General features: G+C 39.5%; 6 protein-coding genes and 1 pseudogene across 8 annotated transcripts in view; 5 read left to right on the forward strand and 2 right to left on the reverse strand.

The window, feature by feature from the left end:
• The window catches only part of LOC127452244 (prostasin-like), a 2,031-nt gene extending 2,029 nt beyond the window's left edge, over positions 1-2 (forward strand). Inside the window, exon 6 of the mRNA XM_051717593.1 lies at positions 1-2. This exon is cut by the window's left edge and continues 226 nt beyond it. Within this exon, the coding sequence (XP_051573553.1) occupies positions 1-2 (2 nt within the window).
• Positions 3-44,395: 44,393 nt separating this feature from the next.
• LOC127452245 (serine protease 33-like) lies at positions 44,396-49,083 on the forward strand (annotated as a pseudogene).
• A 7,546-nt stretch (positions 49,084-56,629) lies between these two features.
• Positions 56,630-61,752, forward strand: aldoaa (aldolase a, fructose-bisphosphate, a). 2 transcript variants are annotated; one of them, XM_051715699.1, is made up of 7 exons: positions 56,630-56,755; positions 58,493-58,611; positions 58,717-58,983; positions 59,498-59,658; positions 60,269-60,527; positions 60,649-60,848; positions 61,218-61,752. In XM_051715699.1, exons 2-7 carry the CDS (start codon positions 58,500-58,502, stop codon positions 61,311-61,313), a joined length of 1,095 nt encoding a protein of 364 aa, XP_051571659.1. In that variant the 5' UTR covers positions 56,630-56,755; positions 58,493-58,499; the 3' UTR covers positions 61,314-61,752. The 2 variants fall into 2 exon arrangements, with proteins under 2 accessions (XP_051571659.1, XP_051571658.1); XM_051715698.1 differs by lacking the exon at positions 56,630-56,755 and adding an exon at positions 57,656-57,815.
• A 1,789-nt stretch (positions 61,753-63,541) lies between these two features.
• On the forward strand, positions 63,542-71,165 carry cln3 (CLN3 lysosomal/endosomal transmembrane protein, battenin). Its single transcript, XM_051715697.1, has 15 exons — positions 63,542-63,792; positions 63,903-63,939; positions 64,021-64,117; positions 64,199-64,267; positions 64,352-64,431; positions 64,691-64,776; positions 64,879-64,951; positions 65,977-66,120; positions 66,235-66,377; positions 67,017-67,069; positions 68,245-68,313; positions 68,442-68,497; positions 68,722-68,815; positions 70,451-70,591; positions 70,681-71,165. Exons 1-15 carry the CDS (start codon positions 63,741-63,743, stop codon positions 70,795-70,797), a joined length of 1,311 nt encoding a protein of 436 aa, XP_051571657.1. The 5' UTR covers positions 63,542-63,740; the 3' UTR covers positions 70,798-71,165.
• A 2,157-nt stretch (positions 71,166-73,322) lies between these two features.
• On the forward strand, positions 73,323-86,241 carry LOC127451201 (phosphoribosyl pyrophosphate synthase-associated protein 2). The gene is made up of 11 exons (XM_051715700.1): positions 73,323-73,414; positions 73,981-74,141; positions 79,259-79,311; positions 80,375-80,441; positions 80,606-80,778; positions 80,953-81,068; positions 81,521-81,576; positions 81,869-82,017; positions 82,133-82,203; positions 85,697-85,843; positions 85,943-86,241. Exons 2-11 carry the CDS (start codon positions 74,059-74,061, stop codon positions 86,099-86,101), a joined length of 1,074 nt encoding a protein of 357 aa, XP_051571660.1. The 5' UTR covers positions 73,323-73,414; positions 73,981-74,058; the 3' UTR covers positions 86,102-86,241.
• Positions 86,242-86,299: 58 nt separating this feature from the next.
• fam83ga (family with sequence similarity 83 member Ga) lies at positions 86,300-102,374 on the reverse strand. Its single transcript, XM_051715691.1, has 5 exons — positions 101,741-102,374; positions 97,051-97,218; positions 95,495-95,619; positions 91,978-95,245; positions 86,300-91,874 (listed from the first exon to the last, which is right to left on the reverse strand). The coding sequence occupies exons 1-5, from the start codon at positions 102,197-102,199 to the stop codon at positions 91,464-91,466; spliced, it is 4,431 nt and encodes a 1,476-aa protein (XP_051571651.1). The 5' UTR covers positions 102,200-102,374; the 3' UTR covers positions 86,300-91,463.
• A 3,120-nt stretch (positions 102,375-105,494) lies between these two features.
• Positions 105,495-119,809, reverse strand: LOC127451202 (GRB2-related adapter protein-like). 2 transcript variants are annotated; one of them, XM_051715701.1, is made up of 6 exons: positions 119,791-119,809; positions 117,903-118,150; positions 117,655-117,752; positions 114,305-114,424; positions 106,684-106,852; positions 105,495-106,314 (listed from the first exon to the last, which is right to left on the reverse strand). In XM_051715701.1, the coding sequence occupies exons 2-6, from the start codon at positions 117,978-117,980 to the stop codon at positions 106,132-106,134; spliced, it is 648 nt and encodes a 215-aa protein (XP_051571661.1). In that variant the 5' UTR covers positions 117,981-118,150; positions 119,791-119,809; the 3' UTR covers positions 105,495-106,131. The 2 variants fall into 2 exon arrangements, with proteins under 2 accessions (XP_051571661.1, XP_051571662.1); XM_051715702.1 differs by having other exon boundaries at positions 105,495-106,311; positions 117,903-119,806.
• Positions 119,810-121,074: the final 1,265 nt, after the last annotated feature.

Consider the following 121,074-nt stretch of genomic DNA (forward strand, 5'->3'; position numbering starts at 1 on the left):
GAGAAGAAACCACCTACCAATTTAATGTAAACCATGAATGTGGATTTTCCCAAATTCATTAAGTGCATTGATTGCCTTAAATGGTAGGTCACTGATAAATTGGGAAGATCAGCCATGGTTTATTTTTATCTTATGATTATGGAATTTATGCTAATAAAAAGATGCATATAAATCAAGCAAATTAATGAATTTTTTACCTTGCTTAATTACTGCTTTGTTGCTCTTAATTCAATAAAAACCTTCTAAGGGTTTTTTACACTGCCCCAGTGAAAACCAAAAAAAGAGTTGTTGGATTTTGATGGATTCAACATGATCACATGGGAAATGTTGCTACCGGATCAGTGTTGATGTTTGTTGGAGAGTTATGACAATGACAGTTAAATTTTCCAACATTCTAAATCCAACAGCCAACTTTAGAATGTTTTTTTTTTTTTATGTTCATTGGGGCAGTGTGACAAGTCAGTTATGTTTCCCAACACTCTAAATCCAAAAGCCAACTTTAGACGTTTTTTTGTTCATTGGGGCAGTATGAAAAGTCAGTTATGTTTCCCAACACTCTAAATCCAAAAGCCAACTTTAGACGTTTTTTTGTTCATTGGGGCAGTATGAAAAGTCAGTTATGTTTCCCAACACTCTAAATCCAAAAGCCAACTTTAGAAGTTTTTTGTTCAATGGGGCAGTATGAAAAGTCAGTTATGGTTCCCAACACTCTAAATCCAAAAGCCAACTTTAGAAGTTTTTTTGTTCAGTGGGGCAGTATGAAAAGTCAGTTATGGTTCCCAACACTCTAAATCCAAAAGCCAACTTTAGAAGTTTTTTTGTTCAATGGGGCAGTATGAAAAGTCAGTTATGGTTCTCAACACTCTAAATCCAAAAGCCAACTTTAGAAGTTTTTTTGTTCAATGGGGCAGTATGAAAAGTCAGTTATGGTTCCCAACACTCTAAATCCAAAAGCCAACTTTAGAAGGTTTTTATGTTCACTGGGGCAGTGTGACAAGTCAGTTATATTTCCCAACACTTTAAATCCAACAGCCAACTTTAGAATGTTTGAAATGTTGGTGTTTAGGGGCATTTGTTGGGGCAGTGTAAATTAGCCTTTAAAAATAAGGGTTTCAATTAGAACCAAAAGGTTTTTACATTTATGCCATAGAAGAATCTTTTCAATCTTTTTAAATTCCACAAATAATTTCTGCTTTTCTAGTTTTTCAGAAACCTGTTTATATACTGGGCTTTAAAGAATGCAGGAACCAATAAACCGATCTGAAGAATAATGTAATAACAAGAACTGTTTTTATCGCCAAAACCACACAGCAAACTCAAGTTCCTTATATAAATGAAAAATGGTTCTTTATAAAAGTGATCTTCTTTGTTGTAGGTGCTGCAAAGAACTATTGGAGAACTTTTGCTTTAAAAGCTGCTTTTTGTCTGTATTTTGTTAAGACACTTTGTGGCCATAGTGGTTATTATACTGTAGATTATTGGTACTGAGAGTATAGCAGTAGTGTAGTCTAGCGCAGTGGTTCCCAGAATGCCTTTTCATCTTGTAGTTATGTCAAAAATACAAAATCATTAATCAATTCAGTACCCAAGGCACACGTTGTCTTGTTGGGTGGCTGCTTTTCAGCACTCATGCGAAAGTGCGCGCATACAAGAAGAGAGTTTGTGACTCGCGATTGTGGTTGTGTCAATAGAGTCTGAACAGTCAAAATGCCTGTCTTGGTGAGATATTAGAAACTGTGTTGAGAGTTGGTCCACCCAGATGCAGCGAGTACCGAATATTGAAATAAATAACCCTGACCTTAAAACAATATATATAAATGTGCTCAAGGAATTTTCAAACTTTAAGACACAAGCCAGGACATCTAAGTTTTTTTTGCGAAACACTTTTATTAAGACAAGATTCCATGAACCTCGCAAACTTTGACAAATCTATCAACTATTTTTTCAATTCTTGCATAAATTCACAGTATGCCCACCTCTTCAGTCACCACTACACCACTGTCATGCAATATGTCATGCACATTTTTCAAGTATTTTACAGATAAAAACCAGGAGAAATAACAGGATTGAATATTGCTTATGGAGACAGCAGAGCATTCTGCATATGCATTTAACTTATTTCTTTAAATAATAAACAGAGAGCATGTTCCTATATCTTAGCAATATTTTTGAGGTGCAAGGGGGCCGTTCTAGAAATGCTGTTAAGGTATTTTTCAAGTCAAATCACTATCAGTCTTGACTGGCAGGTCCATGCTGTAACTGTAGCACATGCTGTAACATAAATAACTTTTAAACACTGTATTTAAGCATCTGACTTCTTGAAACATTTGGGCCCATGACTAATACTTTGGTTTTAGAAGAAGTTAGTTGCTTGTTTTCACAAAGTTACAGTGATCTGAATGGGCAGTCTGTCCACAAACGTCAATGGATTCTTAAACCTTTCTCAGTGTATTATACACACAAACACGCACAGGTTTTGGAATGAAAGACATACATCCATCAAATGATAAACGTCATTAGTTATTCTGTCAATTGCAGTTCCTGTAATTTGATATTCTTCATTTCGCAGATGAGTCGTGAAAATGAGACGGAGTGTCTTATCACAAATAATATCATGGCTGTTGTTTGGTTGCGGGGATGAGCTGGAGACCGAAGAGTGACTCATGTGAGATGAGTGGTGATGAGAAAGGTTTACCACATTCAGCTGTCTTTCTCGTTTTCTGCCTCTTTCATTATAGAAAAGGTACTGGAATTTCTGGTTCTGTAACTGCATTTTTCCTGGAAAGTACAATGTGCTTTACAAAGCCTAGTATTATTCTGGTAAACTTCAGCTTAACTTCTTTGTTCCTGTTCAGAAGAATCTTTATTGTGTGGCCTGTTTGCACTGATTGAATAAAACAAAATCTTTGCTCAAATATACAGACCACAGCTGTCAGAATCTGTCTGTAATTAAAGGAATATTCCAGGTTCAACAAAAGTTAAGCTCAATTGACAGTATTTGCAGCATAACGCTGATTACCACAAAAATGTATTTTGACTTGTCCCTCCTTTTCTTAAAAAAATAAACCCCAAATCCCTAAAACAACTGTAAAAATGCTATTTAAACTACTTTACAGCTCAAATAATTTGGTTTTAACTGAAAAAGTACTTTTGTAAAATTATAAGCTTCACATTTCTGCCTTTAAACCCTCCAAAAATTGGCCCTATTTACTTCCATTGTAAGTGCCTCAATGTAACCTCAATTTTTGCCTTTTTAAAAGAAAAGGAAGGATGAGTCAAAATAATTTTTTGTGGTAGTCAACATTATGCCACAAATGCTGTCGATTGAGCTTAACTTGTGTTGAACCTGGAAAAATATTTTGTTGTTGTGGTTGTCCTAAGTTTGTAAGTATGTAATTCTAGTTCTGTTCACCTCATCTCTCTCCAAAAACTCTTGTTTTATTCCACTTGATGGCAACAGTACTAGAATTTTTTTCCCTCTACCACCTTCCATCACAAAATGCCGATCTGAAATGTAGATGGCGCTCTAATGCATTTTAGCCCTCACAGATGTGCTCGTCCATAGACATTCAGTCTAATTTTCAGTTCATGCACCACCCTTATTGTTTCCTAGAATATCTCGGCCTCTGAGAGGACTAGTTCAATCTAGGTGTCATTAGAAAGCTGAGATCATCCCCTTTGTGATGATGTATAAAATTTTATCATCAATAGTGGAAAACATATATCTCCAATGATTTGTTTAGCATGTTTTTCCTGCTGGACCGCACATTTTGTTCTGGACATTTAAGATATAACATTGGATTATTCACACAATCAAGCTCACAGACAAGTAAAAAAAAAGGCAATTTTTTTAAAACAGCCTAAGGTAAAAAGCAGATATAAAGTTTTTAGCTATGTGGGGATTACAGCAGCATTAAACGGCGTATAAATGAGACGTTTGTATTTGATGTCTTACAGACATCATATTTCACTATGTGATTCTTTTGAAAATCTTTCGAACTGTGGTTTGGTACAGCAACAAAATATCTGTACAGTCGCATTCTGAGAATGAGAGTTTTCATTTGATATATGACTTGTCTATTTAAGTGCTATATGAAAGACTTTTATATTCATATTAATATTTCTACGACATGACCTCTAGGTGGTGCTGATTTGCGACGCAAATGTTTCCAGGCCTTATTTTGTTATTTTATGTAACATAAATGCAGAATTGATGGTTATCTTTGAAAAGTTTATAACTTTCTCAGATTCAAAGCTTTCAAACTATACCACATAGTCTTATCTATTAGGGGACTTGAACTTTTTAAACGAAAACTGTTTTTATGACATAGGTTCCCCTTTTGGACCTGCTTGCGGGTCCGCAGAGTTGAAGAGCACTGTCTTTCCATGCAATTTTAAAAACAAGTCCTATGTGACTTTCTGTCACACTGGCCAAGGCCGATGAATTAAGAAAATGTACTGGCCGTATTTAAGTTTTAAAAAGTTTTTGTCCCTGTTACAGTGGAATTATTTAGCTGTTCCTGTTCCTTGCATATTTGTGCCACTTGTAACATGATATACACTGTATACAGCTCTCTCTCTCTCTCTCTCTCTCTCGCTCTCTCTCTCTCCTTTTGTGCTTGAAGTTTACGCACCCCTTTCAGAATTGCATATTCTTTTATTTAGAACTGCTCTTCAGAAGCTATATAACAGATATTTACATACATCTCACAAAATGAAATAATACAAATTTACACAAATCATCCTGTTTAAAAGTTTACATAACCTTGATTCCTCATATAGTGTGTTGCCTTATTGAATGCTTGCACCTTTTGTAATAGTTGTTGTGTAATAGTCCCTTAATTGTCCTAAGTGTCAAAAGCTGGGTGTCAATATCATAAAGCTACTGTTGGAAAGAACTCAAATGTGCAGAAGATGCTAGGAAACCAAAGGACGTGCAGTATCTGACGGATTTTTCTTAGAACAGTGGGCAGCCTCACTTCCCAGGACAAAGCAGGGAGTCATGCACAGCTATCACAAAACGTACAAACCATCGAGGAAGCAACCATATAAAGAACCAAGGGCACGTAAAATTTTGAACAGAATCATTTATGTAAATTCAGTTATCATTTTGGCTTGTGGAAAATATGTAAATATTTTTTACGTCACATAGCTAAATCAGGGAAGATCTCTCTCTCTCTCTCTCTCTCTCTCTCTCTCTATATATATATATACTGTATATATACATACAGTTATTGGTAAATATGGCTAAATAAGGCTGTGAAAAATATGTCTTTGTTGTTTATCTTTTTGATCTTTCATTCAACATATTCACAAAACTCTATCCTCTAATGGATATCAAACAATTGCAAAAACAACGCAAGCTTGATCCAAAAATTATTATTATTATTTTTTTTAAATATACACTATATTGCCAAAAGTATTCGCTCACCCATCCAAATAATTGAATTCAGGTGTTCCAATCACTTCCATGGCCACAGGTATATAAAATGAAGCACCTAGGCCTGCAGACTGCTTCTACAAACATTTGTGAAAGAATGGGCCGCTCTCAGGAGCTCAGTGAATTCCAGCATGGTACTGTGATAGGATGCCACCTGTGCAACAAGTCCAGTCGTGAAATTTCCTCACTACTAAATATTCCACAGTCAACTGTCAGTGGTATTATAACAAAGTGGAAGTGATTGGGAATGACAGCAACTCAGCCACGAAGTGGTAGGCCATGTAAAATGACAGAGCGGGGTCAGCGGATGCTGAGGCGCATAGTGCCAACTTTCTGCAGAGTCAATCGCTACAGACCTCCAAAGTTCATGTGGCCTTCAGATTAGCTCAAGAACAGTGCGTAGAGAGCTTCATGGAATGGGTTTCCATGGCCGAGCAGCTGCATCCAAGCCATACATCACCAAGTGCAATGCAAAGCGTCGGATGCAGTGGTGTAAAGCACGCCGCCACTGGACTCTAGAGCAGTGGAGACGCGTTCTCTGGAGTGACGAATCACGCTTCTCCATCTGGCAATCTGATGGACGAGTCTGGGTTTGGCGGTTGCCAGGAGAACGGTACTTGTCTGACTGCATTGTGCCAACTGTGAAGTTTGGTGGAGGGGGGATTATGATGTGGGGTTGTTTTTCAGGAGCTGGGCTTGGCCCCTTAGTTCCAGTGAAAGGAACTCTGAATGTTTCAGCATACCAAGAGATTTTGGACAATTCCATGCTCCCAACTTTGTGGGAACAGTTTGGGGATGGCCCCTTCCTGTTCCAACATGACTGCGCACCAGTGCACAAAGCAAGGTCCATAAAGACATGGATGAGCGAGTTTGGTGTGGAAGAACTTGACTGGCCTGCACAGAGTCCTGACCTCAACCCGATAGAGTACCTTTGGGATGAATTAGAGCGAAGACTGCGAGCCAGGCCTTCTCGTCCAACATCAGTGTCTGACCTCACAAATGCGCTTCTGGAAGAATGGTCAGAAATTCCCATAAACACACTCCTAAACCTTGTGTAAAGCCTTCCCAGAAAAGTTGAAGCTGTTATAGCTGCAAAGGGTGGGCCGACTTCATATTAAACCCTATGGATTAAGAATGGGATGTCACTTAAGTTCATATGCGTCTAAAGGCAGATGAGCGAATACTTTTGGCAATATAGTGTATGTGTGACACAATTATTGGCACCCTTTTATTCAGTACTTTGTGCAACCTCCCTTTGCCAATATAACAGCTCTGAGTCTTCTCCTATAATGCCTAATTAGGTTGGAAAACACAGAGCAAGGGATCTGAGACCATTCATCCATACAGAATCTCTCCAGATCCTTCAAATTCCGAGGTTACGCTGGTGGACTCTCCTCTTCAGTTCACCCCACAGGTTTTCTATGAGGTTCAGGTCAGGGGACTGGGATGGCTATGGCAGAGCATTGATTTTGTAGTCAGTGAACCATTTTTGTGTTGATTTTGATGTGTGTTTTGGATCATTGTCCTGCTGGAAGATCAAACCAGGGCCCACACTGTAAAAAAAATTGCTGTAAATTTATGGCCAAATTCCTACAGCAATCTACTGTGATTCTTAAATACAGTAGTTTGCTGTTAAAAATGTTGCATTCTGGGAGATCAAGAGCAGGCTCACTGTGAAGTGACTAGTTTTACGGTAAATAGCTGTTCTGTGCAAGGCATTAGGGGAAAATGAAATGAAAATGAATCTTGGTGAAAGCTATAGTGACATTTTGAAACGTATATTTAACACCCCCCCCCCATGAAAATTTTAGATTGTGGTACATGGTTAGTGCTCATGATGTTTCTGACCAACTCCTCACATCAGCCTTCACTTGTCTGTCTAATGAGAAGTCAAATAAAAAAATCAGCCTTAGAAGCAATGTACATACTAAATGTACAATTTTGCCAGGATTGAACAGTGTATTTTTTATGAAAAAAACAAACAAAAAACAACAACAATCTGTACACATTAAAATAACAGTATAGCACTGCATTGTGGGTTATAATGGTGAAATACCCATAAGCCTTTGCGCTTGAATAAGTATGTATACTTTGGCAAATGCATTAGAGCTACAAAAATAAAAAAAATAAAAACACGTGCAAAATTATTTATTCAGACTTAATAGAAGTCTTAATTTAATTAGTGTTTTTGTTTTGTTATCAATAGTTGTGTTTTGATTGAAGTCACCATTATGGTGATTAGTGATCTCTTGAGCTGGCACCTTGGACCTTCTTTATTATTATATTTTGTTCTTCCAGCCAGTCAATTTACGTTTAAGTAAAACACAAGTTGTTGCACTGTGCTACTTGGAAGACAAAACCTAAGGTCAGCCGGAATGTCTGATCCTACCTTGCAAATGGCACTATATGTTTCAGTAGTGATGCATTACACATAAAAGCAAAAACAATAAAGGATATTTCAGCAAAATTATATCAACAAATTGAGTGTTTGATGTTTTCGATGAATTTACAGCATAACTCGAGTTTGATGAAGTTACAGCATAACTCAAGTTGTTATCAAGACATACAGATATCAACTCTTGGCATACAAAACGCAAGAGTGGTGACAATTAACAAACATACTTTTACGTAAATAAGTAAGAGCTGAACATTAAAATCCAAGTAACTTAGACTACAATAAAAACAATGTCAAAATAAATACAAAATAGTAAAAATCGAAGTAATTTCTTCATGCCGCAGTGCATGCTGGGAACATAGCTGTTAATTTCAACAACAGTAGATAGTATGTAATTTGACAGCTATATACTGCTATATAAATTACAGTTGTATACTGTAGCTGTTAAAACAGTATCTAGCTGTTAATTTCAGCAACAACAAGACACCGTTAATTTTACAGTAACATGCTGGCAACGTTCTTTACTGCTTTTTGATGGGAAAATCTTTAAGAGTGCATTTTTAAGCTTTCTGGCTGAGGCAGTCAGCTTTTGATTTTTTATCTGTTGGTGTTTGATAGAGTCCATGATGCCATGTATCCGAAAAATATGTCCAGGACCTCTGGCATAAAAACAGCCCCACATTGTTAAAGATCCACTATTATGGTTCTGATGGTTACCTATGTAACCATGGGCATGACGTACTTTTCCATATTGCTACTTGTCTGTGTGCGCCAAACCCATCTCTGGTGTTTGCTGCCAAAAATCTCTATTTTTGTTTTATCTGACCATAGAACCTGGTCCCATTTGAAGTTCCAGTAATGTCTGGAAAACTGAAGATGCTTGAGTTTGTTGTTGGATGAGAGCAGAGGCTTGTTGTTGAAATCCTCCCAAACAACTTGTTGTGGTGTAGGTGAAGTCTGATTGTAGTTTCAGAGACTTTCTGACCCCAAGACCAAAGTAATTTCTGCAATTCTCCAGCTGTGATCCATGGAGAATTTTTGGAAACTCAAACCATCCTCCTCACCATGCTTGGAGACAATATAGACACACATCCTTTTCCAGGCCGATTCCTAACATCGCCAGTTGATTGGAACTTCTTAATTATTGCCCTGATATTGGAAATGGGCATTTTCAAGTCTTTAGCTATTTTCTTAAAGCCACTACCCATTTTGTGAAGCTTAATAACCTTTTGCTGCATATCATAAATTTATTCTTTGGTCTTACCCATTGTTACAGGTGACTAAGGGAATTTGGCTTGAGTGTTACCTCATATTTATACCCCTATAAGTCATGGTTGAATAATTTAATGTTCCTACTCACCCAGGTGTACTAAAAAATGTAAAATATGAATTGGAATATACTTCAGATATATTTTACTCATAAAAATTTCTTGGGGTGCCAATAACTGTGGTAAACTTGTTTTGGAGAAAAATATTTATTTAATTATGAGACCCCCCAACGCAGGGGGCTTCTCTATCAGCGGCTCATTTTGTCCGCTTGGCACTTGCCATTTTCAACTACACACAATGTTTGCAGAACAGTGATGTCATCAAGTTGACCCACGTGAAACAAAGCTGGAGCGTATCAATTTACAGATCCATTCAGGTGCATTAGCGGAGGTTGTAACTGTGTGTGTCTATTTGATGCTTTATTTTCTTCACAAAACATTGTGCTCCAGACGCGTCAATAAACTTGAGGTGAATCGCGGTGCCAATGTTTCCCGAACTGTGGGTGGTGACGTCGTTGGTGGGTCGTTTTTTTAGAGAACCGTTACACCCCTAATATATATATATATATATATATATATATATACATACATACAGTGCATCCGGAAAGTATTCACAGCGCTTCACTTTTTCCACATTTTGTTATGTTACACCCTTATTCCAAAATGGATTAAATTCATTATTTTCCTCAAAATTCTACAAACAATACCCCATAATGACAACATGATAGAAGTTTGTTTGAAATCTTTGCAAATTTATTAAAAAATAAAAAACAAAAAAAATCACATGTACATAAGTATTCACAGCCTTTACCATGACACTCTAAATTGAGCTCAGGTGCATCCTGTTTCCACTGATCATCCTTGAGATGTTTCTACAACTTGATTAGAGTCCACCTGTGGTAAATTCAGTTGATTGGACATGATTTGGAAAGGCACACACCTGTCTATATAAGGCCCCACAGTTAATAGTGCATGTCAGAGCACAAACCAAGCCATGAAGTCCAAGGAATTGTCTGTAGACCTCCGAGACAGGATTGTATCGAGGCACAGATCTGGGGAAGGGTACAGAAAAATGTCTGCAGCATTGAAGGTTCCAATGAGCACAGTGGCCTCCATCATCCGTAAATGGAAGAAGTTTGGAACCACCAGGACTCTTCCTAGAGCTGGCCGCCCGGCCAAACTGAGCGATCCGGGGAGAAGGGCCTTAGTTAGGGAGGTGACCAAGAACCCGATGGTCACTCTGACAGAGCTCCAGCATTTCTCTGTGGAGAGAGGAGAACCTTCCAGAAGAACAACCATCTCTGCAGCACTCCACTAATCAGGCCTGTATGGTAGAGTGGCCAGACGGAAGCCACTCCTCAGTAAAAGACACATGACAGCCCGCCTGGAGTTTGCCAAAAGGCACCTGAAGACTCTCAGACCATGAGAAACGAAGACTGAACTCTTTGGCCTGAATGGCAAGCGTCATGTCTGGAGGAAACCAGGCACCGCTCATCACCTGGCCAATACCATCCCTACAGTGAAGCATGGTGGTGGCAGCATCATGCTGTGGAGATGTTTTTCAGCAGCAGGAACTGGGAGACTAGTCAGGATCGAGGGAAAGATGAATCCAGCAATGTACAGAGACATCCTTGATGAAAACCTGCTCCAGAGCACTCTGGACCTCAGACTGGGGCAAAGGTTCATCTTCCTACAGGACAACGACCCTAAGCACACAGCCAAGATAACAAAGGAGTGGCTCCGGGACAACTCTGTGAATGTCCTTGAGTGGCCCAGCCAGAGCCCAGACTTGAACCCGATTGAACATCTCTGGAGAGATCTGAAAATGGCTGTGCACCGATGCTCCCCATCCAACCTGATGGAGCTTGAGAGGTCCTGCAAAGAAGAATGGGAGAAACTGCCCAAAAATAGGTGTGCCAAGCTTGTAGCATCATACTTAAAAAGACTTGAGGCTGTAATTGGTGCCAAAGGTGCTTTAACAAAGTATTGAGCAAAGGCTGTGAATACTTATGTACATGTGATTTTTTTCATTTTTTATTTTTAATAAATTTGCAAAAATTTCAAACAAACTTCTTTCACGTTGTCATTATGGGGTATTGTTTGTAGAATTTTGAGGAAAATAATGAATTTAATCCATTTTGGAATAAGGCTGTAACATAACAAAATGTGGAAAAAGTGAAGCGCTGTGAATACTTTCCGGATGCACTGTATATATATATACATTATATTGCCAAAAGTATTCACTCATCTGCCTTTAGACGCATATGAACTTAAGTGACATCCCATTCTTAATCCATAGGGTTTAATATGACGTCGGCCCACCCTTTGCAGCTATAACAGCTTCAGCTCTTCTGGGAAGGTTTTCCACAAGGTTTAGGAGTGTGTTTATGGGAATTTTTGACCATTCTTCCAGAAGCGCATTTGTGAGGTCAGACACTGATGTTGGACAAGAAGGCCTGGCTCACAGTCTTCGTTCTAATTCATCCCAAAGGTGCTCTATCGGGTTGAGGTCAGGACTCTGTGCAGGCCAGTCAAGTTCTTCCACACCAAACTCGCTCATCCATGTCTTTATGGACCTTGCTTTGTGCACTGGTGCGCAGTCATGTTGGAACAGGAAGGGGCCATCCCCAAACTGTTCCCAGAAAGTTGGGAGCATGGAATTGTCCAAAATCTCTTGGTTTGCTGAAGTATTCAGAGTTCCTTTCACTGGAACTAAGGGGCCAAGCCCAGCTCCTGAAAAACAACCCCACACCATAATCCCCCCTCCACCAAACTTCACAGTTGGCACAATGCAGTCAGACAAGTACCATTCTCCTGGCAACCGCCAAACCCAGACTCGTCCATCAGATTGCCAGATGGAGAAGCGTGATTCGTCACTCCAGAGAACGCGTCTCCACTGCTCTAGAGTCCAGTGGCGGCGTGCTTTACACCACTGCATCCGACGCTTTGCATTGCACTTGGTGATGTATGGCTTGGATGCAGCTGCTTGGCCATGGAAACCCATTCCATGAAGCTCTCTACGCACTGTTCTTGAGCTAATCTGAAGGCCACATGAACTTTGGAGGTCTGTAGCGATTGACTCTGCCGAAAGTTGGCGACCTCTGCGCACTATGCGCCTCAGCATCCGCTGACCCCGCTCTGTCATTTTACGTGGCCTACCACTTCGTGGCTGAGTTGCTGTCATTCCCAATCGCTTCCACTTTGTTATAATACCACTGACAGTTGACTGTGGAATATTTAGTAGTGAGGAAATTTCACGACTGGACTAGTTGCACAGGTGGCATCCTATCACAGTACCACGCTGGAATTCACTGAGCTCCTGAGAGCGGCCCATTCTTTCACAAATGTTTGTAGAAGCAGTCTGCATGCCTAGGTGCTTCATTTTATACACCTGTGGCCATGGAAGTGATTGGAACACCTGAATTCAATTATTTGGATGGGTGAGCGAATACTTTTGGCAATATAGTGTATATATTCTGTATACACCACTCAGCCACAAAATTAAAACCACTTGAATTGTACTAAACCCAGAATATTCCTTTAATGATTTGATGGTTTTCTTGTCACATGACAACACAATGGCTAGCTGTATGTTGTTTACATAAGTGAATTGCTTATGTTGTGTCCTTCCTCATTTTGTAAGTCGCTTTGTTAAAAGCAGCTGCTAAATGAATAAATGGAAATGTTTACACCAGCCTTACTTTCAATTTGTTTGACAAATATTTTTTTAATATTTAAAAAAAAAATTGACAGATAATAATAAAAGATTATTTCAAACTACTTATGCTTAATATATCCAAATAAAAAAGAGCATCACATCTTTGATCCATGTGTGGGACTTTGATGCTTTTTATAATAATATGTTCAGTTTCTTTTTTTATTAGGAAGTCTGTTTCCGTATCGTCAATATAATCTCTTGGCTGAGAGGGAAGAAGGTTCCTTGCATTCTCTCTAACTTACAGTAACTTAAATGGCAGTTCCCTTTCAAGTCGGTCATTTTGACGCTGCGTCATAGCTGACACCATGGGGTTATCTCCGCAGACATAACTGATCTTTGAAACTCTTTTAAATCACTTCAATTAAATTGGAAGATAGTACTTTGTGCTCCACCCCCTTCACACGTGTCATCGGGTGTATACACGTCAGTGCGCAGCACTATCTGTTCAGAATTTTCTCCTTCAGGTTAGTGATATCTCCTCGTATTCTACGTGTCAACTATGGACTTCTCTTGGATTCGCTGTCAGATCAACATGTCTTCACAGTGGGTGGAATGATTTTTCATCTACTCCCTGTGGTGCTCTGACGATCACTGCACATCGCCGCTTCGCCGCTGTGGTCTCCTTGGTTTCCTGGCCATCTGCCTGATCTGATCTGGTCTCCTGGCCACCCACCTGATCTGCTCTGGTCTACTTGGTCCTTCGAGCCTGCAACGTCGCCCTGGCTCTCCATCCCTCCAGCCCCGCCTTGGTTTCTAGCCTCCCTGACTTTGCCTTGTTCCTCTGCTCCCCTTGCCCCTTGTGCCCCCCTGAACTATTTGTTTTCCCCCACACTCCATGGACAATTTGTTTTTGTTTTTTGGAGCATCTGGAATCCACTCCTTAAAAGGGGGCTCTGTCACATATTCCCTGTTTTTGTGTTGACTTATGTTGAAATTCTTGTTTAGTTCCTGTTAGTTTGTAGTCCTTTTGTAGTTTCATTTTATGATTGGTTTTCCCCTGATTGTTTTCCCCAGGTGTTCCTCATTTCCTTGTTTGCCCATGTGTATTTAAGCCCTTGTTTCCCCTGGTTTCTTTGTCAGTCTTTACATGTGTTGTCATGTTCTGTGCCTGGTTTCCCGTGTTTGTTTCGTTTTATTCTGAGTTACTTTGTTCATCTTTTGTTTTTCATTTAAGCTGCATTTAGATCCTCATTCCTCGTCTGCCTCGTCACAACAATATCTATGGTTAATTTTGTGGTTTTATATGTGGCTTATACTTACTAATTTTTAAAGGGTAAACAAAGCAGCTGTGGCAGGGTGGAGGGCAGGGCCGGGTCGTGATTCTACACACCCGGCCCCTAATCAGGCTGATTAGCCCAAGAGGGATAAAGGCTGACTGGAGATGGCAGTGCGACAGAGAGAGAGTTACGGACAGCTGTCCAACACCTGTGTGTGTTTGTCTTTTTGGTTCAGTTTATAATTAAACCATTATTTATATTATCAAGCCGGTTCTCACCTCCTCCTTTCCATTGATGTGTTACACTGGTGCTGAAACTCAGGAAGGAGGAGGGATGCACCATAGTAGAGTCCTCGTCACTACCATCCACCCCAATGGAGCAGTCGCGGCCATCCACTGGGGGACGGAGGAGCCTGACCGCCTGAAAGCGGAGGAATGGCTGCCGACTGCGAGGGGAGGAGGGGCTCCTAACCAACCACCTGGAGTGGTCAGGGCCGCTGCCAGGGGTGGAGGAGACCCCTACCAGCCGCTGAAACGTGGCAGGGTCTGATACCGCCGACCGCGAGTGGGGAGGGGCTCCTGGCTGACTGCCTGGAGCAGGAGAACCGCTGCCAGGGGCGGGGGAGACCCCTTCCATCCACAGAAAATGCAGCGGGACGTTCCATCCACCAGGGGCTGGAAGACTGCCATCGATCCGCCCGGGGAGGCACGGCTGTCATCCACCAGAGGATGGAGGAGTGGTAAGTTATTTTTTTTCTCTCTCTCTCCCGCTGCCGCTCTGTGTTGGCCTTTTCCCTCTCTTTTTAAATGTTTTTGTTAACGATCACGATCACCGTTACGGCGTGTAGGTGCCACATTTTATTTTTTTTGTTTCCCTCCCCTTGTCCCCTCCCCTGATCCAGGTAGACGAGGATGACCTGCCGGCAGATGGTGTGAAGGCATGTCCGGTACATCATGCCGGGGGCTCGGGGGAGGAATGTGGCTGGGCGGAGGGCAGGGCCGGATCGTGATTCTACACACCCGGCCCCTAATCAGGCTGATTAGCCCGAGAGGGATAAAGGCCGACTGGAGACAGTAGTGCGACAGAGAGAGAGTTACAGACAGCTGTCCGACACCTGTGTGTGTTTGTCTTTTTTGGTTCAGTTTATAATTAAACTATTATTTATATTATCAAGCCGGTTCTCACCTCCTCCTTTCCACTGATGTGTTACAGCAGCCTAATAATTTTGTCATTTCTGCTTAGGCCTATAAATATGTTAAAAATGTAAGTAATAATTTATGTTACTAATTTTATCCAAAGAATTCGTAAAAATTCAATTCATTAGAGGTATCGGTATCGATATCGGTGATACTGGCCTAAAAGTACTTGGTATCGGATCGAAAGGAAAATAAGTGGTATTGCCCATCCCTATTGTAGCGTGTAATTAAATGCTACTGCTTTTGATTGTGTTTGTGTGTATTTGTATACTGTTCACAAGCATAAATGGGCCGTTTGCTTAACGAAGTCTTTTTCAAGATGGTGTTTTGCAAAGGTTTTCCTTAGTGAGTCAGGGGTGGCGCTGTGCTATGGTGACACGTTGTGTACTGTGTGGCTCTTCTGAGTGAATGCCTTCATTTTATGTTGCTATGTCTACGTTGTAATGTTTTATGTTTTTAATATAAACACATTCTCAGTTGGCATGGCTGCACACTGGTCTTACTCATTGAACTCAACATCATTGTACATGGTATTGAATTGACTGCTGGCTGCGGCCTTCAATACTCTAGAGGATTTTTGCTTAATTCTAAGGCACAGTTAGGGTTGCCACCGTCCTGTAAAATATGGTATCGTCCCGTATTTAAAGATGAAATGATGCATCCCATATCGAATCAATACGGGATGTGATTTCTCATGTATTTAAGCCTGGTCAGATGGTGTCATGGCGAAATCGTTCCAAATCGCTAATTTGACATTGATTGAAATAAGTTGGAAATTTTGCCTAGGGTGGGTAAGGAACTGTCTGAAAAGTTCACACATTATGCTAAAACGTGCTAATACTGTGGAAGGTGTGGTAAGGGACCGCCTGAAAAGTCCACACCGAACACATAAAACTGTGTTCAATAAGATGTACAAAATTACACAGATCAAACAAAGTCATAAAGAAAAGAAGTACAGGTGAAGGATGAAAATAATAGAAAAGATACATACAATGATTAAAAAAAAAAACCCGAATAAACCAACCAAAATGCATACATAAAGATAAATAATTGAAAAAATTATATAACATACAAAACAGTGGAAATGATTGTGGACTTTAGGAGGAACACCCCAACATTGACCCCGCTCACCATTCTAAACAGCACTGTGGCAGCAGTGGAGTCATTCAGGTTCCTGGGTACTACCATCTCACGGGACCTGAAGTGGGAGACCCACACTGACTCCTTTGTGAAAAAGGCCCAGCAGAGGTTGTACTTCCTTCGCTAGTTGAGGAAGTTCAACCTGCCACAGGCGCTGCTAATCCAATTCTACTCAGCAGTCACTGATTCTGTCCTCTGTACTTCAATAACTGTCTGGTTTGGTTCAGCTACGAAATTGGACATCAGAAGATTACAAAGGACAGTTTGGACTGCTGAGCAGATTACTGGTTGCCCCCTGCCCTCCCTTCAAGAACTGTACACTTCCACTATATATATATATATATATTGTCTTATTGTGTATTTCTATATATACATATTTTTCGATTTGCTATTTATTTTTATTCTATTTATTTTTATTTTTATTTATCTCTGTCTTGTTGTTGTATTATTTGTGCACTGGAAGCTTCTGTCACCAAGAAAATTCCTTGTATGTGGAAGCATACTTGGCAATAATGCTTATTCTGATTCTGACTCTATATGTATATAAAATATATATATTGAGTGTCTCTTATTTTACAACTTCAAATGTGGCAAACTAAGGCACATTGCATGGGCTGAAACTAATGAAATCAACTCCATACTGGACTTTTTCACTTACAAAGGAAAAGTAAAACTCTTCAAACAGAAACATGGAAGGAAAGGGGGTTTAAAAAGCAAGCTACCCCTTCCACCCACGCTACTGATAAATGCCCGATAACTCAGAGGTAAAATGAAAGAGCTCTCCGCCAACTTGCGCTTCCAACAGGAGTATCGCACGGCTTGTTTGTTAGCGATCACCAAGTCCTGGCTGGATGAAAGAGTTCCCATTTGTGAGGTTGAACTTGATGGGGGTAAAACATAAGAATAATGGTCCGTTATTAATAGGTAATTATGCAGGAATTAATTCAGGATTAATGAGTAGTACTACATTAACACTTTAGTTACTACTATTAACTAATATGTAAACATGATTAACCAATCAGTAAGTAATAGAGAACTGATGACTGAGGTAGTTCACTGTTAGGTCAGTAATTACTGAATTTGATCTGCCTCATTGAGAACTATTAACTAACTACTGTATGGCTAATTTAAAATAACTACTAATTAATTACTAATCAAAATATTAACGTGTCTAAAATGTGAGTGATTATGTTGTTGTTGTGAACAAGATCATGAAATGCGCCTTCAGAGAAATATGCGCCTCACGTGTGTTCTTTGCGGGAATTAATTTATGAATGTAACAGCTCTCTAAATCAAGGCTACAGAGCATCTGTCTGGTAGAGTATCATAGTCAGCTTACCTTACAGAAATATAGGGATGTATGTGCCCAACATGTGTATTCCTTGGGATATCTCTTCTGTTCATTACAAATTATTAACTTAGGCATGTTAGATATTGCTGGAGGTCTTTTTTAAAATAATATTAGTAACCCATAAGTTATGAGTCAAGTGTTAACACATAAACACGAAGGAATTACTAATTATTTTAAAGCAAGGGTCATGGTAACGCATTAATAAAGGTTCTATATGTAATATTTTTACTGTACTAAATCATAAAATGACCATAATATGTCATTAGAAAATTAGGAAACATGCTAACTTGAAATACTGGCTTCCCCGATAACAATGCTACAGCCACTATATTCTACTTTGAAGTTTCCATTCCGGCCGGAATTTCTGTTTATGTTTTGGCCTGTGTGATCCCGCCCACTTCCCACTCACCAGTAGTATTTTGACACTGCCAGGTTGCCAGATTTGAACAAGTTTGCAGGCAAACAACACTGTATGTCCTGTATTAATTTCTGCATAATTACCTATTAATGACGGGCCATTATTCTAAAGTGCTACCCCTGATGGATTTACTATCGTTCGGATGGACTGGAGCAAAGATGTTACAGGGAAACTTCACAGCAGTGGTGTTTGTCTCCTCGTCAGGGACGAATGGTGCAGAACAGTCATGGTAAGGGAGAAAGTCTAAACCCCAGACATCAAACTTATTTCAGTGTCTCTACAGCCTTACTATTTGCTGAATTTCCTCAACTGATTATTACTGTTGTATGCATTCATATTAAAGTGGACACTGCCAGTGCTGTGCAGTAAAGTTATCTTTAATCTGATATAAAATTAGATTCAATATCCCCAGATGCACCGAAGTTCATTCTTGGTGATTTTAATAGATGTTCTTTGGGTAGTTGCTTACGGTAAGGTGACCAGATGTCCCCATTTTCTAGGGACAGTCCTGGTTTTTGACTGCCTGTCCCCGACTGGAGCTGTCCCCAGAAATGTCCCCGTTTTTACTGCGTGTTCAGTAAAAGTTAAGCCGCTATTGAAGCCTACTGGCAACAAGGTTTACCGTGTGCTGTTTATTTTAACCAACAGAGGGGGCTGCTCACTATAGCAGCTTTAAGTCATTCATCTTCCTTTACTGATTACTTGTTCGTGCCAGTTTTGCCATTAAAAACAGGACCAGAAAGTAAACGTTTTCTGGATAAACTGGAAAGGTGTGAGGTTGGTAGAGGGCTGACGTAGGGAGTTCTGCACGTACTCTGCCCAGGACAGGAAACAGCTCCAATGGTTCTGGCGGTGATGGCAGAAGGTTCTGAGGAAGTGGCTGATCTCTTGGATCTTCCTTTCCATCTGCCCGTTGCTCTGTGGATGGTACCCAGAGTGATAAGCGTTGGGAGGAAGGGACATAAGTTTTGTTGGCAGGGCACCCCGACGGAGCTGGTTCAGTAGCGGTGGCTTTGCAAATGTTATCATCCAGGGACCATCGGATGGGGCTTACTACGACGTGAGGAGGGAGAATGGTGTTAGGTTCCTCGGTACTCTCCTCAAGAGTGTAGAGGCGGGAAAGGGCATCCACTTTGGAATTCTTATTACCTGGACGATAGGAGATGGTGAAATTGAATCGCGTGAAGAAGAGGGCCTATCGTGCCTGGCGGGGGTTGAGGTGGCGAGCCTCTCTGAGGTACTCAAGATTGTGGTCAGTTAGCACTAAAAAGGGATGTTGAGCCCCCTCAAACCAATGCTGCCAATCCTCCAGGGCCAATTTGATAGCCAGAAGCTCTCGGTTTCTGATGTCGTAATTTTGCTCTGCCGGGGAGAGCTTACTGGAGAAAAAGGCACATGGGTGAAGTAGAGATGGTTTCCCCTGCTGCTGAGAAAGGACAGCTCCCACACTGTTTGTGGAGGTGTCAACTTCCACTACAAATGGTTTATTAAGATCTGGGTGTACAAGGAGTGGGGCTGAGGTGAAAGTGTCCTTAAGGAGTTGGAAGGCATGTGAAGCCTCGGGGTTCCATGATAGTGTTTTGGGTTTGGATCTGAGGAGGGAGGTTAAAGGAGTAGAGAGTGTACTGTAGTTCCGAATGAAATGATGGTAGAATTTGGCAAAACCAAGGAAGCGTTGGAGCTCCTCTAGGCATGGTAGTAGGAGTGGGCCAGGATTGCACCACCTTCACTTTCCCCTCGTACATCTGAATGCCCTCCGGGCTGATGATGTAACCCAGGAACTGGAGGGAGGTTTGATGAAAGGAACACTTCTCTGCCTTAAGGTACAAATGGAGTTCTCTCAGCTTTTCCAACACAAGCGCGACGTGTAGACAATGGTCGGTCTCATTCCGGGAGTATACTAGAATGTCGATGTAAACGAGGATGAATCGATGGAGATACTCTCGGAACACCTCATTCATGAAGCCCTGGAATACGGAGGGGGCATTTACCAAGCCATACGGCATCACCAGGTACTCATAGTGGCCAGTCTTCCATTCATCCCCCTTCCAAATCCAAATGAGGTTGTATGCACTGCGAAGGTCCAGTTCCAAAGCAGCAGGGATGAGGAGAAATGGGTACCGGAACTTGACCGTGATTTTGTTGAGGGAGCGATAGTCGATACAGGGTCTTAGTCCTCCGTCCTTCTTTGCCACGAAGAAGAAACTTGAAGCAGCAGGGGAAGTAGAAGGGTGGATGTATCCTCAATGTATTCCTCCATGGCCTTTTGCTCAGGAATAGATAGAGGGTAGATTTTGCCACGAGGCACTGGCTCACCGGGGATTAGGTCTATTGCGCAGTCCCATGGTCGATGAGGAGGAAGTTGTGAGGCACGTAGAGGGCAGAAGACGTCCTGAAAGCAGGAATAGCAGGATGGGATTTCCACTGGGATGGAACTGGTAGGGCTCTTGATGGAGGTTGTGTTAAGACTGAGAGGAAAGTTTTTCTTGGCAGAGACCTTGGGTCCTCATTTGCAAAATGAGGAACACCACCATGGACCCATTTTAGATGAGTTTTTTGAATGGTGTGAAAACTCCTGTTTGGTCTTAAATACAGATAAGATAAAAGAAATGACAATTGTTTTTAGGAAAACAAAAACTTCTTCCTGCACCATTATCAAGGGAAAGACTATAGAATTAGTGCAAGAGTATAATAATCTTGGAATTGTGTTAGATAGCATGTTAAAGTGGAGTAGCCATGTTGAGCACATTGTCAAAAAAGGACAGCAGAGACTATACTTCCTCAGAAGATTAAGCACATTCAATGTTGACAGCTTTTAACCTTATTCTATAAATCTTTTGTAGAAAGTGTTTTAACTTTCTACATTTTCTGATGGTTTGGAAATGTAAACGTAATACATAAAAACAGTTTAGTAGAATTACCATCGCTGCGCATAAACTAATAGGGGAAATGCTGTAGGTCTTGAAAACATTTATAAAGCTAGAGCAATGAACAAAGCAACTAAAATCTTCGGTGATCCTAAGCACCGGCTCTGGGAATTTGCATTACTTCACTTGGGCAGAAGATATTTGTTTCCAACATCAAAAACAAATAGAATGAAGCAGTCTTTTATTCCAACAGTAATTTTGCTACTAAATAATGTAGGTAGAATTTATCTGAACTTATGACCATTATTTTAAATGTTTGATTTACTCATTTTGACTGTGTAAATTTTGTATTAACTTTTTTTAATTTACTACTTTTACTACTTAAATATAGACTGTGTGTTGCATTTTTTGTCTAGTGCTGTGTGAGTGTATTGTGAATTGCCAAAGGGTACACTGCAAAACCCTACAGGGATAAATAAAGATTCTATTCTATTCTATTCTCCAGTTTCTCCCCCTGTTTGATGAGCACAAGTGCTGTGTTCTCTGTCTGGGTCAACCCCATGCAGAGGCACCACTCGGTGTGTTAGATTGCATTCACTACAAATGCATGAGAATCAAGACGCTTTGCTCACAGGTCACCCTCTTTCTGAGGGATGATGTCGGTCTCTTACCCTCCCACCATGCACCTTCTGTGGCTCACAAGCCTCCTCACCTCTCCCTTGAGCGCCTTCGCCGGTGTACGCCTGTGATTATCTACGTCCCACTATTGAAGCATAGGGCTACATGATGTTCAGCATTTACTCCAAAGACAGGAACGATATGGTATCTGAAGGTGAGGCCTGGACACAGTCAGTGGATGAGCTCACCGGTGTTTCTCTCCGAGGAGAGGAAGACCGTGCTGCAGTCTCTGAAGCTGAGCTGTTTAAGGTACTTTTTCGGGAGGTCGAGAACCTCAAACTGGAATGGCCCACTCCTAGTGCGCTCGAGTGTTCTTGGCTAGATGAGCTGTTCTATCCGAGCCGAAGCGATTGCGTGTCCCACTGGCCATTGCCATTCTTCCCCGAGCTGCATAAACAGCTCACCAAGACATTCCATTGCACCATACTTTGCTAAGCAGAGTGAGAATATGGTTATTCCCCCTGTTGAAAAGGTGGTAGTGGGCCACCAGCATGGAAAACCAGGCCCCATTCATCCATCCAAACCCTGCAGCATGACACTGGTGCTCTTACGCAAGGCCTATGGAGCAGCGAGTCAGTAGGGGTGTAACTATTCATCGATTCTGAACAGCACTAACGAGGGAAAGAGAAATCACCTGCTCCCCAGCATCAGTTATAAGACTTACTTACACCCTTACTTACTAACATTTATCCCAGTTAACTGTAACAGAATTTTTCATTACAACTGTGGAAGTTGTTGCCAAGAAAAACGCGGATAGCACGGATAGTTGGAAACAAGTCATGGATATGTAAGTACTTTGAATTGGATTATACTGAAAAATAAGCTGTAATCAAACAAGTGATGGTCACTTGTGTGTGACGTTATTTTTTTATATTATTATCTGTATAATTTTTTTCAACATCTGAAGTACCTTATTTAGTTGTGGATGCCCCAATGTGGATACTAAATGTGCACATTTCAGAGAGCTCAATAAAATATTCAAATTATATTTTGGTTGCATTTGAGGACAAAAAAATGTAATTGTTTGTGTAAAATAGGCACATAATATCGGAATATCGAAATCATATCGTGGCAGACTTTGAAGTATCGGCAAATATCGGATCACAGGCCAAGAGAATCTATATATGATCATATCATGATGAAACATCTGATTTACTATGGGTCAGGCTAGTTGGCTTTGTACACCATGGCGATGCTGCAATTTTACGAGGCTTACCGGCTTAGGGGAATGCCACGAGCGGGCCTGAGCCGAGTCATTCATGAAGCTGCTCTGTGCCACTGACATGGCTTTCCAGGCTACTAAGATCACCGGCCAAGCTATCGGCAGATTGATGGGTAGCCTGGTGTCCGCCAAGCACCATCTCTGGCTTAAATTGTCAGAGATGTGTGAGAGGGTCAACGCCGTGAGGTTAGACAACCCTGTGTCTAAACAGGGCCTGTTTGGTGATGCCATAAGTGCCTTCACCGAACGGTTTCAGGAGGCGCAAAAGCAGTCGGAGGCCTACAGACAGCTCTTGCTGAGTCGAGGGGGTTCTGCAGCACCTCCGACTAGCTCACACTCCACCTCGGGGCAATGCCTATGCAAGCTCAATGTGCCCACTGCCCCGTCGATGAAGAAAACAGAGATAGAACCTCCGGTGAGATCTCAGCACCAATGGCCCATAAGCAAGATTGTGGTCAGTGGCACCCTCGTTTGGGCGGGAGGCCTCCCACCAACACAGAACAGCATTCCTGATGTCACCGGCATGAATGGGGACCAGAGCCATGGATGTGTTCACTCTGGCGGTCATCCCTCCGTGTCCACACAGAACTTCGATTACATTTACTTTTACATTTAGTCATTTAGCAGGCTTACAAATGAGAAACATAAAAAGCAATTTGTCATACAAAAGTCAACAAAATCTTCAGTATCCCACTGCCAAGTTCCCACTATGGCTGGAGTAGTAAAGATGCTAGTGCAGAAGAAAGTGGCTGGAGTAGTAAAAATGCTAGTCCAGAAGAAAGAGAGAGACAATTAATTTTTTTATTGTTAAACTATAAGTGCATTTACTGTGGATTGGTTAAGTGCCCATGGAGCAGATGTGTTTTCAGCTGGTTCTTGAATGCTGAGATGGTATCAACAAATCGTGTGGAGGTTGGAAGCTCATTCCACCACAGAGGAACAGAGAGAGTGAATGATCATGAAATGGACTTTGTTCCTCTTTGTGATGGGACCACCAGGCACTGTTTGTTCAGTGACCGCAGAGAGCGAGTTGGGACATAGGCCTGGAGGAGTGAATTGAAGTAAGAGGGTGCTGTTCCATTGGCTGTCCTGAATCTAGTGGTTCACTGTGTCGAAAACAGCAGATAAGTCAAGGAGGATGAGGACAGGTGATTTGGAGTTAGCTCTCGCCAGTCGCAGGGTTTCAGCTTCTTACAAGAGTGCAGTCTTGTTGAGTGAGCTTTTTTAAAGCCAGACTGATGTCTGTCAAGTAGATTATTCTGTAAAAGAAAAAACAGACAACTGGTTGAAAACAACTCTCTCAAGAGTTGATCGATGATCTGCATCTTGTAATGATCTGCAACCCGCTATTAGGGCACAGGGCTCCATCACGTTCGGCGGTTACTCAGAGACAGGGGTGATATGGTGTCTGAAGGTGAGGCCTGGACACAGTGAGTTGATGAGCTCAACGCTGTTTCTCTCCGAGGAGAGGAAGACCATGCTGCAGTCTCTGAAGCTGTTTAAGGTACTCTCTCAGGAGGTTGAGATCCTCATTCTGGAATGACCCACTCCTAGTGCGCCTGAGTCTTCTTGGCTAGATGATCAGTTCTGTCCAAGCCAGTGCAGCGTGGGTATATGATTATTACCCCCGGTTGAAGAGGTGGTAGTAGGCCACCTGTGCCCCTCCTCTACCCTGGCATGGAAAAGGAGCAGCGAGTCAGGCTGGCTCGGCTTTGCACAACATGGCGGTGCTGCAAGCTTACCAGGCTGACGTGCTCAGTGAAATAGATGCGAGCACGCCAAGCCTCGAGTCATTCATGGCTGACAGGCTCTCGCAGCCAGTGCTCAACAACATATTACAGGCCAGAGCCCCTTCGACAAGTGTCTCAGTGCATGCTCAATAAACTCCATGCAGGCGCTCGCATGACAGTAGCTCTGTCTAATTGTATGATACAAGCTATCGTTACAAAAAACAATTTTAAACAAAAACAAGTAAAAGTAACAAGTATCTAACCTGCTGCCAATCTCTTTCTTCATGGTGCTCCATCCTTGGAAATAAGGAGTATTCCAAACTCCTGTTGAACTCTGCCAGTGGATGAAGCTGATGGTGACAATACAGAACACACTAGTGGACACGATGTGTTGTGAATAGTGGCTGTGCATGATAGCAACATCCGGATTCCAGAATATGAATTTCATATAATTTCTCTACAGCGGGCCAAATTCTGTTCTATTTCTAAAATCTCTCAAAGGCTGCATCAGAGTAGTCGGAGGGCTGCAGATGGCCCACAGGCTGGACTTTTGACACCCTTGCAGTAGAGGCATGGCCACTTTATGAGCATGGTCTAATGGTGTTTCTCTAGAGGACATCTACCTACTGTAGCTGCAGGTTGGGCTTAACCTTGCATTTTTGCTAGTTGATTTCTCCTCCCACTGAAGTTAGAACTGTCTGTGTCAAAAGGAGGTACGTAAATGAGAATACTAGTGTGCAGTTTATCAAGGCTTTATCTATGACACTGAGTATATCTGCAGACAGTGTTGATGTTCTCCTCGATAACTTTAACTCAAAAGTTAAAAATGCTTTTGATGGCATTGCTCCTGTAAAGGTCGGGATGATTACTGGCAGGCATAAAGCACCTTGAGAAACACAACAGCAGTGCAAAACATGAAAAGAAAATGCAGGAAAGCAGAACGAATGTGGTGGAAAACACAACCATTATAATATCTATAAAGACAGAATTCGTGCTTTCAATTTGGAACTAGACACATCTAGGCAGTGTTATTATAACTTTGTATTTTGTATTTAGTTTTAGTTCTATTTTATATTCAATTTGTCATTCCAAATCTAGTTTTGTTTTCGTTAGTTTTAGTTTAGTTTTAGTTTTCTCAGTTTCAGTTTAGTTTATTTTAGTTTTAGTATTTTTTATGGCTGCCAAAGCTGAACATTTACTGGTATAATTTAAAAAGTCTAACATCATTACATTGCTTAAGGCAGTCTTGTGTTACCTCTATCTAGTTGTATTATCATGTTTAATTTGGATTGTAAATGTTGCAAATTTTATAATACAGGATGAATATGGGCAAAGTGACAAAGGCCATTTAAACTTGATCCCTACTGTATCCATATGAATTTCCTTAAATCAATATAAATCATTACTAAACTAATCTTTGGGAAGTAAACAATTAAAGGTATAGTTCACCCAAAAATGAAAATTCTCATCATTTACTCCCTCGTGCCATCCCAGATGTGTATGACTTTCTTTCTTCAGCAGAACACAAATTAACATTTTTAAAAGAATATTTCAGCACAATAGGTCCTCACAAAGCAAGTGAATAGGTGCCAAAATGTTGATGCTCCAAAAAGCACATAAAGGCAGCATAAAAGTAATCCATAAGACAGTGGTTTATCACTTTGGTCTGTTCTCACCCAAAATCGATTAGATTACATCAGAAGACATGGATTTAACCACTTATTGACTACTTTATGCTGCCTTTATGTGCTTTTTGTTACTTCAAAGCTTTGGACCCTGTTGACTTGTGTTGTATGGATCTACAGAGCGGAGATATACTTCTAATATCTTTCTTTGTGTTCAGCAGAAGAAAGAAAGTCATACACATTTGGAATGGCATGAGGGTAAACTATCTCTTTAAATTTTTGAGGTTTTAAATTGATGATTTTATTTGGGATGTGTGGCAGGGCTCATTTTATGACAACCGGTGGGAAAAGCAATGGTAAAGAAAATGATGACAACTTTTGAGGTGTAATGCTTGTAAATGTTGTAAATAAATTATTATTTATGATGTAAAAGTATATGAGAAAATATAAAAATGTTTTCCAAATATTTCAATATTTTTTAGAGAATATTTTCCTCTGTCCCACTTTACTGCTTAAAAAATCTGGGATTTGGTAAAAAGACATCCTTCAAAGGTTCCACTAAAGTAAAAGAAATCCTAAACGTTCTTCAAAGGTATAATGTGAGGTTATGTGTGTTTGGATCATAATTAAAAATGTCAAGAAATGGAAAATTTCCAAAAGTGTCCCACTTTGCCCATATTCACCCTAGTATATCAAAAACTAAAATGAATTTGAGGCCATTTTTATTTTTATTTTAGTTAGTTTTTGAGTTATGAAAAAGTATTTTAGTTTAGTTTTTTTCCAATAATATCAGTTTTTATTTTTATTTTACTTAACAAAAATTTTTTTATTTAGTTTTAGCTCAAGTTTTTAGTTTGGTTCCTCTCTCTCTCTCTCTCTCACTCTCTCTCTTGTCGCGACCAGCGATTGTGTTGGGACTGTCGGCATCCAACGTGGGAGGAGCTTGATGGGGTGTAACAAGGTTAAAATGGAAAGGAGGAGGCAGGAACCGGATGAACCATCAAAATAATGTTTAATGAGAAATTAAAACATAAAGACAAAACATAAACACAAACACTGCATTTATCCCTATCCTGGGCTGATTAGCCCGTCACACTCCTCTCTCCTTTCCAGGGAGGGGCACTGCCCTTTTGGCCCCGCCTGCCGGCAGTCTTTTCCCCACCTCTCTAGGGCTGGGGAGGGGGACGAGGGGAGAGAAAAAAAAGAAGAGAGGGAAAGAGCAAAGCGGAGCGACAGCGAGAGAGAGAGAGGAGAGAAAGGAAATACCTGGTTCGCCAGTGCCCAGATACGCTGTTGCCCGGCCCTCAGCCACTCCCCAACCTCTGGCGGACGACAGCTCGCTCCTCTCCTGGTGGACGGTAGTGGGTCCTCCGGCCCGGGCAGGTGGTCACGCTCCTCCCCCCCCTTTTCTTTTTTTTTCTCTATTCTTTTTTCTATGGGGAGGGGGGAAACGGCAGCATGCCTCAGATCCTCGGCAGCCAGTGACGTCTCCGTCCTCAGGCGGACGGCCACGGCTACTCCTGGTTGGCTGGTAGTGGCGAGGACTCCACAACAGTGCATCCCTCCCCCTTCCCGGGTTTTGGCACCAATGGAACAAGTTTAAAATGGAAAGGAGGAGGTGGCAACTTAACAAACCATCAAAATAATGTTTAATGAGAAATTAAAACATAAAGACAAAACATAAACACAAATGCACACACTGCAGCTGCATGTGGCTCTCTCTACCGAAAAGCCACGTCCCACTGCATTTATCCCTCTCCTCAGCTGATTAGCCCGACTGGGGGCCGGGCGCGTCTAGTCACGGCCCGGCCGGCCCCGCCCTCTTCCTCGTCACACGGGGGTTTCTAAGGCAATGCTGATCTGTCTCTTTATGTGGATGGACTATATATATTTTTTGGATTTGGGACTGATACTGGTTATGATGGACTGATTATTTATTTTGTTTTCCATGCATGGATGATTGTGAATATTATGGGTTTATTTCCTATCTTGGTTTGTTGCACTAGATTTTAACTAAATAATTAAAGTTTGAGGTTTAAATTGTATTATCTCAGTGCTCTGTGTTTTGTGCTAAAGGGAATTGAGCCTGTGACTGGTCTACCTAAAGAGTGTGACACACTCCCCGCATCATTTTTCAAAAATGTGTTTAACTGTCTGGAAAAAGATCTGTTAGAAATAGTAAATGTCAGATCAAATCAAATCAAATCACTTTTATTGTCACACAACCATATACAAAAGTGCAATAGTGGGTGAAAGTCTTGGGTGCAGTTCCGAGCAACATAGCAGTCATGACAGTGATGAGACATATAGCAATTTACAATAAACTTCAGATTTACACATCACAATTTACATATCTAATATACACATAATTACACACAACACAATATACAAATAATAATATACAATGTACAGTATACAATACACACAATATAGAATACACATTATACAATAAAAATAGTATATATAATATATATAAAATATACAGTAGGTTGGATTGTACTGTATTGACATTCAGGCTGTCGGTTGATAATCAGTTGCCAGTGTATTGTTAAGAGAGAATATAATTTATGACAGTCCAGTGTGAGATAATAAGATTAATAAAGTGCAGTGCTGATGTATATTGATTGTGAGAGATCAAGAGTTCAAAAGTCTGATTGCTTGGGGGAAGAAGCTGTCATGAAGTCGGCTGGTGCGGGTCCTGATGCTGCGATACCACCTGCCTTAAGGTAGCAGTGAGAGCAGCCCATGGCTCAGGTGGCTGGAGTCTCTGATGATCCTCCGAGCTTTTTTCACACATCGCCTGGTATATATGTCCTGGAGGGAGGGAAGCTCACCTCCGATGAGGAGTCTGGCAGTTCGCACCACCCTTTGCAAGGCTTTGCGGTGCGGTGCTGTTGCCATACCAGGCAGTGATGCAGCCAGTCAGGATGCTCTCTAAAGTGCTGGTGTAGAACCGTGTGAGGATGTGGCGGTTCATTCCAAACTTCCTCAGCCGTCTCAGGAAGAAGAGGCGCTGATGAGCCTTCTTCACAATGGCCTCAGTGTGGACAGACCATGTGAGTTCCTCAGTGATGTGGACACCGAGGAACTTGAAGCTGCTGACTCTCTCCACCGGTGCTCCATTGATGGTGATGGGACTGTGTTCTCTGTCTTTTCTCCTGAAGTCCACCACAAGCTTCTTTATGTGTGTCACTCCTTTCAGGCATATTTCCGAAGTCCCTGAAAATTTTAGTTGTCAAGCCCCTTCTTAAATATAGCAACCTAGATAACTTGGTATTGAACAATTGCAGACCAATTTCAAATCTTCCTATAGGCAAAATCATTGAAACGGTTGTTTTCAATCAGTTGAACAAATTCTTAATCTCAAATGGCTACTTGGACAATTTCCAGTCTGGTTTCTGATAGCATCATAGCACAGAAACAGCACTCATAAAGATCCTTAATGATATTCGACTAAATACTGATTCAGGCAAAGTGGTGGTATTATTAGATCTCAGTGCTGCTTTTGACACTGTTGTCCACAACATTACCCTAGACAGATTGGAAAACTTGATAGGGCTCTCTGGGACGGTCCTCAGCAGGTTCAGGTCATATCTAGAAAGGAGGGGTTATTATGTTAACATAGGCAACTATGAATCTGAGTGGACATCCATTACATGTGGAGTCCCACAAGGCATAATTCTTGCACCGCTCCTGTTCAAACTGTATATGCTCTCACAAGGCCAAATTATGAAAAAGAACCAAATTGCATACCATAGCTATGCAGACGACACCCAGATCTATCTTGCCCTATCGCCAAATGACTACAGCCCCATAGACTCTCTGTGTTAGTGCATTTACAAAATTAACAGTTGGATGTGCCAAAACTTCCTTCAGTTAAATAAGACAGAGGTCATTGTTTTTGGCAACAAAGGTAAAATTCCCAAGGTAAACACATACCTTGACTCCAAGGTTCTAAAGCAAAAAATCAAGTTAGGAATCTTGGTGTCATTTTGGAGTCAGACCTTAGTTTCACTAGTCACATCAAGCAATAATTAAATCAGCCTACTATCATCTAAAAAATATAGCCAGAATTAGATGTTTTGAATCCAGTCAAGACTTAGTAAAACTTGATCATGCATTCATCACCATTAGGGTGGACTACTGCAACGGACTCCTCACCGACCTTCCCAAAAAGTCCATTAGACACCTGCAGCTCATTCAGAATGTCACTACCAGGATTCTCACCCGAACAAAACAAATCAGAGCATATTACTCCAGTCCTAAAATCTTTACCCTGGCTTCCAGAAGGTGGCGGATTACAAATCGCTAACTGCCAATTAAATTGCCATGATTATAAAGAGTTTCAGAGATCGGTTTTGCCTGCGGAGATAAACACTTAATGTCAGCTATGACGCTGCGTCACATTGACTGACTTGAAAAGGAACCACGGTTACAGTCGTAACCTTATCGTTTTCTGTCTTTGCCTGCCAAGATGTCCAAAAATTCACTAAAAACTCAGATCTCTTTGTAAACATCATCAGAGTCCAGTGAACCACGCTGTATTTCTGTAGCACTGTTTCAACATCAGTCTGAATGTTTGCATGTCACCACTTTACTCAAATAATCCTATTTACCAGAGTCAAAGCTAAAGTGGCAGTTTGCTCAGGTGCTGTGGTAGGTGCAGGGTGAAATATTACTATGGCCCAACCCTGTGATCATAACTTTGAATCAGTGCATGCCAGATTTGACATCACGATGCAGTGTGGGTGAGCCAAACAAGAATACCTTTCTATTGTTATACCTCCGTGGTCATGAGTCACCACCAACTATGGCAGCCTGTTGAATACAGTACCATTAACTGTGCTATATAGCACCTTTCTCTCATTATTTACTCACCTGTATGTTGTTCCTAACCCGTATGACTTTCTTTCTTTTGAAGGCAGAATCTTAGGGACTGACTGACTGACACCATTGTCTTGCATTTTTTAACTTCATTTTTCACACATTGAAAGTGAATTGGGATTGAGGCTGTCACTCCCATTCTACCTATCATTTCCTTTTGTGTTCCACGGTGAACAATAGAAAATAAATTATAAAATATAAAATAATAAAATAATTTGTGATATTTAGGTGAACTATCCCTTTAATTTCATTAAAAACGTGTATATTCTATGTTTTACAATTCACAGGTTAAATTTGTGACTCGCATACTACCATACAGGTGTGTGTATATGTGTGTGTGTGTGTGTGTGTGTGTGTGTGTGTGTGTGTGTGTGTGTGTGTGTGTGTGTGTGTGTGCATGTTGATTAGAAGTTTAACCTTGTTCTTGGGTAAAAATTAACATTCACAAACTGCCAAATGCAAGTAAAACTTGGCTTTGGCTAGCAAATAAAACTTTGTTATGACTGATTGGCCATCATTAATGATTGCAACATAAAAGGTTTAAATCAGATTTGAATAGTGATAGTCACACTCACTGATGTAAGCGATTCAAATCAGACCAAAAACATTTGAGAAAACATCAGTCATGGCATCAAGCACATCTTCTCACAACTTTTATCTCAGTGGACGAGTTATCATCATGTCTTCATTTATCAGATGTTTAATGGAAAGTATTTTTCTCAAGATCTCTATGATGTGACTCTAGAAACTCATCCCATTATGCCAAGAAAATATGAGAAACAAAATCATGATAAGTCTTTTGTGACAGGTGCAGTTTCAGTGAGAAACAAAGTCTGGCTTATCTCATACAGTATATGATATTGCGAGTAAAACAATGACCTGCACTTTTTGTCACGAATATGTACAAAGAAATAAGTCAAATAATTCTATTGGTATAGAGACCAAGGTATATTTTTTGCCAATAATAATGCAAAAAATATTTTCAGGGCCAGTTAGAATTAATGGGTGGTTAATTTTCTCAATTTACCCTCTACTGGCAGGTTGATTGGATTTTGCCCAGCAGGCTTTAAATACTGCCTCTTTAATGTAGGAGTTTAATAGCTGTATTGGTGTAACACAATGATCTACAGCTGTATTTAAAAGCAAATTTGTTAATTTTGCAGATACTCACTATTTTAAGAAAAAAGTAAATATATAAATATATAAGTTGATAAAGTTTAAGAGTTAGTTTGCAAAATATACATTTGACACATCTGCAGAAAATACAGTCATTTAATCAGTCAATATAATACAATAATCAATCAATGCATTTGTTGAAATTGTGTGGGTGGATGAATTAACTCTGTCAACATTTATTCCCAACTAAAGCATTCTCTGAGTAGGCTATAAGTTTCACTGACCATTACCAATGTAATCAAACAAATGTAAAAAAAAAAAAAAAAAAAGCTTAGATATGTGCTTAATAGAATTGTAAATAATCAAATAAATAACTATAATAATTTATTAATGTGTAATACTTTGGTAAGGTATTATAAAGCTGACATTGTCTACTTGCAGATGTCAACCTATTATCTAAGTAACCTTTTCAATGGCATGTAAGTTTTCATTTCATTGTTTGTTGCTTGTCATTTTCAATGTACAAAGAAAGTTCAAAGACCTTACTTTAGTGAAATAACTTTTGAAAAAATAACAGAACACACCTTGACATTATTAAAGCTATTATGATTCTGCATAGTTGTGACTTTCAGCATTCTAGGAAATCGGTTTAAAAATATGTGGACCTACAGATTTTTGTATCTGAGCCAGTGTCATCTTTCTATTGTTTTGCATTTTTTATGCTTATGATGATATTAGTTGACTGCTTTGGTTGATTGAATGCTTAATAGCATGCAATTATTATACAAAAAATGGATTGGAATTTTTGTCCAGATGCCATGTACTGGACTAACTGGTTTACAGATAGTGAGATATGGTTTATCTGCTTCTTGATCTGTTGTCCTTCAGAGTGAAACAACTAGATTATTATTCACTGTTTCTGTTTTGTAAGTGCTCTCAGGCCCTCACACTGTAAACCCCAATGTTGTCATTACTGGAAAAAAGTTATTGTCTTAATCAAACATTACTTGAAATGTTCCTTGTACTTATTTTTTCTTAAAAATCCATAGACTTAAGATTTTAAGTGTTAATAACTCAAACTATAGAGTACAAAATTAAGGCTATGGAGAATACCTATAACGTCTTGGCTTGAATAATTTAATTATGTTTCCTTGTTCAAACGGAAGAAATGGGGGCATTTAAATAGTTGTTATTAAGAATTCATAGAGGTTTTAGGTTCCCTATCTGTCACTCACTCGTTGGTGTCGATGTAGTGACACTAGGGGTCACTCTTGGGAGCCCGAGACACCTCTGGTCTTTGATAAAAGGCCAATGAAATTTGGCGAGTGGTATTTGCATGCCACTCCCCCGGACATACGGGTATAAAAGAAGCAATGGTAGGTGCAACCACTCATTCAGATTTTCTCATGCTCATTGAGCTGAATAGCACTGTTCATTCACCTCTGCTGGATCTGACGGCGCATTTCAGCGGCTTCTCCCTCCTCTGCACTGGTGCACTGCAGAGAAAGCCCCTGGGCGCTTCGGCAGAAAAACTAGACAGTATATTTTATGAAAGAGCATTTTTCCCCTCTAAAAGAATATATTTCTCTAAAAGAGCGCACACACGGAACGTCTTTTTAAAGATGCGTCTTTCTAAAGATGCCGTTCCGATCGTGTGTTATTCCTGGTTGCGGTCGTTTTCTCTCAACTTCGGATGGTCATGATCGCTGTCTTTTGTGTCTGGGCGCGACCCACACAGAGGCAGCGTTTATGAATGGTTCATGTTCTCACTGCGAGAACATGACCATGGCAACTTTGCGGTCGCGGCTTGCTTTCATAAGAAAGCAAGCCACCCCAGCGGCTCCCCGCCTCGGTCCTTCTACCTACGGGTATGAGGTCAGCGCAGCTAGCACTGGGGGCGATCTGGAGACCTTAATGGGATCGTCTCTGCCGGGTATCCCCCCGCGGACCTCCCATTCCCCAGCACACTCGTCTGCCCCAATCGGGCTTCCGGTTGAGTTCGTCGGCTCGTCGCACGGCGAGTCTGGCTTCTTGTTCGGGGCCCGCGAAGATGATGAGCTCTGGAGCGCAGCATCAGAGAGCGGGCTTGTCCAGTCGGACGCAGAAGCCTCAGCTGGGCTTCCCCCTTCGGGGACGGTCGCCCAGTCACAGGCTGATGCAGAAATGCCGGACATGCTTTCCCGGGCGGCCGCAAGCGTTGGGCTAGAGTGGAACCCTCCGCTCTCCCCTGAACCCTCGCGGCTTGATGATTGGTTTCTGGGCTTGCGGCACCACTCAAAACAGCCGCGCCCCGCTCCAGTGCCATTCTTCCCGGAAGTGCATGAGGAGCTGACGAAGTCGTGGGAGGCACCTTTCACTGCCTGGCCCCAACTCCGCAGTTCCCCCGCTCTCACTACCCTCGATGGCGGGGCAGCCAGGGGCTATACGGCGATTCCCCCGGTGGATAAGGAGCTTGCGGTGCACTTATGCCCGCAGAGTGCCGCCACCTGGCATGGACACCCTAAGCTCCCGTCCAAGCCCTGTAGGCTTACATCGTCCCTGACGGCTAAAGCCTACAGTGCTGCTGGACAAGCCACCTCTGCCCTGCATGCCATGGCTCTCCTGCAGGTCCACCAAGCCAAGGCGCTGAAAGAACTGTACGAGGGCAGTTCCGCCCCAGATTTGATGCAGGAACTGCGCTCGCCGACCGACCTCGCCCTCCAGACGACGAAGGTCACGGCGCAGTCTCTCGGGCGGACAATGGCCACACTAGTGGTCCAGGAGTGCCACCTGTGGCTCAACCTGGTCGAGATGGGCGAGGCCGACAAGACACGGTTCCTTGCTGCCCCCATTTCCCAGGCGAGCTTATTCGGCGACACCGTTGAGGACTTTGCCCAGCAGTTCTCGACGGTGAAGCAGCAGATGGAAGCAATCCGGCAAATCCTGCCCCGGTGTGGCTCAAGATACTTGCAGTCCCCTGCGGTGACTGCACCAGCTCCGCCGCAGCCCACCCTTTCGGCCCGGCCCCAGCGTGGAGCCCACCGCAGGAAGCCGACGCCACCCGTCTCACAGCCGCCACTGAAGAACCCACGGAGGTCCTCGAAGCACCCCTGAGACGGGCAACCCAGGGACGAGGGAACCCACTCACGTGGAGCTGGTAGGAAGACCACTCCATCATCCGGTGGAGGGCCGGATGGAAAATCTTTTGTTGCCTTTTTGTTTGATTTTGCCGCACGCCCAAGTGGCTGCGGTACCCAACAGTTCAGCAAAAGAGCGGCTTCCTTCCTCCCTGGGTCACATACCCGGTGTGTACGGTCATCACCACGACTACAGTCCAAGGGCTTTTTCTTGCAGGACTGGCGCTCCAGCGGTGCCCTTTCCGCCCCTGAGCACCCAGCTGTGGCACACAGCCACCCCCTATGTGGCAGCCTCCACGGGTTACGAGGACTGGCCCTTCCTCCCCCGTCTCAGGCTGTTCCGGGGGTGGTCACAAGGAGCCAGGTAAGTGTTTTGATGTCCCTAGATTCAGCACGGCCACGACGTCCTGTGGCACCTCGCGCAGGTCCAAGATTGGCCGCAACCCACCGCCTTTTTTTGGTATGATGAAGTAGGGGCTGTAAAACACTTCTTCATCTCGGCTGGAGGGACGCATCGCGTCCTTCCGTAGGAGTAGCACTCGCGCGCAGGGTGACAGCTTGGCCCTTGACCAAGGTGAAGTGAATACCGCTGAACCTGGGTGGGCGCCTGCGACTGAATCGTGTAGCCGAGTCGGACGTGCCAGCCACCGCGAAGGATTGAGAGCGCAGCCATGTGTCCAAATTCCAAGTGAGGGGAACCAAGGGGACAACATCGTCGGACGTACCGCCCCGCCGCTCCGCCCCACCTGCCGGTACGTCCGACGATGTTGTCCCCTTGGTTCCCCTCACTTGGAATTTGGACACATGGCTTGCGCTTTCCAATCCGTCGCGGTGGCTGGTCCGGACCGTCCGACTCGGCTACACGATTCAGTTCGCCAGGCGCCCACCCAGGTTCAGCGGTATTCACTTCACCTTGGTCAAGGGCCAAAAAACGCTGTCACCCTGCGCGCGGAGATTGCTACCCTCCTACGGAAGGACGCGATAGAACCTGTCCCTCCAGCCGAGATGAAGAAAGTGTTTTACAGCCCCTACTTCATCGTACCGAAAAAAGGCGGTGGGTTGCGGCCAATCTTGGACCTGCGAGTACTGAACAGGGCTTTACACAGACTCCCGTTCAAGATGCTGACACAAAGATGCATTCTAGCGAGCGTCCGGCATCAAGATTGGTTCGCGGCGGTAGACCTGAAGGATGCATACTTTCACGTCTCGATCCTTCCTCGACACAGACCCTTCCTGCGGTTCGCGTTCGAGGGTCAGGCGTATCAGTACAAAGTCCTCCCTTTCGGCCTGTCCCTGTCTCCTCGCGTCTTTACAAAGATCGCAGAGGCTGCCCTTGCCCCGTTAAGGGAGGTGGGCATTCGCATTCTCAACTATCTCGACGACTGGCTAATCTTAGCTAACTCTCGAGACGTGTTATGCACACACAGGGACCTGGTGCTCTCACACCTCAGCCGACTAGGGCTTCGGGTCAACTGGGAAAAGAGTAAGCTCCTTCCGGTTCAGAGCACCTCTTTTCTCGGTTTGGAGTTGGACTCAGTCTCCTTGACGGCGCGCCTTACGAACGAGCGCGCCCAGCCGGTGCTGGCCTGTTTGAAGGCATTCAAGCAGGGAACAGTGGTTCCACTGAAACTTTTTCAGAGGCTCCTGGGGCATATGGCATCCTCGGCGGTGGCCACCCCGCTCGGGTTGATACATATGAGGCCGCTTCAGCACTGGCTCCAGACTCGAGTCCCGAGACAGGAATGGCGCCACGGGACACACCGCGTGGCCATTACGTCGGTCTGTCACCGTCTTTTCAGCCCTTGGACTGACCTCTCATTTCTACGAGCAGGTGTTCCCCTAGAACTGGTCTCCAGGCGCGTCGTGGTCATGACAGATGCCTCCAAAACGGGCTGGGGCACTGTTTGCAATGGGCAAGCAGCCGCCGGCCTCTCGACGGGTCCGCGACTGCATTGGCACATAAACTGCCTCGAGTTACTGGCAATTCTGCTCGCCCTGCGGAGGTTCCGGCCGTTGATCCAGGGCAAGCACGTGTTAGTTCGGACGGACAGCAAGGCGGCTGTAGCATATGTCAACCGCCAAGGTGGTCTGTGCTCTCGCTGTATGTCACAACTCACCCGCCATCTCCTCCTCTGGAGTCGGCAGCACCTCAAGTCGCTGCGAGCCACTCACATCCCGGGCAACCTCAACACTACAGCGGACGTGCTGTCACGGCAGGTTTCCCTCAGGGGAGAGTGGAGACTCCACCCTCAGGTGGTCCAGCTGATTTGGAGTCGATTCGGACAGACACAGGTGGACCTGTTTGCCTCCCAAGAATCCTCCCACTGCCCGCTCTGGTATGCCCTGACCGAGGCTCCCCTCGGCATAGACGCGCTGGCACACAGCTGGCCCCCCGGACTACGCAAATATGCATTTCCCCCACTGAGCCTGCTTGCACAGACTCTGTGCAAGGTCAGGGAGGATGAGGAGCAGGTCGTCCTGGTAGCACCCTACTGGCCCACCCAGACATGGTTCTCAGACCTCACGCTCCTCGCGACAGCTCCCCCCTGGCGAATTCCCCTGAGGAAGGACCTTCTTTCTCAGGGACGTGGCACCCTCTGGCACCCATGCCCAGACCTCTGGAATCTCCATGTCTGGTCCCTGGACGGGACGCGGAAGACCTAAGTGGTCTACCACCCGCAGTGGTAGACACGATCACTCAGGCTAGGGCCCCCTCTACGAGGCACTTGTATGCCTTTAAGTGGCGTCTATTCACTAAGTGGTGTTCTTCCCGACACGTAGACCCCCAGAGATGTGCAGTCGGATCAGTGCTTTCCTTCCTGCAGGAGAGGCTGGAAGGACGGCTGTCCCCTTCCACCTTGAAGGTGTACATTGTTGCCATAGCAGCACACCACGACGCAGTTGACGGTAAGTCCTTAGGGAAGCACGACCTGATCATCAGGTTCCTAAGAGGTGCCAGGAGGCTGAATCCCTCCAGACCGCACCTCGTTCCCTCATGGGATCTCTCCGTAGTTCTTCAGGGTCTACAGAGAACCCCCTTTGAGCCTTTGCAGTCAGCCGAGCTTAAGGCACTCTCCTTGAAGACTGCCCTCCTGACTGCGCTCACTTCCATCAAGAGGGTAGGTGACCTGCAAGCGTTCTCTGTCAGCAAAACGTGCCTGGAGTTCGGTCCAGGTTATTCTCACATGATCCTGAGTCCCCGACCGGGCTATGTGCCCAAGGTTCCCACCACCCCTTTTAGGGACCAGGTGGTGAGCCTGCAAGCGCTGCCCCAGGAGGAGGCAGACCCAGCCCTGTCGTTGCTGTGTCCGGTGCGGGCTTTACGCATCTATTTGGATCGCACGCAGAGCTTTAGTGTCTCTGAGCAGCTCTTTGTCTGCTTTGGTGCACAGCGGAAAGGAAGCACTGTCTCCAAGCAGAGGATCGCCCACTGGCTCATTGACGCCATAACTATGGCATATCTCGCCCAAAACATGCCGCCCCCGGTAGTGCAACGAGCCCATTCTACCCGTGGTGTAGCGGCTTCTTGGGCCCTGGCCAGAGGTGCCTCTCTAACAGACATTTGCAGAGCAGCGGGCTGGGCAACACCCAACACCTTTGCAAGGTTCTACAACCTCCAGGTGGAACCGGTTTCGTCCCAGCTAGTGGCACGCAACACAAGCGGATAAGCCTGGGATAGCCAGCCAGGTGTATCGCTTGCACATAACGCCTTCCACCTCCTTTTGAGCTGAAGACGTGCGCCGTTAATTCCCAGTAGTGTTCACAAAATTTGTTCCATGGTTGACTTCCTCCGAGCCCTGTGGCAGTCGAGTTTTCGGAGAGACTCACACCCGGCCCAGTACACGTGCTAACTAAGAGCCCTGTTCTGGGGTAGGTGCTCCGCATGTGGTGGTTCCCTGTAAGGCTAAACCCCATGCGATCTATATCCTCCGCTAGTTCGTTTTTCTGCTGGCAAACTGCGTCTTCCTTGGGCAGAGCCCCTCTGCCCCAGTCTCCATGTTTGTAGTAACTCCTCCCCCATTGGGTAGGATCTACCTTGAAGGCTCCCCACATGGTTGGAAAGACCATGTGACGTATTCTTCCACTTAAATATCCCTCCCCCTCTCGGGGCAAGGTGTGGTCTCCGCGGTGTCTTCCCCTTGGGAGGGACACCCCCCGACTAGACCTGGCGGCCCAGTCGGATAATTCCGCTTTCTTTTTTAGGGAGTGGAAAAAGAGAAGGGGAACAGAGGCCACGACTGGGCTAAGCCTGTCTCTATCTTTGGGTAGTCGACGTGTCCCCAAAAAGGGCCGTTCGACACTCATAACTGTGTTGGGGGAGGTTACGTGTCGACCTGGTGTGCTGGCTATGAGGCACACAGCAAGTCTGCCCACCACACACCGCCAATTCACGTAACACAGTTCAGCCTTGTGGCGTTTTGTATAGGGACCCCTAGTGTCACTACATCAACACCAACGTCGAGTGAGCGACAGATAGGGAACGTCATGGTTACTGGTGTAACCTCCGTTCCCTGATGGAGGGAACGAGACATTGGTCCCTCCTGCCACAACGCTGAACTACCCGCTGAAATGGCCGGACCTTATATCGGCTCCTCAGCGTAAAACCTGAATGAGTGGTTGCATACCAGCTCCTTTTATACCCGTGTGTCCGGGGGAGTGGCATGCAAATACCACTCGCCAATTTTCATTGGCCTTTTATCAAAGACCAGAGGTGTCTCGGGCTCCCAAGAGTGACCCCTAGTGTCACTACATTGACACCAACGTCTCGTTCCCTCCATCAGGGAACGGAGGTTACACCAGTAACCATGACGTTTTTTGTAGTATTATTTATGTTTTTTGTTTTTTTTTCAAAAGGTTGTTTTCGTGTGATCTGTGTCCCCTTGGTCAAGTTGGGCACTGTCAACATATCTCAGTTCTCCTTGTACATGTGCAACTGAAGTACAGGTATCTATGCATTTTGAATCCAAATGCAAATTTGAATCCAGTCAATTAAAATTAATAGAAACAACAACATTTAAATAGCCAATCTGAGTTAAGTCTACGTGCATCTCCAAATGCTTTTATCCAAATGACTTACAAATGAAGAACACTAAGTAACTGGTTGTACAAAAGTCAACAATATCTGCAGTATCACACTGCCAATTTCTCAAAGTGGCTGGAGTAGTATAGAAGCTAGTGTATAAAAAGAGACAGACAATAATTTTTTTATACATATACAGTATATATATATATATATATATATATATATATATATATATATATATATATATATATATATATATATGGGGGTTTTATTAACTAATATTTAAAAGTAATAGGGTTTATAGTTATGTTTCGAGTTTATGTTATGAAATGAGGTTATTTTTACCTTGGTGAGATTAGTGTTGCTTTGAGATAGGTATGATCAAGTGTGAAACAGTTAAAGACTTTCTATGGTTTTTCAGTGTTTTCATTTTTGATTAACAGTGGTTTAAGACTCACTATGCTTTTGTCCCCCAACTTTCTTCTCAGTAATACCCACGATATAATACTTATAATGCCAGCACCGGAAATACATATATTAATGCCAGTCGAAATTTAGTTGTGGTGTGGGCCAGCAGTATATTATCAGTATAACATTAATGTATGTCCAGCACTCATACAGTGTAATGGAGCTGCGATTGTAATGTCACCAAGATACATTATAAGTTCACATTGAATCAGTTCTGTGTATTTCAAAAATTAAATACAAAAGTAGGATTCGTGTGGCGCCATGTGAGGGTCGGACGTGTGAGCGGCAAGCTCTGTGAACTTTGCTAATTTTTAAATCATTTTGTGTCCTAAACCGGTGAGATTTGATATGCTCTGTTTCATAACTGTTCTATGTAGAAAATATGTCAAAGAATTCAAAATCCTCAGGCTCTGGAGACATTAAAAGGCACTTACGTGCTCAAGCTGATACCCCTGGCCGCAGACCAGGGACTCAGTTTGGATGGTGCGGCGGGAGAAATTCAACGTCAACTGGCGAGCATGTCTGTGATGCAGACGAAAGTTGTAGCGGACCTGGAGGATCTTGCTGTAATACGGTGATCGAAATGAAATTCTCTGAGTTGGTTACAAGATTGTCGTCCAAGGCAGATTTGCAGTGCATCTGGGAAAAGTTGGAAGACCTGTAATCGGCGAAACAACGTCCGAATTGTTGGAATTCCTGAGAATGAAGAAGGCTGAGAAATGGTAAAATTTTCTAGACAGGCTCCTCCCGAGTCTGCTCAACATAACAGGCCATAAGCTGGAAATCGAGCGAGCTCACAGAGTGCCAGCTCGGAGATCCATGGAGGGACACAGGCCCCGATCAATTCTGGCCAAATTTCTGAGATCATCCAATGACGATCTCGTGTTACGCGAGGCGAGGAGCAAAGGAAAGCTTTCTTGGAAAAACCACAACATTTTCTTGTTCCAAGACTTTGCGAATTCGACAAGAGAGAAACGTGATCGATTCAAGGAATGCAATTACATCAACAGAAGATCGCTTTTGCACTGATGTTTCTGGCCAAACTGAGAATAGATACTAAGGATGGCCGCAAAGTATTTACATGCCTACAACAAGTGATGTCTTTCATAAAGTCAATGGGATAAGTTATTTTGGTGATTTTCATGTTGCTCCTGAGTGAGCTCGACTCTCTGAGGAAACTGGGCACTTTTTTTTTTTTTTTTTTTGTGCTGGCTCCGCTTAGCAACTAGAGTTTGTTTTGTGGAATAACACTCCTTTGGGACAGTTGTGGATGAATCTGCTCGTTCTTTGTACTTATGCCTCCTGTTGGATGGAGTTTGTTTAGTGGAATATTTTTTTGCAGGGCATTGGAAGGATTAGGTCATCTGCTACACTCACTAAACAGCCGGCTCACTGAGCATTTGTTTGACTGCCCGACGAAACTGAACATTTTGTGTGTGTGAGTGTGTGTGTGTGTGTGTGTGTGTGTGTGTGTTGGTTCCACTAGAGGCTGGAGCTTGTTTTGGGGAGGAACACACCTTCGGGACAGTATGTGGATGAATATACATATAATTTGTGTTTATTCTGCCTATTGGCTGGAGTTTGTTTTATAGATTTTCTTTTGTTATGTAATTCTGTCTCACAAAATTTGTATAGAAGCACCGGACTTGAGCAATCCGATGGCCGAAAAGGCATTTGATATGGTAGAATGGGATTATCTTTTTAAGATTTTGGAAATATATGGGTTCAGGAATGCTTTTATTGGATGGATTAAGTTACTTTATAGACACCCGGTAGCAGCATTACAAACAAATGGATTAATTTCAGATTATTTTAATCTCTTTCCCCATTTTTGTTCTGTCTTGCCCTGGAACCTTTAGCAGCCACGATAAGAAGGGAAGATGATTTTCCAGGGGTGGTGGCGGGAGGTGTGGCGCATAAGCTTTTGCTTTACGCTGATGATATTTTATTATTCATCTCCAACCCCACTAGATCTATACCTTGCCTTCACATAATTATTAATACTTTTTCTAATTTCTCAGGATACAGAGTCAATTGGTGTAAATCCGAAGCTTTGGCTCTGACAGCATACTGCCCAGTAATGGCTTTTCAGCTGGGCACTTTTCAGTGGCCCAAACAGGGCATTAAGTATTTGGGCATTTTATTCTCAGCAAATTTGTCTGATGTAGTTTGAGTTAATTTTGACCCCTTAATAAAAAGGTTTTCAAGCAATGTGGGCAGGTGGGCTTCTTTACATTTATCTATGATTGGGAATGTTCATGTTATTAAAATGAATTGAATTCCAAAATTTAACTACCTGCTACAATCTCTCCCTGTAGATGTCTCCCTCTCTTATTTCAAATAATTTGATAGCATAGCGAAGTCCTTCATTTGGATTGGTAAGCATCCCAGATTACATTTCAATAAGTTACATAGGCCAATTTACAAAGATGGGCTAGGCCTACCCAAGATTTTGTTTTATTATTATGCATTCGTTCTCAGACATCTGGCTCATTGTTCTCTTCCACCTGAGAGAGCCCCTCCTTGGTTTTGTATTGAACAGGAAGTTCTTGCCCCTATTTCACCATTGCAAAACCTTTCTATCAAACTAATCAGTGAAGTTAAGTTGCACCCCGTTGTCTCGCATTTGCACTCTGTGTTTAATTCTAACATTTATTTAAATGTTGCCTCGAGCATATGGCTGAACCCCAAATTATGTATTAACAAGTCCCCTTTTTGCTGGTAAGAGTGGATTGTGAGGGGGGTTACTACACTCGGTGACCTATATGAGACTGGAGTGTTGAGATCCTTTCAAAATTTGGCTCAACTTTTTGGGATTCCCAGATCTCAGTTCTGTAAGTATTTACAGCTGTGCCACCTGCTCTGTACTGTTTTTTGGGAGCAGTTTACACCCCCCTAAAGCAGCAGATACTCTGGGAGTGGTGATTACTGCTTTTGGAAAAGGTCATGAGGCATCAGTGTATTACTCCCTGCTAATTCAGAGTCTTGGGGACGGAACTTCAAATTCTCTTAAGAGATTATGGGAGAAAGATCTAAACTTGTGGGCTAGGATTCTACATAACATCAAGTCTGCATCTAGAGATGCAAGGGTTCACCTTATGCAATTCAAGATTTTACATAGAGTCTATTGGACCCCCTCTAGACTGCATAGGCTTGGTCTTAAAAACACACCCGCCTGCTGGTGATGTCAATCAGAAGATGGAGACACAACCCATGTCTTTTGGGGATGTGTTAAGATCCAAGAATTTGGTTGAAGATTCAGAGTTTTATGTGTGAGGTATTGGGCTCTCAAATTTTATTTTAGAGAGATGCTTTGTTTTCAGTGCTGTTTCTAATTATTTTTATGATATTATATTTAAATTTTATTGACATTACAAATCATATCTTGGAATTTAAGATCCAATACTTAATAGTATTGATGAAGATCAGCTGTTAACAAACGGCTAAAACATTTTCTATTCAGAGCATATTAAAACAGAGTACTTTATTTTTTATTTATTTATGTATTTATTTTTGCTTGTGAATAACTGAATCTGATAAGGATCTGATTTTAACATCTTGTTTCATTTTTGTTTTTCTAGGGTGTGAATGCCAACTGAGTGGTAAATGATTTCTCATCTCATAATAATAGCACTGAGTAACTTAAAGTGAAAAAGTCATCTTAGAGTGATAGTTCTGTCAATTCTGTCATTCTGTCAGGAGATGTTAGTCCTTTTGCATTTCATGGAAGAAAGAAAGTTACAGGTTTAGAACATTATGAGGGGGAGTAAATGTCAAGGATGACACTAAATTTGAATTTTTGGACTAACCCTGTCACATTTTCTGAAAGTGTCACTTAAAAAGTCCTTTCTTTTTTTCTCCTTGTAAGTGTGTGGTAGAGCCCCTCTCAACACAAGGATAGTGGGGGGACAGAATGCCCCTGTTGGTGCATGGCCATGGCAGGCCAGTCTTCATAATGTCCGTGGTCATTTCTGCGGTGGATCCCTTATTAACAGAAAATGGATTCTAACAGCAGCTCACTGCTTTCCAGGGTAAGCTACACAATTATCTTTAATTCAAAGACCAACACTGCAATAGTAAAACATGTCTTTCTCCTCAAAGAAGATTAGGTTTTTCTTATCCCTCTTCTCAGTAACCCTGATCCTTCAGCCTTTACTGTGTATCTGGGCCGAGAGAGTCAGGAACAATCCAATCTAAACGAGGTGTCCAGATCAGTCTCTCAAGTCATAACGCATCCACAATACAATGAATCCACTCATGACAATGATATGGCTCTGCTTCACCTCTCCTCACCTGTGAATTTCACTGCATACATCAAACCAGTCTGTCTGGCAGCAGAGGGAAGCACATTCAACAATGGCTCTGACATGTGGGTACAGGCTGGGGAGCCATTAGTTCAAGTGGTGAGAAACAAAAGGATTTTTTTCAAATGCACCTTCAAGTTTAAGCCATGAAACCAAGCCTTTTATTGTATAGTTCAAATAGATTTTAGCTGAGGCGTACTCGGAAGCATTAAACTGAAACAATGCATTGTTCAAATATTTGTAAAGGCAAGAAAAGGTGATCTGGATTATATAAATTAGAATTTGAGTTGTGTAACAGTCATAACATAAAAGCAACATATACTGTACATTACTAGATCTCTAGATTAGAGCAATTATTATACACATTATTATGTGTATAATAATGTTTTCTATCCAGAAACATTATTATACACATATCACATTTCACTGAATTTAATAGAACTACCCTTCTTTGACTCATTGTCGCTGTGAGTATGTGATGTAAGCAATTCATTTCTATTTCTTAAGAATGTGATTAAACTGATTGACCCCAAAGCGGGAATAATCGGTACAATAATCTGAAAAGTATATTATTCTCTTTAGCAATCACTGTACATAAACAAAAACACCATAATCAAACAGATCTCTCTGTTATTTGGAATTTTGACAGTGGTTTTCATTCTCTGTTTTCCAGTATCCCTTCCTTCACCTCAAAACCTGCAGGATGTGCGTGTGCCTATAGTTGTTAACAGGCAGTGTGATTGCCTTTATGGAAATGCACAGATAACAGACAACATGATGTGCGTTGGACTGTTGGAGGGTGGAAAAGATTCATGCCGGGTATCACTAGACTTATTAATTTAGACACATTAATTTAAATATGTTTTATACAATAAAGGCTGAAATATAATCCATACACTTAAATCTTTAGTTTGAAAATGGGATTGTACAGCAAATGTCACTAATGCTGTCGATTGAGCTTAACTTGTATTGAACCTGGAATATTCTTTTAAGGCAGTGATTATGACTTTTCATTTCTCTGTCTTTGTACAGGGTGACTCTGGAGGTCCAATGGTAATCAAACAGGGCTCTGTTTGGATTCAGGCTGGTGTTGTGAGTTGGGGTTATGGTTGTGCTTTGCCTCAGTACCCTGGTGTGTATGCCAGAGTTTCTAACTACCAGTCATGGATCAGCGGGTATACCACAGCAAATGAGGCTGGTTTCATCAGTTTTACCTCCAGCTTCCCTGAGGAGGATGAGAATGTGACCTGTAGCACACCACATATGTTTTTTATTGAGTTAACCATGTTTGATTAAGCGAAATGAAATAACCACTGAAATTGTTAGTCTTACAAACTCACTATCAAAACAAACATTACATGTATATTTCCTTATGTATTCTTTTTTCTCTTTTTACTAATTTATTCTTCTCCTATCTTCCATTTCACTCTTTATTTGGTTCCTCTTATTTGTCCAATCTTTATTATCTGCCTTATTCATCAGCTTCAGCTTAACAAAGCCTCTTCTCAGATTATGTATTCCTCTGCTCTATTCTCTCTTAAAAATACAATTCATAAGATTACAAAGGGAAAATTGTCCAGTCTCAGACTACAGTTATGGCTGCAAGGTTTTTCTTGTGGAAAAGCATGAATTAGAAGAATCTCTCTCGCACACATTCTTTCACACTCTCTTTGTCTCTCTCTTTCTATTTTTTCTCCAGCAATATTGTGTGGAGGAAATAGTAACAGTTCTGTATGGCCATGGATGGCTAGTCTAAAGTATTATGGTGAGAATGTATGCATGGGAACTTTGGTCTCTCCAAACTTTGTCATGACCACTGCTAGCTGCTTTTCCAGGTAATCAAATATTTTCCAAAATCTCATTGAAAATGAAATAAGTGTCCCAATTTCTGACTTGTGCACTGACAATCAACATGTTACTCCTCACTCTTCAGATCCATGAATCAGCATGCATGGACAGTGGCCCTCGGGTTTGTCCCATGGGACTGCTCCAGCAGCCTGGAGGTGTATGTTGGTGTGGCAAATATCATTTTTGACTTTCCTGCAGGCAACAATGTGGCACTTGTGGAACTGACTTGTTCACCAGAACTCTCAGATTACATTGACCTTGTAGTGGTTGACATGTATAATTTACCTTTTGGCCCTGGTACTCAATGTACGGTGGTTGGTTGGAACACTGGAAATGGCACATGTGAGTATGTGTGCATATGTCTTTTTATAATAGTCTAGTAATAGTCTAACTGTTTGATATGAAGAACCACATTTTCAGAATTTGTTATTCTTTATGAAACATAGACCCATACATAGAAACATAAAAATTACTCATTTTTGTTTTCTTTCCTTTTAAGCTGTACCATTTCTTCAGGAATTTCAGACAAGCATTGTAGACTGTGGTCCTTTAATCGATCCTTCACTCCACATCTGCACAGAGCCTTTGGACGTACAGCAGGTCTCTGCATAGTAATTACATTTGGTCACAGTGAAACCAATGTAGCATTAAGATTTTTCATATTGAAATGGACATGAGTCTGTGGACTGATCCCCTAGTGTTTTAAAGGTGCACTCAGTAATTTTTGTTATTTGTTGTCTTGGACTTACACTGGCACCTATTTATGTGGATGCAGCATCATTCAAACACAGTAGTTTTCGGTTTCAGATGCCATTATAGAAATTCACTATTCACAGCCAGCCATAATTAACTTAATTCATGAGTAAAGGGTCCAATACCAGGGCAGTTACTGAGATTAAGCGAGTAGTATGTGGCTGGTCATGTGATCCGTACATGGCAGCTCCCATGAGTGGACCCTCTCCATGTAGAATAAAACAGCTTTCATAAGGTTAATGATATGATTGGAGTCTTCATCTCATGAGAGTAGTCATGATTTTATACATGTTTCAAAATTAAAATTAATTTCTTTAGGAGTAAAACTTTTTAAATGAGGAAAGAACTACTGAGTGCACTTTTAAGTGAAATTATAATGCCACTTAAGTTTGAGTTTTGAAGTTCGTAACAGTTTTACTCTCTCTTTCACACACAGGAGGATGAAGGCAGTCCTCTGTTGTGTAAAATGGGTGACACATGGTTTCAGACTGGTCTTTTGTCCTTGAACCACAGCAGTGGCTTCAACCCGCAATCCAATGGCATGGCAGACCATCCACAAGTCTTCATCAGAATCACTCCTTTTCATTCATTCCTGACTGACACTCTCTACAATGATATTACTATTTTCTCTGGTGCGAAGTCTTACTCACCCCTCTCTCTTATCTGCATCCTTCTGCTCTCCCTCCTAGAACACCTTCAAGCCTTTTATTGAAGCTATGGTCAGTTTATCAGTGACTAACCACTGGCACACACTGTAAAAAATTACTATAAATTTACGACCAAATTCTTACAGCAATCTACTGTGATTCTTAAATACAGTAGTTTGCTGTTAAAAATGTTGCATTCTGGGAGATCAAGAGCAGGCTCACTGTGAAGTGACTAGTTTATCGTAAATAGCTGTTGTTTGCAAGGCATTAGGGGAAAATGAACATTCAAAATCATGATATCATCTTGGTGAAAGCTAGTGTCATTTTGAAACGTATATTTTAAAACCCCCCATGAAAAAAGCTTGTGGCACATGGTTATTTTTCATGATGTTTCTGGCTAACTCTTCTGTTCTTTATCATCTCACATCAGCTTTCACTTGTCTGTCTAATGAGTCAAATAACAAAAGTATAAATCAACCTTTGAAGCAATGACATACTGTAAAATGTTGCCAGGATTGAACAGTATATTTTTTATGAATTAAAAAAAAAAAAAAACCTGTACACATTAAAATAACAGTATAGCACTGCATTGTTGGTTATAATGGTGAAATACACATAAGCCTTTGCGCTTGAATAAGTATGTATGCTTTGGCAATGTATTTGGGCCACAAAAATGAAAATAAATAAATAAAATAAAAAACACAAGTACAAAAGTTTTTATTCAGTCTTAATAGAAGTCTTAGTTTCATTTAATGTTGTTGTTTTGTTATCAATAGTTGTGTTTTGATTGAAGTCACCATTATGGTGATTAGTGATCTCTTGAGCTGGCACCTTGGACCTTCTTTATTATTATATTTTGTTCTTCCAGCCAGTCAATTTACGTTTAAGTAAAACACAAGTTGTTGCACTGTGCTACTTGGAAGACAAAACCTAAGGTCAGCCTGAATGTCTGATCCTACCTTGCAAATGGCACTATATGTTTCAGTAGTGATGCATTACACATAAAAGCAAAAACAGTAAATGATATTTCTGCAAAATTATATCAGCAAAATGAGTGTTACATATTTTTGATGACCTTACAGCATTACACAAGTTGACAAGACACACACAGGAATCAACTCTCGGCATACAAAACGCAACAATGGTAACAATTAACAAACATACTTTTACGTAAAAAAGTAAAAGCTGAACATTAAAATACCAGTAACTTAGACTGCAACAAAAACAACATCAAAATAAACCAATAAAAAGTAATAAATCTAAGTCATTTCTTCATGCCACAGTGCATGCTGGAAACTTAGCTGTTAATTTCAACAGCCGTAGATAGTATGTAATGGCTTTACATACTATATGCTGCTGAATTACAGTTGTATACTGTAGCTGTAAAAACAGGATCTAGCTGTTAATTTCAGCAAAAGCAAGACACCGTTAATTTTACAGTAACATGCTGGCAGCCCTGCTGCCATTTCTTTACTGTTTTTTGACTGGAAAATCTTTAACAGTGCAGGCTGCCTAGAGCCTGTTGCAGAATTTTCAAGAGCACTGTATTAATTTGCTCTTTGAAATGTAGTAATTGTTATGCCAATGTTTAATTTGAACAAAATAGACAAATAAAGGTAATAAAGTAGAACAACAAAGGTGGAATCATAACACTGTGTGTAATCTAAATAAACCAAGCTACAAAAAAAAAAAAAAAAAACTTTGTCAGTCATTTGCATCAATTTCCCACATGTTCTGACAAATGAACGCAAGAGGGCATAGCTACTAAAATTACATTGAAAAATTAAAGGAATATTCCGGGTTCAGTACAAGTTAAGTTCAATCGACAGCATGTGTGGCATAATATTGATTACCACAAACATTCATTTTGACTTGCCCCTCCTTTTCTTAAAAAATAAATAAATAAATAAATAAATTAAAAAAAAAGAGCTCCAGTGAGTTACAGTGAGGCACTTACAATGGAAGTGAATGGGGGCCAATTCGTAAACAGTAAAATACTCACTGTTTAAAAAGTATAGCCACAAGACATAAACAACATGTGTGTTAACATTATTTTAGTGTGACAAAATTGCTTACTAAACTTTTCTGTGTAAAGTTATAGCCAATCTTACAACTTGGCTGCCATGATGATGTAATCAACAAACCCCCAAAACTAATGACTATATGACTAATGACATATAATGACATAAAATGACTAATAATTAAGATTTAAAAAAATGTACAGCTCAAATAAAAAGTAAAAAAAAACGAGTTTTAACAGAAAAATTGTGGTTTTATAAAATTATAAGATTCAAATTTCTGCCTTTAAACCAGTAGTGTAGTCTAGGGCACTCGTTCTCAACCAGGGGGCCGGGACCCACTAGGGGGCTTCAGCACACTTCCAGAGGGGCCTCAAGATCTCTTAAAATTATTTAAATTAAGGTACATTATTATAATTTTTGTATAATTATTATAATTCAATTTATTGAAAATGCTGAAAATGTAACTCCCTTCAACAGCTTGCTTTTTATGAAGAATATCAATTTTTAGATATTTCTGGAATTACAAAATTTTTGATTAATTGTTTTAATCTCTTGAGGCTAGTAGTTTTTTATTATTATTATTATTTATTTATTTATTTATTATTTAAAAAACAAGCTTTGCTATTATTACAGTAGAAGTATTAGAGGACAGATCCTATAATAGATTTCTTATAATATAAATATCGAATAGCCTATATGGGGGGGGGCTTCGAATATTTTCTCCCACAGTGGGTGCCTTGGAGCCAAAAAGGTTGAGAACCACTGGGCCAGGGTATACGCAGGCATACGCCGTATGCCCACCTATCTTTCTTAACAACGAGTAGGCTTTTGACCCGGAACTTTTTCAATCTACTAAAGCGATGCCGCAGCACCGTTGAGAGAATTGTGTGTGTGTGTGTGTGTGTGTGTGTGTGTGTGTGTGTGTGTGTGTGTGTGTGTGTGCGTGTGCGTGCGTGTGCGTGTGCGTGTGCGTGCGCAGTGATTTCTCTCTAAATGCGCATGGTGTAGCGAGAGGCAAGACGCAACTGATGGCACAGACAAGACAGAGAGTCTGACTAAGGTGATCAACCAATCAGAACGTCCATTTCAGACGTGATTGGATATTTGCTAACCAATCATATTTTCCATTTCAGTAAGGAATAGAACCACATTTCCAGCGTCTAATGCTGATGCACTTACATTCCTGGAATAACCATAATTGGCCTCCGACTAAAATTTTAAAACATTTCCAAGAACTAAAATTAGTAAGTTAGACATGCAATATATCTGTTTTCGTTGCCAAGCCAGCATAGCTGACTTTACACACTTAAGGGCAGTCCACAGCATTAACAGTGCTTCCACACATTTTGAATGCAATCTGAATGGTTGTCGAAGTTAGTAATTTTATTAGGTTAGTATTTATGTAAAATCAAATACAGAAGAAATTTCACAGGAAGTTGTTCGTTGCCATGATAACAGTGGTCCACTTCACATATGTAGCATGCTAGCTACAGTAAACATTTTGCTTAATTATATAATAATAAAAAATAAAATAAAATATCCGGAGATATCGGAAAACCCCAGTCAGTTACACTGGGAATGCATAACTGTTATAATGGTACATAAGACGCTTTTGTGGATTGCTCCTTCATAGATGTCTAGACATCAACTCACATTTGTTTTTTATGTCTAGAGGGATCATAGCCCGTGTTGTACTGCCAGGTCTTTAATATAGATTAAAACAGCTCGGTTGCCTATCATCCTGAGAGAGGACGCTAATGTAAAAGTTCATATTGAAAATGCCAGTTAGAACATGCAACAGAAGGGAAATGTTCACAGTGTTACACGTGTACTCGGTCTATCCTGTCTTTGTTTTTCCCTGTCAGGCTGTTCCCATGTGGGCTCTCACCCTCCCACTCCCTGCCATCATCATGACCTCTGTGGGGCTCTATATGATTGTCCTGGTGGGTTTGCTGTGGTGCCATCACGGTCTCAAGATAATTCATGATAAATAAAAAATGATGCAATGTAAGAGTAAATATTCAGGATTAGCCTGATTTTCTTATCTACAGCTTGCCTTAAAAATTATTCATAAACATGTTGAACTTAATAGCCTTAATAGTTCACATCTATTTGTTACATACACGTCCTTACTGAGGTATTGAAATATGCTTTCTGCAAGCCATCAGACTAGACAATAAAAATGAATCCAAACATAGATCTATAAGGATATATCACATATATAAATGTTAAAGACATTATATTTTCTGAAGAAAAGGTGGGTGATACTTTCTGCCACAATGCTTTCTGGTGCAAATCAAAAGAGCCCAGTCTCTATGATATTCTGGATGGCTTGGGTCCCTCCTTCAATGAAACCTTATGGCATTTTTCCCACCAATTTTAACATTCACCAGGCAAAAATCATAAGTGTGACTGCTTAGAAAAGTAATGCTGCACCTCTCCTCAACTATCGCCTCAATTTTAGGTAGCTATGCAGCAAAAACAGTGTGGGAGTTACATGCCAAAGTTCAATACTTAAGGTTTGGGGTTTATTTAAATCCAAGTCCACATAAATACATACATACCTGTATTGTAATTTTTTTGCCATGCTAATTTGTTAATTTTATTTTTTATTTTTTTATTTTTTTGATATTCTGAATAAAAGGTTAAAGGGATAGTTCACCCATAAATTAAAATTCTCTCATAATTTACTCACCCTCATACCATCCCAGATGTGAATGACTTTCTTTCTTCTGCAGAACACAAATGAAGATTTTTAGAAGGATATTTCAGATCTGTAGGTCTATACAATGCAAGTGAATGGTAACCAGACCTTCCAAGCTCCAAAAAACACTTAAAGGCAGCATAAACGTTATCCATATGACACCAGTGCATTATTCATGTCTTCTGAAGCGATCCAAAATATTGTCTAAATATAATTTCTAAACCTTAACATCAGCAGTTTCCATTGCGATCATGATTTCAAGCTCAATTACACTTCCTAACGCCATCTAGGAAGTATAATCAAGCTTGAAATCATGATTGTGCCTAGAGACTGCAATGGCAAGATGTACAGTAAAAGAGCAGTTATATTTTGGCCTGTTCTCACCCAAAATCACTTAGATCAACATTGATGAAACCACTGGAGTCGTATGGATTACTGCCTTTACGTGCTTTTTAGAACTTCAAAGTTTTAGTCACCATTCACTTGCATTGTATGGACCTACAGAGCTGAAATATTCTTCTAAAAATCTTTGTTTGAGTTCAGCAGAAGAGTCATACACATCTGGGATGGCACAAGGGTGAGTAAATAATACGAGAATTTTTTTTTTTTTTGGTTAACTATTCTTTAAATTCCCTCACTTTCCAGTAATTCTGGCAGTCTGTAACAGTTATCTGTCTTTGCAGGCCAAGAGTGATCCTCAGTGTTCAGATTGCTGTGCAAGTTTCTCTTCTTGTGAGTACTGTCTAGTGTGTGCCCAGTCTTGTGACTGTCGTCCACCCTCTCTGCGCTCCTGTATTGACTACTCCTGTCCTTCACCTAATGTAAGTGACTCATTGTCTATTTCTTCCTGCTTAAGAGATGAACAACATCATTCAAAAATCTGTGTAGCCAGGCATTTTATTAATATAAATGAAAGTGATGCAAATTATAATAAGATATAAATGAAATCTTTGTAGACCTCAGAGTACTATCAGCATGTTTGTCATCATTTCATCTCTTTTGTTGCAGTGTGCAATGTGGGATTGTGCCTGTACCTGTCAACCTCCAGAATGTGACTCCATCAACTGCTTCTACTTTGAGATCAAGTTTAAGTAGGATGGATGCAGGGAGGAAGGCCCTCCGGACTTTAAAAGATGCCTTAAAAACTCAAACTGCTAAAATTCAAGTGACACTTGGCTCTTTTTAAGATAGACTAAAGCTAGACAGAGAAACTCTGGCTCAGTCTTTGCTTCCATCGGGAGACATTATTGCATCCTTCTTATTGACTGTCATTGTTTTAACCAAATATTAACATTTAAAACAGTGGTTCTAGAAAATGTAGAATGTACATTTATTGGGACTTTACAGTTAAGGCACATGGGTAAAACTTACAACGAATCAACAGAAGTACCCCTCAACAGTAATACAGCTTTTTAAAGTTATACAACTCTTTCTAAATAAAACATAATCAGCAGGACATATTTTAAAACAGTTTCTGCAATAACTTCTTAAGTACACAAGCATTACAGAACCATGAAAAGATGCCTGTATGTTCTAGCTAAGGTTGTATTTCAGACCATTTGAATTAAAAAAAGATTATAGAGAACGGCCAAAAGAATTGCCATGAACTTGAGAGAGGATGTGGTTTGCTGCTTGCAAGTCAACCAGCTACAAACCAGCTAGTTTATATTTCAGTGCATTAGGTCATATTTACAAATTTAAATGCATTTATGTTATGGCCTTTGCTAGTTTCCAGCAGTAATACTTATTTCTGATTTTTATAGCTAATATATTTTTTTATGGACATTTATGCTTACATTTTTAAGACAGGCATTCTGATAGAATACATTGCTAGACTGGTAGACATTCCATCACAGTTAAAATGTCTGCATGGACTGTATGCTTATCTATGTAATATATGCGATGGCAAAACAAATAAACTTTCTTACACATACTGTACAGTGCCAGCTTATCAGATGCAGATTCACCATACTCATTGGTCTTTATGCTTATAATAGTGATTTTCCATTCATGATACCTAAGAGTGTACAAGATTAATCTGCATCAGGAAAGCAAGTTCAGGTTGTTTACTATTCTAATTGTTTACAGGGTATCATCTTGGGTGTGAAATAAGAAATATAAAACTATGTATGTGGCCATAATTTGACATAGACATACTATGGCTTCCACTTCTCACTGATGTTCCATTTTCTCTGCTGTCATTAATATTGAAAACTGTTTATTGCATATAATTTTATATGAATTATTAATATGTATTATTTTTGGTAATTATACATTTTTAGAAAGAATTAAATTGTTTAATGCAAAACTTCTTTGCTTCCAGTCTATCAAAGTGGCAATGAATAGCATTCACTTTTACATTCATATTACATTTGATTTATCTGAGGCTGGCAATTCAAATATTTTAACTTATGAATCATCCTACAGCAAAACAAAACAAAAACACATGCTACTGACTTTCTGCATCTGATACGCTCAATGAGCACGTTATTAGAAACACTATGGTAATAAAGTGCCCAATGTGGTCTTCTGCTGTTGTAGCCCATCTGCCTCAAGGTTCAACGTGTTATGCATTCTGAGATGCTATTCTGCTCTACAATTGTACAGAGTAGTTATCTGAGTTACCGTAGCCTTTCTGTCACCTTGAACCAGTCTGGGCAATTTCCGTTGACCTCTTTCATCAACAAGGCGTTTCCATCCGCTGAACTGCCGCTCACTGGATGCTTTTTGTTTTTGGCACCATTCTGAGTAAACTGTTGTGTGTGAAAATCCCAGGAGATCAGCAGTTACAGAAATACTCAAACCAGCCCATCTGGCACCAACAATCATTCCATGGTTGAAATCTCTAAGATCACATTTTCCCCCATTCTGATGGTTGATGTGAACATTAACTGAAACTCCTGACCCATATCTGCATGATTTTATGCATTGCACTGCTGCCACACGATTGGCTGATTAGATAATCGCATGATTAAGTAGCTGTACAGGTCTTCCTAATAAAGTGCTCAGTGAGTGTATATGTAGTTCTTGCTGATTGAAGTGATTATACAGTATAAGACATTTGAAAAATGAAATGTCATGATAGCATCAAACATGACAGTAGATCCCTTTCTTGGTGGCAGGAATCTCGTGAGCCGTGTACCATTCTGACCGTTCAAATGGAGTGCATAGTTAAATTAGCAACATCACATCCCAAAGGTTACTTGAGATTATTACTCTCATCTGTAGACCACCAACCCACTTTTGTAATTTGGTGTTTCCAACACCTTTTTCTGATCTTTACTCATTGTTTTAATTGGCACTGTATTCATGCATATAGTATAATTAATGTTTGTTTGTTGTATAATGTCCATGCCTCTCGCTCTCGCTCTATTTCTCTTTAACCTTTCTTTGCTGCATGCCGGTGTACGTGAATGTCACATTGCCCTTCTCCAGTTGCATCGTGGGTTTGCCTGCTGCTAAGATTAGCCAAAGCCCACGGAATGTCAAAGGTCACACCATTTCAATAAATACAGGTCATCCAGCTCCAGACGAGCATCAGAGACTATCCAGACCTCCTCCATCTCCTCTGATTGCTTTTGCTCACCATCCTTCACCCAGCTAACGGTAAAAAGCATGCATTCTCATGTCTCTATTTTTCTGTATTACAAATTGCAAAATGATTAATTACCAATTACACACCACTTGTGTTTCTACAATATCTGACTATACTAGTAAAAAGAGTAGTCATATCAGTTAAGTCAAATTATTTGCTGCTGTTGCATGTCCTTATTTTTTTGGGTTTTATCACGAATGAATAAGCATGGCTTTATAAGTGGTTATTTTTATGTCAGTGCTTATTTTGTGGTACATATTTACACTCAAATATCATGCGATAAAGACCATAAATCCAACTCAAAGAGCTCATTACTCAATAATTCATGGATGAATTTGTACCTATTGTTGACTGTACTGGGTATTTTAAAAGACCCATTCTTAGACCACCTTTCTTATTCAAAGTCTGCTCTGTTAGGTTCAGTTGGACCGTTGGCTTTTAGCCATTAAATCAGTGCCTATATTTAATTTGGCCTTTGGTTAAATGCAACTTGAGAGTGCTAGAGGTGTGTAGCTGAAATGTTAAGAGCCTCTTGTGGAACTCAAGCTCTTGGGCATTTCTTCAAAGCACTGAAGAGACAGAGAATCAAATTATAATGAAATATCTGGGTTCGTTCTGATTGAAAAGCCTTAGTGTTATGTTATATTATAATCTGTTAAATAAGCTCTTAAAATACACAAGCATGCCAAGGTCATAAGTACTTGCTGGCATCTTTAGATTCAGAACACAACATCACGTCACAACCAACTCTACCTCCAGGATGTGATGCCCGTCACGTATCACAAAACATATATCCGCCTCTAATTGTAGTAAAACAACACCCTCTTTTATTACGTCATCTTTAAACACGCCTTCCACAGCACAGCAGCCAATCACTCTCTCTATAGAATGAGCATCGCTTCATGCTCCCTGTCCATCAAAGCCTGAGACGCGTCCTGATTGGCTAAAATAGCGTCGCGAAATCTTGCCTTCCTTCATCGCAGCTTATTTCCTTTATTGCAACAGGAACATAACGTGGCTGCTGTGAGACCGTGATTCGGAAACCATCGCATCGTCTACCGCGTTTAATTGGTGAGTTTGTCTTTATTATATAGTGCCGACATCCAATTTATGCTTGACTGAATGCTAGCCTTTCGCTGGTCGCTTCTGCGTTTTCCGTTATTATTCCAAGTTGACTGGTATTCGGTATGTGCCGTACAAGGTCATTCACGCTTGCATCTCAAGGACACATTGCATCAGGGCTTGGCATGAACTAGTTAACGATATACAGTAGGTACTAGAAGAAGATAAATCAGTATTTTCAATAAGATTCGTGATCAAGTACACACCCATCTGAACAGCGAGCCCTTACTTGGGCTCGTTAGTGTTGATTTAACATGACAGTTGTGTCATTACTTAAAGGGGCCCTCAGTAATTTTTCTCCTAATTAAAAAATGTTTACTCCTGAAGAAATTAATTGTAATTTTGTAACATTTTAAAATCATGTCCACTGGCATGAGATGAGGGCACCAGTCATATTAGTAACCTTATAAAAGTAGATTTATTCTACATGGAGAGGGTCTCCTCATGGTGGATGCCATATTAGGATCACATGACCAGCTGACTACTACACACTTAATCTCTGTAACCACCCTGATATTGGTTACTTTCACTCATGGAATAAATTAATCATGGTTGACTGTGAATAGTGAATTTCGAAATTGTGTATGTACTAATGTTTATTTTAATTTCCACACCTTTCTCCCAAGAGTCAAGATGCCTCACGCTTACCCATTCCTCACTCCAGAGCAGAAGAAAGAGCTGAGCGATATCGCTCAGAGGATTGTTGCCCCTGGCAAAGGCATTCTAGCGGCTGATGAGTCAACAGGTGCAACATTAGGCCTTTGGTTTGTCCTACTATAGACTAGTAACCAGTCTCATAAATGTTGTCCTTCATCTTATACTTTCCTATCTTCTTGTTTGTGTTGTGCAGGTAGCGTGGCCAAGCGTTTCCAGAGCATCAATGCTGAGAACACAGAGGAGAACAGGAGACTGTACCGCCAGCTGTTGTTTACGGCAGACGACCGCGTCAAGCCCTGCATCGGTGGAGTCATCCTCTTCCATGAGACCCTCTACCAGAAGACAGATGATGGCAAATCATTCCCCCAGCTCCTTAAGGAAAGGGGTATGGTAGTTGGCATCAAAGTGGACAAGGGTGTGGTTCCCCTGGCTGGCACTAATGGAGAGACCACCACACAAGGTGAAAGAGTCATGGTGTTTAGAGATCCTTTAAAAATTATGACTTCTGTTTCACCCGAAAATATCTATCAAATAGATTATTAAGAGTAAAAAAGGGTTGGTATACCTAAGAATTAGAATTCTGTCATCATTTACTCCCCTTCATTTTGACTTTTTTTCATCAGTGGAACTCAAAAGCAGATGCTAGACAGAATGTTAGGCACTGACAACCTCGGTCACCATTCACTTTCATTTTGTGGAATAAAGATGCTATGAAAGTGAATGAAGACTAAGGCTGTCAACCCCTAACATTCTGTCTAGCATCTTGTATGGTATTCCTCAGAATGGAAGTCATATGGTTTTGGAACAACATGATGGTAAGTAAATGATAACAGAATTTTCATTTTGGGTGAGCTGTCTTTCTGAACTATCTACCCTTAGTTGATGATAGTCTATTTAATTCCAGTATAACTAGAAATTGACACATTATTGACTTTTCTCAGTTGCTTGGCTAAATATCGATATCATTTTCACAGGTCTGGATGGGCTGTATGAGCGTTGTGCTCAGTATAAGAAGGATGGGGCAGACTTTGCTAAATGGAGGTGTGTGCTGAAGATCACCTCCACAACCCCTTCTAGCCTGGCCATCATGGAGAATGCCAACGTGCTTGCCCGTTACGCTAGCATCTGCCAGATGGTGAGATGCGTATACAATCATCATAGAATTCAACAGAGAAATAAGAAAAAATATATTATAATCTTCTACTAAATAATCCTGATTGGGCCAGTAATTCAGATTTTTACCAGCACTTTTTCATAGAGAAATATATTTGTTTAGCATTGAAAATTTTTGTCTTAACAAAAACTGTAATTTATTACATTTTTAATGTGTAATAATAGCTAAAAGGTATATAATTATAATTTAACGCCATGCCAGCTATAAATTCATAAACTGTCTTTTGCTGGAAGACAATGGCAAACTGTCATGTATTAAGCCATTTTAACTGATGCTTTCAAGATTATGATTAATCATTCTCGCAATTTTAACAACCTCATCTGTGTGATTTTAGATGGACAACTTTTCCTTGGTGACCTATTTAATCAGCAGAATTTATAACAACATTGTTTAATACATCACAGAAAATCAAAGTTTGCAAGACATAATCAGCATGCACATAATCAACAAATGCAAATGTAGTTACAGTAAAGCGTGACCGTTCTGGCCACACTGGACTTGGGCCATCTCTGTTGTTGAACCCTGTTGTTTTCTTACTGATATGATAACATTCTTTTGGCTTTCTCCCCAGCATGGCATTGTGCCCATTGTAGAGCCTGAAATTCTGCCTGATGGTGACCATGACCTTAAGAGGTGCCAGTATGTGACAGAGAAGGTTCTGGCTGCCGTGTACAAGGCCCTGTCAGACCATCATGTCTACCTAGAGGGCACTCTGCTCAAACCCAACATGGTGACTGCTGGACACTCCTGTTCCCAGAAGAACACCCCCCAGGAGATTGCCATGGCAACTGTTACAGCTCTCCGCCGTACTGTTCCTCCTGCTGTGCCTGGTTAGTATATATCTTAAGTTACTCGTGCATGCACAGAAACCCAGTATGCTAGAGTGTTTATCTTCTCACAGACCTGTAGGATATTCAAAACTTTTCCTATCCCCTTCCCACCATTAAACAGGTATCACCTTCCTGTCTGGAGGCCAGAGTGAGGAGGAGGCCACAATGAACCTGAATGCCATGAACCAGTGTCCCCTGCACAGGCCCTGGGCCCTGACCTTCTCATATGGCCGTGCCCTGCAGGCCTCAGCACTCAAAGCCTGGGGTGGCAAGAAGGAGAATGGCAAGGCATGCCAGGAGGAGTTCGTAAAGAGAGCTCTTGTAAGTATGGAAGTACCAACTTTGCAAGCTTCAACAATAGCAGTGACAATAATGGTTGCTTATTGAAAAAAAAACTTTCAAACAGTCAATAAACATGGAAATAAAAAATAGCTATTGCCACTAATTGCTATATTCAGTAAAAAAAAATTTCAAACCACAAGAATCTAAACTAAAATAAAGAGTCTGTTGTTAACTTGAGATCATTTTACTGTCTTGTTATCTACTTTTCTGGTTATACAAATACCCCAAATATGTAAAAGAAAATTACATAGTTCTATCCAGTTTTTATCAAGCACCGTCCATTACTAAATTATGTGAGCTTTAAGTCAACGTTGCCCTTATAGCCTTGTTTTCTATTGTCCTCTACAGAACAACAGCAAGGCCTGTGTTGGGAAGTATGTGTCTGCAGGAGATAAGGGTGCTGCTGCTGGAGAGTCTCTCTTTGTGGCCAACCATGCCTACTAATCACCAACAAGCCTTTTATATTTCAATCCACATCCTATTCCTAAAGAATCATTGAACCCAACAGCATATTTGCTTTGTAATTATTTTACCAATTCCTGTTTTCTTTGTAGTGTTTGTTACTGCCATTTGTGAGACAAAATTATGAAACCAGGAAGAGATGAAACCTACATGTAAAAGATGTATATAAATCAAGATTAATGGTAATTTAATAACTTTATCCAGATGTTTTCTGCCCTAATCTCCTCCCTCTCATATTTAAAAAACACTCCCATGTGTCATACTGTGTAACTCTCTAAAAAGAAACTTTGTACTTATAGTTACGTATATTCATTGTATTTGACTTGCACAAAGCACATATACCTTTCAGGGGTATATTGTTGTTTTTGTTTAATATGATACACACTGGAAACATTAAAAGTATATTTCACAGCTAACCTCATTTGCTCCTTTTGTGCTGTTATTCAGATCAAACATTTTGTGAAAATGCTTGTCTTTGATATCAAAAGCGATATGTCCCTTTGAATATATTTGTCTGGTCATCGTATTAACCTTAGAGGACATGATTTCAACATCTTTAAGTTTTTTTGTTGTTGTTGGTTGAAAAGCCCACAAATATAACCAATATATGAAGCTCCACAAATATGAATTTCCACTTCAAGTTGTTCATGTTTACTAAATAATCGGTAAATCATGTGATTCCATCTCCCCATGTACCCAAAAAAACACTTGACTGAATCCAATGGAAACAATTTTACGGCTTTCATTTTTTTCTTCACGAGGATACAGGTTTATTTTCTAAACAAAATTGAGAAAGCCACAAAAATGTGAAACACCTTTCTGCTTAGCCAAGAAGAGAATGTTAGGGAAAAGATCAAATGGGTCATTCCTAAAATTCGGTGATATTTTGACTTTGAAACTTTTGAAAAATAAAACCTACTTTTACAAGTGTCTTTGTTACAACATTAAAGGGACATGTTAAAGATTTTATAAGTCATATTGGTCAAGTTAAATGACAAGTTCAGATGTTCATCAAATTAAACGGACATGGTCAGGGTAAATTAGCCACTACATGATCTGTGATTGACATCTAGCAAACATATCTGTAAACTTAAAATATATTAAAATGTAATATTACATTAATTTCCCATAACAGGGTGGACAATAAATCAAGGGACATATAAAACACATCCACTATCAGTGTTAAAATGACACATTTACCACGAATGAATACAGGTTAGTGAGAGAATGTAACACTAAACTCTAAGTTTAAAGGTGCACAGTAACTTTTGTGTCATCTTGGACTTACACTGACACCTAGCGGCTTGGATGCAGCATCATTTAAAATCAATCATTTTCAGTTTCAGATGCCATTGTAGAAATTTAGTACTCACAGTCAGTCATGATCACTTTAATCAATGAATGAAAGTGTCCAATAACAGGACGGTTACTGAGAGTAATTGAGTAGTATGCATCTGGTCATGTGATTCTAACATGGCAGCCCCCATGTGTGGACCCTCTCCATGTAGAATAAAACAGCTTTTATAAGGATACTGATATGACTGGAGTCTTCATTTTAATGTGAGTGGTACATATATTGTAAAATAACAATTCATGTCTTTAGGAGTTAAACTTTTTTTAATGAGGAAAAAATGACTGATTGCACCTTTTATTGTATTTTTGTCAAAGATGTTTGACCTGCAGCTCTGGGGACATGAGGAAATGACAGTGCACTAGTTGAAAATGATTTTAATTATTTAAAATTGTACTTTTAGGCCCACAGCATTGTGTAACATTACAAGTGGTCTTAATTATTTTTACCATGCCTATTCAAATTGTAATTGGGTGAAATTAAACAATATAAATAACACAGCTTGAACTGGAGACTTAAATGTCAAAGAATTGTAGGAATAACTGGGCTTATGGTTGAAATGCTAATTATGATTGAGATGCAACAAAAAAAATTAATTGTGAATGAATATTGATTTTATAACATCATTTATAGTCAAATATTACAATCTACAAGAGGGGCTTTTGCCTCAGGACACAAAAGTAGAATTAAATCTCATAACCCATAAGCAAAAAAAAAAATATTTGTATTTATTTGTACAGTGCATGTACAGAATATATGCATACTACCATAGATTTACATACATATCTATGATTACTACTCAATAGCGGAACTGTTTACGCCTCACAGCAGTGCGGTCGGACATATTTCTATGCCGCACTTTCTGCTGTGATTATTGTTGTCGCTTGTCAATATTTGAGATAAGGAAAGCGGAAGATGATGGATCCGTGTCGATCTGGTTTTATGACATAACATATTTGCAGATTAGCTCATGTGATCATTCCGATAGACTGTTTATGCAGGACATAAATAAAGATTTCTGTATGTAACAGTTTGTTTTGACAGTGTCAAAGGTCTCAATGGATCGAGCTGAGAGTGTAAACTCCGACCCTGTCATCACTGACAGTGAAGGTGAGATGCTTTAGTACCAACTTTAACATTGTAAACAGTAGTATATAATTAATAGTTATATATAAAAACGGCATTTTAATCATAATATGTATTCATCTGTATGTCCCCAGGTCGTTGTCGCAAGTGGAGGAATTGTATTGGATTTTGGTGAGTGACTGGTCTGTCAAGTTTAATTAAGTGATAAGGTGAAGCAATATGTATAGCAATCTTTATTATCTCTGCGTGTAGGTTGCTGGGGCTCTGTAATAACTTTGGATATGTGGTGATGCTGAGTGCTGCTCATGACATACTAAACAAACAGGAATCTCAAAACGCAACAGCCCCTGTAAGTGTTTCCTTGGCCTGCCAATGATTATATTGGCATAAATGTTTAAGTTTAACCTTATCTATTCAAATTTTGTTCTAGACTCTGGCTCCAGAGATCAGGAACAGCAGCAACAGTAGCCGCTATGACTGCAATCCTGTGTCAACTGCAGTAAGTGTATTGACTTGGCATTTAGGTGTGCGTGTATGTTCAGTGAATGACACTCATGCTACGTTATGTTTTTTCTTTCTCTAGGCTGTGCTGCTGGCAGATATCCTACCCACCCTCATAATCAAATTCACAGCTCCTTTCTATATACACAAAGTGCCTTATGGGTAAATTTGACAAGAATTTCATTTTAATGTATAACTGCAAACTAGCATCAGCATCTAAGTTTGAAAAGGAATATTTATGTTGAAACTATAGTGCTCTTATAAGAACTGGACTGACAGCCATGAATAGCTCAAGAAATGGCAAACCAGTTAATAAGATCAAAAGGACAAAGTCTGCATTTTGTTTGTAGCACTGTACAATGTTGTCCTGAGAATTGTTGATTAATGTATAATTGATCAGATTTTCCTTTATTATGATCAGGTTCCGTGTGTTGGTGTGTTTCTCTACGGCAGTAGTCAGCTTCCTGATGGTGTCTTTCTCTTCAACTATATTAATGAGCATCTTTGGTAATGAGAGCATTACAAAAACTTCAGTAATTGAGATGAGATGCAACGTTCTGTTTCAATTCATTCTGAACGTTCTGAGTCACTTCCTGAATCTTTCCTCAGGTGTTGTCTTTGCCAGTGTTAGTTCAGGATTGGGGGAGCTTTCCTTTCTTTCACTTTCTGTGTTTTACAGCAGGTAGGGCCTCCTAGAAACCCATTTGTTCATTCACTCAAACTATGTTCAGAATGGAATACTAGCATACTGCTCATTGCATGCTGTGCAGTAAGCACTAAATACTGGCCACTAATTTATTTTATTCTTTTTTTGATCCCCTTTTCTCCCCAATTTGGAATGCCCAATTCCCACTTCTTTAATAGGTCCTCGTGGTGGTGCAGTTACTCACCTCAATCCGGGTGGCGGAGGACAAGTCTCAGTTGCCTCCACTTCTGAGACAGTCAATCCGCGCATCTTATCACGTGGCTCGATGTGCATGACACCACGGAGACTCGCAGCATGTGGAGGCTCATGCTACTCTCCGCGATCCACGCACATCTTACCACGTGGCCCGTTAAGAGCGAGAACCACTAATCGCGACCACGAGGAGGTTACCCCATGTGACTCTACCCACCCTAGCAACCGGGCCAATTTGGTTGCTTAGGAGACCTGGCTGGAGTCACTCAGCACACCCTGGATTCGAACTCGTGACTCCAGGGGTGGTGGTCAGTGTCAATACTCGCTGAGCTACCCAAGCCCCTGGCCACTATTTTTTAATATCATGTGAAACTCATAAATCAATGATAATCATTTCAAACAGTTGTATGGTACATTATTATTACATTTGTCACTTGACCTCATTATGTGATTGTTTAATTCTGTGAGTGTTGTCTAGTTTTCTCCATGGCATAAATAGTTATTTCGCTCTATTAATATTGCATATGTTTCATTCATCACACTGGAAATGGAAGGTCAAGGCGAGTGCATTTGAATACAGTTTATTATGGAATGCAGATTTCCTCTCTGTAACCTGCACATTTTTCAAAATGTAGACATTCATCTATTGTAGGTATTCCATGCATACTGACGATAGTGTTTACTGTGCTCATTATACACATTATAAATGCTATTCCAAACAGAGCCACACTCTCTCTATCTGCCTTTATCAATACTTTGCTCTCATTGCCTCTGTTGCATTTCTCTCTGTGTGTTTCTGTCTCTTTAAGGGATGTATTAAGTGGCTGGGGGTCTGGCACGGGGGCTGCAGGGGTAGCCGGAGCATTGCTTTACTCTGCATTTACACAAGCCGGTCTAACGCCCCAAGTTACGTTGTGGATCATGCTGGTTGTCCCTGTTATTTTAGCAGTTAGGTCAGAAGAACTTACTGGATTGTACCTGTGGTCCAAACTGATTACATAAATATTTGTGTAAAAATGTTCAACTGCTCACTCATTTCCTGTTCTTTTTTTTTTTTTTTTTTTTAGCTATTTCTTCCTCCTGGTGTTTCCAGCATCATTTCCACAGTGGAGGCGTAGCGAAGATGATCATAGTCCTTTCCTGGTGGAGAACTCTCTGGAGAGACGTCCTTTAATTGATAATGACTATGAGAAAACTGAGGAAGAACAAGGTGTGTACTCTTTCTTGTGTTTGTCCTCCTGTTGTTCATTGCTTTAAAGGGATAGTTACCCCAAAATAAAGATAAAAAAAATAATAATTTAACTTCATGCCATCCCAGATGTGTATGACTTTCTTCTGCAGAACACAAACGAAGATTTTTGGAAGAATATGTCAGCTCTGTAGTTTTTTGTAATGCAAGTGACCAAAATTGTGACCAAAATTTTGAAGCTCCAAAAACACATAAAGGCAGCATAAAAATAATCAATTTGACTCCAGTGGTTTTATCCATGTCTTCTGAAGTGATCCATTTGGTAAAAGTAAATGCCAAAGTCATATGGAGTCTTATGGATTACTTTGTTGCTGCCTTTATGTGCTTTTTGGCACTTCAAAGTTCTGACCACCATTCACTTGCATTGAACGTACATCTTTCTTTTTGTTCAGCAGAAGAAAGAAAGTCATGCACATCTGGGATGGCATGAAAGTGAATAAATGATGAGAGAATTATCATTTTTGGGTGAACTATCCCTTACATAAATACCAGCATAAAGCAGCATTGATAGTTTTTAAGGGCTTGTAAACAGCTCTCATAATATTGTGTATGGTGACTTATTCAGATAATTGTACTGGCATGCTCTCTTCCTTCTGACAGAGGACAGTCTCATCAGACCCCTAACCCTCACTGACAAAATGTATATCATGAAAGTAAGCCCTTCTTTGTGCATGTATACAGTCCTCAGTTTTGTGTTTCTGGCCTGGTTAAATGATATTGCTTCTGCTTTGGTCAATAAAAATGTAATGTAATTTAAAGATGCCCTGTGTAATTTTGTGCTTCATTGACAATATGATAGTGGTCTTGGACTTTATACTGATACCCTTCATTGATGCTGCATTACACAGAAGCACTTTTGTTACATGCACTTTTGTTACTGATGCCATTGTAAATGTATTCTATTTGCAGGCGTATTTGTCATCTGTGATTAAAGGAATATTTCGGCTTCAATACAATTTAAGCTCAGTGGACAGCATTTCTGGCACAATGTTGATAACCACACAAATGATTTAGCTTATTTTAAAAAGAAATTCGCTGGTACAGTAAGACACTAACAATGGAAGTGAATGGGGCCAGTCCATAAACATTAAAATACTCACTGTTTCAAAACTAGTAACAAGACGTAAACATTATAGGTTTTAACATGATTTTAGTGTGATAGAATCAGGGATTTACAGGCGTTAGTGCCACTTACCAATTTACTGGTGCTACGTTGTCATGACTATGAAATTGTAATCTTCAAAAAACTTTACACAGAAAAGGTTTGTAAGCAATTTTATCACACTAAAATCATGTTAACAGGCATATTGTTTACGTGTTGTGACCGGTTATACTTTTGAAATGTTATGTATTTTAATGTTAATGGATAGGCCCATTCATTTCCAATGTCAGTGCTTTCCAATGTAATAAACAAGGAGACGTGTCGAAACAATTTTTTGCGGTAATCAAGATTATGCCACAAATGCTGTCAATTAAGCTTAACTTGTATCGTACCCGGAACATTCCTTAAATATATTTAGAAAGTGTTTGATAAAAGGAGGATACCGAGATAAAGTGAGTAGTATTCGACTGGTCATGCGATCTCAACATGGCACCATGTTTGGGCATGCTTATGTAGGGGGAAAAACACTTTCTTGGTCTCTGTATGGCTGAAGTGTAAGTGGCAAATATTCCTTTAAAGTATGTGCATAGCTTATGTGTGTCTGTCATGTAGATAGCATGTTGTTTGTGTGTCTGCACCTTGTTGTTCTGCGATCAGCAAACACCCCTACACTTTCTCTTTGATTCTATTTCTATTTTAGCTGCTTACCCAGGTTATCTCTTTCAGGGTCTGCTGAGGTTTATTTTACCTCTGTGTGTGGTTTACTTCGCAGAGTATTTCATTAACCAAGGACTGGTGAGTGCTCTATACTGCCACTGCTCTGATGAATCTCAGTTAATGGTGTATAACAGTGAGACACCACTAAAATAACCTGTGATCTCTAACTATCAACATCATGGTTTTCTCCATCCATGCATGCATAGTTGGAGCTTCTGTACTTCCCTGACTCTCATCTCTCACATGCAGAACAATATCGCTGGTAAGGACACACATCCTTTTCTTTATTTAATGCTTTTGAATCCTACTGAAACAACAGCCTAGCCCAGTATAAGTGTTTTAGTAGAAATAGAGGGACAGAAGGACGTTGTGCTTCTGCTGTTTGGGTCTGATGGCATTTATTGACTTGCGTTAGGATGTCATTACCTCTCAGTCATTTGAAAGACCAGCAAAAGCTCATTTTATGTCATCGTCTTTCCTCTGCAGGTACCAGACACTTTACCAGATTGGTGTGTTCATTTCCCGCACTTCTCTCGTCTGCTTTAAGATCAGGAAAATCCTACTGCTCTCACTTTTACAGGTAAGGGCTGGAGCTGCTCCAAAGGACAACGCATTTTATACAATTGACCCTTCGCTAAACTCCCACACCCCCCCAGAACTTCCCATAGGAATGAATGGGAGATTGCCATGAATGGTGCAGTTTTTGGCAAAATATTCTCATAAACAGGATGGATAATAATCTTACATGTGCTGGAATAAAAAGTGATATTATAAAGCATATTTATCTGATGTTTCTTTGTAAAAGAAATTGATAATTACACAGTAATTTGATTGAAAACTGTGGAGACTGTATCAAAATAAAGAAAAACGGTTATCACAATCACTTGAAAAAAGAAAAGCGTAATTTGATGCCAATTACACACCTGATAAAATTAATGAAAGTGAAAAGAACTGCTCATAATGTCTCATAAAACACTCACTATGATGCTGTGAACTCTTTATTTACTATCGCCTTCACTAAGACGTGAATCAATATGTAAAATAATGAATTTTAAGTTATTCATTTTAATTTACCTTGGAGCATATGTAGGTGTCCTTCTTGATGTTATACATGTTCATTTGGGAATAAGGACTGTGTGGAGAGCGGGGCAGGCCGAGCGGCGACTGTGCGGAGTGAGGCCGCGTTGGACACCTGCAGCGGATTATCTCCCCAGCTGTGGCTGATTACAGCGTTAACGGGCGAGAGATAAATCCGCGGTGAAAGCTGCAGTCAGTGAGAGACACAGGGAGAGAGAGAGACTCAACAAAGCTGTTTGTGTGTTGTGCTGGAAAGCCAACAGATTTATGTGTAGTGTTGAGCTGAAAAGCCAACAGATTTATGTGTAGTGTTGAGCTTAAGAGCCAACAGAGTTTGTGTAGTGTTGCGCTGAAGAGCCAACAGAGTTTATGTGTAGTATTGAGCTGAAGAGCCAACAGAGTTTATGTGTAGTTGTGAAGCTGAAAAGCAAACCTTTTGTGTACTGCTGAAAAGTGGCCTTATTGTGTGCGACTGAAAAGTGCAACAATAAATGTCTATGTGTTTTGTCAAGCCAGCCCCAGCATCCTCCTTTCCAAGAACTTCCTTGCAGACTGACATAGATTAATACTTAGCATGCTATTCACAATATTTATTTAAATTTTAAAAATAGGAAAGAAAGAAAAAACTCTATGCGTATCCTCTCTAGGTCACTATTGACCTGGCAACAACATTTTTGACATTTAAATGGATGATTTCTATAAACCTTTGCTTAAAACTACTACTCTAGCACACTTTATTTCCATAGACTTTCATTGGAAAAAACCAATCACTTGTCAGAGAAATGGCGGACGGTAACAGCTGCTAGGATGTTGCTTAAGGCGGGGCTTAGCAAAGGGTCAGTTGTACGTACTGCCATGCAAAGACAAAACATTTGGTCAAAATTAGTCATCATCTCTTAGACTATGATATGTCCATATTCACATTTGGCTGGACAGTTAAGAAATTTTGAAACCATTTTTCTCAGTTTTAGTGCTGGTGTATTTACTATATTTTGGCTTTGTAGGGTAGCATACATTCGCAACACTAAATACAATACAATACAATAGTAGTAAACATATGCATTATGAAATATAACATTTTTGTTATTTTAAAATGTGATTCAAAACCCTGGTTACTCTCTCACATTTTCCCATTCAGTGTGTGAATGCTGTACTGCTGGGTGTCGCAGTATATTACCAGTTCTTGCCAAACCCATGGGTGGTCTTTATTATAGTTCTCTATGAGGGGCTTTTAGGAGGAGCAGGCTATGTGAATACCTTCTACTTCATCAGCAAAGAGGTATGTGAGCCAGTAATTTAATTATTTGGTTTACGTGTATCAATTCATGGTCCATATAATGCATTTTCTTACACTGTGTTTCTTGACAGACTGCTGATCATGAGAGAGAGTTCGCCATGGCTGCAGCAAGTGTAGGGGACAGCCTGGGCATTGCTCTCTCTGCAGCTGTCGCCTTCCCTGTTCATCATTATTTCTGCTCATTATGAGAGCAAGTGTGTTTGTGAAAGAGAGATGTTTACATTATGTCATGAATTCACACATTATACAAAAATCTTTATGCAAAGATATCCAAAATGATCCTAGAGGGAGCTGTTAATCATTTAATAAAAACTACATTCCTTTGTGGACTAATGATTTGACTGAATAATTGTGGATTGACTGATCTGACTGACAATTTTCAGTTTTATTTTAACTCTGACTGACTCCATTCAGCTAATTAGAGGGTGTCACATTGCATGTCCATAATTGTAAATTATGCTTTAATTCAAAATTCAGGAACCATATAACATGTAAATGTTTCCTTGAGATTCACTTTTGTTATTAAAATGTTTTCATTGGGACACTTTACAATTAAGTGTGTGCCATTTTCATGACCCTTTTAAGAAAATGAGGAGCTAGTTCTCTGTTTGCTAATGGTAACATTTATAAGCAGTTTCATTTCTCTTTTGTGGGTATTAATGAAACTGACCGTTTCAGGCATCAGCATTTGTTTTGCAATTACATCTATATATCACATGCCTACAGACTCAGCAACAATACATTGGGTTCCTTACTTATTGCTAAATGTAGATTTCATTTCCCGTTTCAGATGAGTTGTTAAATTATCTTTTCAAGATGGAAATTGCTGCAATTCAAATTCATGCTATGGCACCCAGTAAAAAATCTATACAAAGGAAACTTACTACATTCAGCCACTAGATGGTAGTATAGAATATGATGCATCGTAATCACGTCCATACAAGATGCAGTTTTAAAAGAAAGTGCTATCTTACTACAGAGTGGTGGTTCAATTAGAAGTTGAATGCTTTTACACTGATCAGCCACAACATTAAAATCACCTGCCTAATATTGCTTAGGTCCCCCTCGTGCTGCCAAAACAGCGCCAACCCACATCTCAGAATAGCATTCTCAGATGATATTCTTCTCGCCACAATTGTACAGAGCGGTTATCTGAGTTACCGTAGACTTTGTCAGTGCGAACTAGTCTGGCCATTCTCTGTTGACCTCTCTCATCAACTAGGCATTTCCATCCACAGAACTGCCATTCACTGGGTGTTTTTTGTTTTTGACACCATTCTGAGTAAATTCTAGAGACTGTTGTGTGTGAAAATTCCAGAAGATCAGCAGTTACAGAAATACTCAGACCAGTCCATCTGGGTGAAGGGAGACAGACTCGATTGCGTCATTCACAGTGCATCATGGGAATGGGCGGTCGCTCCAGGCTTGTTTGGCGGGCTTTCTTGGCTGCAGTTCTTTGATTGCTGGATCGCTCTCTGTTGGACCATGGGTAGTGTAGTTGTTCACCGGGAACTGCGCTATTAAACACCGTTTTTAAACAATGATGTTAAAATAACACGGACTGATGGCTTTAACAGAAGCATATACCATTGATGAACAAAATCAGAGTTCACGGTAGGTCTGCCTTTTAAAGGTTTGTAAGTTATAGGTAAAAATCAATAAGTCTATGAAAAAAAAAAAAAAAAAAACAAAAAAAAACAAGGGGATTTTACTTCCGGAACCTGTTATGCCCTATTGCAAAAATAAACATTGTTCTCAAAACAGCTTTCTGAATATGACCCCCTTCTGCCACTGATCCAAGAAACAGATAGTCCCGCCCCCAACTCACGCCATTGCTCAAGGGAATGTTATTGTCTTTCTTGAGAGGGGTCGCTCAATACAAACAGGAGTTTTCATAGCGCCACAGATACACAATGTTTACAGTTTTCAAGACAATGAATCTATGAATGGCTTACTGATAGTTGTTTCTGCATATAAGCTGGGATAGCAGAAAGTATTTTAACAAGCTGTAACATAAATCAGTGCAAGGTTAATTTCAAGAAAAACGGGTCAGTAGTGATCACAGGAAGTTAAAAGCTATAGGTGTAAATATTTACAGCCAATCTGTCTAGTTTGCAAATACCCCTTTCAGCTGAAATTCTAAGCAACACTAACTAAAGAAGACCATAAAATCTCACATGAAATCAAAATGATACAAAAGATGTAGGACCACATTTAATAAACTGACAGTTCCAGAAACTTCTGGAATCACTAAATTAATTGTGATTAATAATGTGAATATGAGCTGGTTTCTGCATGTATGGGGCCTCCACTTATTGTCTTGGACAATGGGGGGCCTATGAGTCAAAAAGGTCTTGAACCACTGATTTTGGTGAACTTCAAAATTTAAAAGGTGTTTATAATGGTAAAAAAAAAAAAAATGAGTTACGGCATCTAAAGTAAGCTATACAAATATGCTATTTGTTAACTGGCCCCCTCTTCTGAGTTTACGATGTAGCTTTTTCCAATCAAAACAATTTTATCCACATCTTTTTGAGTGACTCTTTACCTTTATGGTAGCAAATGAAACAGCATGAAAACGGCTAAAATGAACCAGTACATGAGATAAAAAAATAATTAAAAAATAAAATAAAATAAAAAAATCGATTCATATTGTTTATTCATATTTATTGTTTAATTATATTTACGAGAGTGGGCAGAGGGCTTTTATTTTGAAACGCTATGTATCTGTCGACCATCGTGGACATTTTCAGGTGCATGTGAAACAATAAATTATCGAAGAGATCGAGTAAAATATCAAAGCTGGTGAGATTTGTGAATTTTTTAGTTCACTAAATTAAAATAATAATAATAATAATAATATATTCTGTAAATGTGATATAAGTGTAGCTGTGTTTATCCATTCTTAATGGCGTTTGATGTAAACCTAGCTTAGCATTATTAGAAATACAGTGAGGTTAACATGGCGAACTCATGAGGGTGCTGATTGTTTTTGTATTAATTTAGGTGACGAATAACACTTAATTTAGTTTTTTTTTTCAATGAGTGCTCATTTTACAGTGGATACTTATTTATTAATTGATATAACTGAATTGTCATCACGACAAATGACAGACTTGTTTAATGTACTAGTCAAGATCACGCTGCTGTTACACAAAAGTATTTTTTTATTATTATTATTATTATTATTTTTTTTATTTTTATTTTTTTACTGTAATTAATTAACCGATAGCAACTACTTATCAATGTTCATGTGCACATCAGCAAAGTTTTCATCAAGCCTGGCTCGATTCTTGTATCTAAAAGCCTGCTTCATTTTGTTCTTTCAGGAAGTGTCTGGTGTTAAACTAACAGTGTGATCTTGTTCATAGGAAGGGCTCAGCAGTGCCTGGGTGCCCAGGGAGCCACTGCCTGAGTCCCTAGAGGTAGACACCGAAAAACCACAGGACATGAGCGCAGCCAAAGGCGGCCTGGTCATCTTCACGGCCAACTCCAACCCCTCCAGTAGAGAGCTGGGGAAGAGGATTTCACAGTAAGTTGACATTTTAGAAAGGGAACAGACAAGTTTTCTTTTGAAAAAAAAAAAAACAAAAAAAAAAATTGTCTCCATCAAAGAAAAATACCCTCTAGGTAAGTCTGTGAATCTCACAAAGCCTATCAAGAAAATGTCTGGGTCATATTTGGCTCCAAAGCAAAGGGAAAAAAATATATAATTTGCATACAGAAAAATAAGCCAATTATGCTTGGCACTGAAGTTTGTTTCCTCCAAATTCTCGTTAATATATTACGATAATAATATATTATTCTCTGTACTAAGAAACAAATAATGATATATGATTTAAATTGTGAATTATTTGTACATCATGGTTGTATTTGTTGTGCTGCCTGTATTTTATGCTAAAGAAGTTACAGCATTACAAAAGTAAAATATCGCCTGGGTAGCTCAGTGGTAAAAACACTGGCTACCACTCCTGGAGTTCGCTAGCTCGCTAGTTTGAATCCCAAGGCATGATGAGTGACTCCAGCCAGGTATCCTAAGCAACCAAATTGGCCCGGTTGCTAGGGAGGGTAGAGTCACATGGGGTAAACTCCTCGTGGTCGCTGTGGTTCGTTCTCGGTGGTGAGTTGGGCATTGTTGCTGTGGTGGATGGCGAGAAGCCTCCACACGCGCTATGTCTCCGTGGCAACGTGCTCAACAAACCACGTGATAAAACGCGCAGGTTGATGGTCTCAGACACGGAGGCAACTGGGATTCATCCTCCACCACCTGGACTGAGGCGGATCACTATGCGACCACGAGGACTTAAAAGCACATTGAGAATTGGGCATTCCAAATTGGGAGAAGAAGGGGAAAAATCAAAAAAGTAAAATATCTGTGTACATTACAGTAATGGGATTTTGGGAGTTTAATGTGCTTAAAGGAATAGTTCGCAAAAAAATAAAAAGACTATTCTCTCATTATTTACTCACCCTCATGACCATTACAGATGTGTATGATTTTATTTCTGAACACAATGATTTTGTGAATATTTCAGCTCTGTAGGTCCATTCAATGCAAGTGAATGGTGGCCAAAACCTTTAAGCTAAAAAAAAAAACAAACATGTAAAGGCAGCATAAAAGTAATCCATAAGTGGTTTAATCGATATCTTCAGAAGCAATCGAATCAGTTTTGGGTGAGGACAGACCAAATAGAACTCCTTTTCTAAAGATCTTTGTGTTCAGCAGAAAAAAGTCATACACATCTGGGATGGCATGAGGGTGAGTAAATGATGAGAATTTTTGGGTCTCCATGTAAAAAAGTTCCTTTAAATAGGCTTAATTATTTTCACAAAAAATTATTAATATATACAGTTGAAGTCAGAAGTTTACATGCACTTAGGTTGAAGTCATTAAAACTATTTTTTTAACCACTCCACAGATTTAATATTAGCAAACTGTTGTTTTGGCAAGTTGTTCAGGACATCTGCTTTGTGCATGACACAAGTAATTTTTCCAACAATTGTTTACAGACAGATTGTTTCACTTTTAATTGACTAAATCACAATTCCAGTGGGTCAGAAGTTTACATACACTAAGTTAACTGTGCCTTTAAGCAGCTTGAAAAATTCCAGAAAATGATGTCAAGCCTTTAGACAATTATCTTCTGATAGGAGGTGTACTGAATTGGAGATGTACCTGTGGATGTATTTTAAAGCCTACTTTCAAACTCAGTGCCTTTTTGCTTGACATCAAATGGAAAAATAAAAAGAAATCAGCCAAGACCTCAGAAAAAATAAATTAAAAAATTGTAGACCTCCACATGTCTGGTTCATCTTCGGGAGCAATTTCCAAACACCTGAACGTACCATGTTCATCTGTACAAACAATAGTACGCAAGTATAAACGCCATGGGACCACGCAGCCATCATACCACTCAGGAAGGAGACGCATTCTGTCTCCTAGAGATGAACGTAGTTTGGTGCGAAAAGTGCAAATCAATCCCAGAACAACAGCAAAGGACCTTGTGAAGATGCTGGAGGAAACAGGTAGACAAGTATCTATATCCACAGTAAAACAAGTCCTATATCGATATAACCTGAAAGGCTGCTCAGCAATGAAGAAGACACTGCTCCAAAACCACTATAAAAAAGCCAGACTACAGTTTGCAAGTGCACATGGGGACAAAGATCTTACTTTTTGGAGAAGTGTTCTCTGGTCTGATGAACCAATTCTGAACTGTTTGGCCATAATGACCATCATTATGTTTGGAGGAAAAAGGGTGAGGCTTGCAAGCCAAAGAACACCATCCCAACTGTGAAGCATGGGGGTGGCAGCATCATGATGTGGGGGTGCTTTGCTGCAGAAGGGACTGGTGCACTTCACAAAATAGATGGCATCATGAGGAAGGAAATTTATGTGGATATATTGAAGCAACATGTAAAGACATCAGCCAGGCAGTTGAAGTTCGGTCGCAAATGGGTCTTCCAAATGGACAATGACCCCAAGCATACCTCCAAAGTTGTGGCAAAATGGCTTAAGGACAACAAAGTCAAGGTACTGGAGTGGCCATCACAAAGCCCTGACCTCAATCCGATAGAAAATTTGTGGGCAGAACTGAAAAGCATGTGCGAGCAAGGAGGCCTACAAACCTGTCTCAGTTACACCAGTTCTGTCTGGAGGAATGGGCCAAAATTCCAGCAACTTATTGTGAGAAGCTTGTGGAAGGCTACCAAAATGTTTGACCCAAGTTAAACAATTTAAAGGCAATGCTACCAGATACTAACAAAGTGTATGTAAACTTCTGACCTACTGGGAATGTGATGAAAGAAATAAAAGCTGAAATAAATCATTCTCTCTACTATTATTCTGACATTTCACATTCTTAAAATAAAGTAGTGATCTTAACGGACCTAAGGCAGGGAATGTTTTCTACAGTTAAATGTCAGGAATTGTGAAAAACTGAGTTGAAATGTATTTGGCTAAGGTGTATGTAAACTTCTGACTTGAAGTGTGTGTGTGTGTGTGTGTGTGTGTGTGTGTGTGTGTGTGTGTGTGTGTGTGTGTATTAGTGGTGCACCGATCAGGAAATTTGAGGCTGATACCGATCTCTAATTTTTTAACACTAAGATCGGCCGATACCGATTTTTTTTCTTTTTCTTAAAGTGCCCTTTGCCACACTTTTGCAAGTTATATTGTGCAGTTATATGTTTATGCCCCACACAGTAAAATTACGGTAACACTTTACAAAAAGGTTCTGTTTTTTAACATTATTTAACAACATTACTGTAGTTAACATGAACAAATGAACAAAATATACTAATACATTTTTTTAAATCAAAAGCGTATTAGTTAATGCACATTAATGCACAATGAACTAGCATGAACTAACAATAAACAATTGTATATTTATTAACTAACATTATGATTAATAAATGCTGTAAAAATATATTGTTCATTGTTTGTTCATGATACCTAATGCATTAACTAATGTTAAAGAAATGAAACCTTTTTATTAAGTGTTACCAAAATTACATTAAAATTACATTAACTGTGAATTGCTAACATTTCTTTGTATTGAAAATAGTTATGAATGTTTCTGTTGTCAATATCAGAAGGTCATTGTGACATACTGGTAAGCAGTAAAAACAAGAGAGCATCACAAACAGCAGAGATACATTCAAAAATAAGAAAAATATATCCATTACAAGCTCTAAAACTGCTCAAGTGAGAAATCATTCATATCTGTTTTGTTTACTGTCTTTTTGCTGTAACACAAATCACAAATTAAGCAAATGCGCGAAGATGCGAGGCCGTTATGGTTAAAATGTAATTGCTGTGATTAGTGGTACTGTGACCAACATTAATCTGATTTAAATTGGGATCCTCGCAGAATAGCGCTGAGATGAGTGACTGATGAGAGCACCTGCAGAGCCGCAGGTTTGATCGACACCGCGAGTGAAGCTGAAATTCCTCATGATCGCTCAAACAGTCTATCGCTCAACACAACGTCTGATTGTCACGACTCACGTTACATCACGTATAATCAGATTTGTATATGCATGTTTATTTGTTGTTTAATTCGTTTTTATACCCATTTGCAGTCTCTTCATCCTCTCCGTGCTCAGTGCAGCGAGTCAGAATTACCACCGTAATTACTTTATAAAATGGGCAACTTAATATTCATACACGTGTAATTCTTACACATTTTTAAAAACAAAACGGCATATTCATGTGAATTACATTATGTCTGAGTTTAAATTCGTGAATACTTAGAATTGCCAACAATTCGCCCTCCAGAGGCCACACTGTCATGCATCAAGGGCTGAGAAAGCACTCATTCATTAGAGGAGCAGAGTATGTGTGAAACCTAATCCTAAATCCAAATATAACCGACAGAAACAAATTTTAAGCGTAAGGATCTGAGCAAATTTTCCGCACTCTTTTTAATCTTGTTCATTTTCTGCACTTTATTATCATGTAGTAACTGGCAGCAACACACTGACATTATGATTAATGTATGCAGTCATAAAATCACACAACCTCCCCTCGAAATTTCAATCTGTCAAATGTTGGACAGCATTTGTAATAAGTATTAAGTATCCTTTCGTTTTTTTTAATCTGCAGATGAGTTTTCGGCTAATGCAGCCCCCATGCCAGTCTATTTTATCAAGGCATTAAAGCAATGTCCTCATCTGGCTTTATGTTTTATAATGATAAATAGCTTGAAAATTCATGCGATTGCTCTGGAATTCGCCAGGTCGTAAAGTCGTGTCCTGTATGATTTTCAGATAAACCGACACGTAACGTGTGTAGGGGCTCACAACATCTCGAGTGTCAGAACTCGCACTGTGTACGAGATGAAGATAACGGCCGATTTCGATCGGTGCACCCCTAATATATATATGTGTATATATATATTTGTTTGTTTATTTTGGGTGATAAAAATTAGGTGAAAATGTGTAGGTGTTCGTGAGATTTACCTGTCTAAATTTGACATTTTGGTAAAAGAATAAAAAGCAACAGATGAATTAAAATGATGAATGAGTGATTTAACATTTTTAAATGATGGGTCTTTGTGGTCAGCTCTATCTTGAATTACAAAATACTCAGAAGTGGTGTTTAAACAGTGATTGTAGCTGTTATCATATTGAACTTCTGGTCTTCTACAGGCGGTTGGGTGTGGAGCTTGGGAAGGTGCAGGTCTATCAGGAAGCAAACAGAGGTGAAAGCCCCTTCTGAACTTACTAATAATTATCTGCACGTCTTTTGATATATACCACCTATGGCTGCTGCTGTAAGCTGAAGAGTAAATGTTCATTCTTTGCATGCCATGCTGGAGAATGTAGACAAAACCGAGATGGAATCTGAGCCACTGTTGATTAATTAAACTGACAATCTTTGTTTTGGGTCATGCTTGTGTAAAGTGAAATATCAGTATACCTGCCTTCCCACATATACGTGCTGTGATGAGATTATCACAGCATTCCATGCACAATCAAATCTTTGTGCCAACTTCTTGTTCTGCCAGTTTGTGTAGCCCTTGCAAAAATGATTTATTTAACTATTTGCAGCAATTTTGCCACAGGAGTTTGCAGGAACACTATATTTTTGTAAGGGAATATGAAGTTGCATATTGACCATTGACCTATGGGTGGCAGGGTTGTTGTAGTTTTAAATTCTTTATTTGAATTTCATTTGAAATGTCTTTTGTTTTTGTTAGTTTTCATTCTTATGATTGTAAGTTTCAATTTAGTTTTAGTTTTTCAGTATTTTTTAAGTTTAGTATTTTAGTGCTGCCATAGTAAATATGTTTAATTCCATTTAGGTTTATTTAGTGTTATCGCTCTCTTGTGGCATTTTCATGTTCAACGAAGTTGGGTTGTAAAGATTCCACATTTTACAATGTACTGTGTATCAAAATTACATAAATGTTTGGTCATTTTTATTTTAGTTTGTTTTGGAATCATGAACGTTTATTTTTAGTTTCGGGTTTTCCAATAATGTTAGATTTATTTCAGTAAACAAAACTGTTTTCAGTACAGTTTTCCTTAAAGGGATAGTTCACCCAAAAAAATTCTCCCATTATTTACTCACCCTCATGCCATTCTAGATGTGTATGACTTTCTTCTGCTGAACACAAAGATTTTCAGAAGAATATTTCAGCTTTGTTGGTCCATACAAGTGAATGGTGGCCGTTTCGTTTTTGGGTGAACTATTCTTTTAATGATAACAACACTGCTGGGTAGATCCAAGTGAAAATGAAAGCAACATCTCTTTCATCACAGAAACACGGGTCCAAATCGAGGAGTCTGTGCGTGGTAAAGATGTCTTCATCATCCAGACTGTGTCCAAGTAAGGAGCTCTTTAATGGCAAACTCAAAGTTGGAGGCAGTGAAAAATATAAATGAGACATAAGCTCTCAGTCTGACTCTAATACAGATAAAATATACAAATCCCTGTGTATGCAAATTGTATTTCTTAAATCACAATCTTTAAGAGGCTCTCTCTCTCTGCAGGGATGTTAATACCACTATCATGGAGCTGCTCATCATGGTGTATGCCTGCAGGACCTCCTGCGCACGGAACATCATCGGTGTCATTCCCTATTTCCCCTACAGCAAACAGTGCAAAATGAGGAAAAGAGGCTCCATTGTGTCTAAGCTGCTTGCCTCCATGATGTGTAAAGCAGGTGAGAAAGTCCATCATGGACTTCAACCTAAGATTTGAAGATTCTGTTTGAGACAGTGTCAGCATCTTTATAATGAAATCTTCCTTCCTTAATTTGGTTTGTTGGGAAATTGGGCATTCATGATCCTGCTCATTTGCTTTGTCTGTTCTTTTTGTCCACTGTGGCCTTGAGCAGGTCTGACTCATCTTATTACGATGGATTTGCATCAAAAGGAAATTCAAGGTTTCTTCAACATTCCAGTGGACAATCTTCGGGCTTCACCATTCCTGCTACAATACATCCAAGAAGAAGTAGGTCCTTGCGTAACGATTACATAGAGCTCATTTGCATGAACTGCACTGACTGAAGCATTGAAGTCATTTGGATAGTTGTTCTTCTAGTATTTCCTGTTAAAGCCATCGGGTTAAGCAATAGAGCAGTCTGTTTCACATTATGATCACAACTATGTCACCGTTTAATAAGCTATGTTTAAAAACAGAGAGCAGGAGAGTAATGTGATTCATCTGACGCTGGCATTTCTCCCCCAAGACTTGTAATGCTGAATGAATTCCTCCACTCAAGATTATTCATTCATTTTTTTTTTTTTTTATTCATGATGGTATACTTAATTTTATCCCTTGCTCAGATGGATGGCCATGCGCTGATAGTCATTAGTTAGTAATGTGCTTGCATGTGTGATTGTGTATGTCTGCCTCTCCTTTTAGTGTCTAAATGTGTTATTTTTCCTTTCATCTACTTTCAGATTCCTGACTACAGAAATGCTGTAATTGTGGCCAAATCTCCAGCATCAGCCAAAAGGTAAAGCCAGCTATCTTACTTGTGTGGTTTCATGTCTTATAGTTCACTAGACTTATACAAAAGAAGTAGAATATTTACACACCTAAGGAGCTCCCAACATTTGAGTAATGTTCTGGGTGTATTGCTCATACAGATGCATGGAATCTTAAATAGCCTTTGTCACATGATTGTTATGTAGATCTAAGTAGATTATTTTGTATTAGTTCTCTAGTTTTTCTTGGAATGTGCGTGTCTCTTTGGTTTGTGTTACTGCAGTTCAGTACAGCCAGACAGCAAAAGTGTCCTTTCACAGGGCCCAGTCATTTGCCGAAAGATTGCGACTGGGCATTGCTGTGATCCATGGTGAAGCCCAGGACGCTGAATCGGACCTGGTGGATGGACGCCACTCCCCACCCACTGTCAAGAACATAGGAGCTATTCATCCGAGCCTAGAGATACCTTGTGATAATCTGTTCACAAAAAACTCATTAGATCATTTAGTTTATTTATTTTTCTTCCCATTACCTGAGATTATAGACTTTGTATTAAGTGGTCTTTTTTTTTTTTTCTTGTATAGTGCTGATTCCCAAAGAAAAACCTCCGATAACTGTGGTAGGAGATGTGGGTGGACGAATAGCCATTATAGTGGTGAGTTCAAGATGGTGTAGGGCTGGGTGATACGACGATGTAATCGGATATCAACAAAATCTTACAAATCTCCCGATGCCAGTTGTGACACTCATTGAAAGATGATGATCGACAATATCAGAAAATGGCAAAACCATGGATCTTGGAAGTCGCCAAATATATTAAACAGTGCCCAGGGTGTGAAATTTGCACCCGCCAGATGCAACAAGGCTGAATCCAGTTCGCAAGCTCCTCATCCAAATGCAGATATTTCATGCCCGTGTAATTTTGCTCATCTACCCGCAATAGTGGTGGGTGAATTGTAAGATGTGTCGAAGTGACAAATGACAAGAAATGCTTGAACACACACTTCAAGAACAGACAAAAGCCATCAATTCCCATGTCTGATGCTCTGTTTGTTCAGAGACGTGCAGCAGGAGCCTTTCTCATGGAACACGTGCATGTAAAGAGTTCTCACTCTTATCTGAAAACAGTTTGCAAGAATAGTGTCAACTATGAAAATGCTGTAAATGATCTCCAACAATCTCAGAAGGCACTCTGAGTTTAGTTTGCTTTATTTCCACAGAGTGGTTCATGCTTATGCATTGTGAAGGAAACTCTGCAGGTTCACTCAAATACACTGATAAGCCACAACATTAAAACCACTGACAGGTGAAGTGAATGACATTTATTATCTCATTACAATGGCACCTGTCAAGGGGTGGGATATATTAGGCAGCAAGTGACAGTTCTTGAATTTCATGTGCTGGAAGCAGGAAAAATGGGCAAGTGTAAGGATCTGGGTGACTTTGACAAGAGCCAAATTGTGATGGCTAGATGACTGGGTCAGAGCAACTCCAAAATGGCAGGTCTTGTGGGGTGTTCCCAGAATGCAGTGGTTAGTACCCACCAAAAGTGGTCCACGGAAGGACAACTGGTGAACCGGCGACAGGGTCATGGGCGCCCAAGGCTCATTGATGTGCGTGGGGAGCGAAGGCTAGCCCGTCTGGTCTGATCCCACAGAAGAGCTACTGTAGCACAAATTGCTGAAAAACTTAATCCTGGCCATGATAGAAAGGTGTCAGAACACACAGTGCATCACAGCTTGCTGCGTATGGGGCTGCGTAGCCACAGACCGGTCAGAGTGCCTATGATGACCCCTGTCCACCGCCAAAAGTGCCTACAATTGGCACGTGAGCGTCAGAACTGGACCATTGAGCAATGGAAGAAGTTTGCCTGGTCTGATGAATCACGTTTTCTTTTAGATCATGTTAACCGCCTGGTGCGTGTGCATCATTTACCTGGGGAAGAGATGGCAGCAGGATGCACCATGGGAAAAAGGCAGGCCGGCGGAGGCAGTGTGATGCTCTGGGCAATGTTCTGCTGCGGAATCTTGGGTCCTGGCATTCATGAGGATGTTACTTTTGACACGTACCACGACCTAAAGATTGTTGCAGACCACATACACCCCTTCATGCAATGGGATTCCCTGATGGCAGTGGCCTCTTTCAGCAGGATAATGCGCCATGCCACACATCAAAAATTGTTCAGGAATGGTTTGAGGAACATGACAAAGAGTTCAAGGTGTTGACTTGGCCTCCAAATTCCCCAGAACTCAATCCGATTGAGCATCTATGGGATGTGCTGGACCAGCAAGTCCGATCCATGGAGGCCCCACCTCACAACTTATAGGACTTAAAAGATCTGCTGCTAACGTCTTGGTGCCAGATACCACAGGACACCTTCAGAGGTCTTGTGGAGTCCATGCCTCGACAGGTGTTACGTCCCTTCAGTCTAGGGGTCGAAAGGACGCAGCATTAATAAAGATTTGGAATACAAAAGTGAAAAATATGAATACAATTGTTTGTCAGAAAAATAAAAAAATAAGAAGGAAGCAAGGCCAAAATAACAAACAAAACACAAACGTACTAAACCACCCCCTAAAGAAAAACTACATAACCTAACAAAAAAACATTAACAAAAAGATAAAATCTCTATCAAAAGAGTAAAAAAGGAATTTACCATGAAAGTGGCACTTCCTCCCTACAGCTTCCAAACCGAAGGATAAAACAAGTGAGAAATATTTACAATACACAAAAAGGGGTTTACAGGAAAAAAGCTAAGATACAACAAACACTAGTCTGCTACAGGTTTAACTTTAGCAATAACTCTTAGCATTAGCACCTGGTCGTTTACGACCATAACTCCATTTGGGCTTTACAATAATAGCTGGGTAACACTCAACAGGGACACTTCCCAAAACGACAGCTAACACACAAGTAACAACTCAATGCCCACTCTGGCTCTCCTCAGCTCTCCATCTGTCTCCCTCCAAATGAAGGTTCCTATGTTGATGAGCCAATCATAGGAGACAGTTGATAATTAGAGGAGAGGAGCCACCAATTAGAGGAGAATATTCCAATTATCCAGACACCTAAAACATAGAGGTAGCAAGGGAGAGAGAAAGAAAAACAAAAACTACATCCACGGACGTAACAATGGGTCAGAGCTGTTTTGGCAGCACGAGGGGGACCTACACGAAATTAGGCATGTGGTTTTAATGTTGTGGCTGATCGGTGTATATCGTTGTATTCAAGAAACAAATACAAAAGTGATTAAATCATAAAATAATACAAGACCACGTTCACCTTAAACCTAAAATTGAGTTCTATTTTCTTTTCTTTAGGCAGCATTAACTGTATTAACGAAACGCATTATACAAACACCGATTCGATAAGAACACACATTTGGCAGCATTATTTTGGGAACTTAAGATAATTTATTAGGCTTACACCCAGGGGCATTTCTAGGACTTGGGGAGGCTTGGGGGGGTTCGGGGCTTTTTGGGGGGGGGGGGGGGGTAGCAATATTATTGCGTAGCCTACATTTAAAATTACATTCGGGGCTACAGTCAAAACATTTCGGGCTGAAGCCCCGGAAAAACTAGCGTGTTAGTTGAAAAACAAACTAAGTGAGGTAACAAACTGTTTTAGCCATTTTATGAAAGTAGAGATTATGGGGGTTGTGTTTAACTTTCTAGAGGTAATGGTTTATTTATATTTATATTATTATTATCTTTTCATTTATAATTATCTTTAGTTCTTAATATGTTGGCTATTAGTAATTTTCCACCTGTTGTCGTAGACGAATACTTGCGCAGCAGCAAATGGGGTCATTGGAGATGGTAAATGTTTGGATTTGTGGAGGTGGTTATAATTATTATTATTATTATTTTTTTAATCGATTTGTTATTTTATTTAGCTTTTGTTTAAAGTGCCATTTGAATTAAAAATATATATATTTTACGTTTTTTGTGTTTCAATAAATATTTTTAATTTTTAAAGCTAAATCAATAAAGCAAAAATATTCACTGACCCTCTGCATGGGGGTTGACGGTGTAATCGGATATCATTATCATTTCGCCCAGCCCTAAGATGATGTAAATGCTTTCCACTCTTTAGGTTGGTATCTCCAAGTCATCAATCTTATAATCGTATTTGTTTTTATTTTTTAGGATGACATAATTGATGATGTTGATAGTTTTCTGGCAGCAGCTGAAACGCTGAAAGAAAGAGGTGCCTACAAGATATTTGTCATGGCCACTCATGGAATCCTGTCCTCTGATGCACCTCGGCTAATAGAGGAGTCTGCCATAGATGAGGTCATTGTTTTGGTATATTAATTTAAGGTTAAGGATCATGGCTGTGTCTACGGATGAGTGTTTGCATATTGACATTTTGAATGTTGTCTTTGTGTACAGGTAGTTGTCACCAACACAATTCCACATGAGATCCAGAAACTACAGTGTCCTAAGATTAAGACTGTGGATATCAGCATGATACTGTCAGAAGCCATTCGGCGTATCCACAATGGGGAATCCATGTCCTACCTGTTCCGTAATATAGGCGTGGATGATTAACAGGGACAGTCAGTCAGCCAGTCTTTCCATGTCATTTCCATTCACAGAGGTCAAGGCTTTTTCAGTCCCAGAATTATTTTGGTTAAAGCTATAGCCTGTATCATTTATTCGTTTTTTTTTTCTTTTTTTTTTCTCACAAATCAGTACTGGTTCACCTTGTTCAATATGTGATACGTTTGAAATAATTACTCAAAGGGCCACCAAACGAGAAGTTCAGCATTGTCACGTGAGTGCAATATCCAAGAATGCTTATGAGGAAAGATGTTTGTATTGCAGAATTACTCCGCCATCTTGATCTTTTAAAAACAAACAAACAAAACAAAAAAACCGTGGGATTTTTCTAAAGTGTAGACTTTACATTGCTAGAATAAAAAAGGACCACTGGATGTGAAAATTATGTCTTTTAATTTAAAAAATGTTTTTAAACTGTAGATCGGCTTTAGATGTAGCTCTTATTGTTTCCATGGAAGGATTGTGATCACTATGTGGCCAACAAATACAAAATGTACTTGTATGTACATGCTGTGGCATATCAGTGTCAGTGCCTCATGACTTGTGTATTTATTGTGCCACTAGATGTTTCTGTGTATCTGTGTGTTCAGTGCTGTGTAGTGCTGATGCTAGATTTCGTAATTACTTTGTGCATGCAAAGTACATTTATAAACATTAATTATAGCACTTAAATTATTGCTTAATTTAGATGATAAAGCATTAATGTACATGATTGAATGTTTTTTCCTGCTAAATTGCTCTACTAATACTTTAACATGAGCACTTATTTATTTTTTGCCAGTAATGAGACTATGTGAGCATCATAAATGTTTGGCCATAGCATCCAACATTTCTCAATATTTTGTCTCTGAAAACGTGACTTCTTATTTTCAAGTGAAATGCAGGGTTTTTGTTTTGTAACTAATATTTCAGGCTTTTGTATTTATTTACAGCACTTGACAATGACTATGAATAAACAATTTCAAGAGTATCTGATGCATGATTTTTGTATGCATAAACTAATTATCCTCCCATTTATCGGGTTTGATGTGTTGATTAACAATAAATTTGAGTACCATGCTATGCCATTTCAAAATACAGTTCAAAAACATGTTTGTGACATTACAGTGTTCACTGGCTTTTCAGAACAATTTCCATTCTGATTGATCCATGCTTGCTTCAAAATTTACCACAAATCAGCCAGAGGGCACTCAATCCTTCACCAAACCCCTTACACTGACACTGGTGAACTTGATTGACTATGCAGTAGTCTGTGCTCTGTTATCCAATATTTCCTTGTTGGATTGGTATACTGTTCTCATCTGGTTTTGTCAAACAGTAAAGAAAACAAAAAGGTTGCGAGTCTGTGGAGGAAAACCAAAATAAATCTTTGTTGTAACATTTTACATAGATTGTATAGTATTTAGCAGTTTTATTAATTTCATGTTTTTCTGATTTCAAAGAAAAACAGGTAAGATGCACTGAAATAGATGATTAATTCTGTTCTTACATAATGATTCGAGCATTTTGCAGGGTTCAGTTTACTTAAATTCATGCTTTGAGAGTCTGACGCAGAAATGGCAAAGACTTATGTCCTGGAAAGTACCATTCCTCAAAGCTTAATATTTATGACCCATCTTTAGCAATCTTTCAGCTAGTTTCATAGGGAAGTTACATTCTGGTATTTCTTTTTCAGGAATTACTATTCAGACAAATATTTTTAAAACAGTGCTGCTTAGTCTGAAATGGTTCTGTAATTCTTTATTTGGTGTTTCAAGTGAAAATGTGACCTGTCTTTTGTTGTCCACAAATGATTGTTGAAATCCAGTTTTAAGAGACTCGAAACTTTGTTATACTGTAGTTAACAAAACTAAATACATGTATTTGTTGGTATTATTAACCCAATTTGAATGCAAAATAAATTGGTTATATAAATACAGTTTAGTCAAGAAAGCTCTGTAAATTGATTGGTTAATTTGTTTTTTGGCAGATTAGATTTGCTTACGCTGCTGCTGCTGTTAAAGAAGTACAAAGATTTGCTAATGCAGCAACATAGACATGCTACTGCTGCACATTCAGACATAAATAAGATATGCTGCATCTGCATGTAAGACAGGCTGCTACTGCACAAGAAATACATACAATCCCTGTGAAACAGATATAGACAAGTTTTGCTGGGGAGGAGGAGGGTTTCAGAGAGAAAACTCTCGTAGAGCCTCCGTGAAACCGTTACAGCTTACATGTCAAAGGACCTACAGTTCTGTGAAAAAGTATTTGCCCTCTTCCTAATTTCTTCTGTTTTTGTGTATTTGTCATACTAAATTGTTTTAGATCTTCAAACAAGATATAACATAAAACAAAGGCAATGTGATTAAACACAAAATACAGTTTTCAAATATAAACTCAGCAAAAAAAGAAATGTATGTAAAATCAAAAGTAACAGTCAGTATCTGGTGGGTTAGGGTTTGAGTTAGGGTTATGCCACCAGCTGCATTAAGTACTGCAGTGCATCTCCTCCTCATGGACTGCACCAGATTTGCCAGTTCTTGCTGTGAGATGTTACCCCACTCTTCCACTAAGGCACTTGCAAATTCCCAGACATTTCTGGGGGGAATGGCCCTAGCCCTCACCCTCCGATCCAACAGGTCCCAGACGTGCTCAATGGGATTGAAATCCGGGCTCTTCGCTGGACGTGGCAGAACACTGACATTCTTGTCTTGCAGGAAATCACGCACAGAACGAGCTGTATGGCTGGTGGCATTGTCATGCTGGAGGGTCATGTCAGGATGATCCTGCAGGAAGGGTACCACATGAGGGAGGAGGATGTCTTCCCTGTAACGCACAGTGTTGAGATGGCCTGCAATGACAACAAGCTCAGTCCGATGATTCTGTGACACACCACCCCAGACCATGACGGACACTCCACCTCCAAATCGATCCCGCTCCAGAGTACAGGCCTCAGTGTAACGCTCATTCCTTCGACGATAAACACGAGTCCGACCATCACCCCATGTGAGACAAAACCGCGACTCGTCAGTGAAGAGCACTTTTTGCCAGTCCTGTCTGGGCCATCGAAGGTGGGTTTGTGCCCATAGGCGATGTTGTTGCCGGTGATGTCTGGTAAGGACCTGCCTTACAACAATCCTACAAGCCCTCAGTCCAGCCTCTCTCAGCCGGACAGTCTGAGCACTGATGGAGGGATTGTGCATTCCTGGTGTAACTCAGGCAGTTGTTGTTGCCATCCTGTACTTGTCCCACAAGTGTGATATTCGGATGTACCGATCCTGTGCAGGTGTTTTTACACGTGGTCTGCCACTGCGAGGACGATCAGCTGCCCTTCCTGTCTCCCTGTAGCGCTGTCTTAGGCGTCTCACAGTACGGACATTGCAATTAATTGCCCTGGCCACATCTCCAGTCCTCATGCCTCCATGCAGCATGTCTAAGGCACGTTCACGCAGATGAGCAGAGACCCTGGGCATCTTTCTTTTGGTGTTTTTCAGAGTCAGTAGAAAGGTCTCTTTAGTGTCCTAAGTTTCTATAACTGTGACCTTAATTGCCTACCGTCTGTAAGCTGTTAGTGTCTTAATGACCTTTCCACAGGTGCATGTTCATTAATTGTTTATGGTTCATTGAACAAGCATGGAAAACATTGTTTAAACCCTTTACAATAAAGATCTGTAAAATTATTTGGATTTTTACAAAATTATCTTTAAAATACAGTGTCCTAAAAGACAGCCCTTTTTTTGCTGAGTTTATATATTTTTTATTGAAGCAAAAAAGTTATCCAACACCTATATAACCCATGTGCCCCCTTAAACTTAATAGCCGACTGTTCCACCTTTAGCAGCAACAATTGCAACCAAACTCTTCCGATAACTGGAGATCAGACTTTCACAACGCTGTGGTGAAATTTTGCAGAATTGCTTTAGTCTTTCTGATAGTGGAGTCATGAACAGTGACCTTTATTGATGTGAGAGAGGCCTGCAGTTCCTTGGATGTTGCCCTTGGCTTTTTTGTGACTTCCTGGATGAGTCGTTGCTGTGCTCTTAGAGGAATTTTGGAAGGTCGACCACTTCTGGGAAGGTTCACTACTGTGCCAAGTTTTCTCCATTTAGAGATAATGGCTCTCAATGGTTCTTTGGTGTCCCAGAGCCTTTGAAACAGCTTTGTAACCCTTCCCAGACTGCTGTATTTCAATCACCTTTTTCCTCATCATTTCTCGAATTTCTTTCGACCTGTTTCTCTAATAAATATTGTTCTGAATCAGTTCCAGAGTATAATGTCAAGTACACGTTAAACTGGCTGGAACACAGTATGAACAAAATTGGTCAGGAGGTTTGGTGATGTTCTCATTTCTATAGTGACATTGTAAGTTACCTCATTGTCGCATTGACTATGTGCTATGAATTTTCTTGCTACTGCTGATATGACTCTTATTTGCCTGCTCTGTAAGCATAAAACTGATGCAGACATGTTGGAGAGACATGCAGATTACTAATCTAACTTCCATGTAAAACACAGTACAAAGCTTCTGGGAATTATGACTTTATAACCTCTTTGTAGCACTACAGTACAGTATGTCTAGACAAATGTGCAGTCAGCTGAAAAAACATTTTCAGTTGTCAGCTTGACTATCAAAGCCACACTCTTTATTGATTGCAAAACATCTTCAAAATATGACCAGCAGCAACCTGGGGCACGAGCCATAAAATAATGTTATGTAGATGACATAATAGATCATGCGTGAGCTGTGATGATTTAATGAGATCCATAATTTTATTTCCATTAAGCTGAATGAGGAAATAGAAGCTTTACATATAAATAGCTTTAGGGACAATCATACAGCTGTTTGTGCCAATAATTTACATGCAACATTTTGTTGAAGTAAAAATAAAACCTGTTTGTGCAGGGAAAACCCATGTTTCATTTGCTGCATTATGGGAGGGCACAATTCTGCCATTAGCTAAATGGGAAAAAACATATAATGTAGGTCTGTGACTTTAGCTCCATAAAACAATTTCAAACAAAAACAAAAAAAAAGTACCATTACTAAGTACTGTTTTCTATTGCACATCATTACATTTGTTGCACTCACTGAAATAAATATGCAACATGAAAATCAAATAGTTTGATTTTGATAAAGAGTCTGTTCGGATCAAATGCATTTTTGCAATAACCTAGACGCAGCACACTGAATATAACAGAATGCAGGTGTGTCGAGATGCATTTTTTTACAGTTGAATTTTTTTTCACTTGACATGCCATCTAACAGCTGTAAACTTTGTCTCTTTTTATTCCAAGTTGCCTTTTTCTAGTTGCATGGAGGAGTTTTTTTTTTTAAATGTCTGCTTCAAGTTATTTGTCTTGGAAGCTAAATTCCAAAAGACGAACAACTACGCTTTGTTGTGGATGCAGAATGTATCTTGGAGCTTGCCTCATCTGATTGCCTGATCTTAGGTTTATTCAGCTTGACCTGAGGCTGTTTTGGGGGAGAGATGGGACCTATTGATGTGCTGACTGTCCAAGGGGGTCTTTGCTGCATGTGCGTTGACCTAAATGTAGCGGTTCCTCCTGTGGACAATTTTTTAGGAGATGGAGAAGCGGTAATGCTAGGCTTATTCTGCCCCAGAGGTTTTCCAGGTGAGTTTTGGTGTGTTCCAGCTTTAGGGGCTGGAGGCCTAAGTGAGCGATTGCTACTGTCTGGTTTGGTGATGGGTAATTTAGCTAAGCCTCCTCTGGCTTGTCTTTGAATAGGAATTCGGGTTGATGCTTGACGTGGTTGCTAGGATCAAGAAATGAAAATAATTAGTAACATTTTCCCTCACACTAGTTTTTAAATTGTTTTTAAGCTAGTCTTTCTGCCTGGTATAGTGATTAACTCTTACCTTCCTAACTGGACACTCCAGCTTGGGTTTTGCCTCTGGCAGGTTCTTTTTTACTTGATTTGCAAAAATATGCTCCCCTTCTTGCTTCTCCTCAACCAGAGCTGTTGGGTGACAAGTTTTCTTTCCAAACTTACTGTAACGATCATGATCTAGCTTATTCTCTATTTGCTTTCCATTATTGATTATCTTAAGCTCTGTAGGCTCAGTTTTGCTCAGTCTTGTTTGTTTGCTCAGTGCAGCTCTTGTTCTTTTGTTATCACAATGGTTTTTAGTGATGGAGGTCTCTTGGATATCAGACTCCTCTACTATCAACAGCTCAACTGATTCAAACTGTGTGGGCATTTTCAGAGAGTCTTCTATTGGACTGTTTTCCACACATTTTCTCTTAAACACTGTTTGATGGCTGACCTCACCCTTTTGCAACCTTAAGTCTTCATTGACCTGGTCTGAAGATTTGAGGTTGTGTGAATGATTTGATCCAGAATCTAAATCAGCCAATGACTTTTGCAGTTCATCAATGTTCTTATGCAACTCTATGGACTTTGTCACCACTATTTTCTCTGTTACTGCAGGGGTTACATCCTGCAGTGTTGAGTGTCGTACCCCAAACTGTAAGTGCTGCATTGGTGTTTTTTCAGTTTTCTCAGCTAACTGTCCTTTGGCCTGTTTCACTAATACCTTCCGAGGTGTATTTATCTTTTCTGGCACAGAGCTACAGAGCGACTCACTCTCTACTATTAGCCCTGATTTAATTTCAGGCTCTTGTGTTTGATGTCTTTGAACATTCTCATCCAATTGAGTATCATCTTCAGACCCAAAAACTACTTGAGAGTCTGCCTCCAAGTGACTGTGAGCCATTATTGTGTGTTGAATTTCAGCCTGTTTATGTGATCTAGACTGCATTTTAGGTTCATCAACTGCTTTCATGTTCTGATTGCTTGGCTCAGAGTTGCACTTTTTCTCAGCTTCCTCAAGGCTGGGTGAATGATTTGATCCAGAATGTAAATCAGCCAATGAGTTTTGCAGTTCCTCACTCTTATGTGACTCTACAGACTTTGTCACAGCTGTCTTCTCTGGGATTACAGAAGTTAAAGCTGCTTTATCCTGCAAAGTTGAGCTCTGGACAGATTCACTGTCTGTGGTTGAAGACGATTTGCTGACAACATTCACTTCTAAAGGTTTGCGGATGGAAGCACACATCATATCCAGGCATTCGTGGGGCTGTGAGTCCTGTAGTGGCGTTTTTTCAGTTTTCTCAGCTAACAGTACAGATTGTCCTTCAGACAGTATCTCTAACATCTCAGGTGTATTTATCTCATGTTCTGGCAAAGATTTACATGGAGACTCACTCTCTAGTATTGGCCCTGATTTAACTTCAGGCCCTTGTGTTTGATGTCTGTGAACTTTCTCATTCAGTTGAGCTTGAGTATTATCTTTAGATTGTAAAACTATCCTCAAGTTCTCTGTCTCTGAGTTGTTGTAAGTTATGTGAGTCTGTATTATGTGTGGGACTTCAGACTGTTCTTGTGATCCAGACTGACTTTTCATGTTCTGATAGCTTGATTCAGAGTTGTACTGTTTCTCAGCTTTCTGTATGGTCATTTCCGACAGCTTCTGTATTTGCAGTGATACAGAGGACATGGAGTCGCTGACCATGTCATTTAGTGCATTAATGTTCAAGTCCTCCTCAATGAGAAGTAAGCTTGGTTCCATCTCATGAATCATCCCATCAAACTCTGACTCAAAACCCACCATGTCACTACACTCAAAGTATTCCTCAGAAGTTGAAGAGAAGTTGAAACCACCGTTAGAAGTCTGTGCGCAATAGTAGTCACTTAAACTTGCTTGGTCAGAGGTGGTTTTGGAAGGTGAAGTTGGGATTGTAGTGTTAAACTCTTTTGATGAGAAGGTTTTCAAAAGTTTTGGAATAATCAAGGTTAATTTATCATCTGAGCAGACTTTACTGTCTTGAGCTGACATGGAATTCGAACAAGGCAATTCCTGGTCTTGATTAATGTTTTTGATCTGATTACGTAGAGATTCCAGGTCTCCTTCAGACTTTGAGTCAGCTATAGGGCCAAAACACTCAAAGTATTCAACAGACAATGAGGAGAAGGTTGAGTCACAGATAGAAATCTGTGTATCATTCCAGTTTTGGTGTATTTCATTTATCTCTAACTCTGGTTTTGTATCTCCGTGGTCCTCGGTGGCAATATCAAAAATGACTTTGTCATTTAAGGTTTGTTGAACAGTAATACTTTCTAGGTGTGCAAATGAATCACATTGAGTTGTATTAGATACTGGTAATGATAATTTCAAGTCAAAATGGTTTGGGTTTAGGGCAGGATATTTCAGAGATTGTGGAGTATCCAGGGTCTGCTTTGTATCTGAGACTTTATCATCTTTAGCAGAAGAGAAAATTGAATTAGGAAAAGAGCTCAGCTCTTTATTTGTCACAAATGGGGCTTCTTTATCTTCTTTATAACAGGTAAGCACATGCACCTTTTCAGGCTTTGGAGATTGTAGAGGCAAGATAAGATCCTCGCTCTGGCTAGTGTTTTGATGTTGATTTTGATCAAAATGTTTAGAATGCTTCTGTGTTTCCTCTGACCTACTCTGGGGTTCTGTATGCACTTGCTTCTGAGCTGGAGCTTCAGGATCAGAGGGGGTTTGGGATATGGGACTGGGACAAGCACTCACACATAAAGGCTTTTTTGGCTCATGAAAAGGTTCCTTGAATCGGATGGCTTGAGAGACTTCAAAGAGCTCTGAACGCATAAGGTGAGCTTGCAATGGCTTGTTGGAGTCCCTTATGTTAATGAAACCAATGACATCACTCGGTGGCTCAGGATCAGGCCAGGTTGGCAGATAATGGATCATGTTTGCCTTTTCCAGTTTGTGCAGTCCCGGGTGAACTGGTAGCAGCAGTGGTGTATCTTTGGTTTGACTGATGGCTTCCATCTGATTCTTGGTGGTGCCGTTCTGGGCACTCGTCTGGTCAGATACAGGTCCATTGGTGGTGACGGCACAGACCAGAGAGTATTTAGGGTTAATGAATTTGAGAGCCATAGTGGCTAAGGGAAATGGAGTGGGTACTGTCTGAGATAGGAACTCAGGTTCAGGCTCACTGCTCAAATTAATTTTGCTTAGGCACACCTCATTAGACATCACATACATGTCTTGAAACAATCTGTCAAATGTGTCGACTGCGTGACCTGTGATCACAGTGATGAGGTTTCTGTCCAGCCTGGAGGCAGTCCATGTGAAACTGAAAGAAAAAAAAACATGTTGTTTTAAATGTTTATAATAATATTAATAATAATAATACATTACTATTAATAATTAAATAACAGTGCGTTTAATGTTTTATTATAAATACTAAAGAACATAAATAATAATTATTTGTATTATTTTTATGTATTTATTTATTTAAAATGTAAATCATGGGTGTATTTATTAACTACAACAGGAAATTAGGTTAGGCATAACCTTGTTAGACTGGGTTAACCAGACTTACCTATATGACCCTGAGACAGCTTTGTCTCCGTCAATAAACATGAACTTCTGATTTTGGCTTCCGCACACTCGCTTTGAGGACCGACTGAAAAATTCTGCCCCTCTGATGCTGCGCACTCTCAAATTCTAAAGGAAATACAATGAAAAATAGAGTTCAGCATGATTGGCTAATGTGCATATAGAAAGTGAAAGAAAGTCGTCTTGTTATTTCGTTTTCTGGTTGTAAAATTCAGTATAAAAAAATCAGTACAAAATGGCATGTGGATATGACAAAAATATTTCTGTCCTCTAACTGTGTTTTCAAAATGTATTTTTAAAATGACTGTGGAATGAGAAACTAATTTTTTTTCTGCAAACTGGTAATTCTATGTGTACCATGTTGATGTAATAAGGATGAAATCCATAGATGAAGTCCATGACCCAAGATAAGTTGACCAACTGTTTGTGGTACCTTTTATATGTGGTAAAGAAAGCTTATAATGTTTCTTAGACTCTGCTACATCAATGGAAAATGGCATTGTAGAAGTTAACCTGTCTCCATATACACTCTGACATTAAGTAAACTGATACACATAGTAACAGAACATTCAAATGGATTGTGGTAAAACATTGTTATATGTGCTATTTAATTTAATTGAATATACACCGATCAGCCACAACATTAAAACCACCTGCCTAATATTGTATAGGTTCCCCTCGTGCCGCCAAAACAGTGCCAACCCGCATCTCAGAATAGTATTCTGAGATGATATTCTTCTCACCACAATTGAACAGAGCGGTTATCTGAGTTACCGTAGACTTTGTCAGTTCGAACCAGTCTGGACATTCTCTGTTGACCTCTCTCATAAACAAGGTGTTTCCATCCACAGAACTGCTGCACACTAGATGTTTTTGGTTTTTTGGCACCATTCTGAGTAAATTCTAGAGACTGTTGTGCATGAAAATCCCAGGAGATCAGCAGTTACAGAAATACTCAAACCAGCCCGTCTGGCACCAACAATCATCCATGCGATTATCTAATCAGCCAATTGTGTAACTGCTGTGCATAAAATCATGGAGATATGGGTCAGGAGCTTCAGTTAATGTTCACATCATCCATCAGAATGCTATTCTGAGATGCTGGTTGCCGCTGTTTTGGCGGCACGAGGGGGACCTACACAATATTAGGCAGGTGGTTTTAATGTTGTGGCTGATCGGTGTACACTATATATATTAATTAATCATTCGTTAACAAATCCCTTACCTTGACTGTCAACGATTCCTTGTAATGTCAAAAATATGTTGCAAAACTATTTATCTATCTAGCATCAAGTCTGTCGGGGTTTGAAAACAAGAGTGTAAAGTAAAAGCCTTGCGGCTGTTTGGAACATTACAATTTTTGATGTTCAGGGAAGGAGTACACCAATTACATTCCAGTACATCAGCACCGATTTCATTCCACTTCGAGCACTGCAGGTGTATAATGATTTGATGTTTCCCCTTAACTAATAAATAATTGAGCTTAATCTGTTTTTGTAGGTCTTGTGAATTTGTAATATTAAATGTGACATACTGTACCTTGAGATGTCCTGTGTGCATGCCAGCTTTCTCACACATTCTCAGGAAGTGCTCTACTCCAGTGCGCTCTAGCATAATGTACACAGCAACCTTCCGCTTGTAGTTTGCATCCAAGAGATCTTTGAAGATGTCAATATCCGTAAACAAGTCCATGACAATTGCAATGACCTGCAAAGGGAAAAGGGTCAATGGTAACACAAGAACTGTGGCAAAATTAATTGCACTGTGTAATATTTGCACTTTTTTGTACATATTTTGATCATTTGTTTAAATAGAAATGCACATAATGAAAGACTGGAAATCCTAAAAAAAAAGTCAATTAAACAGCAGATAAAAAAAAAAAAAAAACATGGGATATTGGAAGGACTTGAGAATTTATGAATGAATCAACAGAAATGGAAATATGGAAAGTTAAACAAATCAAAACAATTTTATATTTGAGCTTCTTCAAAGAAGCCACTTTGTCACCTTTGCCCTATGTTACAGCTCTGTACACGCTGGAAATTCTCTTAACAAACTTCATGAGGAATCCACCTAGGATGCATTTTAAATGGAGTTTCTAAACAAAGTTTGGGAGGACCATGCTCATAAATTCTGACAAATCATAACGCTGAAGTTGTTGTTTTATATCCATTCAGTCATGTCCAACTCTTGGTGATCTGAAGGATAAAGTTTCTCCAACTGTCTCGATTGCATTCTTTAGGTCTTCGAAACTCCTGTTCATATCGTTCTTTAACCACATCGATCTTGGTATTCCTCTTCTCAGTTTTCCTTCCATCATCCTAAGCTTGATGTTTTTTTCCAAATATTCTTCTCTCCTCATTATGTGTTCGAAATATGTGAGCTACAGTTTGGTCAAAAATGATTCCAGCTAATGTTCTAGCTTAATTTTGGTATTGATTGGTTTGTTCTTCTGGTAGTCCAAGGAATGCACCAAAGCCTCCACCAACACCAAAGTTCGAAGGAGTCCATTTTTCGATGATTATTGTTCTTGAATGTCCAACTTTAGCATCCATACATCATTACAGAAAATACCATTTCCTTGATGATTCATATCTTTGTTGTCCACAAAATGTCTTTGCACTTCATCAGTTTGTCCAGGCTTATAATTGCTTTCCTTCCTAGGAGTATAGTCGTCTTCTGATTTTATTACCGCATCTGCCATCTTGACTTACCTGAGATCCCAGAAAAATTAAATCTTTGATGGTCTCTAGTTCTTCATCGTCAATTCTGAGGCTTTGCAAGGTTCCTGTTGACATGATTTTAATCTGTTTTACTGTCAGTTTTAGTTCGGCTGCAGCACTATTTTATTTGATCTTGACAATCATTGCTTTGAGATCTTCTGCAATTCCTGCAATTAGAGTTGTGTCGTCTGCATACCGCAGGTTGCTGATTTTTATCCCTCCAATTTTTATTCTACTTTAAACATCGTCAAGTTCAGATTTTTGTACTATATGTTCAGCGTAAAGGTTGAAAAAGTACGGTGACAGGATACAGCCTTGTTGGATGCCTTTTGCAACTCAGAACTAGGGGTTGCACAACTACTGATTTTTAATAGTCGACTAATTGAACAAATTAGTCAAGTCGAATTCGACTAGTCGAGATGTCATCCTTCTGGTAGAGGCAGAAATTTCTACCCATTGAATATTAAAGTATACAATAGAACGATCTATGTTCGCTACAATGTAATGGGTTTTAGCTATTTATATGTTAAAAAAAATTTTTTTTAATTAAAACAATGTACCTACATGTCATTAGGCATTAGATAGCCAGCTAGGCTGTGCCTGGGGTCCTATAAGTTGCAATTGAAACGAGCATATGTAGTTTAACACCTGGGGGGAAAATTATGAGCGACGGTCTGAGCGTTGTTTTGTATGTAAATGGATCAGATGGAATAAACATCAACCATGTTATCTCCTTGTAAGCCCCTTTTTATTAGAAATGTGCAACAATAGGCGGGCATAAGTCGAGCTGTAACCACCTAGGTTCATTAGTTTGATTAGAAGGTTTGGCACCCATATGTCTTTGAGTATATTCCACAGCTTTCCGTGGTCGACACAGTCAAAGGCCTTGGTGTAGTCAATAAATCAGAAATAGATGTCATTCTAAAAAAAAATCTGATCATGTGTTCCTCTTCCCTTTCTAAATCCAACTTGCACATCTGGCAATTCTCATACCATGTATGGTTGTATTCTTGCTTGTATGATTTTTAACATGATCTTGCTGGCTGTTGCGTGGTAGTTTGAACAGTCCTTCATGCCTCTTCTTTGGGATAGGTACTAATATAGGTCTCTTACATTCTTTTGGCCATTGCATCTTCTTCCATGTCTGCTGAAAAACAGTCTTCTGTTCTGAATACCTCAACTGGTGTTCCATTTGTTCCAGCTGCCTTATGTTTTGCCATGACTTTCAATGCCCATCTAACTTTCCATAATATCACTGCTCACATCACTGCTGCGACAATTCTTCTGGCATACATCCTCCACCCCAATTCCACATCATGTCTATTTATCACTAAACTCAATTTAAGTAAGGTCAAATTAGGCACAGTTTGTCAATTGTGTCTTGACTGTTTAACCACCCTATTAGACAGATCCTACTGACTACTGACAAAAAAAAAAAAAAAAAAAAAAAAAAAAAATATATATATATATATATATATATATATATATATATATATATATATATATATATATATAGTATGATATATATAAAATAGTATGATATATATATATATATATACAGGTGCATCTCAATAAATTAGAATGTTGTGGAAAAGTTCATTTATTTCAGTAATTCAACTCAAATTGTGAAACTCGTGTATTAAATAAATTCAATGCACACAGACTGAAGTAGTTTAAGTCTTTGGTTCTTTTAATTGTGATGATTTTGGCTCACATTTAACAAAAACCCACCAATTCACTATCTCAAAAAATTAGAGTATGGTGACATGCCAATCAGCTAATCAACTCAAAACACCTGCAAAGGTTCCCTGAGCCTTCAAAATGGTCTCTCAGTTTGGTTCACTAGGCTACACAATCATGGGGAAGACTGCTGATCTGACAGTTGTCCAGAAGACAATCATTGACACCCTTCACAATGAGGGTAAGCCACAAACATTCATTGCCAAAGAAGCTGGCTGTTCACAGAGTGCTGAATCCAAGCATGTTAACAGAAAGTTGAGTGGAAGGAAAAAGTGTGGAAGAAAAAGATGCACAACCAACCGAGAGAACCGCAGCCTTATGAGGATTGTCAAGCAAAATCGATTCAAGAATTTGGGTGAACTTCACAAGGAATGGACTGAGGCTGGGGTCAAGGCATCAAGAGCCACCACACACAGACGTGTCAAGGAATTTGGCTACAGTTGTCGTATTCCTCTTGTTAAGCCACTCCTGAACCACAGACAACATCAGAGGCATCTTACCTGGGCTAAGGAGAAGAAAAACTGGACTGTTGCCCAGTGGTCCAAAGTCCTCTTTTCAGATGAGAGCAAGTTTTGTATTTCATTTGGAAACCAAGGTCCTAGAGTCTGGAGGAAGGGTGGAGAAGCTCATAGCCCAAGTTGCTTGAAGTCCAGTGTTAAGTTTCCACAGTCTGTGATGATTTGGGGTGCAATGTCATCTGCTGGTGTTGGTCCATTGTGTTTTTTGAAAACCAAAGTCACTGCACCCGTTTACCAAGAAATTTTGGAGCACTTCATGCTTCCTTCTGCTGACCAGCTTTTTAAAGATGCTGATTCCATTTTCCAGCAGGATTTGGCACCAGCCCACACTGCCAAAAGCACCAAAAGTTGGTTAAATGACCATGGTGTTGGTGTGCTTGACTGCCCAGCAAACTCACCAGACCTGAACCCCATAGAGAATCTATGGGGTATTGTCAAGAGGAAAATGAGAAACAAGAGACCAAAAAATTCAGATGAGCTGAAGGCCACTGTCAAAGAAACCTGGGCTTCCATACCACCTCAGCAGTGCCACAAACTGATCACCTCCATGCCATGCCGAATTGAGGCAGTAATTAAAGCAAAAGGAGCCCCTACCAAGTATTGAGTACATATACAGTAAATTAACATACTTTCCAGAAGGCCATTATGATGTATTCTAATTTTTTTTAGTCTTATGATGTATTCTAATTTTTTGAGATAGTGAATTGGTGGGTTTTTGTTACATGTGAGCAAAATCATCACAATTAAAAGAACCAAAGACTTAAACTACTTCAGTCTGTGTGCATTGAATTTATTTAATACACAAGTTTCACAATTTGAGTTGAATTACTGAAATAAATGAACTTTTCCATGACATTCTAATTTATTGAGATGCACCTGTGTGTATGTATATATATATATATATATATATATATCATACTATTTTATAAGCTGAGACACACAAACACGAATGTATATGTTCATTGGACTTTGACCAAAACAGTACACACTACACACTGTAAAAAGTGATAACCTTCCATTTTTACCTTTGGAGCTATTTCTACTTGATCTAATCCTTAAAATGTATTTTGTTGGTGTAGCCTAATGTATTCAGGTTGATTAAGTGATGTTAAATAATACATTTGACGTCAATAAAACCATTTAATTTAGATGTTACCACATTAAGCACTTTTATTTCAGTGCAGGTTCCTACTCACAACAGGTGATTCACCACATATCCAGTGAACAGTTATCTCTTGACTTCCTTACCTTATGTGCTTGGGCTATCATCTTCCTAACGACTTCTTTAATATGTGATTGACCCTCATAAGGGGGTTGAGTGTACACTTGAACACGGGTTACGCCACGGTAGGACGTCCAGTCTGGCCACCCGATATCCAGCTGTGGGATAGGACAGTCTGATCGGTCCGGCCAGTACTGGAGAGAAAACTCTTCCTCATCACTGTGTCCGTTAAGTTCAGCATTATTTTCAGGGGAACCCGGGCAATACGCTTCCACAGTGTTAAGAATCCTCTCAAGTTCAAGGTCCGATAGAAAACAGCGAATGTTGTTGGTTTTAATGTGATCCTCAAAGGCGTCCCGTCCGCTTTGTATGAGTGTCTCCAGCGCGAGTCTTTGGTCCTCGCTGTAGAAGAAGTCTGGCTTGGAGTCATTAGTGCGAAAGTTGATGTGATTGTCATCAAGGCACTGAACCTGTGACCGTGCCATTACTCGAGCCTAAAAGTATATTTAAGTACATTAAAAAAAAAAAAAAAAATCGATTTGCTTCGGAATTTTAGAAGTGTCATTCCATTGTTTCAATTGTACTTACAAGATAGTCTAAGTAGGCTAATTAAAAACAATACAAATAGCTCAGGTAGCTATAATGAAAGAGTCAGTTTCACGCGCTTCTGTTCGTCTGTCTGGAGCTGTAATGAGTATTTATTTATGAGGGTGTTGCGTGCATATGGAAGAACAGGTAAACTGCACACCTCAGTCATGTGACTCACACTCACCCAATGGCAATAGAAACCACAATCTTTATGCTGTTATCTCACTTGAGTGTCACTAGTCATACTAATTATTAGTGATGCTACATCATAAGGCAAACATCACTTAGGGTTTTATTTATGTTGTTCAACCCCCCTATAACTTACTTTCCTCTTCTGAACACTTGGAGCACAGGCAATATGTCATCACTGAAGACACAATATGTTTCACATGCTCACCTTCCCTTTTTAAGCAAAATAAATGGTTTTCCATTTTGATTATACTTGCTTCCTATTAGCTGAATTGCTTAGCAAAAGAATGAATTACTGTAATTTAATTTAGTACTAAAAGTAGAGTAGCGCATTACATTTCAAATTCTTGTAATCGGATCATAGTTACTGACTTTCAGTTAAGTTAATTACTTTGAATTACTTAATATTTCTAAATGAATATTAGCCTATATATGTAGAATACATTAAAAACATGAATTGCGGTAATTTATACATCTGTTTGTATTTTGTGACAGCTGAGCAGCATGCCCCTCCTAACGAGTCAATGAACGAGGAGGAGACAATTCGTTGAGTGGAAAAACAAAAGCTTTTCTGTGGAAAGTGTTTTAGAAAGTAGGGTACAACGGGGCAAAGGCACATTTTGATTTTCTCCCAAAACACTAAATAGCAATAAAAACTACCACATCACTTTCCTAAACACCTGTTTGTCACTATACACTGCAAACTTTTCCTGATCCATGACATCATTGTAATAACTGTCTAATACATGAAAGGACAGTATTTGGGGTAAAAAGCTCCCCTGTTGCAGGGACATAAAACATATTGCATATCACACTGACTGGTCCAATTACAATGGAGATTAATTTGTTTATAGAATACTTGAGGTGTTATAAAATGCCTAATGTGTTTAAAATTAACAGGAAATTGTGCACGCTTTTCTTAAGAGGTTAATGTGAATAGCATTATCTTAATTTTTTACTCAAAAAAGCACACTGTAAACACTAATAGTAATCTCAAATTTATAAAAAATAGTTTACTCAACTTAATCTTACATTTTTACTATTCTTACTAGTTTAAATTAAGTTACAGTTACACTCTAAATTTAAATAAAGTTGTCATTAATAAAAACATTTAAGTGGTCTTAATTAAACATTACTTGAAATTTCACATTTTGGAATCATAACTCAAATACATAAGTTCTTTCAAATGTGGCTTTGAGTACTACTAACTTAAAATTACCAAGTACAAAACTGCGGCTGTGTGGAATACCCATAAACCCTTGCGCTTGAATAAATTATGTTTGTTTGGTCAAATTATAGTTTTTTATTTTAAAATGTATTTAGTTTTAATTCTTATGACTATTGTTGTTGTTTTGTTGTAGCTAGTTGATAACTGAGATTGTGAAGTCACCATGAGGGTGATTAGTATTACCACTGGTGAAATTGGAGCCTGTTTAGTTTAAGCCATTCTTCTTTACTCAACTGTACTTTATAAAGGGCAGATTTATGTGCACTATGAAGTACTGAGTAAAGTCCAGTGTGCCATATGGCTAACTGAGAGTCTAGTCATAATTTCCCTTATTCCTCATACCTTTCCATATGACATGTTATAACCCAATTTAAATTATTAAATAAAAGCAACGATAATTTAATCATTGATGAGTTAAGCTTACTTGTAACTAGTTAACATTGCTTAAAAAAATTAAGTTCAGTTTACTTGAGCCAAATAAGTATGTTTACTTTGAAAAAGCATGCAAACCGATTGCCTCGTAAGGTCAACTAATTAGATTTTACAGTGCATCTTGCTGTCTCAACATTGGCATTAATTGACAAATTTTGCACTAAAACTAAATATCACTGTAACCCCCCTGGGGAACTTTTACCACAAGTGTACCCTACGCCACCTTTTTTAAAAACTGAATTTTAATCAAAACAACGTTCCGTTATTATTTATTTTCTCACAAATTACAGTATGTTGCTCTATCAATCTTCAATAAAAAGAAATGTATTTTTTTTCTATCTTGATACATTGTGTTACCAGAAAATAAAGCTATTTTAACTAAGGTGTGCCTTTAGCCCCGTTGTACTTTTCAATGAAATAATCCATAAAGTCAGAGATCTAATTTCATTTTTAGAGTAGTAATTAGAAATTTTGTAGTGAATTACTTTTTTTTTTTTTTTGAGTAACTTACCCAACACTGCCTGTAAGTAATCCAGAGATGAGTAAATATAGTTTACCTAAACACAATATAAAAAAAATTGTAGTAAAGAATTAATTGATGTGGGGAAAATCAGACAGATATTCATGCAATAGACACCTTTTTGCATCTTCACCAACATAGTGCACTGTTCAAGTGTCATGAAATCTGCCGTTTCTGCACAGGGTGCTCATAACAATCTTGATAAATGCACAACAAACAGGCATGGAAAGCTGTGGGGTGAAAGGAGGGGAGAGCACTGTCGGTGGTCCAGCCACTCTCCTGTAAAAATGCATGTTACCTACAAACATTTCAGAGCACACTGATGGAGAGCCTGCAGCTTTGTCAGCATCATGAAGAAGATATGCAACTTCTCTATTCTTTTGCATTTCACCATACAATTCCCATGACAAATACACTTTTGTGCCCAGTGCTTCTGAATATCTGAAACACAATCTCATTAATAAAAATAAATAAATAAATTCCTAAATCAACCTCATTTCTCCTAATAACACATATCATCATTGTCTTTCTTTATGTGTTACATAGGCAAAACAAAACCAAAGCCTTTTTTAAGCTTGAATATCCAACCACTTTTGAAGTAAGTATCTGAAAGATAAGCTCCTCAAGAATTATCCCGTGTGTGCCTTTCATGGCAACAAGTGTGCCAGTCCTCAGAAAGTATTTTTTTGTGTGTGTAATTAAGCAATTGAACACAAGTATATAAACATATTTAGTGTAATCTTACAAGATAATTAAGTTATATACGTATCTCACCTAATTTATTCTGTTGAAATAAGTGGTGAATATTGAGACAGTTATTTTGAGATGTAGATTTTAATTTAATTATAGAAAATTACTTGTACAGAAGAGAAAAATTAAATGTAATTATACCTTAATTTGACTTTGCCACACATCAGAATGTCAAATAATGGAAGGTGAATACTTCCTGAAAGCCCTCTTCTAAACTGGGCCCTAAAAAGATTCTAAATTCAACATATCTGCTTGATATTAAACACGTTTATATTCATTTTGTCATCACAATAGTAACATTTACATCATCATACATCATTAAAAGAGAGTAAGACAAAAAAAAAATAATAATGAACAATATATACAGAAAAACATTTGCAATATTTAGGAATGAAAGAATAGATTTTCAAGCAAAGTGCAAGGAATAATTATGTTTTGAAGAAATGCATTCAGAATCTCTGTTTGCATTTATAATCTACTGAACTATACAGTATATGTGGTGATTATTATTGTATATAGAGGTGCATTCTTTTCTACAGAGTTTGGGGCATTTAATCTACAGTTAAATTACTGAAAAGTGTCATCTTAACTTAGTGTCAACTGCACAAATATTTTTTAAAAACTGTGACTGAATAAATCAGTTTCGGTCAGTTTGCTTGTTCCAAAGTCCTTTATGTACACGCAGTGTTGTTATGTATACTCATTGGGTGTCAGTGATAGATAGGCTGCACATATTCAGGAGGGAAAAAGCCCACACGTCCACGGCATCGACCTTTCCAGCGTTGAGAATCAGAGCACTCCAGCAGGTCTATGATATCACCCCGCAGGAAGTGCAGCTGGGAGTTGTGCTGTGGATTGAAGTCAAACAGGGCATGGGCATGATGGGGCCTCTGCTGGGAAACAATAACAGAAAAAGTTAATCACAGCTGTAATCTGACACCACAGAACAATTACTGCCTTTACATTTTCCACATGTAGGTCGATTTTAACGTCACAATTACGATTATAATAGACATGTTTATCATTGTTTTTTAGCTGTCAGAAATGTTGTTTGTGTTTCCTTACATTGTTTACACTTTGTTTTAGACAAATGACAGGCAGTCATTGTTTTCTTCAGGCAATATTTTCATGCTCTTTGATGAAAAAATGCATGCGATTGATAGTATGAAATATTCATTTGAGTGTTTTTGAAAAATATTGGAACCCAGAAGAAAATTGAATAAAAATAAAAAAAAGAGCTGTATTTGTACATTTTCTCTCACCCTTAGTGTGTGTTCTGTATCCCTGAGAAACACAGTCCTTTCCTTTGCAATGCTGTTGGTCTTGTAAAACTCCACAAGCTGATTTAAGGAAGGAAAGACCTCCTCCCAAACAAAGTAATAGCCATCTCTGTCCTTTAACACCTTAAAATGCTGTACGTGATCACCGTAGCTGCACAGAGGAAACAAAAGAGTAAGAGAAATCTAAACAGAGCAATCACAGAATATTAGAGTACTTGCAAAACAACTGCTTTAATCCTTGAAGCTTTTAAAGATTTCCTGCTTCAGTAGCTTACCCAAAATTAAAGGCTAAAACGCAACACATTTTTTAAATGATATAAATTATGCTAAATTCTGAGACTCCCAGCCTAAGAAACTGCTGAAAAATAAAATTGAGCCAAAAAAATCTTTTTTTTTTTCTGATTTGAACATTATACAGTATATCTCTGGGTGTAAATAAGGTAGCTCCAAAAATTTTTTTGTTTTGTTCCCAATCATGTCACCTGTAACTGAGAAAAATGTTGTGTTGATACGACAAAGCAATCAAAAGTTATAGCATTACAAAAATAAGTTATTCTAGTATCCAAAAATGTCTCCAAGTGTCCAAAAGCCTCTCCAAACAAATAAAACATAATAACAGTACATAAGAACTAATTACACAACAATGAGTAAAGGTATACTCTCTCTCCAAAGCATGCAGGCATGAGTAAAGAGATCTCATTTAGTTCCATTCTTTATCATTTGAGCCATCATTGAGTATGTGTCATGTACTTGGTAGGGGTGTATTTCGGCAGTTTCATCACAATGCAATCTTATATCAATTATCTTAGCCAGTGATCCGTTGTTTGTGGATACCTCAAAGTCTGTTGCGATACGATTCCGATTTGATTCAGGGCCAGCGATCTGTATATATTTCAATATTATGTGCCTATTTTACACAATCAATTAAATTTTTTTTTTTTTATCTCACAAATGCAACCAAAATATAATTTGAATATTTTATTGAGCTCTCTGAAAAGTGCAAATCCAGTATAGAGATTGGGACATCCACAACAAAATGTTACTTTTACTTAAAAGTTACCTTAATAAATAATACAGAAAAATAAATAATACAAAAAAATAAAGTCAAATACATGTGATTATCAATCGTTTGATGACAGCTCATTGCTTTGTGGAATGAAGAAAGCACTACAGTGACAATTTGTCAGCTCTACAACAGTCAAGTAAGTCTTTCAATCCAAAATACTTACATACCCACAACAGGAGAGTATGTGCTATCTGTGTTTTTTCGTGGCAACTTCCACAGTTGTATTGAACAATTCTGTTACAGTTTACTGTGATAAATGTTAGTAAGGGTACTGATGTGTAGATGTGAAAAGTCTTGTAATTGATGTTGGGGCAGGGCAGTTGTTTTCTCTTTCCCACATCAGCGCTGTTCAGAATATTGCAGCTGTTTAGCTGTTTGGCAAGGTTGATGTGGAGGTGAGTGCGTGGTTGAGTGCCGGCTTGTGAATGGAGAGCGAGATCGAGAGACGAGAACGGTAAGGATCATCACCTGTTATTGATTATCTCTAACAGCTGCTTGTCATTGCAGAGAGAGTTGGAGAGGGATTTAAGAGCGAGCCAGACGCCAGAGAGGGAGAGAGAGCTGCACACGCACAAACACAGAGAAAGTGTGTTTATTAAAGTCCGCTGAAAAGCGAGTTTTGAGTGAAAAATAAAATTGCCTTTTGAGTTGGATTTCGCCGTTTCCCGCTTCCTCCTTTCCCCTCCTTGTTACAGCTGAATTGCTCCATAACTCTTTAAAATAGAAAATTCTCATGCAGACTTCAAATTCACTTTGATATCGAGGGAAGCCTGGTTTAATCGCGCATGTGATCGGCTCTGCTCTATCTTGTCACCGGAGCTTGCAGCCCTGTTGACACACACACAAGGATAGAGCACAGTGCAACTTCAGGCATCACTTCGCGCACATCCGTGTCCTACATGAGAAGCATATTTAGCATATTTAGCTTATATTAAAGTGAGATGAATATCAGAAGATTGTTGCATTGCCTGATGGAAATGCGTACAACTTGGCTGGCATTAGTGTGTCAAAATGTGCATCTTTTTTTTCTCCCAATTTGGAATTCCCAATGTGCTTTTAAGTCCTTGTGGTCGCGTAGTGATTCGCCTCAATCGGGGTGGTGGAGGACGAATCCCAGCTGCCTCCGTGTCTGAGACCGTCAACTCGCACATCTTATTACATGACTTGTTGAGTGTGTTGCTTCACGCCATCCACTGCGGCATCCACGCTCAACTCACCACGCACCCCACCGAGAACGAACCACATTATAGCGACCACGAGGAGGTTACCCCATGTGACTTTACCCTCCCTAGCAACTGTGCCAATTTGGTTACTTAGGAGACCTGGCTGGAGTCATTCAGCACGCCCTGGAATTCGAAATAGCGAGCTAGCGAACTCCAGGAGTGGTAGCCAGTGTTTTTACCACTGAGCTATCCAGGCCCCCCTCAAAATGTGCATCTTAAGATCGCTAGATCGATGGATCATTACACCCCTTGTACTTGGCGCCATCTTCTGGTGGCCATATGTAATTAGAGTGAACGATCCTCTCTGACCATATTTGGATGACTTTCACCTCTGGTTGTAGCGATCTGAATCCTAATATGATTGGTTTAACGTTCCATGACGCTGGACAACATACTACATCATTTCTGATAAAGTCATCTGATTCAGGAAAGCTTACATGTTTTTAGCAATATAGCACATTATGTGCTGTGTGCACATTGTGCTTCGTGTGGATTATCTAATGATCTGTGCATCCGATTATGTTATGTGTGGGCTCATTTTAAAGATAATCATCTCTTCTAAGTAATGGTATGTGATATTTTTATGTTCCATTTATTTTTTGTGAAGTTATAAGCAAAAATGCAGCATCTAAGCAACACCTGTTTACACGTCAAAGACATATATTTAGCAATTTCTCAATATATTTTTGTCTGTGAGTAAAAACTTTACAACTTTGCATATGACACATGGCTATTTAATCAGTCTGAAGTTTTTTCCAATTACAATAATCTGTGCAGTGCAAAATTATTAATAAATGATCAGAACAGAACACTTCTGATTTGTCTTCAAATATTTAAGTCTTTAAACAATATGTTTTGCTCAAAAATGTTGAGATGTCTCTTTAGTTACGCCGAAGTCATCAAATTCTTTGATGTGTGTGCTTTGAGACTCTGCAAATCTTTTGCAAGTATTTTCAAAGCTGTGATGCTATTTCAGTAATTCAGTGTTTGAAAAACAGCAAACTTTGTTCTTCCAACTGTATGATGAAAATATGTCTTAGAATGGACTACGCTTTATGCATACTACTGAGATATTTTGATATTTCAGAGTATATCAAAGGTACAAGCATGAGTCATGGACAATTTTTGTGGACTCACATTGATACACATCGCTCCGCTTCCTGCAGTAATGCTTAAAGCCTGTTTTATCTGCAAACTAAACAAGACTTCCTCATTGCAAGAAAGTAAAGTCATACATTCACATAACTTGCTTTAAAAAAAACTTAAAAGCTTGTGACCCTTAATGTGACACTCAGTACTTACTCAAAAGCTTCCTGAAAGTCAAGCGATGCATAATTCATAATTTAATGCTATTTAAGAGCTGATTAAATTAGTCACAAAACTCAGTCTTTATCTGAGTCACAACCCCAGAAGTGTCAAAGGAGGTTGGTTTAACAGAGATGACTGCTTATAACAGCTTTGAAAATTCATTAAACACACATTGACCATTTGTTACAACATGCCCCAATAGTTGTCACAATGCCTTTAAAAAGTATATTACAGACTTTTCAGTAAGACTTAAAGAGTAAAAAATTATGCAACACAAACTAATTGTTTCTTAGCCCATCTGTGTCATTGACAGTGACTTACATTCAGAGCCCAAATCTTCAGCTTTGTTGTGGTTTTTGCTTGCATGTGTTAAGGCAACACAACTATCTAAGGTCGCAGGAAGCTATAGTATGTTGCATGACACACTAGAAGCCGTTTCATTTGAATCCGTGTGATTGACAGTTTAATGAATTAACTGTATGTACTGGAGAGTCTGGTGGCAGCTTTCTCTCCCCAATGCAGGATTACCTGCTTGCTGGCATTCTCTCCTCTCACTCTGTGAGGTGAAGGTGATTGACAATCTGAGATCTGCTTTGTCATCTTTAGCAACATCATGAAATCACTCAACTTGCAAAGGAATAGTTCACCCAAAAATGAAAATTCTCTCATGATTTACTTACTTTTAAGCCATCCCAGATGTATAAGACTTTCCTTCTTCAGAAGAACCAAAGTAAAGATTTTTATAAGCACATTTCAGCACTGTTTGTCCATACAATGCAAGTAAATGGGTGCCATCAGGCTGCTGGCTATTTGACGGTCCAAAATGCATATTTAGGCAGCATAAAAGTAATCCACACAACTCCATTCAATCAATGAATATCTTCTGAAGCAAATCAACAGGTTTGTGTAAGAAACAAATCGATAATTAAAACTTTATTAACTTTAAATCGTTGCTTCCAGCCAGCGCTGGATTGCTGTTTGAAATTACCTAACTCTCGCGTGACGTTCGTTCCTCTGTTGTATACAAAGCGCGTGCTTCTGACTACTGCTGTGAACGCGGCATTGTGCTAACATAATGTGATGTGTCGACTGCTGGCAGGAAGCGATTTTTTAAAGTTAATAAAGTTTTAATTAGCAATTTATTTTTTACACAATCCTATTGATTTGCTCCTGAAGACATTAATTGATCGACTGGAGTCATGTGGATCACTTTTATACTGTCTAAATATGCTTTTTTGGCCATCAATCAGCCAGAAGCCTGATGACACCCATTCACTTGCGTTGTATGGATAAACAGAGCTGAAATGGGCTTATAAAAATCTTCACTTTGGTTCTGCTGAAGAAGGAAAGTCAAACACATCTGGGAAGGGTTAAAGGTAATTAAATCATGAGAAGATTTTCATTTTTGGGTGAACTAACCCTTTAAGCAGCAAAGTGAGGATTCGTAGCGATCCACACGAGTAAAGCACAGTAGTTTTACTTTTTGCCCATGCAAAACTCACTTCCACGATACTTCTGGGTGGTTTCCAGAGCATTGCTAGATGGTTGCTAAGTGTTGATAATGATGTTTTGGGTGTTTGCTAACTAGCCCAAGCCAAGTCAATGAGCAGACTTCCAAGTCTTTACTATATTATAGTCTCTAGATATGGCTCAGGCCCCTCATTGAATGTAAGTCTATAATCAACATAATAAATCAATTATTTACACCACGTCTATGCCTTGATTAGAATGGGAGCATTTTATTTTTGTCATGTTGCTTATTTGCAGTGTATTGACCATCTACATTGCAAGCGAGTGACACAACACACAATTAATTCAAATAACTTTTCTCAAGCTCCTTTTCGAGTGTCAGGTGATGTTTCTTCTGTATTAATTTTTGTGTGCCACCGCGAACAGATGTGAAGCATAAACAAGCATCTGGACAACCGACTGTTTAAAACTTGTGCATAAGGATCAGTAACTTATAGAACGGAGGACTAATTTAAGCGTCTCTGATTGGCTATTGCCATTTCATTGCTCAACGGACATGTCTGTGATTGGTTAGAATAGACATTTGCTGCAAAAACACATTGTAAATAGAAACCATTGACGCAATGATTAAATAATCATGGCATCTGTAATCGTAATCGCGATTAATTTTTTCGATTATTTGTGCAGCTCTAAGTTGCAAGCACAACTAATTATTATCAAAGTATACATATGTATTCTGTATACTTAAAAGAATGTATAAATACTGTATACATAGATAGAATATATAGAATGCATAGATACTATAGTAGAATGTTTATAACTGTATACATAGAAGAATGTCATTGCAATGATCATCCCATTCATGCCATTGTTTAACACTTTGTTAGTTAAAACTTGTTTTTGTGGATGATCATGGAAGATTCAACCATATTTCGAGCAATTATTCCTGTCAACATTCCATATCCAAGATAGTGTGTGTCCCATTTTGAGATAGCGCAGATGGTTCATTTTTTCCTCATTAAAAAAGTTTAACTCCTAAAGACATGAATTCTAATTGTGCAGTGTAGGACATCATGAGCACTCACATTAAAATGAATACTCCAGTCATATCAATAACCTTATAAAAGCTGTTTTGTTCTACATGGAGAGGGTCCGCACATGGGGGCTGCCATTTTAAGATCACATGACCAGCCAAATACTACTGCCTTAATCTCAGTAACCATCCTGTTATTGGACACTTTCACTCATTGATTTAAGTAATCATGGCTGACTGTGAGTACTACATTTCTACAATGTCATCTGAAACTGAAAATTATTGATTTTAAATAATGCTGCATCCAAGCCGCTAGGTGTCAGTGTAAGTCCAAGATGGCACAAAGACAAAAGTTTCTCAGTGCACCTTTAAACATTTAAATAAATTTTAATAAATTCTAACAGTTTTAAAGCATTTCTTTTTTGGTTAGCATGCTAAAAGTTCACAGTATGGCAAAATCAAGTGTAAAGATTTCTGATTTATGTTCATAAATTTTTGTGCGATGGGAACAGCGGCTCCTTTGGCTTGGAAAGATGACATTAAAGTGCGTTCCGAATGACCTTTATTTTTTAGCTCTATACTCTTCATCCCTCCAAAGATTTCACTCTGGAAGGTAAACCCTTTGAAGGGATTAGGGCACAGGGATGAGCCCTTCGGGAATGGAACACACCCATGGTTCATAGCTGTGACATAACTAAAGCCCATTGGCTATTCAAAACAAGGTTGACAAGCTCTTCGAAAGGTCCCACCCAACTTCTGGTTTCAACAGGAAATGTCAAACCAGGAAAGAAAACTGCGCTGGACAAGCACATTTTTGGTGTTTTTTTTTTTGTTTGTTTGTTTTCAGTGTCCAACAGACATCACACCTGTGTTAGCTATATAGTGGTTAGTAATCTATATCTTAGACAAGGCTCTCTCAAGAAATTTATTGCAAAAGAGTCTGTAGATGCATCACACATTAGCTCTGGACCTGCAGACCAGCTGCCGAGTCCACTTATCATGGCGTGCTATGCAGACATTTAATCTCAAAATAACTGAAGCCAGTGCTTCCACACCTGGGGCCAGCCTCTCTCAAGACTGCAGTGCTGATTATCTCTGAAACCAGCCAACTTGTTCCTGGAATCCCAGACAGGCTTTTGCTCTGCCTTTCAAGCCCAACACAGCCATCAAGAACTGGATGGTAACACACCAGACAAAATAATAATGTGATCCCAGTGCCGGTGCACTTGATGAATTTTTAATGAAATCTCTGCTCCAATGTAATAGCTTTCTGATGCTCTCATTTTCATGGTACATTTTCTGAAGCAGCAGGGGTTATTGGTGTCCCTTGCAAAGTAGGTTGCATGTGTTTTAATGGACCCAACAGTCTTCTTTGTTGTTCAAATTCTATTTATGCATTCTATTTTGCAAGGCATGCAGCAAACAACAAATCATGGTGACCCTGTTGACAGAAAACATCAAACTTGGATAGACATGGTGGAATGGTGCACATGACTTCCTCACCTTACTGACATGGAGAATTCCCCTGGTGCACTCTCACTTTCTCTAACTAAGAAGCTTCCACACTCCTGCTGGCGTAGCCGACCCTCGGCCACATGTCTGGAGATACGGCCTGCAAACCATCTGTAAACAGTTGATCCAAAACATAGGAGCAGAGCAGCACTGTTAGACATGCAAACAATATGCAATCAACAGCCAGGCAGCATCCAGTTTACATCCTGCTTTACGTGTAAGGAATGTTCCAGGTTCAATACAAGTTAAGCTCAATCAAAAGCCACAGAAAACATAATTTGAACCAATGAACATTGATTACCACAGGAAATATTTTTGACTCGTCCCTTGTTTATAAAAAAATAAAAAAAACGTGTTACAGTGAGTAACTTACAATGGAAATGAGTGGGGCCAGTCCATAAACATTGTAAACACACTAAAATCACATTGACAAATATGTGTAAGTCTTGTGGCTATACTTTTTTTTTTTTAATAATGTGTATTTTAACATTTTTGGACTGATCCCATTTATTTCCATTGTAAGTGCCTTACTGTAACCACAATATTTGTTTTTTAAATACTAGACAACGTTTTACCACAAATTCTGTTGATTGAGCTTATATTGAACCTGGAACATTCCTAAAGTCTTGTTTCTGTTACTCAAACAATTGATTACTTTATTGACAACAATGCATGCCAGAAGAAATTTTTATTTCTCAATTAGGGGAGATTGGGGTAAGATGAGCCTGTGGGTAAGTTTACCTACCCATGTGTATAGGCAACTGTACATATTTTTTGTCATGTGACCTTGTAAGCAGGAGTATCCATCATTTCTATCTTGCTGTGAAGAAACACATGGGAAAAGAGGGAATTATGTTTTTATGCAAAAATTGGATTTTTGCTGGCCAAAGTGATGCTAAAAACTTTAGGTATTTAGCTATGCTAAGTAACTCATCCAAATCGTTCCATCATTTACATGCAATAACAATCCTCTGTGTTAACGGAAACAAGGGGAGAGTAGGAGATTATTATTAATAAATAAATTGTTTCACTGGAAAAATTCAATTGGTCAACTTACCCCCAGATGGCTCATCTTACCCACTAACCAGGATCAACTTACCCCTAACCTGGGGCAAGCTGACCCAATGAATCAATTGTTTTAAAAAGGCCATATGTTTGTGACTTTCTGTTACAGACTCATTTTTATATTATCAAGTGATAGCAGACACCTTAAAATATCTAATAATTTGTCTCCTAATAAGGTGAATTTTAACTCTGTTTAATTTTTCCTTGTATAGTAGACAACATATGTAAAAGTCGACTCATCTTACCCCACTCTCCCCTATAGCTCAGGAAACATAATTGATTTACTGTATATCTAAAGGAGCCTTTGATGCTTCTTCTAAAATTCCTTAGAAGAACAAAAAGACACAAATGAGCAGTGTTGGGTGTAATCCAATTACAAAGTAATTATTTACTGTAATCTAATTACTTTTTAGTAATAAAAAAAGTAGTGTCATGCATTACATATTAAATTATTGTAATGAAATAACAGTTACTGACTTTCAATTAATTTAATTACTTTTAAGTACATTATAGGGTTATGCTTATTTCTAATACACTGCCTGGCCAAATAAAAAGTTGCATACTCTAATATTTCATTGGACCACCTTTAGCTTTGATTATGGTGCGCATTCGTTGTGGCAGTGTTTCGACAACCTTAGGCAACATCACAACATTTATTTCCATCCAAAGTTGCATACATTTTTGGCCAAGATGACGAAAGAGAAAAAAACACTCTGTAAAGTCCTCTCCAGCACATCCCAAAGACTTTCAAAGGGGTTAAGGTCAGGACTCTGTGGTGGCCAATAATCATAATCACAATCATGTGTGAAAATGATTCCTCATGCTTCCTGAACCACTCTTTCACAATTTGAGCCCAGTGAATCTTGGCATAGTCATCCTGGAATATGCACGTGCCGTCCGGGAAGAAATAACCCATTGATGGGATAACCTGGTCATTCAGTACATTGAGGTAGTCAGCTGACTTCATTTTATTGCTGTATAACGTTGCTGAACCTAGACCTGACCAATTGAAGCAACCCCAGTTCATAACACTGCCTCTAGAGGCTTGTACAGTGGGCACTATGCATGATGGGTGCATCGCTTCATGCGCTTTCCTACTTACCCTGACGCGCCCATCGCTTTGGAATAGGGTAAATCTGGACTCAGACCACATAATCTTTATGCTCCCTAGCAAATTTAAGTACATTTTTCCAATTAGCCTCACTAACAATTGGCATTCTTGTGGCCACACAGCTGTTTAGTCCCAATACTGTAAGTTCTCGTTGCATTGTTTGTGTGGAAATGCTCTTACTTTCACTATTAAACAGCCGTTAGTTCTACTGTTGATTTTTTGCGATGTGACTTCAAGCGTTTTAGTGATCTCTGCTCACAATCATTCAAGATTTCTTTCCAACCACATTTCTTCTGTGAAGCTGATGGTTCATCACTATCCTTCCAGGTTTTAATAATGCGTCAGTTAGGGTTAAAATAATTGTTGCCAGCTGAAACATATTAATCACTGCAATAATGATCCAATCATAGGCTGTTAAGGGTCTGCTTATTTAAATCCAAACAGCGACTTATTTTTTTGGCCAGGCAGTGAATATTATTTATGTAGAATACATGAATTAAGGCTCCGTAACAAGTAATTGTGAACGAGAAAAGTGAGGTGCTGAGTGTATGATGTGAACAAAGAAGAAATATAGACATTATTTTGAATTTGTTGAGCGGAAAAGTGTTTTAAAAAGTAACTTAATAGTAAAGTGATTAATAATGTGATTACTTTTTCAATGAAGTAATTAGTAATGTAATATAATTAAAATTTTAGAGAAATAATTAGTAATTTGTAGTGATTACTATTTTTAAGTAACCTAACACTGCAAATGAGTGGGTATAGAGTTATAAAATTCATGTGGATATCATAGAAGAATTTAATCAAAAATATTTGAGTTTCATATTGAAATCTCTGACTTTGGTATCTTGGCAAATTTGAGCACCATTTGTGGCACTATTGGGATCTATTCTAAAGAGGACACACATGTGAGGAATTACTGGGGGTCTTTTTCTCAGGTGAAAAATGTGAAAAGCAGAAGACTTAAGTAAAAGTCGCTATTTGTTCTTTATTTAATTTCATTACTGTTCAGTAAACACAAGTTCGATACTGAAGGCCTCTCATTTGTGATTTTTTCCCTCTATGGGATCCTGTCTTTTGTGCTAGTATGAAACAAGACTACAATATCAGACAAATCAGTTCTTTCTGTCAAACGCTGACATTTAATTGATGTTTTGATACTTACGTGTGTGGCCTTACACTGATATAGTTTTTAGGCACGAAGCCCTTCCTGTTTATCAACTCCGCTGTGTACCAGTTAGGATCATCTTCCATATTAGTGATCTAGTTTAAGAAGAACCAGTTAGCTGTAAACAAATCATCCAAAAGGATCAATTTGAACATAACAAAATTTTTGCCTCTCCTTACACAGGTACTGCAGAAACAAACAAACTAAAAACTATTATGAATAATAACCCATAATGGTGCTCCTACCTTAAGTACATCTCCCTTCTGAAAGCTAAGCTCATCGCTTTCTGTGGCACAAAAGTTGTAAAGAGCTACTGCTTCCATTCTGAAGATCACTTTGCTGAGATGAAGCCAGTCCAGAGAAGATCAATGTGGCTACTGAACAGAGACAAGTATCTGCCACCCAGGGAGTATTCAAGAGAGCATCCACGCTGAAACAAGCTGCCCACTGATAACTGAACTGATAGAACAAGCTTGAGAATATGTGTGTGGGTCTAAGAGAGAGTGAGAGACAGAAAAAAGCATGTAGGAGCTGGGGGGGGGGGCAGTTCCTCTTTAAGTGTGCTCTAATAGAAGGAAATGCAGTCATGTGAGAAACAGGAAAGTTGAACATTTTTTAGGAGGACAAAGAAAAGAACAGCCTCCCTAAAACTTCCCCTCATCATAGAACCAGACCTGCGTATTAGAGGTAAGAATAACATGCAAGTGTTGAGTAGTCATAGACCCCTGTTTAATGAACAGACAGATGCAGCTGGATGTTTAGATCTGCGTTAGCATTTGGTTGCATTTTCTTTACACACATATGCAAAATCTGTTAATAGCGATGAGTCAAAATGAAATCAGCTGAGGAGCAGATCTGAAAAAAGTCAAAGTACATGAGCAAATGAGATCCCAAAAGAGCTTTATGACTCAACAGTTCAGAGAGCCCCTCTCATTTTTATTACCAAGTGGTGCTGTTTAATTTAAGGAATAGATGACCCAAAAAATTTATATTCTGTCATACTTTACGCTCCACCATAATATTCACACTGCTCTCTTCCATTCAATGAAAGTGGATGGGGAATATTGTCAAGCTCCAAAACAGGCAAATAAAGGCACCATAAATATAGTCCATACGACTCATGCACTATATTACAAGTGTTACAAAGCTATATGATAGCTTTATGCGAGGAACAGCCTGAAATTTAAGACATAATTCACTGAAAATCAAAATCACATTTTGATTCAGAAACCATGAGAGTGAGTCAATGATGACAAAATTTTGGTTTTTGGGTTAACTATTCCCTAAATGGTAGAAAATTAGTTCATCAACAAATGATCCTTTTCTCTCTCATTTCATTTAATAAAAAATTGATCATACACTGTCTTACTCATCTTTGAGATCCCATAACTAAGATGTCACACTCTAGACATCAATATGAAATTCAAAGATGTAGGGTTTGTCATTGGCTATGCAAGAGAACTGTAATGGGATCCATTATCTGTCATTAGTGCTGTCTGTGCTGTTGTTATGAACACTCCCTGGGGCGAATATGTACTGCTCACTAATTCTCTTTCAGAACATCTGAGTTTTAGCCCGAAATGAAAACGTTAACTTCATGAGCGATCACTAAAAAGTGTTAAATCTGTTTGTACAGATGAAGTCTCAACATACACTCATAGAACCAAAATCAGAAGTCAACACTCTTTTGCTTGACTTTAACTGCTACTCTCAACATGGAAACATTTTGCATGGCAAAGGACATTAGCGACACTCAGATGTAAGATCACGTGATAAAATGCAGTTCTTGGTGTGCAGTTTTTTGTAAAATAAAGATGTTTAAGTGTATTGCATGAAACCATTCTTGCTGAATATTAAATTAGACAATGAACTACCTCTAACAACTTTGTGATGCTCTTTAATCATTTAATCTTCCTGCGACATTGATTGCACTCTCTTAAATGACATGGCTTGAAATAAATATCTTTAAACTTTGACATCTCACTCCACGTCTAAGTGAGGAAAGAAAATCTGAAGCATGCAGACAGTTAATTTTTGCCTCTTTATCTCGATTACTTGCATCCCGAGAGGCAACTCGTTGCCTTATCAGTCACAAATATATATTAAATGAAGTTCCAGAAAAACATACTGTACCTGGCAATAAAAGCAGTGATATGGTGGACCTTCTAACAAAAGCAATGAGCACAGGAAAAAAAAAAAAGAACTTCCTGAGAATGAAACAAAGAAACCACAAGCAGGGGTGTCTCACTGAGTGCAGAAAGAAATATAGATGCGCTGCCAGCATTGTTCACTTTAGGATTACTCATAATGCCACTGTGGCCTGTGATTAATCACCACAAAATGTACATCCTTATTTAAAAGAAGGCAGTCATGCTATTTATTTATCAACCAATTTAAAAGACCAAAACATATCTGACTCCCAAGCTTACATAATGACAAAATGGAGTGTACTTTGATGTACTAAACAATCTGCAATCAATAAATCCTTTTCAGAATAAGCCAAATGTTACACAGATATAGTGCATTTTGTCTGATGCCCACCTGAAGGCTGTTTTTGAACAAATATTTGTCTCAATGTTGGTCTGGCGCCTCATTATTCAAAGCTATCCATTTATATACCTTACAACAAACTCTCTCTCAAACACTACAGCGAACACCAAATACAGACTACAGGCCATGTGAAGAAATCTATGCAGGTAATGGGAAATATTTCTACACTGACAAATGGAAAATGGTTTCTCTGAAACCTTTGACATGTGGTCTGTATGCAGGTAGAAATGTAGGCCCACTCTATGTATCACACAGTTCAGAAAGGGACTGCACATTTCAACCACAGTTGGTCTGATAAAAATATATAGGAGGTGTGTGTGTGTGTGTGTGTGTGTGTGTGTGAGCAGGTTTAAGTGGTTTACAAGGAAATTTTGTTAGGTTACAAACTGGTAATTACAAGGGTATTATGCCATAAATGTGGTTTATGAAGACATTCCTTGTGTCCCCATAATTCAAATAGCTAAAAAACATACTAAACAATGTTTTATTGAAAATGTAAAAATGCAGAAAGTTTTTTGTGAGGGTTAGGTTTAGGGGTAGGGTTAGGGTTAGGGGATAGAATCTATAGTTTGTACAGTATAAAAATCATTATGTCTATGGAGAGTCCTCATAATGATAGCCGCACCAACATGTGTGTGTGTGTGTGTGTGTGTGTATGTGTGTGTGTGTGCAGGAGTGTGTGTGTGTGTGTTTTGTCATCAATCCATGCATAATTTCGGTCAACCCTGTGGCTTTGTTGTGTATTTATTGTCAAGTGTCAATTATTGCTATAGGCCTATTATGACAAAGTTAATACATTTATATTATTGACATGAACATTTAGTTTATCTAATAGGCTTTTTAATTAGATCAGATACAGTTGTTATA

This window comes from Myxocyprinus asiaticus, chromosome 14, assembly GCF_019703515.2.
Source record: "Myxocyprinus asiaticus isolate MX2 ecotype Aquarium Trade chromosome 14, UBuf_Myxa_2, whole genome shotgun sequence".
NCBI lineage: Eukaryota > Metazoa > Chordata > Actinopteri > Cypriniformes > Catostomidae > Myxocyprinus > Myxocyprinus asiaticus.

Excerpts from the sequence above, each read along its gene's own strand:
- aldoaa (XM_051715699.1), top strand. The coding sequence starts at position 58,500 with ATGCCTCACGCTTACCCATTCCTCACTCCAGAGCAGAAGAAAGAGCTG. Across the intron at positions 58,612-58,716 it reads AGCGGCTGATGAGTCAACAG|GTAGCGTGGCCAAGCGTTTC; the intron begins GTGCAACATTAG and ends TGTGTTGTGCAG. Across the intron at positions 60,849-61,217 it reads AGTTCGTAAAGAGAGCTCTT|AACAACAGCAAGGCCTGTGT; the intron begins GTAAGTATGGAA and ends TGTCCTCTACAG.
- cln3 (XM_051715697.1), top strand. The coding sequence starts at position 63,741 with ATGGATCGAGCTGAGAGTGTAAACTCCGACCCTGTCATCACTGACAGT. Across the intron at positions 63,793-63,902 it reads TGTCATCACTGACAGTGAAG|GTCGTTGTCGCAAGTGGAGG; the intron begins GTGAGATGCTTT and ends GTATGTCCCCAG. Across the intron at positions 67,070-68,244 it reads ACAAAATGTATATCATGAAA|GGTCTGCTGAGGTTTATTTT; the intron begins GTAAGCCCTTCT and ends TATCTCTTTCAG.
- LOC127451201 (XM_051715700.1), top strand. The coding sequence starts at position 74,059 with ATGAGCGCAGCCAAAGGCGGCCTGGTCATCTTCACGGCCAACTCCAAC. Across the intron at positions 80,779-80,952 it reads CTCCATGATGTGTAAAGCAG|GTCTGACTCATCTTATTACG; the intron begins GTGAGAAAGTCC and ends GGCCTTGAGCAG. Across the intron at positions 82,018-82,132 it reads TCCGAGCCTAGAGATACCTT|TGCTGATTCCCAAAGAAAAA; the intron begins GTGATAATCTGT and ends TTTCTTGTATAG.
- fam83ga (XM_051715691.1), bottom strand. The coding sequence starts at position 102,199 with ATGGCACGGTCACAGGTTCAGTGCCTTGATGACAATCACATCAACTTT. Across the intron at positions 95,620-97,050 it reads TGCACACAGGACATCTCAAG|AATTTGAGAGTGCGCAGCAT; the intron begins GTACAGTATGTC and ends TATTTCCTTTAG. Across the intron at positions 91,875-91,977 it reads TGGAGTGTCCAGTTAGGAAG|CAACCACGTCAAGCATCAAC; the intron begins GTAAGAGTTAAT and ends TCTTGATCCTAG.
- LOC127451202 (XM_051715701.1), bottom strand. The coding sequence starts at position 117,980 with ATGGAAGCAGTAGCTCTTTACAACTTTTGTGCCACAGAAAGCGATGAG. Across the intron at positions 117,753-117,902 it reads AGAAGGGAGATGTACTTAAG|ATCACTAATATGGAAGATGA; the intron begins GTAGGAGCACCA and ends TTCTTAAACTAG. Across the intron at positions 114,425-117,654 it reads ATCAGTGTAAGGCCACACAC|ATGGTTTGCAGGCCGTATCT; the intron begins GTAAGTATCAAA and ends AACTGTTTACAG.